The following is a 143,703-nucleotide window of genomic DNA, read 5'->3' as shown; positions in this document are numbered from 1 at the left end:
AGAATGCCATTCTTAGTTATTTGAATGTTGAGTTTTAAGCCAACTTGTTCACTCTCCTCTTTGAGGCTATGCAAAACTCCTTTTACTCGGCATCCTTTCTCTCACTAGTTTTAGAACCCATTGGTGCTAAAACTTGGCCCCTTGTCTACATACCTTGTGCAGTCAACAACCTGTGCAACTGTACCCAGGCCCAGATTCCAAGAGAGCCCTGGATTTGTTTTTCTTTCTGCTCTGGGTTGTAACCTGTGATCAACAATATATATTCTGTTGCCCTAGTCGTCCTAGGTTTGGCCAGTGGGAGTCCCTGTGGGTTGACTTTGAGAATGCCCCATTATTCATTGAGCACTTCTGTGAGTCTGCTACAATGAGAGGCTCCAGACCATGAGCCCGTCTCCTCTGCAGTTTTCACTTCCTTTTCCCTCGTGCTTCCATCCACCATAAGCAGCATCTAAATCCCTTGGCCTGTACTCAGGTACTCTATATTTTCATGTGCCCACTTCAACATCAAATGTGAGGGGGTCTCCTCTGGAAATAATACTCGAGGACCAGTGGTTGGAAGGACTGAAAAATAAGGTGGGCCTAGACAGGTTTCTTGGATCCTCGCAGGTAATCCAGCCCATGGTTGTCAGTTAAAGAAGCATGCTTGTTACCCAGGGTTCACTTTAGCCTCGCCGATTCAGTTCAGTTCAGTTCTGTCGCTCAGTCGTGTCCGACTCTTTGTGACCCCATGACTCGCAGCATGCCAGGCCTCCCTGTCCATCACCAACTCTCAGAGTTCACTCAAACTCATGTCTTGAGAAACCTATATGCAGGTCAGGAAGCAACAGTTAGAACTGGACATGGAACAACAGACTGGTTCCAAATAGGAAAAAGAGTGCATCAAGGCTGTATGTTGTCACCCTGCTTATTTAACTTCTATGCAGAGTACATCATGAGAAACGCTGGGCTGGAAGAAGCACAAGCCTCGCCGATTAACTTCCTCCAATTTTGCAAGCAAAGCCTGGCTGATGGACATTTATTGTTGCAAGATAGTCGGAGAGAGGAGGATTAAAGCAGCCCTAAGTCAGGATAATGCACCAGGGTAAGGACGCTTAATCTCCAGGGAGTGCCCCAAATCCCCACAACGTGCTTTCAATGCTTTCTGTGTATTTGGAAGCCTTGTGATGAGCAAAAAGAGGTAGAAACTACACAAAGACAGGAGTTGTAATCAGTCAATGATCTAAGTTGTCACTAGCTCATATAGTATCTGTATACAAATTAGAAAAAGCTGTTTTCTCCCCCTAGTAACTATAGCCCAAGCCATGTGGAAGGTTTGCAAGTGCAGTGTGGGATAGCCACTGTCCCCCTGCCTGCACACCTTGTGCAGTGAACAACCTGTGCAACTGTGCCCAGCAGCCCAGAGTCCAGGAGAGTCCTGGGTTTTTCTCTCTGCCACAGGGAGTTCTACGGACAGTCCACAAAGAATAAAGGGCAGTGGCATGGTTAAACGTCAGCATTTGGCTGTGTACAGATGTCAACTCCTTGAAATACCTGCTTTCATGAGTTCCTGTCACCTGGGCAGGCTCAACTCCTGTTTAGAGGAAAGTAGGTTAAGAGGCCTCCTGTCAGCACCTTTCCTTTGTTTGTACCTGTGAGGTGGGCAGAAGAGTACAGGATGAAAAACAAAAAGAAGAGTACAGGATGGCTCCCTTGGAAACCTGCCCTCGCCTGGGGGAGGGGGTGGGGTTTCCTCCCAGGAAGGTGGTGTCTCTGGAGCTGCTGTGACTACTTAGTGACCGGATCATTAAGCAGCTGTAACACGGGTAATCGGGTTGTTCCAGTCACGTGCCATGAACATCTGAGAATGCGGGCGGACATCTCGGGGCAGCGACAGGCTGCAAGGAGAACGCAGAGTGGAGGAGGGAGGGGAGGGGGACCCGGGAGGCCGGGAAAGGAGGCCCCGCTGCCTCAGGTCTGTCTGTCTCACGCTGGTGTTTTTATCTCCATTTTACAGAAGAAACTGAGGCTCAGGAGCTATGAAGCAAGTTCCGGGTGTAAATAAATAATTATACCCCAGTGCAGTTATGTGACAAAGCTCTGTCCAGATGGCATAGTTTGTATTTTGATCCTATATATTACCTCACCTAACCTTTCTAGGCGGAGAAGGCAATGGCAACCCACTCCAGTACTCTTGCCTGGAAACTCCCATGGGCGGAGAAGCCTGGTAGGCTGCAGTCCATGGGGTCGCAAAGAGTTGGACACGACTGAGTGACTTCACTTTCACTTTTCACTTTCATGCATTGGAGAAGGCAATGGAAACCCACTCCAGTGTTCTTGCCTGGAGAATCCCAGGTACAGGGAAGCCTGGTGGGCTGCCGTCTACGGGGTCACACAGAGTCGAACACGATTGAAGCGACTTAGCAGCAGCAGCAGCAGCAACCTTTCTAGGATTCCTACGTTTTCACAGTTAAGGAATGGAGGTGTTAGGATTAGTGGAGGTACATTTACAGAAAACTCCAAATAACAGTGGCTGTAACATACAGGGGCTTATTTTTCTTCTTTGTAAAACAAGTCTAGAAATAGGGAGCTCAGAGTCAGTACACTGGCTCCACAGCCATCAGGAATTCAGATTCTTTGTATCCTTTGTTCTACCAACCTTAGTACCTCCTGGTTCAAATATTGTTCGCCAGCCATTGTATTGCCTTCCAGGAAGTAAGAAGGAAAAATGGAATGTACTATGTGTCTGTTTTTTTCTCAAGGAGCTTTCCCAGATGCCCTACCCAAACATATTCCCTTACCTTTCATTAGGCAACCTGAGCTGCAAGGGAGGCTGGCAAATCATAGTCTCTCTGTTGAGTACTCTGTCTTCTGGGATAAACAAGAGGTTCTGTTAATAAGCACATGAATCAGGGTAGGCTAAGTGCCGAAACAAACCAACCTCCAGTCTCAGAGATTTAATAAGATAAATGTTATTTGGTGCTCACATTGGGCTTCCCATGGCAGTAGTGGTAATGAACACGCCTGCCAATACAGGAGACGTGGGTTCGATCCCTGGGTCAGGAAGATTCCCTGGAGGAGGGCATGGCAACCCAATCCAGCATTCTTGCCTGGAGAATCCCACGGACAGAGGAGCCTAGTGGGCTACAGTCCATGGGGTTGCAAAGAGTCAGGCTCGACCGAAGCGACTTAGCATGCATGCAAGCACACTCACATCTAAGGGGCTTAGACAACGAGGCAATGAGGACTGGGAGCAGGAGGGTCTGACACACCACCCCTGCTCACACTGGCTGGACTCCGTCATAAGGCCACCTATCCACAAGGAGGGTGGGAAAAGTAGTCTCTGGGGCGCAGATAGAAGGGGGCACAGGGGCAAACACCAGGGCTATCAGCTGGCCAGGCTGCAGAGAGGGGGACCCATGAGGCCCAGAGGAGGAAGAAGGACGGCTTCCCTGAGCAGCAGAGCTGAGAGCCCGGGGCTGTGCAGGGTGATGCTCAAGGCTCGTGACACCCCTTTCAGGTAGCAGGAAGAGCCCCTCCCTGGAAACACGGGGCCACACCACCTTCCCACCGCACTTCCTCCGAAGGATACAATTAGTGGAGCACTCCAGACAGGGGCTGAACATTGAGGCCTCCCCCACGCCACGACCTGAATGGATCATTTGTGGCTCGAATGACAGACAAATGCAATAATTAGGCCTATTTAGTAAAGAGGAGGTGAGAGGTCAAACTAGGAGGCCGATGTCTCCTGTTACTGGCCTGGTGACCAAGCTGAGTGGGTGGTGTTCTCACAGTTAACCGCCTCCCCATCCCGCAAGACCGAGGCCGCCGCCTCCCTGGGGCTTTCAGAGACGGCTTTTAAAACCCCCAGGAGCCAGCCCCAGGCTTGCAGGATCCAGCCTCCCACCCCTCCCTGTAGGGCTGTATCCTGACAAGGCCCCGGGGGCTGAGCTGCCTGGGCCAGACGTGGATGTGACCTCGGCGGTGGCGTCCACAGCAGGGTCAGGGAAAATGGACTCGGGTAATCCACCAGACAGTGGTCAGCGCTCCCTCCTGCCCTGCACTCTCAGCCCCCCGCTTCTCTCTTTCTTCTTTTCTTCCCTAAAAATCTGATTTCTTTTCAGTTTAACCCAAAACAGATGACCTGGCTGCTTCTCACCCTTTTCATTGCTCCCTGCCTGAGAGGATGTCCTGAGGGTCCCTCAGGCCTGGGAGGTGGCGGTGGGGGGGTGGGAGGTGGCGTAAACAGGGCAGGGGCTGCTGGGCATGGGCTGGGCCCACCCACCCCGGATCAGGCGGCACCTGGGTGCAGAGGCTCCTCATCGGTACTTAAAGATGATGCAAAGCCTTCACTGCGCAGGATGGGTTCTTCCTGCTTTAACGTTCTCTGCTCCCTCCCACCTGGTTGTTCTTGCTTCAAAGGACGATTCAGCTGGGAGGGGGCAGAGGTGAGCGTCCTGGCCCTTGTGGGGAAGGCTTCCTCGGCCCGGTCACTCGGGAGATGCGACCGGCCCAATGTTCCGTCCCCTTTGGCCTTGCAGCAGCCAGGAGGCGCCAGGCCAGAGCCGGTCCCCACCCAGATTTGGCAGATTCTACCTTGAACTTACGGAGCCTTTGGTGGTGGTTGGGGCAGAGTGGGGAGGGTTCAGTTAATTTGGTCTTAGACAAATGCAACTTCCTGGTTCACAGGACAGAAGGATTTAAAACATTTTTTTTTAAAGTTTCCATCTCTTTCCTGTCACATCACTCTTTGCAAAGCAACACTGGGGTGAATGACAGGGACAAGGGTCAGAGACCAGCGGACCTGGGGATGCACTGCCACGAGGAAGGAAAGTTCACAGTCCACCCTATCTTGGGGTACAGGGCCCTGAGGGGCCAGGAGAAGAGGTGGGGGACACGCAAGATGCTTGTCCAAACTCACATGGCCCCTGCCCCGCGGGATCCAGGCCAACCCTGCCGTCGCCAGTGGGGGTGAAGGTGCAGAGGCCCTGCCCCAGCCAGGAGGCCCGGCTCTGTCTGCGGGGAGGCGAGTTGGAAGGAGGCCTGATTTGTTTGTTTGTTTGTGGAGGAGGTCACTGTGTGCCCTCAAAAGCCCACTGGAGTCCAAGGGACAAACCAGTCCCTTGGGAGAGGTTGTTTTTGTTTTATTGTGCAAATTAGAGTTCAGCTGTGGAAGTCACCAAAATATATGGGCCTTGAAAATGAAGACATTGCCAACGAATTGGGCTACGGGGGTTAAGACAGCTTTGTGCAAAAGCAGGCAGGATGGAATGCAACTCCCCGGCGCCCGTGACCCTCCTCAGTTCCTTGAGGGCTTGGCCTCCCATGAACCCAGCGCTCATGGTGCAAGGTTGTTCTGGTAACTGGCAACCACAGCCAGCTGTTCCCAGGAACTCACCTATGATCCTTGCGGGGAAACCCGAGCTTGTCGCTTCTGAAAGTCCCCAGGGGGATCACGTTTGGACGTGTTTGGAGCCGAAGTGGGAGCTGGGCTAGTGAGATGGATTCCGACGGGGCACCAGCCTCGGCCGAGGAGGTGGGCAAGTCAGGGTCAGCACCTTCTGGTCCAGCTTGTCCTGGGCTTGGGTCTCTGTGTGTGTGGGGTGAACCTAGCAGCCACTTGCCGGCTCTTGTGAAGCACTCGTGATTTGAGGGACCCCATCTCTACTTACCCTCCCGTGCTGTGGGCACCCGTGTACAGATGAGGAGACCAAGGCCCAGACGCCAAAGTGAGCTATGGAGCCAGGTGTCGACTAAAAAAAGATGCACAGCTTGAGAGTTGTGAGTTAAGTTTTATTTGGGGCAAAAGGAGGACTGCAGCCTGGGAGGCAGCATCTCAGATGGCTCTGAGAGACCACTCCAAAGCGGCAGTGGGGGAAAGTCAATATATAAGGTTTTGGTGAAGGGGGAGTTCAATACCATGAAGTGCTCATTTTACAAAAGGTTTTTTGTTAGTCATGAGGGTCTGATGTTACCATGAAGGGATTTAGTGCTTCACTAGATATGAGGAGATGCAAGGGTTGAGATCTTAAAATCTGTCCCCCAAACATCCAACTGTCTGAAGACCTGTCCCACCAGATTCCCTGGAGCACAGAGTGTCTCACTCTACCCTGAACTCCCTCAGGGGTTGTTGAAGGTCAACAGCTAGAGCAGCATGGGGTTCAATCTCCCTAGAGGCAGATGGCAAATGCCTTTGTTGTTCAGTCTTTGGCAATGCTCTTGGTAAGTGCCAATTTGTAGTTGACACAGGCAACAAACTGCTTTTGGGGAACCTCGAGGCCCTTCTTCCGGAGCCTGGTACACATGTGTAGGAACCATGCGATACTGCCAATTGTTGATTAGTCACTAGCTCATGTCCAACTCTTTGCGACCCCATGGACTGCTGCCCACCATGCTCCTCTGTGCTTGGGATTTTCCAGACAAGAATACTAGAGTGGGTTGCCATTTCCTTCTCCAGGAGATCTTCCCAAACCAGGGATCAGATTTCCATCTCCTGCATTGGCGGGCAGGTTCATTACCACTGCACCACCAAGGAGGTCAGAATACCCAGCTGCTTTTGACCTATGAAAATGGCAGTTTCCTGAGGTCCAGGCTAGTAAGGAGCATCTAGTAAGGGGAGCCGCTACCCAGGGCCACTCACCTGCCTGCCGCTGAGCAGGGCGTTTCCTGTTCTCCAGTGGCCAGAGCCAGCCGGGCCAGCCGGTAGTCCCAGTGCAGCATGAGTGTTTGGGCAGAATCCTCAGGGGAATTGCCATGGAGCCCTCAGAGAACACGACGACCCTGGGGAAAGAGCCACTTCACAGAGGATGTGGAATCAGCTGGGACTGGGTGACCGAGCCATTTTTAAACTAGAGATGGAAAAGGACCCTCCCACCTTGGACATGGCAGGTCTTGCTGGTATCACTTACCACACATTAGGAGATCTGACTTTGCAGGATGAGTTTTTGGTTTTTTTAACTTTTGGCTGTGCTGGGTCTTGCCATGCACAAGTTCTTTCCCTAGCTGTGGACAGCAGGGGCTACTTTCTATTGTGGTCTATAGGCTTCTCATTGCAGTGGCTTCTCTTGTGGGGGAGCACAGGCTAGTTGCTCCCTGGCACATGAAATCTTCCCGGACCAAGGATCGAACCTGTGTCTCCTCCATTGGCAGGCAGATTCTTATCCACTGGACCACCAGGGAAGTCCCCGCAGAGTGAGTTTAACAACATGAATAATCATCGGGCCTCACATACCGACTTCAGTTCCTGCCTGTTACCCAGGCCTTGGGAATCTTGAGGGAATAATTGGGTATTTCTGTCCCCATTTTAGGGATGAGGAAATTTAGACCGGGAAGAGGTGTGTGTTGAGCATTAAGCCAAGAAGCTACATGTGGATTCCTAATCTTTCATTTCAACGAATCAGAACTGTTTTCTTCTCCACTCTTACTTCTTCCTTAGGAGCTGTGTGTTTCCGGGCAATGCCACTGAAACCAATTAAAACCTTTAAGCTAGTACCTCACTTTTAACCTATCGCAAATCAGATTCAGTAATAATCTGATTTCAAGTCTCTTGTAATGGGTAAAAAGGAAAACTCTCTTCTCTGTGAGATTTTGGTTTCGCTGCCTAATTAGGTTGGTTCCACCATTATTGCATTTTAAAAGTAAAACATGATTTTATAACGAACAGTGAAACCACAGACGAGATGGTGTTGCAGTGGGAATCGTTCAGATAAGCAAGAAAGTCGTACCAGATGCCTGCCCGAGACCAGATTCGACAGATGTTTGGCTGTCTGGGGTTGTCCCAAACATTCCGGATTTAAACGACCAGCCCTTCCCTTGATTTCTTTACTCTATGTGAAAGGAACATTGGAAATGGGAGGGCAGGGATGGGTCAGACTAATCAGAGTCTTTTCCAAAATCCAACCCGATCCAAAGGCCACCTTGGCTGCCTCTCTCTTCCCACTTTAAAGACGCTGGGCTGGTTTTTGGCGGCTCTCATCCCCACCCTCCCTGGCGTGCTTGGCTTTCTGGTTTCCACCCTGGGGCAGACAGAGATGGTCCCCAAAGAGCCAAACTCCAGTCCTTGCCGGAGGAAAGGTCCAGGCCAGGCCAGCTGCCTCGGGTCACAGAGTCTCTGCTCAGGTCTCCAGCCTAACTGGGCAGCGCCTCAGTAGCGGACCCTGCTGGGCGGGGTTTCCTGAGACATAGGAGGCTCCCCTCCCCATCCTGAAGTCTGCCTTAGAAGCCCAGAGAATAACTCGGCCCCAGGGCTGTGATGACAGTGGAAGGTACTCCGGGCCAGAAGTAAATCAGAGTCAGGCAGAGCTGTCAGGGTCGGGGGAGGATTTGAACTTGCCCCAAACACGGAGAGTGTAGCATTTAAAAAAAAAAAAAAAATAGAACAACCAAATTCCCATGACTTTCCCCATCACCTCCTCTCTTTCCCTACTCTAGATCAGAAGTTCATGCCCAAAGTTTAAAACTTTGAAAGAAGACGTTAAAGTAAAGAACTTCAGAAAATAACACACGTTGTGCCTTTGGCATGCTAGGTCGCTTCAGTCGTGTCTGACTCTTTGTGATCCCGTGGAGTGTAGCCTGGCCACTGGGCTCCTCTGTCCATAGGATTCTCCAGGCAAGAACACTGGAGTGGGTTGCCACGCCCTCCTCCAGAGAATCTTTCCCACCCAAGGATCGAACCCGCATCTCTTACATCTCCTGCATTGGCAGGCAGGTTCTTTACCAAAGTACATTAAATATGTCAATTTAACTCTCTACAGATCAGGTTCTCAGTTATCTAGTATACAAATGATAGATGCAGTGGCATTAACTAGCTAATAGGGGCTTCCCAGGCGGTGCAGTGGTTAAGAATCTACCTGCCAAAGCAGGAGATTCAAGAGATGCAGGTTCGGTCTCTGGGTTGGGAAGATCCCCTGGAGTAGGATATGGCAATCTGCTCCAGTATTCTTGCCTGGAGAATCCCATGGACAGAGGAGTCTGGTGGTCAGACTATATATAGTCCAGGGAGTCACAAAGAGTTGGACACTGAGTGACTGAGAATGCATGCATAGCTAGCTAACATTTTGTGTGTTTGGCAAACATGTATTGAGCACCTACTGTGTGCCAGACTCTGTGCTAGGTGCTGGGGAGTCAGCAGAGGATGAAAGACACAGAAATCCCTGCCCTCGTGGAGCTTTCATGGGGGGAGGAGGAGAGAACGGAGAGAAGACAATAAAATAAATCAATAAGCAGGATGGCAATAGGTGTTTTGGAGAAGAGAGAAGTAAACAGAGGGAAGGGAGATGGGTAATTGCAGTGGTTTTTATTTCATTTTTATATTGGAGGATAGTTGATTTCCACTGATAGCTTCCTGCGTGCAGCAAAGTGATCCAGTGATATACACATTCTTTTGCAGATTCTTGTCCACTGTATGTTATTCCAAGGAATTGAATGCTGTTCCCTGTGCTGTGCTGTGTTGGTCCTTCCTGCTGGGTAACTGCAGTTTTAAACAGGGCACTCACAGATCACTGCCTGATGGCCTGCTGTGTGCTTTGAGGTCAGTGTGTTAATGTCTATGCCCGTTTAACAGATGAGGAAACTGAGTCTCACAGTGAGTTGAATGAATACATGAAGGCTGTCAAGAGAGTGGTGGGACTTGGGTTTAAGTCCAGATTTACGTGATGCCAGTGTCCAAGCTCTTAACTATTTTTTTTATTACTCGTTTTGGTATTTTTTTTTTCTCCTAATCATGTAACGTGCCATCTCACACCACAGCCACCCCACCCCCAGCAGAACTTATCATCCTATTTATTTTATTTATTTATTTTTTGACCACACCATTTTGGCCACTCCCCTGCAGTGGAGGCATGGCTTCGTAACCACTGGACCACCAGCGAACTTCCCTGGCCCCGTTTATTGACAAGGAGATGGAGGCCCAGGAAGTAATCTGTCAATGGCCCCACCAGTGCTGGGCAGCTGCCCAGGACGGGCCATCTCTGGGCGTGAGTGAGGTCAGTAGATGGGCTCAGTGGCCGTCTTGCTGGAACCATGATAGTGAAGGATGCTCACATCTGGCCAGAGCTGTAAAAAGTGACAGAGTGACCTCTGACTTGATTCGGTCTGCAAAGCTCTGGGCTGAGCTGGCCATAAAGCTGAGAATGTAAGATTTCAGTGAAGATTGAGGCGTTTATCACAGGAAACCCTCCTCAATTGCCATTAACGTAAAGCCCTCTGCCCTGCAAGACTGCAGTTTGTGCCTCAGGCCTCGGGGACGGAGAAGGGGACTGACCGGACCTGTGAAGGACCCCCAGGAGGTGGGCAGCAGCCCCTCGTTCTCTCTTCCACTCGTCTGTTTCTGGTTTTTAATTAAAAATGACAGCAAGAGTGTGGAAGCGGCTCACGGGCCCGCCTGTGCTGGGCAGGGCTGGCCTTCCCAGAGCTTTCCTGACGGCCGCAGAGGAGGGGCCGCCTTTGTCAGGGCTGCTGTGCCCTTGGCTGCGGGGGCCTGAAGCTCCTCTCGGGACGGCCCACTGACGCCTCACCCAGCCTCGCTCTGAGAAATCTCCTGGGGGAAGCTTTCTTCCTTCTATTGTTTAGTCACTACGTCCCGGCCAACTCTGCAACCCCATGGACTGCAGCCCACCAGGCTCCTCTGTCCATGGGATTTCCCAGGCAAGAATACTGGAGTGGGTTGCCATTTCCTTCTCCAGGGGATCTTCCCAACCCAGAGATGGAACCTAAATCTCCTGCTTGGCAGGGAAATTCTTTACCACTGAGCCACCTGGGAAACCCCCCTTATTCCTTCTATAGAGATGTAAATATATATATTCAAGTACCCTGCTCCTTGGTTTAACTAGGGAAAGAAGAGGTGCTCATCTGAACAAATGCAGCCAATACAGATGAATACAAAGAGGACCTGACTCCGTCTCCGGGTTCGCCATCCTTCAGGAAGGACCCCTGTGGGCAGACAGGGCAATAACGTCCAGAATTTTCCAGCATTTGTTCAAAGCTTTTAGCTTTGTACTTTCTTTACAAAAAGGGGACCACTGTATATACAGTGTCCTCCAGCTTGTTCTGTTGCTTACTAATTTACCACGGATAACTCAAAGTCGTTGTGAAAAACTGATTCTTTCTCAAACAGCAGGATTAATTCAGTGACCCAATTAAATCAATGTCATTTTAAAAATCAGTCTTTTTCTTTGAGCAATGAGAATCACCTCACTCAACCCATTTCACCTTTTCCTTTGGTGGCCAGGAAGCCCAAGCTAAATTCCATTTCTGGCTGCAACCGGGCATTCTGTCCTCTGTGCTCGCCTTGCACTCAGTGGGTAATACTGCCCAGCACCTGCCATTTCTACAAGTGCTGCTTCCTGCTAGAGATGGTAAACGTCTTGCTTATAATACAGAGGAGTGCATATCAATGCTTTCTTCATCCAGCACCTAGCATATGCATGATGAATTTTGTTTAATAATTAGTGGTGATACTTAGTGGGGCCCAGTATCATCTGCTCCTCTTCTTTTTTTTAATATTTATTTTTATTATTTGGATACTCCAGGTCTTAGTCATGAACTCTTAGTTGCAGCATATGGGGTCTAGTTCGCTGACCAGGTCTCCTGCATTGGGAGCACAGAGTCTTAGCCACTGGACTACCAGGAAGTCTCCTGTCCCTCTGTTCTTTTTCACTGGATTTTATTCTGTTAGAGTTGTTCAATAATCCTGGTTTCCACTCTGCTTTGTTTTAAAGGATGTGTTACATTATTTGGGGAACCAGGTAAGATATTTTTAAAAACTTAAGTATACTTAAAAGTGAAGTCCATCAAAGCCATGGAAAGAACTGATCAATCAGTTCCAAAGTATCTGAGAAGGGTAGGCTCTGCTTCCCCTGCGTTTCTTCTCCCAGTTTAGAAAATAATGTCACCAGGAAACAAACAGGGTGGCATTCACTAACTGGGAATTATTCTGTCTTTAAGAGTTACAGCAAGAAAGCAAAAAGGAAAGATGGGGTAGCTTCTATGGGTTCCACAGGATACGAGCAGGTTGAATAAATATGTTAGATCATAGAAATGACTCCCAAAACGGCGAAATGATCCTGATGCCAGGACAGCCTGGGCAGAGAGGGGCCTGGTCATGGTCGTCATTTGTTTGAGTGACTGTGAGCACCTCCCGCCTGCCAGGCCCCGTGTTGGGGGATGAAGAGGACAGACCAGGGCCTTCCCGAGAGGGGATAATCTAGGATGTCTACCCCCAAGGTCTGGGGCATTGAGCTTTACCTGTTTCTTTTACCCAGGACATTCGGGGGACTGCAAGGAGAGCCTGGTGGAGAGTGAGAGGGAGCTTGGAGACGAGCAGGGGAAACTGCACTGAAATTCTCCCGAATTTCACCATGGCCCCTAACCCCATAGTGGAGGAGACCTGGGAGCAGTGTCTGCCCAGAGCCACAGCCCCCGGCCCCTCTGTCTACAGTCACCCCTTTTCAGAACCTGCTCCTGTCCATTTCACTCTGAGCATCAGCAGCCCGGCGCTGGAGCAAAGAGGCCCTTCCTCCCTGGCAGATATGCACAGCGTGCACAGGGCACTCAGCCACGATGCACCCTGACTGTGACATGAAGGCCAGTGACGTTCAGGGAGGCCCAGCAATGCCCCAAGATGCCCTAGATGGCCAGTGATGCCCCCTGGGAGCGGCCCTTTCCACAGCCCCAGTGCCAGCCCACCCTGAGCACACACCCTGGGCCACTCAGCCACACAGGCTCCTGGCTCCCCACCACTGCCTTCAGATGGATCTGCTCCACTGGAGCGCTGCATGCCCCTCCTCGCTCCCGTCCCAGAGCTCCAGTGCTTCAACCCCACTCACGCTTGTGGACAGTTGTCATTACTCCAAACCATCCGTGTTTAGCTCTCGTAAAGCCTTCCTGACAAATCCGTTCAGCTCGTTCCTTAATCATCCTGTTGCAATTCTCTAAACAACCTCCAATTTGTTGACATCTCCAGGCCGTGCAGCCAAGAGCTGTACACACAATCCAGGTGCAGTTTCAACAGTCCAGATAAGGAGGGGCTGAGGGGCGGCACCCCTTCCTGAGCCTAGGGGGTTCCTCGGCGGGTCCACACGGACAAAACCAAGGGGGAGGGAGGCAACTCCCAGGGTAATCTTCACCCGCGTAGAGGGCAGTGTGGACAGTGTCTCCAGAGGCATCAGGGTTCGGGTAGCCGAACTGAGTCCTTACTTGCTAATGAGCTGATGCGTGTTCCCTGGGGGACAAATGAGAACTCACACATGCAGAGAGGGTGGGGGGCCTCTGGGGTGCCAAGCCCCAGACGCGACGACCAGTGCTGGCGCCACCTCATCGCCAGTCTGGGGCTGGGGAGGCATGGATCTGGGCTTAACTACCTGGGTCCAGGTCCCCGCAACGCCCTCTGCCTTGGTTTCCTCCTTCTGAACAGGATGCTCAGCACAGTAGCAGCGCTGGGCCTCTGAGTGGATTCCTCACGTGAATGTAACCAGACGACCGGAGCGTAGCGTGACCACGTGTCTCCAGCACGCTGACCCTCTGTCTCCAGCGCTCCTGGAGACAGAGGTGAGCTTTTCTCCTCCCGGAGGGCGTCCCCTGCACAGTTGTCCTTCCAAACACTGGACTCCACCATCGAGCATGTCTCCCTCAACCTGTTTCTTAAACAGCTTACAGTGTGTTGCGGACTTTTAACGTTGGACAAGACTCTTCCTCAAATTACACGTAATGACACACACTGTTTCAGAGACTGAGAGCCGTGTGTTGGGTACCACCTTCTAGACGGATGGACTAGAAAAAAAAGCATCAGGCAGCTTTTTTTTTTTGGCTAGGACAGAAGGCTACAGTGGCCATCTCTGCAGCCCAAGCCGCAGCCCACTCCTTAATTAGGTCCCCAGGGCCTATGTCTGGAAACGCACACTCACAAATGAACGTACTGCTGAGCAGCCCTTCTGGAAGTTTCCACCCACTTGTGCGCCCAGCAGTGCCAGACTGTCCATCTCCACGACACACTTTTTAGAGCCTGACTTCCCCATCGTAGGCTTTCCCTCTGGACTGCACGTGGGGTGCATGGGAGACATTTATTCATTTACTTACTCTTGAGCACACCGGGTCTTTGTTGCTGCGTGGCGCGCGGGGGCTCCTCTTGTTGCGGTGCGGGGGCTCCTCTCGGTGCGGCACACAGGCTCCTCTCATTGCTGCGTGTGGGCTCTAGGGCACACAGGCTCAGTAGTTGCGATGCCTGGGCTTGGTTGCTCCACAGCATGCGGGCTCTTCCTGGATCAGGGATTGAACCTGTGTTCTCTGCGTTGGCAGGCGGATTCTTAACCACTAAACCCCCAAGAAAGTCCGGTCGGGAGATTTTTAAAAGGAAAGTATTTTAAAGATAGTTCCCCAGGAGAGTATACTGGCAGTCAGGCCTGACCACACTCAGAAGGCCATTTGCTTGCTCACATATGCCTTTGTCCATGGGGTCAGCAAGTGTTTATAGAGCATCCACTGGGAGTGTCAGAAGCTGGAATCAAGATGGGGGGAGAAATATCAACAACCTCAGATATGCAGATAATGCCACTTTAATGGCAGAAAGTGAAGAGGGATTAAAGAGCCTCTTGATGAAGGTGAAAGAGGAGACTGAAAAAGCTGTCTTAAAACTCAATATTCAAAAAACAAAGATCATGGCATCCGGTCCCATCACTTCATGGCAAATAGATGGGGGAAAAGTGGAAACAGTGACAGATTTAATTTTCTTGGGCTCCAAAATTACTGCAAACAGTGACTGCAGCCATGAAATTAAAAGATGCTTGCTCCTTGGAAGAAAAGCTATGACAAACCTAGACAGCATATTAAAACATCTCTTTGCTGACAAAGGTCCATCTAGTCGAGGCTATGCTTTTTCCAGTAGTCATGTACAGATGTGAGAGTTGGACCATAAAGAAGGCTGAGCCCTGAAGGATCGATGCTTTCTAACTGTGGTGCTGGAGAAGACTCTTGAGAGTCCCTTGGATAGCAAGGGGATGCAACCAGTCCATCCTAAAGGAAATCAGTCCTGAATATTCATTAGAAGGACTGATGCTGAAGCTGAAGCTCCAATATTTGGCCACCTGATGCAAAGAGCCGACTCATTGGAAAAGACCACAATGCTGGGAAAGACTGAGGGCAGGAGGAGAAGGGGATGACAGAGGATGAATGGTTGGATGGCTTCCCTGACTCAATGGACATGAGTTTGAGAAAACTCCGGGAAATGGTGAAATGCAGGGAAACCCGGCTTGCTGCAGTTCATGGAGTCAAAAACAGTCAGACACAACTTAGCGACTGAACAACAACAATGGGAAAACCAGGGACACAGCCTCAGGCAGCTGCCCTGAGGCTCAGCCACGCTGCCACCTTTTCCTGGAGCTTCTGGGGGTTCAGCCACACGGGAATGTCAGATTAGAATTGGAACCCCGTGTCCCGAAAAGGCTTGGGAGGCTGGTGCGGCCAGAAAACATTTCTTGGGGACAGATGTGGAACCTTCAATGGGAAGGAGTTGGGATGCTCAGAAGGAGGAAGATGGGGAGGAGGAGAGAGAAAGTAACCTCTGCTCAGCTGTTCCTGGAACCTCCCCCCCCGCCCCCGCCACTGAAGCCACCAGCAAGGGGCTCCCAGATGTGTGAACAGCTCCACAAACCCTTCATGAAATCTGTGAAACAATGGGGTGGGACGCCTGGCTCTGATGTTCTAGAATTCCGTGAAATCGTCCCCTTGCTGGGTCATGCCCAGGCTAACGACACCCATGGACACGTGCCCTGCATCTGCACTGCGATGGCAGTCAGTGACTATTATTTCATTACAAGAACAAATCATTATTATTGCTGAGCGGAGGGCCAATGGGGCCTGAGGGTTATTGAAACCATACTTCCGAGGGCTATCAGCTCCCGTGCGAAGACATTGATCTCTCCTCCCGGGCAGCAGAGCCTGAAGAAATCCGCTTTTAATTACCGATCAGCATTGACTTAATGTACCATAGCTGTCTTATCACATTTAAAGAACATGTCTACTTAAGATATGTAATTTAAAGTGATATCCGTAATTTCCTCATGCTTTCCAAGGTTTATGCTAACTCTAACCTGCTAGTTTGCAAACGCACTCTCTCTTTGATTACCATAGGTCAAGTCCCCACACGTTTACCTCCAGTTACTTGAGCGGTGATACCCAAGCTCAGCTTCATCAGCACTGCCCTGTCCTCATGCACACGAGGGGCAGCAGACAGTCCTGAGCTGGCCTGGCATCCTGTGAGTCCAGCCTGGCGTTCAAACTCCCGGCGATCACACTGCTGGCTGATCCTGACCCCATGCTGGCCTTGGGCCAGGCACGGGTGTGGTCTGCATGCACCATCTCCCGGCGTCCACCCAAAACACCAGGGTAGGGGCCCCCGTACACCCATTTGCTGAGTAGGAGGGTGAGGCCCTGGCCACACAGCTGCCCTTTTAAACACAGTGTCTGTCTGGACAGACGTCATGTACTGGCCCCAGCACAGGGTGCACGGGAGGACACCAAGCCCAGCGGTGGTTTGGTCCAGCTGTCAGTCACCCTGAGCCCCCTGCGTGGCCAGAGCAGGCATCGTCCAGTCCACTCGGTATGTGCCTTGCCTGGGTCACCCAGCTAGTAGGTCATGTCCACTGGGAAATCTCTGATGTTCTCTCCCTCTGTTCCCCTCTTCCCAGATGACCACAGTCATCACTGCATCTCAGCTGATGGAGACCACCATCAGGCCTGGCCTGGAGGGCAGGAGATGGGCTCGGGCAGGGGAGAGCTTGCTGCACAGGTCCGAAAAGGAAGGACCAGGTCTGACCTGCAAGTCTGATATTGGGATGCAAGCGTTCAGCCCCAAACGGTGCTCCACACCTCTGTCTGCTCCCAGTGAAAGTCACTTAGTTGTGTCGGACTCTTTGTGACCCCATGGACTGTAGTCTGCTCCCAGAGAACCCTGTAAATGGAGGAGAGGCACACCCCAGTGCATGTTCCATCTGTGCTCAAGGATTATCTGCTTTAAATGACATCTTCCCTCAAAGGCAGCTCGAAACCTACAAATTCATCCGTTTATCTGGCTGGTCACCCTCGTCGCTTTGCTTGAGTACCTTCTGCTTAAGTCACTTCAGTCGAATCCAACTCTTTGCAACACTATGGACTTGTAGCCCTCCAGGCTCCTCTGTCCATGGGATTCTCCAGGCAAGAATACTGGAGCGGGTTGCCATTTTGTTCTTCTCCAGAGAACCTTCTGGTTTGTTCGTTTCAGGGGAGGAGCTGCCTCTTTTCAATTTTATAAACTTTAGCTTATAGATTAAAAAAAAAAATTCTTTATATGGCTGTGCTGGGTCTTAGTTGCAGCATGCAGGATCTTTGATTGCAGCATGTGGGGTCCAGCTCCCTGGCCAGGGATGGAACCCAGGCCCCTGGCATTGGGAGCACAGAGTCTTAGCCACTGGACCACAGGGAAGTCCCCAGATTATTTTTTGGATGAGAAAATGTGTGACTCTACATGGAAGACCATGATATACCACAGCCCAGTGTAGAGGATGGACTCTGAGGCTGAGCTGCTGGGGCTGGGCCTCTGCTCAGGAACCTGGTTGTCTGAGACGGGCAGAGAGCCCCTCCTATATCCGTCTGTTTCTCTGCAGAGTGGGGGTGACCATAGTTACGTGTCAGGGTTGTCGTGAGGGTTAAATGAGCTCTATGTGAGACCTGAACAACTCCATAACACTTATAATCACCATGTCAGTGTGAGATGTATTATCATTATTAATGAATCAATAAGTATATTGTATTATGGGCTTCCCTGGTGGCTCAGACAGTAAAGAATCCATGTGCCAATTCAGGAGATTGGGGTTTAATTCCTGCGTGAGGAAGATCCCCTGGAGGAGGGCATGGCAACCCACTCCAGTATTCTTGCCTGGAGAATCCCATGGACAGAGGAGCCTGGTGGGCTACAGTTCATGGGGTTGCAAAGAGTCGGACACGACTGAGTGACTAACACACACACACACACACATATTGTATTATGCTGAGTGTTTGGTCAAATGCAATCTCAAAATTCATAACCCTTGTGCATTGCTGGTGAAACTATAAAGCAGAACTTACCTGAGAAGCTTCCTTCCAGATCGTGTATTTCACTTTTTTAATATTTCTTTTTCTTTATTCATTTTGCCCACACTGGTCTCAGTGGCGGCACTCGGGACTTTCAATCTTCATCACAGGATGTGGGATCTTTAGCTGTGGCATGTGGACTCTTGGTTGAAGCATGTGAGATCTAGTTCCCTGACCAGGGATTGAACCCAGGCCTCCTGCTTTGGGAGAGTGTGGAGTCCTAGCCACTGGACCACCAGAGGAGTCCCTCAGAGCATTTAAATCCCCACAGTGTGTTGGCTGTCTCAGATCTGTGGGTTGTAGTGGTTTTCCCCCCCTTTCTGAACAATTGATTGAATTTAGAATATGAAATTGTAACATAAACGATTCCCAGACTTTTAGTCATCAAAGTCAAGCCATTTTCATCGCATCTATTCTTCTTGAAGCCTCTGGCCACCAATCTTTATCCTTACGTTTTATCTGCATCTCAGGATTTTCCACGGGAACTAACAAAACACTCTATCAGAAGTAAAAGTACTGAGTGTGCCCATGTGCCAGCCTGTGCCAAGGAGTGTCTGTGCTTTATTTCCTTTCTGATGAAGCAGGCACCCCATTTTACAGGTGAGGAAACTGAGGCCTTCAGGAGTTTGATGAATTTTCCAAGGGCACACATGGAGCCTGATGTTGCAGTGGGTCCTTACACCATAAAGGAATCAAATTACTAGCCAAAGACCGCGCGTGAATCTCCGAGTTGGGCACCAAGTCATTCCTAATTCCATCACATAGCTCATGATATGTACTCCCTGTAGGAGAAACAAGTGTGACTATTTTAGTTCTCCAGGGAGCAAAACAATGCTCATTTTGTAACTCTTCTAAGTTTGCTAAATAGACATTGCAGATTTTTACTGCTCATAAAATCATCTAAAAGTTTCACTTTGGGAGGTCACTCTTTCCTCTGTAATGCACCCAATGTAGTAAGTTTCACAGAGATTTTTATAGTTTTTCAGCTTCAGCAAAAACAAATGTTTCCCCTCTTGAATGTCAACAGTGAGTGCTCAAAAAAAAAAAAAAAAGTTTTATGATTTTCCCAGAATTATGGGTGGAAGAGATTCAGGGATAATTTTGAAGTTTAATCACTGAGGACCCCATGAATTAACCCGGCACCCAAGAATCCCTTAGGGGTTCAGTAAAGGGTCAAGAGTTGGGACCCCGTGAAATTTGCATGGACTCTTGGGAGCACCTCCTCTGACACAAGCTCTGCGCTTTCTATCCTCTTGTTCTCAGTGCAGCTTAAGACTCACAGACCCTGAGGACAGCCCCCTCAGCGTCCCCTGGCGGGGCGCCCCTCACCTCCACCCCACAGCAAGCTGAGCCCTGACTTAGCTCAGGACCCTGCCTCACATCTTGCAAGGAAATGGTCTGGCCACTCCCCTTCCTCCGGTCACTATTGGGTCAATATTTGGAATCCACCAGGAAGTAGGCACTTGGGTTAACAAAAAATGTCTAATATTTTTGACCTAATTTCAGGAAATCACAAATAACCATTCCAGAGCAGCTATTCTATTTTTTTCCACCGGTAAAGGAAGTTCGCACACTTTAAAAATTTTTTTTTTCCACAAAGAAATCAATCATAAAATAAATTATGGCACATCCATAACATGGCATATTAGGCAACCATTAAAATGATGTTTATAAACAACCTCTAATGACCTGGCTAAGTGCTTAGGAGGTATTGACAAGTGAAAAAAGCACAATATAAAACTCCTAACACGGGCTTTGTAAAGGATGCATCGTATAACACACAAACACGCACATGCACAGTCACTTGAAAAAAACAGATCAAAAAGAAATTTACCACCACGCTAATAGTGGTCACTGCTGCATGGTGAAATGTCACATCACTTTAATTTTCCATTTTAAACTCTTCAAGGTTTTCTCACAAGAAAGAGCTTTATATTTATAACAGAAACCAACGGATTATAACAGAACACATCTCTTTAAAAGGAAAGATAGTTGAATCAAAGTACAAAGAGAAAGTCAGCAGCAGCGATCCTGTTGTCAGTAGGAAGGTTTCAAAACAATCCTTAAAAAACGTAGATCCAAGTCACAAGTTTTAATTATACTTTTGAAAACCGGCAGATCCTGTTACATATGCTTCTTTATTTTCACATTTAAGCGGCTCAGTGGAGGAATCAGATTCTCGTCTCCCTGTCTGCTATAAAACTCGTAGGCGATTCTGTTTTGGGGGGTTCTGAGGGCCATCCAGGTTAACCTTCTTGCCAGTCCCCCCTCTGTGGTCCAGGGGATCACGACTCCAATCCAGTTTGTCGTGTGGATCCCCATCCAGGCTGATCGCTTCCAGTTCTGTCTAAAAAGCCAGAGGTTGACGCTGGCCTTGGGGGAGCGAGTCCCCAGAAGGTACGAGTGTGAGAGGGTGGTCGCTGCAGACTTGCTCTGTGTTGGAGTTTCCCGGCCAGAGGCGAGCCCCCAGCGCCCAGTGGGAAGGGGCTGACCCTGACCCCCACCCCCACCCGCAGAGCAGCCCCTCGCCAGCCCTGCTCGCTCTCGCCCACAGTTTTTCCCAAGCCGGCGGTCTGGATGCAGCCCCTGGGGTCAGCGCCAAGGCGTGGCGCAGCCTCCCAGAGCTCACGCAAGGGTCCTGTGCTGAGGATGGAGTAAACAGACTCTCCGTAAAGGTCACCTCTTCAGACTCTGGCTCCAGTGGCCGGAGGAAGCTGCAATCATTTTTCAGGGCTGTAAATGCCAGAAGAAAAACGCACTGAGTCACAGCTTTCCTCCATGCCCCGGCTCAGCGAGCGCCTCTCTCAAGGCACTTCCTTGCCAAATAAAGCTTCTTTTTTTTTTTCTCCCCCTGCCTGAACCCGGAATAGACCTCGAGTAACCTTTGCTCAAGGGTCTTGGGATGCAAGCTTTTAAATTTAGTTTGCAAGCCGTGGTGGTTCCCAGCTAGTGGTTTTACACGGAAAGATTTAGACTCAGAGTGGCATCTTTACGTTGAAAGGGATCACGGTGTGTGCTGCTGTTTAATTTACTTTTTACTTTTTTTCATTGTTGCTGTGGAGTGTTGTTTGCTTTGGTTTGAAACAAGATGAAAGATTTTATTTTGATGGCCTAAACTTCCTCTGATTAGAAGCAGGCCACCGTTGAGCCTATATTTATATGTCCTGAAGACAGACAGGTGCCCAAGCAAGCAGAAAGCTGCCGAGATGAAATTTAAGGATTAATTTCAGTGAAGCTGAGCAGTGTCCTCTGCAACTAAATGTGATTTCTCTGCTGTCCAGTTCACAGACATCCAACTCAGGGATGAGCATGCACCCTGAGCATAAGTACTCCTGGTAAGGCGTGCCTACTTAGTTTGTTGGACTAATTCATACTAACGTGTGACTGACTGATGCTACAAAGGATGAGGTTTTGAAGAATAATATGAGGCCTAGGTAGCTGGGAAACAGGTGTCAGGTAGTCAGGAAGGTGGGGCCCGAGAGTGGACAAATGAGGTCATTGCATCTTGTGTGGATGTTTTGCTTAAGAGCATTTCTACAGGTAGAAAAATCTCTAAAAACAACTCTCAGTGGGGGAAGAAAAAAATAGAGGTGAGTGCTTTGGAATAATTTGGGGGTCTGCTGCATCACTGAAGTCATACTTCAGACTTTTTTTCCTTATGTGACATGTGAGTCACAGGGCATCTTTGAGGCCGAGCCGCCCTCCTGCTTCTCTGTGGCCTGGGTGGCCAGCAGGGCTCCCCACACAAAGCCCAAATGCAACTGGTATCTGCCGGCGGCTCTAGTTTCCTTGGGCAGCTGAAGACAGCGTCTGTAGGGGAAGAAATCTTTACAGATCTACAGTTTGGGCCAGCGTTTTCTAAGTTTGATTTCTAGCCGGGTTGAAGTTTCCTTCATGAGCCTTTAAGTGGTGCAGTTTCCATGTGTTTGAGAAACAACACAGCTCAGCTACTGGCCCTGCTGCTTCGTCGCCCTGTGACCCTCAGCAAGTCCCTTCTCCTTCGTATCTCCGTGACCTCGACTGGAACAACCGGGGAGATAGTGGGCCGTGCTTCCAGCCTTCTTGGAGGCTTGAGATGCTGTTTGTTGCAGGGCTGAGCACAGCTCCTGGCGCGGCACGGCCATTCCATACATACTGTCTTTTAAAGGTTAGCAGAGCAGGGCTGGGAATGCAGTGGCCCCTCTCGCACAGTGGTGAGCTCTCCAGCTACGGGAGTATTCAAGCAACAAGAGCAACTGAGTATTCAAGCAACTGTTTCTTTTAAGAGAAACAGTTGAGCTGATTCAGATATTCTTTTTTTAAATTTTATTTTATTTTTAAACTTTACATAATTGTATTAGTTTTGCCAAATATCAAAATGAATCTGCCACAGGTATACATGTTCAATGGCCAAGTGGAGGGGTGTGTGTGTGGGTGGTGGAGGGGTGGAGTGGACCCATTGGCCACTAAAGTGATAGTCGCTCAGTTGTGTCTGACTCTTTGCAACCCCTTAGACTGTAGCCTGCCAGTCTCCCCTGTCCATGGGATTCTCCAGGCAAGAATACTGGATGGAGTGCATAGCCATTCCTTTCTCCAGGGGATCTTCCCAACCCAAGGATCAAATCCGGGTCTCCTGCATTGCATCTGGGTCTCAGATTCTTTACTGTCTGAGCCACCAGGGAAGCTCAGAGATCTTCACAATATAAAGATGTAGGACTAAGTCACCAGTTCACAGGCACGTAAATGACAGGAAAAAGCGAGCAACCATGAGCTGCTCCTCTGTACCTACAGCATCAGCAGAGGGAACAAACAGGTGGTGCCCTGCGTGCGGCAGGGCTGGGAACAGGGACCCAGGAAGAGCTGGGGCCCTGGTTTGTGGAAGGAAAACTGATGATTCCTTGTTTGTGGGTGGCTTGCTCAGGCACATTCATATTTCCAGCGTGAAAGCCTTGTGTTCGTTACCCCACCTCTAGGAGTTGACCCGAGGAAATACTTAGGCAAATACTCAGGGCACCAAATGTCCACCGCAGCGTGGTTTATAACGTACATCAACAAAACTTGGGAGAAGTCTGAACAGCAGCACTGGGGCCTGTGGGACACGGTGGAACTGTGCGTCTGTTCTGTGTGTCTGAACTGTGTATCTGTATCTGGTGTGGATCTGTATTTCCTGACATGAAAGTGCACCCATGCCGTGCTGCCGAGCTAAAAAGAAAAGCAGGTCGGCTGTAGCACGTGTGAAGTGACCCCACTTTTGTAAAATAGTACATGTGGATCTCTCTGGGTATCATTTGCATAGACAAACCTTTAATGCAATATTACCATTATCCTGGGTGATGAGGTTTTGGGTGACTATTACTTTTTTATTTATATTTTGATGATTTTTTTGCAATTTTTAATAAGAAACATTTATTAGCACTTTAAAAGAGTATCTATGTTCTAATTTTGAAAATAAAAGTGAAATAACTGGCCGAGCCCTGCAGGAACTCTCTAGACTCCCATATCTGGCCTGATCCATCTAGGAAGATGACATTCCAGGACAGGGAATTTGCGGGGACGGAAGACAGTTGACGGATGGCAGAGCCCTCCGGCCTATCTGGCTGATGGGCTGATAACCCCTCCTGCGGCCCTGGCCCACTCCGGACCACAGGGCTGGCCGCAGAGCCCGCGGTCCCCAGCCTCCCTCAGAAGTAAACAGGAAGCAGAGGCAGCAGCGCCAGGAGCAGAGAAGACCCGGGCCCCTGCTCGGCCCAGCATGAAATTCCCAGGAAATAGGCAGCAGGCGTGGGCGCAGGAGGCTGTGCGGGTGTGAGCAATGCACTGGGCTCCTGGCTCCCCTCGAGGGGAGGGACCCAGGGGGACAGAGACACAGAAGGGGACACCAGGGCAGCATCAAGCAGAGGGACAGGGCACAGAGAGACAGAGGCCGCCCGAGGGAGAAAAGGAGGACAGACCCGCTTTATTGGGGTCATTTCAGGAAACCAGGATAGGAAAGGGACATCAAAAGAGAGAACCCAGGAACTTCCCTTTTGGTCCAGTGGGTAAGACTCCACGCTCCCAAAGCAGGGGGCCTGGGTTTGATCCCTGGTCAGATGCCACACGGCGAGGCCTGCCCACACCCCAGAAAAAGAGAGGAAACCATGAAAACTGTTGTTATCCCCTTAGTGTGTGGACACTGGTCATGGTCACTCCAGACAATTGATGACAACTTTCAGGGTCCTCTGGGCTTACGCTGGATGCTGGGAAGACAGAATCCTGTTGTTCTACTTAGCACGTGGGATTTCAAAGGTGATTGAAGGACAACATAGATGTAAAATCATTAGAAAAAGTAAAACACCGCAGCGATACATGGCATCATGTTTCTATTCTAGAATTACTTTGAGCAAATTACACTCAGAGTCATAGGTTACTTTGAGTTAAACACACACACACCCCTACAGAAATGATCTGTCCAAAATATGCCCTACAAAGCCTCCTGGGAAGTGTCCTCTCTGTAAGGCCCGTTTCGTTTTCCATTCATTCGTTCACAGTTATGTGTTGTGCTCGTCCTACGTTCCAGCCCATTCCCTCCCAGAGGACAGTGCAGGGAACAAAAGGCAGAAAGCCCAGCCTCTGCACAGGCAGGAAGCAACAGACGCCTGTGGGAAGCTTGTAAAATACGCGGCCCCTGGCAGCCGAGGATCACGCGGCCGATGGATACTGACAGAGCCGCTGGTGCAGGACGGACCTCATTCCAGGATGCAGGGCAGGATGGGTGCTGGTGGAAACACGAGCTAAAACCCGCAGCCTGGAGCTGACCCCACAACAGCAGGCTTCCGCATCCACACCGCACGTGCACCTAACATCCACACCACACATGCACACACACAGAGGCCCTTTGACAACCACGGGGATTGGGGGGCCCTGAGTGCACAGTGACAGCTTGGCCCCCGTCGCCCGCAGCAGAACCTCCCAGCTTGTGCGTTTCCAAGATGAGCACCTATCTATGACAAAAACATCTACCTATGACAAAAATACCCTAAAACATGATTTATCAGAAAGCAACTTTGGTAGCGCTTTCTTTTTGCGTTATCGTTATTTTTACCATGCTGTTTCAAGGCACACAGAGCAGTTAGGTGACTTGCCCCAGGTCACACAGCGGGCGAGGGGCTGAACTGGGATTTGAACCCAGGCCTGGCGATTCCATCCTCTTGTGTAATCCCCTCACTACACAGCCTCCAACTCTGGGCAAGGGTGAAGATGAAGACGTGAGTCACTAGAACACAAAGCCGTGTCGGGCTCTGCTGGTCGTCTGCTTCTCACCTCTAATTAGCCCACACCCAGGGGGGCTAAGTCCCAGCTCCATCCCCGTTTTACCAGTAACGGGGACACCAAGTGACCCACGGGAGATCACAGGCCCAGACAGTGGAGGGTGTGTGACACAGGCATGGTGTGACACAGTGGCTGTGTCTTTTCCATAGAGACATCAAGCATAGAACATAGGAAACAGAAACCAAAAGAGCGTCACTTGTCAAATGATTATTCCATGTGGATTGCACGAGTCCTTGAGTCCCTGGAGAGGATAAACCTTTGGGGAGGGGAAAAAAAAAAAAAAACTTACCTTAAAAAAAAAAATCCAAACCCAACTTAGCTTCTCTCCCAGAAAGACCACCGGTTTGTGAGAGCTTACACTCCCAGCCTGCGGCGTGCTGGAAGCCAGCAAACACGGAGGCCCCGCTCAGATGCCTCTCCCGGGAGGGCGGGAATTAATCAGGGAATGTTTACTGCACGCCCGGGAGGGAGGCTGCACGGAGACTGTGCCCAGGGAATCGTGTCAGCCTGGGGGGCCTCACCGTCCATCGGAGGGCCGTCCGCCGCAGGAACCCTCCTCCTGGTTCTCTCCCGGATGTCAGGCTCACCACGCAGCAAGTGAAACCGGTTTCTGTGGGGCTGAACCGCTTTCCCTGGGCCTGCGCGGGCAGCCACCTCTGGATCGCATTAAGCTGCATAAATAACAAGGCTGTTGTCAGATTCCCCCTGGTGAGGAGAGGGCAGAGGGGGAGCCCCGGGGCTTGACCTCCGTGTTTCTCAGCGGGAGTCATACTGCCTCCGGGGCCGTGGAGGGTCTGTGTTGTGCTTGCCCTGGCCCTGACAGGCAGGTGTGGTTCCCGTGGGGGGCTCGCGGCCGGGCTGGGGGGCAGGGGTGACGTGGGAGGATTGCTGGCTCTGTCTGTCTGTCCGTCTGTCTGTCTGTCTGGTGGGACCTCAAGCCTTGCAGCAGAGACCATGACGACCAAGTGTGGGTGGCCCTCTGTGGCTATGGGGCTGCGTGACCGCTGCACACAGTGACAGGTCATGCATGCTGGGGACTCCCGCCTGGCCCTGAGGAGGGGCTCAGGCAGCGCCCACCCCCAGGTCCAGGAAACGCAGGCGGAGGCAGGGCCCCAGCTCCGCTTCTGGCCCTGACCTGGGTCCTCCCCTGCTTCCCCGGACAGATGGGTCGAGCTCACACGCTCCGTTTGCAGTGGCTGCTTTCTACATCCTTGCTGGTTGTTTCTCCAGTTTTTAAGTTAGTGAATTAAGAAAAAAAAAAAATGGAAAAGGCATGGACAGGGAGACATGGGAAGGAGAAGGAAGAGGGGAGAGAGGCAAGCTTACTGTTCGCCTACTGTGGGCCAGGTGCCTGCTCACAGCCCTCCTGGGGACAGGGCTGTAGGCCCATTTCACGGGGCAGCAAACCGAGGTTCCCGGAGAGTAGTACCTTGCCCGCATCACACCCACACATAGGGCGGGGTCCAGAAGTTCAAGTGAGTGGAGGCCTCTGAAAGAAAACAACAGTTGCCTCCTGTTTCTTGAAGGAGCTCCCAGGAATTCCTTCCTTTCCAGCCAGGTCATTTCTCTGCCCTCATGGCAGTGTGGCTTTCGTCCCTCTTTACATTTGCAAGGCACAGCAAGACCTGTTTGAGCAAGACAGCGATTTCAGGGTCTCTTCTCTTTGGAAAGCCTTTCTTACCCTTATAATTATTCACTAATAACCAAATACCCTCCCACGGAACAGGGCAAAGTGGTAGGAGGAACCTCAAGGAAGGGGACCTGGGCTCCCCTCCCTGCCACGGACGGTAGAGTATCTCTGGTATCTGTTTTTCTCCACCTGCAGATTAAACAAGGCGTGTCTCCCGTGGGAACAGGTCTCCCTGGGGCTGGGCCTGAGTGAGTGACCTCATACAACCCTGAAAGCAACTGTAGGCCCATTTTACAGGTGGGGAGACTGAGGACTGGTACACCAGGCAGGTGGAGAGTGTCTGGATGGCATTCCCAACAAGTGTGGAGTCTGGAGCCCCGGCCAGAGCTGCTCTGACCTCTGGCTCTCCACCCCGCCGTCCTGTCTGGTTATCTGGGGTCTTCTCCTCATTCTCTGAGAGTCTTATGTATATCTGCTTCTTCTCTGCTTCTCCTGCAGGTTGAGGCCTCTGTCCTTGGACTCAGCGCATCCTTGGAGCCCAGGCCAGTGACCCGCGTAGTAGGGGCTCAATAATAATGGACTAGCTGGTGGAAGGAGATGGAGCAGGCAGCAGTGTGAAGTTCAAAGGCTCAGCTCACACCTGATTCTCCCAGGGAGGGCTGCCCCCAGGACCAACCCCCCCTGCTTATATGAGGGGGGCGACCACCACGCGCCACGCTCTGCAGAACCGCAGCCTGGATGGGGGGCTTCAAATCACGCCTGCTGATAGATCAAGCGTCCTCTCCAACAGGATAGCCCCCTCCTTGCTCACCTCCCCAAATAAACCTGCGTAATGAAGACAGATGGCCTAGCTCAGCGCCGCCGCATGCAGGTGGGGCCGAGGCGGCCCGAGGCCACACACCCCACCCTGGAGCGGGGCCTGGGGTGTCACCAGGACGGAGACCAGCCTGCACCCCCTTCATCACCATCCCCCCACCGGGGGCAGCATCTCTATGTGATAAGCCGGGTGAGTCAGGAGGTGGGCCCCTTCCAGGGCACTGACACCTCGTTAGGGCAGAGTCCAGGGATCCGGGGGTGGGCTGAGGGGAGGGTGGTGGTGGTGAAGGGAGGGGGTGAATAGTTAGGAGGCAGACACCGAACCATCCCCTGGCTCCCACACACCTTGGGCCCCAGGCCGGGAGAGCGGCTTGGCGGGACCCAGGGCCTCCTCCTGTTGGTGATGGCCTCCTGGGCCGTCTCTGGGCAGGAAAGGTGTGGCCAGCCCTGGGCCAGTGTGTATGGCCTCTGGAGGGTGCAGGCCACGGCCTGAGGGACTCTGAGGGCCCCAGGGGTCCCAGAGCCGAGCGATGGGCCCCGGGTGGCAGCGTCCACACACACCCTGCACACTGGTGGCTGTTATTGCCCCGGCTCGCAGGTAGGGACACTGAGGCCTGTCAGAGGGCCGTCCCCCGACCCATGGGTGTCTAGACGCTTCTCCAGCCTCCCGGGGCGCAGAGGGCCTGCAGTGAGCAGAGGCCGGGCCTGCGTGCGTGCGTGTGGGGAGGCAGACTGGGCAGCCGACGCCTGTGTGGTCCGAGGGGGCTTCGTGTGTGTGGTCCGCCACCAGCCCAACGCTGATCATCTGTCCAAAGGCTGCTAACTGCCTGCCCGGTGACCAGTCTGTTTACTTTAGTCCTGTCTGCACCAACTGAACTCGGAGCTGTCTCTCTCCAGCTGGACCTCCTCAGGGGGAGCGGGAGGGGGAGAGGGCCAGAGAGAGATGGGGACGGAGAGGGGAACTGGGAAGAAAGAGAAAGTGCTCCGGAGGCTCTCTGGGGGGTAGGCTGTTCCTGGGGTTCCCAGGAAATCAGGACCACCGCCGATGGGCCATCTGACCCCCACCATCCCTGTCACTGTCCAGCTGCCTGGTGCGGGCCCGGGACCCCTCCCTACCCCACCCCCTGGCGCATTTGCTGACATGGTGATGAGTCAGCCCCGCCGAGTGTGGCCGAAGCCTGGTCTGTGTTCCTCACCGGTGACATCAGAAGATGGCGGGTGTGGATATGCGGTGCTGTGGGTCGGCGAACATGGGGGAAGGCGAGGCCGGCCGCTTCGGAGGCTGGGCGAGCGTGGGCAGGGTCTGCCCCTGGGGTCTGGCCATCCATCGCATGCTGGGATTTCAGCCCCCGCTGAGCCTCCCCGGGTCGGGGAGGGGGACAAGGGCATGTGCTCGGGGGGGTGAACATGGATTGAATTTATGACCTGCTGCCACGCAGGGTTCCATCCCTTCACCGTGTGTTCCAACGAGTCCACGCGTAGGATCCCAGTTTTCAGTTATAACTGATATTTTTCCCCATTTCATATTTTCACGTGGTGATTTACTCCTTTTTATTATGTATTTCCTATAAATCATATCAATATGATAGGGAAAGGAGGGAGGAGAGACAGAGGAAGAGAAAGAAGGTTCTAGAAGGCCTAGTTTGTATGGATGAGTGGATGTCAGGCTAGAACTTTTGTGTTAAGACCTGCACAGTCTATAAAAAAACAACCCAACATCGTGGGTAGAGAGGTTCCATTCTTCAGAATACTATTTTTTGAACTGAAAGGAATCTTGGCGATGACTTAGCTCAGTCCTCTCACTCACTGCCCCTTCCCGTGGCTTAGACAACAGCAGGGCCCCCTGCCTCAGGACAAACCCGTCTTCTGACTTACATTACCTTACCCACATCAAGGAAATTATTAAATATACAACCTGGAGATAAACAGATAACTTCATTACATGGTTTATTTTACAAAAGAGCATTTTTCCCACCCCCACCCCCAAAATCCATGTAACAGAAATTCACCACTTTAAAGTGGGTGACTCAGTAGCATTTAGTACATTTACAATATCATACAATCACCACCTCTGTCTAGTTCCAAAATATCCCTCCAAAGGAAACCCCCAGACCAGCCAGCAGTTTCTCCCCGTCCTTCCTCCCCGAGCCCTAGGCACCCACAGCCCGCTTTCTGTCACTACAGATTCACCTAGAAAATCAGGCATCTTGTAATTCAGCAAACGTGTTAAATGAAAATAGCTTTGCTGCTTTTAAATTACTATTATTATGAAAAACAACTCATACTCCATGTAGAAAATCTAATCACTACAAAAGAAATACAAAAGAGATGTTTAAAAGAATGCCTCCTCCCAGTATCTCACCCTAAGTGACTAAAGTCAGCATTTGGTGTCTCCCAACCCTGAGACCTCTCTATATAAACACTCCCATAACACACCCTTTTAAGAGCTAGTGGAATCACATTGGAACCTGAATTTTTTTTTGTTTTTTCAGTTCAGTTTGGAGCCTGATTTTTTTTTTTTTAACCTAACAACACACATCAGGGACACATTTTCACGTCAACACATACAGTACTCCGTGATAGTTTTCGTCTGCCTGGGGGTTCCCTCCTGCAGACCCGCAGTGAGCAGCTTTAACCAGCCCCCGCTCAGGCTGGGTGATTAGGCGCTAGCATCCAGTCTTCATTCAAAAGGATTGACTTTCTGGGGTCGTTAATTGATTGGATTTAGGGGGCTTGCTCTCAGGTGGGAAGGATTGAGGAAGGGTTGGAGAACTCTCTGGAGGAGTTCAGGGTTCCCCACCACCACCAGTGAGGCCCGAGTCCTGCAGACACACCCGATCCTGCACCTTCGCAGGTGTGGGTGAGGAGCACGTGGAGACGACCCACGGTTAGAAGGAGCTGCCCAAGGACAGCCAGCAAGCCCACCTAAGCAAGGGGCATGTGCAGCCGGCCACTCAGCCCAGCAAGCAGGGGCAGGTTCTGAGGCAGGCGGTGTGGTGTGGTGGTTGTTCTGGGGGTGCAGTGAGGCCAGCGGATATGCCGGTTGATGAGTGCCTACGTGTGGCTGGGTGTCTCAGAGTGTGTCGGCCAGAGAGGAAAGAGAAGTGCCCCTTGAAAGAAGGGCTGTCCGTTTTCCAGAATCCTCCTGAGAACCTTGTCAGTCAGTCCTGCATCTTGCCTTCACAGCATAAATGGCAGCACACGGAGATTTGTTTAAGTGGATAATTTTGTCAGAGTTTTCTCAGATCCGTGCTTTCTCTCTCCACCTCTTGGGAGTTTCTGAGGCCCAGGCAGCCTCGGCCCCTTGCTGAGCCCTCCAGTGCTCCGTCCCTGTAATTCACACAGACACCCATGGGACGCCTTCCCATCCCGAGGTTTCACCCTTCCCACTGTGTCCCTGTCTCCCCGGCTAAACTGTTTGGCTCCAAGGGCAGGGATCTCTGAGACTCGGCCCTGGTCAGTGTGTGAGCCTGTGGATGTGTGTGAGGGCCTGCTGGCAAGACCCCTCACACCCGAGTTTCTGGGAACACTGCCGTCCAGAGGGGTGACCATGATTATTTACGGGGCAGGTGTGAGGGAAATGAGATCCTGGCCTGGGGCACAAAATTGAAGGGGTTGCCAAAAAAAAAAGCTGCCAAGAACCCTCTAGTCCTGGCTGACGTGTCTTGTCCAAGGTCAGTGGTGGTAGAACCAGGATACAGACCTCACTGCCAGGGGCCAAATCTTTTCTGTTACACTCTTGACCTCGAAAAGTGCTAGTTGCTCAGCCGTGTCTGACTCTGTGTGACCCCATAGACTGTAGCCCGCCAGGCTCCTCCATTCATGGGATTCTCCAGGCAAGAATACTGGAGTGGGTAGCCATTCCCTTCTCCAGGGGATGTTCCCGACCCAGGAATTGAACCCGGGTGTCCTGCATTGCAGAGAGATGCTCAACCTGCATTGCAGGTTGACCTCGAAGTGTAACCATTAATACCAGTCATCAGAACCCCGAATCTCTCTGTTACATAGTGTTGATCTGCCTGGGTTCCTTGGGTTCTGGGTGGAGCAGATGGAGAGAGGGATGAATTAGGCTGAGGTTTGAATACCATGAGCATCCAAGAGGGTGCACACAGAAGGTGCTTCGTAATTCTGCTTGTTCAGTCCTTTCCCCTCCTGACTTCCGACTCCTGTCCACAGACTTCACAAGAAGTCTGAGGTTAGCAACACACTTAAAACTCCCTGGCATCACATTGCTGTCAATATAGGGTCTTGTCATGCCAGCCACAGTGGTGATTCCACCTAAGACTTGTATTGAACTCCTGGAATAGAGTTTTTGGAGAAGAGTCATGGATTTAATGTGAAATGCACACCTCGCCACGTGAGCTCATAACCTTGGTGACAAAACACCCTCCTCTTTGCACTCAATGTGTGATTTTGTTTTTTAATAAGATGTTTCCCAAACTCAGACCCTCAGAATCGGCAGAAGGGAGAGTTTATAGGATACATGGGAAGGGTCTTTTATAAATTGATTTGCTGTTGACCAAATAGTTTTGCCTTTAAAAAAAAAAAAATGAAATGCTAACATTCTTAAACCAAGGCTCGCCCTCCCCCAGGTGGAGCTCTGTTTTGCTGAGATCCAGGCTTAGGACCTAGGCAGGCTGGCGGTAGTCCTGGCCACGAGGGGCTATTAGCCTGTCGGCTTTAATTAAACTGATTGGCCAATTCAGTAAAACAACAACAACAGTGTAATTATTTGGTGGAATTGGGCATTTCTCGACCTGAATTTGTCTACCATTAAGACAGACAGAGGAGGAAGAGGATTGTGACAAGGAAGGGTGGGCTGCAGACCCGCTCCATCCCACCCTGCCTGCCTAGCTGGAGCTTCCTGGCCACCTCACGCTAGCTCTCCTTCCAGAAGGTTCTGATCACACGGCTGGGGCTTGCACTGTGTTTGGCTCAGGACCCACTTCTAGTGGGTGTCCATGGCCTGTCTGCCCTCATCTTCCTGATCCTCACTGAACAGACACTGCTGAGAGGCAAAATCTTCTCAGAGTTGGGAGGGGAAGCCACCTGTTCTGAGGGTCCAGAGGAGTTTTTGTTGGACTTTGATGTGTGTGGAGAGGCTAATTGAAACATGCTTTTGAAAAGTGCTGTTTAATATCGCTCACTGATCATCTAATATATGCAAAGGCCTCCGCTAAGCTACTCAGTGCATGCACGCTCAGTCACTTTAGTCATGTCTTTGAGTTCCCATGGACTGTAGCCGGCCAGGCTCCTTTGTCCATGGGATTTCCCAGGCAAGAATACTGGAGTGGTTGCCCTGCCCTCCTCCAGGGGAACTTCCTGACCCAGGGATAAAACCCAAGTCTCCTGCATTGCAGGGGAAGCCTGCTAAGCTACTCCAGGAAACCCTGAAACCAATCCAATCCAGTCCCCTGGAGATAACAGAACCGAGGGGACCCCAGCTAGTCCTGAGGAGGGAGGAAGCCCGCCTCTTACCAGCACCTCCATGTAAAAGGCTGATTAAAACGGCTTTTCACTTTTCTTAAGGAAGAATGTGGGCTTCCCTGGTGGCTCAGACGGTAAAGCTGAGCGCAGTGCAGGAGACCTGAGTTCGATCCCTGGGTCAGGAAGATCCCCTGGGGAAGGAAATGGCAACCCACTCCAGTACTCTTGCCTGGAGAATTCCATGGACGGAGGAGCCTGGTAGGCGACAGTCCATGGGGTCACAGAGAGTTGGACATGACTGGGTGACTTCACTTTCAAGGAAGAATGTAGAGAAATGGTTTACAAACGTAGCATGTATTTTTCGTAGGCTATCTGGAAAATACACAATGACACAAAAGGGATTTTAAAAACACACAAAGATGCCACCACCTAGAGAGACTCACTTTTCCCACTTAGGGATTTTGGTCTGTAAGTTGCATACACATCCGCCCAGTGCAGAGCAGTCCCTGGTGTCCAGCCGGCACCCAGGCAACATCAGCTATTGTTACCAGTTATTTATTTTCTCTTGTCCTCAGGAAAACAGGGTGGAATTGTGCATGTGCTGTTTTTACAGCTTTCTTTCTTTCTCTGATTACTTGAAGATCTTCTTCGCCTTTCAGTATTTTTCAGCAATATAATTTTTCATGGCCAGAGAGTGGAAAGCTGGTTTAAACCTCAGCTATCTCCAGGGCCGCCTGGCCTCACTCCTGAGGGTCAGAGCGCCTGCCTCCCTGTACAGCACAGCTTCCAGGAGGGAGCGGGTGGAGATGCACAGAGGTGCTTCGGGGGCTCCACAGGCTTGGGGGAGGCTTCGAGGCAGAGATATTTTGGCGGAGTTGACATACATCTTTGCCCTTTTGTGAACGTGACTCTTTATCTTAAAACTCCTGCAGTCCTACAAGGATGCCGCCCAGGAGAGGGGAGGAAGGAGAGCAGAGAGCCCGGGCTTGCATCTGCCCTTTTGTGGCTCTGCCCGTTTCACTGGGGGGAAGAGCAGTGACACTTCGGAGGCCACCCCCACCTTCCAAATTGGATTTTTGAAGACCCAGGCATGCGGGAGGGGCAGTTGCCAAGTTCCAGGGGAGCAAGAGCAGTGCCCGCCAAAGCTACTGCACTGCCCAGGGAAGGGGCAGACCCAGCACGGTCTGCAAGCAAAGGCAGAGAAATCGAATTTCAGTAGTTCACACACCACGCTTACAAGCGTGACTGTTGTAACGCCCCCACTAGTATTAACGCTGGCTCCGAGGCAGGCGGGCACTGTTCTAAAGGCTCTTGCAGGAACTCCTCCTGTCCTGTACCCCTCCTGAGGAAGGTACCATGCCAGATCCTGGCAGCGGAAGGCTGAAAGTTTCCCCGGTTGCACATAATTCCCTCCCACCCCCGAGAAGCCCATCTGATTTATTTTACGTAGGAAAAAAACAACATTTGCAATACTGCTCTTTTGTCTCCTTATTACAAAAACAGGGAATGTTTGTTGCCCCATTTTCAAGCACCATCGACTTATAATGGATGCTCTGCATCCACCCACGGTTTCTTTACAAAATGGGGCATTTCTATTCCTTCTGTGGAGAACTGACCTTTCTCACACACGCGCTGCTCTTGCTGGCTGTGGTGCCCTCCGAACGTGAGTGCATTGGAATGAAGCTGAGGAAGGCAGGGGCTGCCTGACGAGGGCTGATGGCATTGAACGGAGGGGTCTGTGCCCTGGTTTCCGGTTTTTCTGCAACTTTGAATCTGGCCACTCGGCTCTGGCACCCTGAGCTGAGCTCTGAATCTGGGGGCATTCTGTAAGGGAGGGCTCTAATAACAGCCTGCTCCAAAAGGCTTGGGGTCTGCAGGTCACTATTAACACTGTGATGCCATGACGCTGTCACCTCCCTGCTGAGGTTCCCAGAGCCAAGTGTGGGAAGTGTGGGAGATTCCAAAATGACCTTCCCAGTGAGCAAGCTCGGCTTCAGAGGGTCCGTTCAGTAAGCCACTGGCTGCCTTTTCTCTTTCCAACCTGAACTCAAACAGTGCACATCTCTACCCTCCAACTGGTCCACTGGCAGTGCCAGACACAATGGGCTTATCTGTCATTTAAACTCTTTGTTCTTAGGAATTTGTCCTCCCTACTTTTAATTAGAATTTTAATATTACACGGTCAGATAATAAATGGAATCAAGGTTCAATCTGACCACCTTCCTATTGCGTTCATATATTCCAAAGGGAACGAGCAATGGCTAGGTTCCGAAACCCGGTAGGTCACTCCCCTGCCCCGCGGAGCAGAAGGGCGCTGGGGGCGCGCACCGAGCCTGGCGCCCCAACTTTCCCCACACCTGCCGCCCGACCCGACCCAGACTCTGGCCAAACTGCTGGCGCTGCCGCTGCCGGGGAGGGGAAGCGGGTGCTGGGAGAGGGTACAGCTTGGTAGCTGCTGGGATGCTCAGAGATAGGGAGTGAGCAGGGGACAGAGAAGAGCAGGCTGGGAGCTGGAGAGGAGAACAAGGAGTGAGGAGACCAGAGATCTCTTTGGAGAAGGGCGAGGAGGGTGGCCAGGAGGTGCAGAGGGCATCCACAAAGAGCCCCGCCCTCCCTCGGAGAGGAGTGCGCCCCGCCCCGAAGAGTCTCTGCAGAGGTGGGGGTGGGGAGCCGGGATGGGAGTGGTGGAGGGGCAGGCTGAACGGAGGAAGCGGGAGACCAGGGGAGCCGGGAGGGAGCCAGAGTGGGACCCGCCGCAACTCCAGGGAGGATAAGTGCTCAGAAGCTCAGCGCTTGCCTTCTGAGTGCGAGAGTACCAAGTCCTGACCCCTTTGACATCACCCCAGTCAGCCCGGGTCAGGAAGCAGATCTGGAGGACCTCCAAGTCACAGGTGAGGAAACTGAGGCTGGAAGCAGCTGAGCAGGGAGCCCAAGGTCAAGGCCCGGCTCCTTCGAGGTTGTTGAGTTGAAGGAACCTGGAGCCAGAAGCTGTCATCAAGGGACACCAGGTTCACAGCAAAAAAAAACAAACAAACAAACAAAAAAAAACAACGAAAGCTGCAACTTAGAATCCTCCTTCAGTGCCCAGAAGCCTGTGTTTTCATCCTGTCACAATCTCAAGCAATCCTGTGAAGTACTGTTCCTCCCGCCGGTTTTACAGACGTGGGGACCGGGGCTCCACCTGGAGGACACCACCGCGCTGGCTCTCAGAGCATCTAGTCCACGCTGAGCCTCCTTGCAGAGCCCAGGTTTCTCCTTCTGGCTCTCCCATCCCCCACCAGGCTCCCCTGGGCTGAGTTCTAGTTGGGCAACTTCCATGAAACAGTGAAACCGGCACCCTCTGGGCACCCAGGTCCCCGGGCCAGCCCCACCTCCCTGGGGGAACCTTGCAGTACCCCAGAGTTTCTGCACCCGAGACCTCCCAGCCTTGGAATCCTGTGAAGCGGTGCGGCCAGGTCTTCAAAGGGAGGCCCCCGGGAGAGGACCCGTCATCGACTCTGCTGACAAGACGGGAGCTGACTGGCAGGTTTTAAACACCACCTGGATGACAAATTAGCTGATGTGCATTCATTTGTTCATGGGAGGAACCCAGGGCAAGAAAGATGTCAAGGGGATGGCATCCGTATTATGCAGCTTAACGGGGACGCAGAACCTGCATTCCCGCTGGCTGGCCTCCCCAAGTGGGGGTGGCATGGTGACTTTTGTGAGGTTCCCGGGTACCAGCAGTGGGCCTTTCATGGCCAGCGTGACTAGGAATCCGCCCTCTCAGAAGGCTCTTCAGGATTTCCCTTCCCTTGGCCTGAATCAGCTGAGGTTGGGACCACTCAGCGTTACAAGGAGCTGTCCCAGGTTCTCGTGAACAAATGCAGTCAAAGTCTGAAACACGGAGGAAGAGCAGCAAGCCTTCACTTGGGAGAAGACAAAAGTGAGAATCCAGTGCTGAGTTTTTCCTAGAGGTGCGGTTAGTTACCATCATCCTGGGCTAACGGAATAGCCTCACAAGCCCAATACCTTTTCCTAGGAGCATAGTGATGGTGGGAGGGGAATGTTCCTTCTATTCTGGTTATCCCTGAAGTGATGTGAAAGTCACTCAGTCGTGTCCGACTCTTTGCGACCCCATGGACTGTAGCCTGCCAGGCTCCTCTGTCCATGGGATTCTCCAGTCAAGAATTCCAGAGTGGGTTGCCATTTCCTCCTCCAGGCGATCTTCTCGACCCAGGGATCGAACCCAGGTCTCCTGCATTGCAGGCAGATTCTTTACCATCTGAGCCTATTTGTCTCTTCTGGTTATTTATTCCTGGTATGAAACAAGTCACGGGAAGTATAGTGGCTAAAACAGCCATATTTTTTTGCTCATGACTGTGTGGGTGAGGAATGCAAGAAGTGCCCAGCTGGGTGGGTCTCACTAGGGATCTGTCTTTTGATTGTAATCGGATGTGTGCTTGGACCTACAAGAGGGCACACTTTAATACCTGCCAGTCCATGCTCGCTGCCTTCCAGGTACTTCCAGGCTGAGGACTGGAGCCCCAGCACGGGGCTCCTCTGGCAGGGGGTCTCAGTGCTGTTGGACATCTTATGTGGCAGCCGACTTCCCCTGAGCCAGCATCCCACAGGGACAGGCAAGACCTTCCTGGTCTGCTATGCCCTTGCATTTCTGTGCCTGGAGCTTCTTTGGATTTTGCTGTGGGAATCACACACACACATACGGCACCAACAGTTTTTGATAGATATGGTAAATACTCCTTTCCCTCTGCTAGGGTAACAGCTAGTCTACACCAGCTGCTAGAGTTTTCCCAGCAGAGTGGTGGTCCATGGGTGGCCCATGGGTGCCAAGTGGCCCCGTGACCTACCCTTCATGGGTTGCCCTCTGCCCCCCTTTCCCTCCCCCACTCATCTGCTGATGCTTCCTGGGACTGTCAGCTAAACAGACTTCTTGACTTGAATGCTGTCTCTGCATCTCTTGGGAAGAAACCCAAATGAAAACAGTCCCCAAGAAGTCTGGCTGCTTCCTCCAGGCACGAAGGCCTCCCCAGACCAGCCATGCGTGGAAGACGCTCCCAAGAAGTAAACAAAAGTGAAGGACCTGCAGACTCACGGTGACTTTCGCAACCAGGGCCGCCCCCCACGAGGCTCAGGGAACATGCTCCCTGGACATGGCCCAGCACCAGATCCTTAGGCCTGGAGGGTCTGGGTCTTAGCAGGGTGAGACCCTGCTCCCACTGTCACCCAGAGCTGAAGGCAGGGGTTCGTGAGAAGGAACTTCAGCTGGTGGTTGGAGAGGGTCCCGAATGGGGAGACCCTGCGTGAGAGGCAGCAGTTTGTCTCACATCTGAGGGGTGATGTGGGCCTGCTCCGCCTGGCTGGGGGCCATGATGAAGCGGTCTAAATCATCTGCAAATTCCTGAGCCAGTCTCTGAGTCTGGGCACTGTCAGAGGACAATGTGAACAGTGGGCTCTCCCATCCTGATGCCGGCAGAGTCAGGATTCATACTCCCGGTGTTGGCCTCCCTGGACATGTGCAGTGGCTGAGGGCTGGGGGCTGTGCTGGGTGGGATCTTGTGCTTGTGGTCAACCTGGAGGAAGGGAATTTATTGTATTGCCCAGCTCAATAACCAGCCATAAGGATGGAAAACCAGGCTCAGGGAAAAAGGGATAATTAAGAAAGCACTAGAGTCCATTTATGAAACAGGAACTGTTTGATGGTCTCTGTAAGTCACCACTGCTGGGGACTACTGTATTTTTTTAAACATGCTGGCATGTTGCTCTTACTTATATACAGGCACATAGGTTTAACCTTCATAACAATGCTATGAGGTCAATAATTTTATTATCTTCATATTTTAGACAAGGAAACAGACAAAGGAGAATTTAAAATGACTTGCATATGGTTAGTGGCAACCAGAGTAAGAAGCAAACAGACTTAAGATTTAAGCTGCAGGAGTTGGTTTTGGGAATATTATTGCTTTTATCATTAAAAAAGAAAAAGGTCAAAAGATGGGGGTCCTGTCTTTAGCTACTTGGAATTCTTCAGAATTCATTTTTATCCACTTTGCAAGCTTCTTTTTCTGAGATCTCATGATCCAAAAAGGCTGCTGATGCTCCATTCATTGCATCCATATTCCAAGAAGAAAATTGGTGGTGATGGGAGGAGGAAGACAAAAGATGGCTCTTTCAACTGAGACACCATTTTAAACTGTTTTCTTGGAAGTTCCTTTTGCTTACCTCTCAATAACAATAATAAATAGGAAAATAATAAATAGAAATCCTTGCACCAGCTTTCCTCTTTCTGGGAACAGGTAGTAAGAACCATGCGAAGTTATAATAAAATCTGCCATATCCTGGTTAACACTTGAATTCCTACATTTTAAAATGCATTAGGTAACTCATTACCACCACAGCCTTATGGAGTACATTACAGGGATGTTGGTGGGCTTAGTTAAATCATTAGAGTGAGCTGCTAGAGACCTTCTTGTTTCTGTATTTAGATTAAATCAGCATTACTGACTTTCTGTGGCAAGGCTTGCTTTCAAGTTCTTATTGGTGTAATTAAGTGAGGTACTTTGCAAAGAAGACACCCCCTGTTTACTCTTACACCCCGGGAGACCCAGCAATTACCTCCTCCAGCCCTGGGAAGGTGTGAGAGCAGACACAGCCCCTGCTCTCAGCTGGTCTGACAGGCATGCCATTTCATGAAACCCAGATTTAAGCACCGGATCATTTCAAGTAGATGTCTGGGCTTTGTTTGTTTGTTTTTTCCCCACTGGGACAACTTCATCTGCGTCTTCGAAGTCTTCAGGAGTTAGGGATGGGAAGGGTCAGGGCTGTGTGGCATCAGTTTCAGGGCAGGCTTCATTCTGGCTGTTTGGTCTTGTCCCCTGAGTCTGGGACAGAGCCAGCTTTGCCAGCCATGCATGGACAAGTGTAAGTGACTCAGCCTCTAATGAGCCGTGTCATCCTGGGCAAGGTGGCTTGCCCTTTCTGGACCTAAGTTTCTTCACCTGTAAAGTGGGTGTAATCCATTAGTGAGCAAGAGGTGTTTCTCCCACCAGTGGATTTTGATTAGCCATGAGGCTATTCAAAAACAAAGGGAAAAAAACACAAAGGGCAGAAGAGAGAAGCCAAAAATCACTGGAGAGCAAACAGCTACCCCTCCCCTCAAAGGGGATTCCTCCCTACCTGTGTAGTTCTTCCTTCCCATTTTGACCCGCCTTCCCTCCCCCAGGCCATTCCTTCCAAGAGGGGTTATGAAGAGGGGTGATCAAGAGTCAATCAATAGTTTTCCACAAAAAGGTTTAAAAAAAATTGAAAAAAACTGAAAGCGTTTGTTGCTCAGTCATGTCCAACTCTTTGTGACCCCATGGACTGTAGCCTACCAGGCTCCTCTGTCCATGGGATTTTCCCAGCCAGAATACTGGAGTGGGTTGCCACGTCCTCCTCCAGGGGATCTTCCTGGCCCAGGGATCGAACCCGGGTCTCCTGCATTGCAGGCAGAGTCTCTAACATCTGAGCCACGGGCTATGCTGGGTCTTGGTTGTTGCACTCAGGCTTTCTAGTTGTAGTAGGAGGGGGCTACTCTCTGGTTGCTGTGCATGGTCTTCTCACCGCAGTGGCTTCTCGATGCGGATCACAGGCTCTAGGGTGTAGGGGCTCAGCAGTTGTGGCGGGTGGGCTTAGTTGCCCCACAGCATGTGGAATCTTCCTGGACCAGGGATCGAACCCACTTCCTGTGCATTGCCAGGTGGATTCCTAACCACTGGACCACCAAGGAGGTCCACAAAAAAGTTTTGAACAGCAAGATACACTGCTGGAGACACTTGTGTTCTTCAATGTGTTTGACGGTATCCTGTATCACCATACAGAATATATCCTTTGGGGTTAAAAAAAAAAAAAAAGAGTCTGTTGAGAAAAATGTCCCCCTCCTGGGCATTTCTGGGCGTACTCAGATGAGGCCAGTCGACAGAGGGCCGGGGTGACATCCCCGCCATGCCCCTGCTGCGGGCAGAGGCTCAGATCCTGAGGAAAAGCCTTTAAAGCCGAGCGTCCCGGTGTCACAGGAGTCTCGGAAAAGGTATTGAAGAGGCTTGTCAGTGCCTCTCCATCAGCTCCCCCTGGGGTTTTCAAATTTGATTTCCTTGGCTGCGAATTCAGTTCTTGGCTTAACCACAACCTCATGAAATATTAACAATTTCCCCTCTGGAAATCGTGTGTGTGTGTGTGTACATGTGAAACCGTAACTTCCTTCTAGAAAACACTGAGAATGCTGGGGCCGCGTGCCCTGGGGACGCTGTTGCCGTGTGCCTGGACTCTTACCTTGTGGGATAGTCCTGATACCCCATCGGGCTGGGGTTCTTTTACTCCTGTTCCAGAGATGAGGACACCAAGGTCAAACAGGAGCCCTGAGGCTCACGGGTGGTCAGGGTAGAGTCAGATCCAGCTCCAGGGCCCCTTAGTCACAGGGTAGGGGACCCGCTGACCCCAGAAGGATGAGCCCTACTCCAATTCTGGAACTTTCCACAGCAGTTCTTCCCAGTCGGGGAGTGTCTGCACCTTAACGAGGATGGACCCATACTCCCCACGGTTCCCTGGCCGCCCGTAGAGCCCACCGCCACCCATCTGTTGGCCCCAGGGAGCTCAAGCCTCTTGCGCTTCCTGGCAATGTGCCAACCTCCCCCATCACCCCACACTGCTTCTTTCTGGCACCTGGAGACTAAGGGCCGCCCCTGACTCTTTGCTTCTGTCGTGGACGTGGGGACCAGGCCAGCTCTGGGGGCCCAGCGTCGCTGCTCTCACCGGCACCGGGGGCATCTTCTCCCAGCACCTCTGGACCCAGATGTACCAGAACCCTGTTCGCCATCAGATCCCCACGCGGGGAGGAGCTGCCAAGGCCGAGGGCATCATCCTCTCCAGAGCGGGAGGAGTCGCTTGTGGTGCTTCAAAATGGGGTTTGGGGTCATTTCTGCGGGTGACACCCTCAAAAGCCTCTCCTGGGTTTTACTGTTTTTGAAGTCTGGATAGACTTCCTTTCCTTTTTAAAAAAAAAAAAAATTATTTCTTATTTTTTTACATATTTATTGAATTAATTAATTAATTTGGCTGCATTGGGTCTTAGCTGCGCCTTGCGGGATATTTCGATGCACAGACTCCTTAGTCATGGCTCACAGGCTCCGTAGGTGGCTCACAGGTTCAGTAGCCGAGGCTCACAGGTTCATTAGCCGTGGCTCACGGGCTCAGTAGTCGTGGCACTCCGGCCTAGTTGCTCCACAGCACGTGTATGTCTTAGATCCCCAACTAGGGATTGAACCCTTGCTTCGCAAGGCAGATTCTTAACCATTGGGCAACCAGGGAAGTCCCTAGACTTCCTTTCCTTCTGAAGTCAGTCCCAGCCAGTGTGTGAATCCTAGCTCTGCCACTTACCACTGTGTGACCTTGGGCAAGTGACTCAGCCTTTCTGGGCTTCATTTTCCTCATCTGTAAGGTGAGACCAGCATCACACCTGCCTCACAGGATGGTGTGGGGCCTGCACTGGTTAGCGCGCACGCTTAGAGCCATCCCCAGCACACAGTTAGCACCAAGTGTCTGCCACCGTTTCTTTGACCATATTCAGCATTCAAGAGACCCAGAGCCTCTTTCAAATAAGTGATGCGGTAGCTTCACAGCTTTTGTGGGTCTTGGGGTTCAAGTTGAGGGGCCCTAGATAGAGTCCCCCTTTCAAAAAGTATGTTCTGTGGAAACCTGACCTCTTGTAGTTCCATGTAGCAGTGCTCTACTATAAGGAAATGACACCAAAGAAAATCAAATCCTATTTTTCATCCAGCCAACTCAAATGCCAGTCATTAAAGGAAACATGGGAATTTTCTGGCATTAAAATACTATTGCTCAAAATAAAACAGAGAATGCACATTCCTAGGAGCTCTGTTGAGCTGAGGTTCCAGGAGAAGGTTCCAGAAGTCCTTGGAAGGCTGTTTGCCCAGGGTCACCAGACTGTGTTGAGCCCATGGGACTCAGCTCCCTGGTTTTGACCACGATGCTTTCCCATGATCCTACAGCAGGGGAATACTCCCACTGGCCTCCAGTCACCTCCCAAGGAGTGACTATTTAAGCAAAGCTGAGATTTTCTTAGCAAGGCAGGATATGGGGGAACCCCATCTGGTATATGGATGGAGAGAGAGATGATAGTTGGATGGATGGAAAGAGACAGATGATAGATGGATGGAGAGAGATGATGGTTGGATGGCCGGATGGATAGATAGATAGATGATGGAAGGATATGCACATGCATAGAGATGCAAACATCTCGGTAATTTGAACCTAAGTTTCCTGGCATCCAGGAAGAGAGCAGTTGTTGAGCCTTCTTCTCCCTTCATATGTCCAAGGAGATTCCCCATTCTGGTATTCCTTACGTAATTGCTGAATCTCGTTCCTATTTTGTCTGTGTAGAAATAACTTGTGCATACAATGCATCATGCCTTAGCGAATTAACTGAGCATCATCATACTGCCTACTCCGGCCCGGCCATCTCTAGTTGTCTAAGACAATCATGTCTTTGAATGGATGAAGCCCTCTTCCAGGCACCCTAATTCAGCAGTTATCTGAAAGTGATTCATCCACATTGCAGAGGAAGCCCTGCTTCCCACCAGATTCAGCTGGGGCGTTTGATCAGGTTTGGCCCTGTGTGTAAATGTCCCTGGGTCCCCATGGAGCTGTGGAAGCGCGTGATGGAGCAGGGACGGCTCTGGGGGGAGTCTAGGGGCTCTGACCAGTTTTCCAGCTCCAGACTCTCCTGTCCTTGGGTTCTTCATTTGTAACATGCAGAACTTACCTTGGGGGTAAGTTTTACAGCTCTGAGATCTGAGGGTCCAGGAGGAGCTGTGGAAGAGGAGGCCAGAGTGGGCGAGGACGAGGGACCCTCCTGCAGGGAGGCGCAGCTATGGGTACAGAGGGAGGGTAGGGGGGTGTTCTCTCCTGCTATCTTAGTGAAAACTAAATAGGTCTTTAAAAAGAACACGTGCTTATGATTTATTTATTCGGCTGCGCCAGGTCTTAGGTTGCAGTACGCAGGACCTTTGTTACGTCAGGTGGCTCTCTCTTTCCGGTGCACGGACTCTCTCTAGTTGTGGCACAAAGTCTCAGTTGTTGTAGCAGGCAGGTTTAGTTGCTCTGCGGCATATGGGACCTTATTTCCTCTACCAGGGGTCGAACCTGCATCCCCTGCTTTGCAAAGCCGATTCTTGACCACTGGACCACCAGGGGAAGTCCCTAAACAGATCTTTCATTCTTCATGACTCACTCTAACCCCACATCTGAGCCTCTGTTCAGGGAATCTGTCAATGGCCAGGGTCTCCCAGGGCAGTTTCCAAGAGTCGTGGGGTGGGAGGTCTCACCTCATGCCGATGTTGGAGGGAGACCCACCGGCCCTTGCTGTCGATGTCCACGTGGGTCTCCCCCAAGACAGCCCCCTCCTTTGGGACCTGCAGCTGTGGTGGCTGTTTCCACTCCAGGCCAGTTCTGTGATGCTGACTATTGCCCTGCCTGTCTCAGTCAACTCACAGTATCCCCTCTCTGGGTCTTCATTGCTTTATTGCAAGGCACACACTCTCACTTGCATAATTTAGGAAGGAGGCTCAACTTATATAGCGGACATCCAAAGCTTAAAAGTCTGTATTTCTCTCATGTTAGACACAAGCAACCCAACTTGAACTTCACCACTAACTAGGTACAGGGTGTCAGCCCTGGGGGGGTCAGGTCATCAGGGGACCAGGATGTTGGATGGTTCATCAGTGGGTGCTAGAGATGGGTTGAAAGGAGGACAGTGGCACCAGGATCAAAAAGCATTCAGTCAGTGGAGGAAAGCCCGTGGAACCCATCCCTGACGGCAAACTCCAGTAGCATGAGATCGCCCGGAGACGGTCCAGATGGCAGATGGTCCTGAGACCAGGAGCAGGCAAACACGTGTCTTTGTGAGTAGTTACTGAAGGGCTGAGCCGGGTGTCCCCACTGTGGGGCTGTGGGGTCCCCCAGGGAAACCATATAACCAGGAGACCCATAGTTTCATCCTTCAAACACCCCCACCTTCTCGATTAAGCCCAGGCTTTGCCCTTCCGTCTCACACTGGCCCATTGTCAGACAAAGCCCGAAGCTGCCCTCAGGGTCAGCTAAAGCTGGATCAGAATATTTCCCCGGCTGCACCAATCTCTTAAGCCCAGTTGCAAACACTAACTGGGAGAGAAGCAAGGCTTGGCTTCCAGATTTCTACAACTTTAGCTCCTTTGGCCTCTGCTGTTGACGACTAGGGGGCCGCGGTTACTGGAAGAGACGCCCGCTGTGTAAACAGGGCGGCCGCCTCCTCACATGGTGGCTCGAGCTTTTATATCTTCCAGTTTCTGGTCTCTTCTCGGGGACTTTCCAAATGCCTCCCCTTTTCCCAAATTTAACACGGAAAAAAAATGAATTTGAAGTAATGTGGACTTAGAACCGAAAGCATGTCTGTAAGGATTCTCAGTTATTTGAAAAATTCTGTTCCGTGATAGCATTGATGAAGACCAAAAGGAAAGTGGGTGCAATAAGAGGCTAAAAAAACAATGAAAACTCATAAAAATAATTGCTATTTTTGTGTGAGCCTTACCCCCTGGCCAGGCACTGTGCTCATTAATTCACACATGTGACCTAGACACTGGCATCGTGTCCAGATTACAGGTAGGGACATGGAAGGTCTTCTTTGTTTTTGCTTGTCTTCATTCATTGATCGATAGATTGAGCTAATACTCAACTTCTATAGAGAACTCACAGCTTTTGCATAAAAAGTTGGGCAGAAAGAGCTGTGTTGTCCCTTGAGGGTCTGTCTCTATAACTTACCATCAAATGCCAGGTCACCCTGGCAGTGGCCTTGACTATCAGCTCCTTGCATCTGTCCTGTGTCCTCCTGGCCCCCAGAGACTGGAGATCAGACCAGGAGACTGAGGCTTTAGCGTGAGCTGACGGATTCTCCTTGGGCCACCCACGAAGCCCTAGACCAACGAGGGATTAAAATGCCTCTCTCCTGAGCATCTCTTTGGAAGGGGACTGATGGTGGAGCAGGAGCGTGGAGGGTCGGGTGATGAAACCTGGGGTCAGAGGACTCCCGGGACCCCCACAGGAAGTGGTCAGAGCCCACACTTTGAATCAACCTCCAGCTGAGAACAGGTGTGGAGGGCGCACCCCAGAAGAGCAACGTCAAACCATGCCTGGTGACCCTGTGAGGCTGGGGGCACCTGGAGGCTAGCGTGACTTCAGCCTCGAGTCCCAGCTGGAGCTGAGACTGTGACACAGAAAGAGAAATGTCCCTCCAGCCCGGATCCTGGAGGCAGCTTGGGGACAAACGAGGCAAAAAGCAGGGGCTGAGGAGGTGGGGACTTGGGTTCAAATTCTCCCTCTGGGGAGACATCTGATTCCTGCCAAGATGGAGAGTGACATCCTCCTGGGCCTCCCTCCTACAGCTTAAAAACCCTAACATCACACCAAGCGAAGAGCAGGCTCATTGGAAAAGACCCTGATGCCAGGAAAGATTGGTGGCAACAGGAGAAGGAGGTGGGCAGAGGATGAGATGGTTGGATGGCATCACTGACTCAGCAGACATGAATCTCAGCAAACTCCGGGAGATGGTGAAGGACAGGGAAGCCTGGCATGCTGCGGTCCATGGGGTCGCAAAGAGTAGGACACGACTGAGCAACTAAACAGCAAAACACGTGAAGACCCAGAAACGGGGAGAATTGAAGCAAAAATCATGGCACCATCTGAGGTGGTGCCCCGTGTACAGAGGAAATACCTAAGACAGTTATATTTTACTTTATTTATTATTATTTAAATATGTATTTGTTTATACTGGCTCTTCCGGGTCTTAGTTGCAGCATGCTAGATCCAAGGTCTTTGTTTCAGCATGCAGGATCTTTAGTTGTAGCCAGCGAACTCTTATTTGTGACTTATGGGATATAGCTCCCTGATCAGGGATCGAACCCAAGTCTTAGCCATTGGACCACCAGGGAAGTCCAAGACAGTTACATTTTAAAAGTTGGGAGCGTGCAAGGACTTAAATGGAAGTAAGTATTCTATACTCCATGCAAAGTGGTAAAACTCTGATATCAGTGGATTCTGATGAGTTATATCCATAGGTTGTCATTTTTAGGATAGACCCAAGGGAGCTGTAATAGCCATATACCCAAAAACATTATAGGTAAATCAAAAAGGAATCAGAAAAATGTACGAGACTTAGGCAAGAAAAGAGAAACAGAGGAATGAGAAATTGACTCAACAAACAACAAACAAAAAATAAACAATAAAATGGCAGACTTAAGCTGTAGTGGACGCATAATTACTTTAAATATAGACAGTCTAAATACAATGAAAACAGAGATGGGTAGAGTAGATTAAAAAAAATACTACAGAACTATATACTGTCTATAAGAAACTCACTCCAAATGTATCGATGTAGGTAGGTTAGAAATGAAAAGATGGAAAAGATGTATTATGCAAATGTTAATTTACGCAGAAGGAGCAGCTATAGTAACGCTAATACCAGGTAAGGTAGACTTTAGAACAAGGAAAACTACCAAAGAGAAGGAGGGCTCTTGTAATGTCGGGAGGATCCATTTACCAAGTCTCACCTCCGTCATCTGCCGTCTCTGCTGACAAGCAGTGTAATCTCTGTGAACTTGGTCTCTGTCTCTAACACGGAGACAATGAATACTTTGTAAAATACTAGGAAGGTCAAGTACTTAGTACAGGTTAGCACAGGGTAAAAGCTGTTAGCACAGGGGCTTCCCTAGTGGTGCTGGTGGTAAGGAACCCGGCTGCCAATGCAGGAGACGTAAGAGACACAGGTCCGATCCCTGGGTCGGGAAGATCCCCTGGAGGAGGAAATGACAATCCACTCCAGTATGCTTGCCTGGAGAATCCCCTGGACAGAGGAGCCTGGAAGGCTACAGTTCATTGTGTCCCAACGAGTCGGACACAACTTAGCAACTAAACAGCAACAAGAAAAAAAAGGCTCAGTAAGTAGTGGCTCACCATCATATTTAGTAACGTGTACCGCATCATCACCACCGACGTGATGTGGATCAGCCAGGAAAGAAGGGACCACAGCGGTCATTGTGTGAGAGAGAGAGAAAATACACAGAATGTAAACGTCACCGTTGCAACCACGCGTGGGTTACGATTCAGTGGTAGTAAGTGCATCCACGCTGTGCAACCTTCACCACCCTCCGCCTCCAGACCTTTTTCGTCTTTTCCCAAACTGAACTCGGGAGCCCCTGAAAACGCTGAGAGAGCAGAGAGAACTGAGTACAAAGAATCTTTAAACCAGGTTTTGGGAGGACGAGTCGACTCGGCCAAATGCAGATAGACGCAGCCAGCACCTATAGGGCTGCGGGGGCAACAGGAGGAGGTGGGGCTGGTGGGAATTTGGGAGCTTGAAAGAGGGGTCCTGTGGAGCTTGGACCCAGACCCCTGAGGAAGAAAGCTGAGCTCTGAGGGTGTGGTGAGGCTGGTTCTGCTGCCGTGATGTTGGCAGGTCAGGAGGCGGGGGCTTCACCCCTACCCCTTCCTGGGCTTGGCTGCAGGCTCCCTCTAGTACCCCCACGTGTGGAAGCCACAGGGAGAAGCTGGCAGAGGTGTGGAGGGCAGAGTCCAGCTCCGCCTCACTATGCAAGGACTGAGGGACACGTCTGAGTGTCCAGGGGTGGCCGTAGCAAAGCGGCAGCCCAAAGTGGTACTCAACTGTACTGTTGAGTACAGTACTCTACTCAGGAGTCTACTGATACAGAGTGCTGAACTCAGCAGAGTACAGAGAGGTACTCTGTCCCCTCCCAGAGGCCTGAAGGCCATAGTCAAGGTGTCAGCAGGGCCACCGCACTCCATATAGAGGCTCTGGGCAGGGTCCCTCCTGCTTCTTCCAGCTCCTGGGGGCCCCAGGCTTTCCTTGTCTTATAGACACATCCCTGCAGCCTCTACCTGCATCCTCACGTGGCCTTCTTCCTTCTCTGTGTGTCTTAGTCCAGATTTCTGTCTTATTATAAGGATGGACTGGGGCCCACCCTGGCTCACACACACCTCACACACATTCCAACCAGAGCAGGTGGGTGGATTAGAGCTGAGAGACAGTAGCCTAGTAACGAGCATAGGCACCCTTCTGAGAATCAGGGTACGTAGGCTCACATCTGCCCACACAGATCCCAGGGACCTTTCAGAACCTCAGTTTCCCCATCTGTATAATGGGAGTGATTAGAAAACAGATGGAGACCAACCAGGGGTGAGGCTGGCTGTAGGATACGAAACAAGATGCTCAGCTGCTGTGGAGAGGCTCAGGGCAAGCTAGGGTGGCCCAGAACCAGAAGGCAAAGGCAGGGCACGACGGGCCCCACGCCGGCCTGTGGTGTGCGCGCAAGCTGGGCTGACGTCCCGGGGGATGAGAGCTGCCCGGCTGGAGTGTGGCTGGGGTTTATGGATTTATAGGATCACACTGCCTTTCCCGAAGCATTTGGATGGGATTGAGGGATCCCAGACAGGGCACAGAGCTCACGAACCTGATGCAAAGTGGTTTTCAAAGGGCCGGCTCCCATCTTCGTCTGACCCCGAGGAATGTAAACTGCCTCCTCCACCAGACCTATGGTTTATTTGTACAGTTTGGGTCATTTCTGTAAATGTTTGGCCCCTTTGGAAATCCAATCCAAAGGGAAAGCAAGTGAGGGGTTTTTTTCTGTGCAGCGGCGTCTGGGTCGATGGTGGTGACATTTACCTGTTGCAGTTTATTAAATGCATCGTTGATAAGCACTCTAAAGAAAGGCCCTGCTTTGTTTGGTTCTGTCTTTTTTTAAAACATCTCAACACCAGGGAGAAAGGAAAATGTGTGGATTGGTGAGGAATGAGGAGGTGTGGGACTAAACGTTCATGGTGGGGGCCCCATAGACTGTGGATGGATGGAAAGCCCCAGGGATGGGCTATGGGGGCTTCAGAATAGGGGTGCCCAGGCAGGTGGGTCCCCTGAAGGGACACCAGCCCTCCCGTGTGTCAGAACACAAGGAATCCTGTACGAGCCATTGAACGCACTGCAGTGCCACAAGTGTGCTTATTAAGGAAAGGATCCTCAACTTTTGCTTATTAAGGAAAGGATCCTCAACTTTCACATAAGATGACTAATCACTGCCAGCCTCTCTTTAAATGACGTATATCAATATTCATAAAGTTGGACTTGCTACCGTTAACATGTCAGCGTGAGAGGGCGTGCAAGCAGCTGTCAGTTATAGTGTGAGCCTTGTAGGATCTTAGGTGCATAAGAGATTCCTAATTTTTAAAATTATTATATTGTTGTTACAATTTTCTGGGATTGGAGACACACTGCAAACAGCAGAAAAGTGTAAACAGAGACAAACGAACAATCAACAGTTCCTTGCTTGACAATTCAGGGCGATTTTCCAGATCTTTAACCTGGGCACTGGCCACTCGTGCAGCTGCTGACCAGTCCAGTGAGCCCTGTCCTTACTGCCTTTTCTGTGCCCGCCAGATGGGACGCAAGGTGGGCACTTCAGAGGACAGGAGAGCAGGAGAGCTGGCAGCTCGGAGCAGGGTGCCTGGCCTGTGTTAGGGGCCACACTGCAGTCTTCACAGGGACCACTGAGAACCTTGTTAAAATTCAGACTCCAGGGGCCTCCCTGGAGGTTCTGATCCACTGAGGCTGGGTTGGGGCCCTGGGATCTACATACCCACCATGGTCCCCAGGGGCTGCCCTGGGCTGTGAAGACAGAGGACCCAGCTGCGCTGTGGTCTGCATGGTGCCTGGCACACACGTCTACAGACCCAGCAAATGCCTGTGCCGTGTCCCCAGACTCCTGAGAAGTGAGTGATGTGTGTGTCTCAGCCGGGATCCCGATAGGAAACAGATGGATGGACCCCTCAAGTTAGAAGAGTTCGAGGAGGATCAGTTTAATAAGGGATTTTTATATGAGCAGGGCTAAGGTTTTCAGAACAGACAGGTGGTCTGGAGGGGCCGCAGAAGGCACGTTATGAATCTTCCTAAATTCATACCAAGTCCATGATGCGTCTCTGCCCTGCCGTCTGCTACCACCACGCTGTCTGCCTCACACCTGCGCTGTCTCTTGCCTGGTCTAGAATCACGGCTTCCAAACTGGTCCCCCTCCCCCAGCCTTGCTCCCTTCCAACCCACCTTCCAGAAGTTTCTAACATGCATATCTGATCATGCCACCTGCCTGATAGATTCCTTCCAAGGCCCCACTGCCTGGCACAGAACAGGGTTCCGTCTCCAGCCCGGCCCCCGGGGCTCCCACCAGCTTCCCTGCCTGCTCGTGCAGACACCACACTGGGGAACCAGCAATTCCCAAGAGGTTCCCGTCTCCTTTGCGCACCTGCTTTCTCTGGCTGGAATCCTTCCCCACTAGTCGTAGAAGGTGCCTCCATCTTCAAGAGTCTGCCCCCAGTGCCACCTCCTCCAGGAAGCCTCCCTGACCTGCATCAGGCCTCCTTTCTCTTTACCCATGGCCTGGGCCTGGAGCTCTGGTAGCTGCTTGCAAGGGGCAATGCCAGGCTTGACTCTGCTCACTAAGAAGTTTCTTTCAGTAACTGCAGTATCCTTCTGGCCACCTCCCCCTCCATCCCCAAGCCCTGGGTTTGGATCTCGTCCCCATCTGGAGCACAGGGGAGCCTCTATTCCACTACAGCCAGGTCCAGCCTGATCTGGGGCACTCACATTTCAGCTGGGTCTGCGGTCACATCCGAGCTGTTCAATTTCACCTCAATTAGCAGCACTCAGGGTGCGGAGCCCAGCCCTGTGGGTTTGGTGACCATCAGCACCAATTACATGAAATGCCAGTCGCCAGGGCAATTCCACGTTCGCGCAGGCTGAAAGAAGAAAAACTGTTCCTAAAGGTAATTGAAACCAAACGGAGACCACAGGGCTCCTTCTGGGGAACTGACCCTCCTGGCCCCGCTTCCTCCCACAGTGTCCAAGCCGATCCCATCCACCACACATCCTGATTTTTTGTTCAGTTCTCCTTTGCTGGAGTCCAGGTTCAGTTGCTTTGAGCACTTGAATCGACTGTCCAGGTGGCACTGGTAAACTCTAGGATTATAAAAATAATATATACAGAGAGAAAAGAGAGCAGTGTGGCAGAGTCAGAGGGCTATTGGGTTACTTCTGAGACCCACTGACTTCTAGAACCCGTCCAACCTTCTTTTGCGTCCATCGTGCTGAAATTGACTATGAATCATTTGCCAGCAGTTCCTCTGGCCCGACTCTGAGCCCGGCCCATTCTCTGGTGTATCTATGATTTTTCTATGGAGCAAAGGCTTGGTTAATAAGAAACCAAAATTAGTAGTTAAGGGCATTCTGTCTTGAAATCAATCCATGACGATTGATGATTTTATCTTTTATTTTTTCAAAGGTATCTTTTTAAAAAGTTAACGTAGTGTTAAACAGCTTTACTGAGGTATAAATCCAGATACCATATCATCTACCCTTTTAAAGTATACAATTCAATGGGTTTTGATATGTTATATACTTTTTCTTTAAATTGTGGAATAGGGGCTTCCCTGGTGGCTCAGATGGTAAGAAATCTTCCTGCAATGTGGGAGACCTGGGTTCAGTCTCTGGGTTAGGAAGATCCCCTGGAGAAGGGAATGGCAACCCACTCCAATACTCTTGCCTGGAGAATTCTATGGAACAGAGGAGCCTGGCAGGCTACAATCTTTGGGGTTGCAGAATTAGACGCAACTGAGCTTCTAACACTTACACTTCACATACAATATAAAATTTTGGACTTTCACCCCTTCTAATGAAATACATTCATTAGAATGTGCAACCATCCACATTAGTTCCAAAACTTTTACCTCACCCACCAAAATGTCATCTTTATCAGAGTCTTTGTTAGCCTTTCCAGAGGTAGTCAGACTATCAAGATGAAAAGTGAAAAAATGTCAGGTTTCCCAAAGGTATGAACCAAGCCAAAGGGCAAGAAGCTATTAGAGAGTTGTAGAAGTTGCTGGTCCTTAAACCTGGGCTCCACGGAGAAGGGGGATTTGACTCAGTGTCTGCAGCATCTACACTGGTGTCAGACACATGTCAGCACATAGTCAATGCCGCCGAGGCTTGCTCTTGGAAATGTCTTGAAGTCAGGGTACTGTGTGGGAACCCCCATAGTGAGGTGTGAGCTTGGCAGCCCAGGAGGCAGGGGTCTCTTTGGTGCCCTGAGGGAGGTGATGGGGTCTGGGATCTGCCATGTCCTGGGACCACTCAAGGTCCCAAGCCGGGCGCCACCCACCTGTGTTCTCCAGCCTGAAGTGGCTTGTATCTGTCATAACACTAGATATTTTTCCAGGACTGTTTTTTCTTTTTTTAGGCTTTGAAAGAATTTTACAATGAGAAAATGCTTATACCATATTCATAAAAATGCAAAACTGTATTGTTTGGGAAGGAAGATGTTCTAGTTTTGTGTTAAGGAAAACACAGATATGATAGAATTCTCTGGATTTCTGGAAGAAACTAACCATGATGCAAGATGCTACATGGGTGGTTTGTGAGTCTCTAAGTCCGTTGGGCTGTAATCCACCACCCTAACCCATGGCACAGTTTGGCTGCCAGGCAAGCCCCTCAGCCCGGCCTCTACCCAGCAGTGGGGTGAACCCAGAAGATTCAGGTCAACCCCCTGAGCCACAAGCCCTCACCCCACATCAGTCCACCTCTGCCTGCCCTGCTGGCCCATCTCCTGCTTCTCCCTGAGCTCCCGCCACTCAGGCTCCTGTCTGCTCCCCAGTTACCCGCCAGTTCCTCTTTCTGGGATGGTCTCCCCCGTCTCTGCTAATTAGGCTGTAAGCTTGTCCATTGGCCCCAGTGTTTGGGACACTCCTTGGCACATAGCAAGTGCTCAACTAATACTGCCTAATAGTCAAGTGATGGGGAGAGCCGTCAGGAGTCCCACCCTCCCGGCCGTGCTGACTGCCTCCCGTTCTGCCCCTTGGGACCTCCACTCCTCCTGCTTCATGCAGGATATAACACGCTGTCCACACCAAAGGGCTCACATTAAGGTGGCCCCATGGCCAGATGCCTGGGGCATTTGTACTTGAACAAATAAACACCTTGATGATCTCCTGCGTGGGCTTCCAGTCTTCCAGGAGCCGCCAGAGGAGCAATCTGTTTTGTGGCTGGGCTGCAGATCTCTCAGCAGAGGGTGCCTCTGAGCCCTCTCAAGCAGCCAGCCCCACTCAGGAAGGGGGCCGTCCATAAATCTGGGGCTGTTGCCGGGACAAGATGACTGTCCCTAGCTCCTGACACTGGCTCCTCCTATACTCTCCCCGCCAGGCTGCCTGGAGCCTCGGGTGATGGAGAGACCCAGCCTCCCAGCCTGCCTGTGCTCAGAGGTAAGGAGACCCATAGCTGGCAAGGCCGGTGCCAGAGGCTTGACAGAAAGCCGCCTGCCAGGCTATGGAATCAGGGCGTCTATAAAAAGAAGTCAGAGGGTGATTAGCCCCGCCCTTTGGTTATTCAGCACTGACCATCCAGGGCTCGCACCAGGCAGAGCGGACCCCTGTGGGGCAATGACACGTTTATGGTCTCATCAAGAAGGATGAGAGTCCCAAGCCCCATGAAACGCCAGGCATTGCCTGCTGGCCCGGCTTGCAGGGCAGAGGCGTCAGAAGCCAGCTGGGTCCCCTGGCGCCATCCGTCTTGCCAGGCGCCCCGAGAGATTAGACAGATGCTGGTGCCCGCCTCCCAGGAACGTGGAGCTTCTCTGGGACCAAGGAAGATGGGCAAATCCCGTAAAAGAAGGCATAGTGTTTGAAAAGGGATGGGCTGGGGTTTGAATAATGAGACATGGGCGAGGGGCTTCCCAGGGTAGAGAATGTCAGCCATGGGCCTTCCACGCACTCTTGTCACATCACCGGCTGGAACTTGGTTTACAAATCTAGAAGCGGGAGCCTCATCTAGTAATAATAATAATAGAAACAACCATTGGTGTTTGTGGATTTTCTCCTTTCTTTAACTCTCAGTTTCTCCTACTCAGACACGCACGGGTACCCCGCAAGCAACATGCCCAGATGCCTCGCACTCAGCCTGAATCCTTTCCAGACGTGCTCTGTGCTGGGCCTGGTGCTGGCAGGGGAGCCAGTGGGCCAGCCCCTCCCCCGGGGAGCCCAGTATCTGCTGGGGAGACCCTCATCGATCAGATAATCCCACAGCTAGCAGATCACACTGTGACAAGTGCCAGGACAGCGCAGTTTAACTGGGAGATAGAATCTGATATGGCATTTTGCCGACGGGGCTTCTGAAGCCCAGATAAGTGAGTCTGGGCCATGGGACAGCTGAAAAGAAGGGGAGGTGGCCCCTGAATTCAGAGTTCCCTGCTGGGCCCCTCCAAGCCCTACCCCAGACATGGAGGGTGTTTGAAAGGGTGGTCAGGAGCTGAGCTGCCAACTAAATTGAAGACTCACGGGCTTGGGGGGCTGATCTGCCTGCCCTGGGGTGCTGTGAAATGACTGGGTTCATTGTGTGATGCCAAGCCCCACGGCGGAGCATGGCGGGTCCAGACCTCGTTGGCCTGGACACTCGGTTGTACAATGAAGTGCTGTCCAGGGACCCGCTGGACACATGAAGCCTCACGTGTAAGCCGGTGTGCCTGCTGCCAGGAGGGGCTGAGTTCTGGGCTGGGACGGAGGCAGGTCAGACGAGAAGGCAGGTTCCAAAGACCCAGGAGTGAGGGGGCCGCTCCCAGGATGGCACCGCCCAGTGCCCTGCTGTCTCCTGCACACGTTCACGCACACAGCTGCTGACCTTGCACCAGGCTGGGCCTCACCAGCCCCGGTCTTCCTGCTGCTCAGGGGCTGCGGCTGCCTGGGATGGTTCCCTGTCTGTGCCAGATGCAGGCAAAGGTGTGCATGCGTGCAAGTGTGTGCCCCGGTCTGTGGGAGAGTCTGGGGGCCAGGGAACCTTGGGTAAGATGGGGAATGTCCATTAGCTCAGTGTGCTCTCCCCTGCCCAGGGAACTCCCCTCCAGACATGCCAGGGAGTTCCTGGAACACCAAGAGTGATGTCAGGACCCTTCCAGGGGGAAGCTGCTTCCTGACCCAAGAAGGAAAACAGCACCCCAAGCCAATGTCTTTCCAGGCAGTTGGAAGGGGGCTGACAGCAGAGAAAACGAATGGGTCACTGGGGCTCCAAGGAAGCAGTCACTGTGCCAGGAAGGACCGGGGAGAGGGTGGGACTGGCTTTCCCGGTCCACTGGGAAGCCCTACAGACTCACCCCTGCAGGATATGCGGAGAGCCTTTCCCCTTCCCCCTTTTATCTCGTGCTCACAGCATCCCCAGAGTCAGAAAAGAGAAAGAGGATTGTCTCCATTTTCAGACACAGGATTGAGGGCTGGATGAAGTCGGGTGACTTGTCCGGTGTCACGAGGTGGCAAAGAGCCAGTTGGGAAAAGACCCCTGGGGCTCCCGGCTCCACGTGGAGCCTCCACCCAGAGTCAGCAAGCCGGTACGGGCTATGTTGTCTGTGGAAGTATTAGGTTCACACTCGGGCATCAGGCGGCTCTGAAAAGCTGAATGCCTTTTAACATCCTCAGGATTAATGTCCTTTTAATGTCTCCAGCTGCCATGTTTGCTAGTGGCTTGATTGTATTTATTCCTTCTATGTATTCCAAATATTCACATACGTGTTTGAGGTGGCAGTTTGGAAAAATGCTTTGGGATGGTGTACTAGCTACACCTCCCAGCTTCATTCACTCCATCCAGATTATTCGCAAGGAATCGGGCGGCTCAGCCACTCGAATAGTTTGCCCACACATCTCCCAAACTGCGCAAGACGCAGGGTCCTTCCTTTGCCTTCGGATGTCCGAGGTTCCGAAGACACGGCTGCATGGGGAGAGCAACGGCTGTTTATTTATTGCCATCCTTTGGTTTACTGGGGTCTCCATAAAACCTGCTTGTTGAGTCAGAAGCTTTATGGTCCGGGTTGTGTTCTGGGGATTTCAGGTTCTGCCGTGTGTTTGGTTTGTCATTTTGAGAAAAGCCACAAGTTTTGTTTTGTTTTGTTCTGTTTTAAACAAAGGAATTTCAGGATTTGTGGGGAAGCTGGAGAGAACACTGCATCTTGAAAAAAAAAACGGGAAGAAAACATTTTCTGGGGGCATTTTCAAGGAAATAGAAGTTGCAAAGATTTGGGACAATTTCTTATGCTTCAGTTCTGAAGTTCTTAAGTCTCTGTCTCTCTCTTACACACACACACACACTAATGAAATAGCTAAATGAAATGAAAAGGAAAGCTTTGGGAGAATAAAGTTACCTCTGTAAACTTTTCAAAGGTTTCCTAGTTTTCAAAGGGAAACACAGTTAAAGCTTGTTTGCCAAGGTGAGAAAAATGCCTCACATTTATTTGGTTAGAATGTCATCTTTTATAAAGACATTGCTCGTTTCTTCTGTGGAGAATGTACATTTTATTTTATTTTATTTTATTGAGAATGTACATTTAAAAACTAACTGAAAACTGGTTGCCTTCATGCCCGATTTCTCCTAAAAGATTCATAAAGAAATCCAGGGCACTTCATCCTGGAAATAACACACAGCCGCCGATTTCTCTGTGTGTTTATCGGGAGAGAGCGAGCATTTTCATTTCAGGCTGCTCGAACGGCTCTCCTTCTCTGCTTCTCTGCTACAGATTCTGAAGTAACTGCCAGGGCAGAAAAGCCCATCCTTCCTCTTTCGAGTCTCTCTTTCCCTCCCTGTGGGTTTTGCTTTCAACTGATAACTATTAAAGAGATCGTTCAACTCACAGAAATAACCCGGTCATCCTGAAGGCAAGCTTCTGATCGGCAAAGGCATTCTGAAAGCTTATTTTCATGCAAATGCCACTCAAGATATAGTTCATCTGTTTGTGTTTTTATGCACATTAAAGGTCCAAAATGGGTACCAATTTCATGCAGTAGGATCACACCCTCCAAAACAGATGTTATTAGGTGTACTACGATGACAGCATAGCACAAAGCGAAATGAGCAAGGAGAATTCACAGCAGCTCACACATAATAACTGACTCCAACAGGATTGATGAATACCTCCTCATGTGGGGTCTTATGAATAAACACCCCGTCCTTTGGCGTTAGGGGAGTTGGTTCATTAAGTAACAGCGTAAACAGCAAGCAACTCGGCTTCTTCACATCATTCCAAACAGGTGACAAATGTGGGAGGTGTTAATTGATCACAAAGAGCATTCTCACTCCCCCTCAGAACAGCCAGCATTTCAAACGACATGCCCCCTGCCCCCGACCCCAGCACACTGCAGCAGTGTGGTGACCACGGCTGCCCCAGTAACTGGGGGCGGACTCACTATTCGAGCCCCATGCTGGAGCCCGGCAGACCAGGGAGGGACCGGTCGGCTTGCCAGACTCCCACTCGCCGAATGGCCAGCTGATTTCACTGTGCAAAGAATTGTCTCCCTCCACGTCCGATGAAGCAGTGCGTCCGCTGCAAAGGGAAAGATTCTGAGGACCTGTCACTTTTGACATCTCTACATCAGGGCTTAAAAAAAATCCACATCAGGCAGGAAATGTGTCCCATGGCTGACAGCGTTGAGGTCTTTCATTTGGATTTCTGGTGTCGCAGACGCAATCTGAAATATTTCTGCATCGTGTCAAGAAACGCTGACAGTTATGTGAATACCCTGCTCCCTTATCTCACCAGCCCTCCTTCCCACAAGCTGCTGAGAAGTGTGGCTTCGCTGAGACCCTGAGCTGACACTGTCAGCTGGGCCCTGCCCCGATCCAGCACTGGCAGAGCTGAGCCCAGATGGGACCGTGTCCCCCACACACCACTGCCTGCCACGCGCAAGGGCAACGGGACAGCCCAGGTCACACCCCAGTCTCTCTCAGAGGTGTCCCGCCTGAGACGATCAGCTAAATAGTCACCCTACATATAAAGAAGTGTGTGGACATATATTCCCTTATGCAGTCCATGCGGTGGCTGCATCCATGGGTGTTTGTTCATAATCTTAGGCCAATGAAACAAACCCTGGTTCCCCTACACACACACACACTCTTTCTCTCTCTCTCTCTCTCTCTCTCAAGTTAGAACCAAGTGAATTGCATCCACAGGATGCCTGTGTTCCCACCATGAATTGCACAGCCCAAATTCAGGTATTTGATTGGAACTCTCTGCAAATGGGGCGGGGGGGGGGGGGGGCGGGGGTGTTCGCCTGTGTGTAGCAGAAGAGCCTGCCGGCGGGTGGGAGGTTGAGGGGATGAGGCAACACAGTGGGGCGAAAGACAAACTCCGGGAGCAGAGAAGAAAGAAGAGAGGGACCAAGTAGCAAGGACAGAGAAATCCAAACCCTGCAGAGTTTGCAGCAAAGAGGGGGAAAGTGTCTCTCTGCACAGACTCCTGGGCACAGCTTCTGATAGCTGCAGCTTAGATTCAGCTTGCTCGCTCCAGAGGCAGGGTGCAGAGGGCAGGCAGGGGCTGCCTGAGTGAGTAAGAGCGGTACATTTTTGGAGCTCAGACCCACACAGGGCAACCCAGAAAAAGGGAAATGACTTACTAAGTCCTGAAGTATGGAATGAGGATCTGGTTTGGGGGTGGGTGGCAGAGAACCTCTGGTTCGGTCCAGAGACGTTTTTTCCTGCCATCTGGTGGGGCGTGGGTCAAGGGGGAGGGGGAGACAATCTCAGCGCCTGGGGGCTGCCAGCAGGGCATGGTAGGGGCTGGAGCCCTCCTGCTGGGGTCTCTTGAGTGACCACGGCCAGGTATCAGTCCTCAACAGCTCGGCCTGCTGCGTCCCCCCACCCCGCCCCCCACCGTGCCCCACCTTCCCCCAGATGTGGGTGGGCTAGGGGGAGGGGTCTACACACCAGGACTCCCAGGCCACCCAAGGAGCCGCTTGTGGCTGAAGCAAGCCATCTTCTGTTCTTAATGGACAGGCGGGTGAGGCTGGCAGAGATCACGTGTAAAGTCGGGATCTGATCAGATTTCCAGGGCAGGGCAGGTACCGGCCACCACCAAAAAGCTGCCGCTCCCCATGGGGGCACCGGCTGGGAGGCAGCAGTGGGCCGTTGTGCCATCAGCCCTGGTAATTCAGTCCCTGCAGATATAATTGAGCTCCCTGCCGCCCCATGCAGGGCTCATCCAAACCAGTAACAGCCCTTCTCACCCCAAATTCTGTGGCTCTAAGTCAGCATGTGATTGTCCCCAAGACCATCCCCCATGCAGCCTCTGAAAAGAGTGAGAAGGGAGGCTCAGTTCCGAGGCGCCTTCTCCCTGAGAGCCCCCTCCCCAGTGAGCACCGAAGCTCACAGGCCAACCCTTGTCTTGGCCCTGGGCTGGCGGTGTCCGCCTGAGTCCGGCCTCTGGCTCGGAGTGTGTCACGGGGTCGGGAAATGAGAGTGACTCAGAAAAGTGCCTTAAGCAAAGGAGAGGACAAAAATGCAGTCCAGTTTCTATTTATATTTTAGAACATGCGTCACACCCTCGCCCACCCGCGTGAACAGCTGCTGGTGGGAGTGGGAACGAGCCTGTGGAAACTGGCTCGGCATCTCCAGAGCCGGGCGTCCCACCTGCCGGGTGGCCACGTGGTCCTACCTCTAGGTGCACACGCTCTGGGGAGGCAAAACATACAAGCCCCCTGAGCTGCCCCAGAACCGGAAACCACCGCAGCCCTGGAACCGGAAACCACTCGCAGTTAGGAACCGGAAACCACCCACAGCTCCTGCGCGGGAGGGAGGGCTCATGAGCGGCCCCGAGATGCCCCAGCGACGCAGCAGACCCGTCACACCTATGGCGAGACCGTGCACGGCCCGAGTCCGTCCACATAGGGCTCCACGTAGGCGGAAGCACCCCAGGACGCCAAAGGAGAAGTCGGGGCTGGGGAGCAGTGTCCAACCAGGAAAGGGCTCGGGGCTGCTGCTCCCATTTTCCTTCTTGGTGAGAGTAGGGTCACACGGATGTGTTCACTGCCCATAGTGCATGGAGCTCTGCACATGTGCCGGGCACATTTCTGTGTGTGTTTCCCGGAGAATTTTTTTTTTTTTTTAACTCTGTAAAAATGATCAGAAAACAATGTTCACGCACAAATGGTATTAGGAAGAACACTGCAGTAGCTCTGGGGGAACCAAGGCCAGGCCTGCACCACGATGGCTGGGTCACCATGGCAACCTGAATGCCTCTCTACTCCTTTCTCTGAAAAATGAGGGGTTCGGAAGGCCTTCACCTTTGTGAGAACATGAAACCCTCAGAAACCCTGCAAATCCTCACCCAGCAAAAATGCACAATGTTTTGCATGCAGATTCCGGGCCCTCTGGTCTCCCCAGGCCAAGGAGCTCTGCAAGCGGTGGCTGTAGGGCGCCGAGATGAGGAAGCAGATTTCTGAGCCTGACAGACCCAGGGTTGAATACCCCTTCTGTCCCCCCTTGCCACAGCTTCTAGTTGTGGGGTCTCGGATGAGTGACTTGTTGCTTGGGCCTCAGTTTGCTTATCTCTCAAATGGGGACAATAAAGCTCACAGACAGCACAGGAGGATACTTGGAGACAAGGCTCCCCTATGCTTAGCCCTGAGCCTGTCCCACAGTAAGAATGCTGTAAACGTCCGCGGCTGTTACGAGGTGGCCTGGAAGCCTCCTGTCAGCCCTGACATTCCAGAATCTATTATCTACCAAGAATTCCACCTTGATCTCAGGCCTGGGTAACACGAGTCCTCGTATGTCCTCCCCGTCAAGGTCAGATTTCCGCTGCGGAGACGTGGGTTTGGCTCTCTCCATCTCTGGAAACCGAAGTCTGCTCACAAATGAGATGTCACATGTGTCCGGCAATGGCGTCACAGGCCTCCTGCATGCAAAGAAGTTTCCAGAAGAATGTCCGCCCCAGCCCTGCGTGGTCTCAGGCTGCCTGACGCTGGTTTTATAGCAATCAACCCGGGGCCAGAAGACCGTGCGGAGCCTGCCTGGGAGCCTGCCCGCTGCAGTTGGGAAATGCATGCCACATGCCTGGGATTCCCAAGGGGCTGGGAAGGAGGCTCTCCCCTGGGGGCCCTGGCTCTTCCTCCACCAGGCTTATCTCCTTTCATGCCAATAAAAAAGAAATATTTGCAGCAATAATAAAATAGGACCAGGGATTAACTTTGTTCCTCCCTTGAATATTAGGAAAATGTTTGCCTGCCAGAGAAGCGACCAGGGATTAAAGAGCTCCCTGCTGGAGACGTGGGGCTGAGAGCAAAGAGGCTGGAGTCCTGCAGGCCAGCCTCTGCTGAGGTGGGAGGGCAGGGAGGGGGTATTGCTCTGACAGTCAGACCCAGGCCTGATGCCATCCTCAAAAGCTAGGTTACATCTCTTCCAACTGTCCCACTGTTGAAAGGGACCACAGAAACCTCTGAAGGTTTTATCAGAATGACCATCCTTACTGGACATTGGTAACATCAAGAACAGTAGCCAATCTTTGGTGGGGCTTCCTGTGAGTTAGTTGCATGAAACCCTCATACACTGTCTACACTAGAGACCATTTGCACCCATTTTACAGAAGAAGAAACTGAGGCTTAAGGAAACAGTGTCTTGACAGGCCAATTGTGAATTATGGAGCTGGGATTCAACCCGGCATTACCAGTAAATAGGAACCCACTCCAGTATTCTTGCCTGGAAAACTCCATGGACAGAGGAGCCTGAGGACTGCAGTCCATGGAGTTGCAAAGAGTCAGACACGACTGAGCGTGCATGCACCCCACCAGTAGACCTAGCCACTGTTCCTCAACGTTCTCGTGATACAGATAGGGGAGCACTTTCTTCATCCCCACTTGTCAAAAGAGGCTCATAAACTGACTAGCACATTCATCCAAAAACAGTGTGGATCCCAGCCTAACCATGAGCAAACACCAGGCACATCCCGACAGAGGGACATTCTACAGAATGCCCAACCAGTATCCCTCAAAATTGTCAAGGTCACCAGAAACATGGAGAGATTGAGAAACTGTCCCAGCCGAGAGAAGTCTAAGGAGATGTAATGTTTGTCATCTGGACTCCTGGATGGGATCCAGAAAGAGGGCATTCCATGAAAATGAAGAAGACCTAAATAAAGCGTGGACTTTAGTTAATTGTAATAATAACATATGAATAGCGGTTCATTAATTGCAGTAAATGTGCTATGCTAATGTCCAATGATAACAATAGGGTAGACTGGTATGGGTATGTAGGAACTCTGTACTGTCTTTGTAGTTTTTCTGTGAATCTAAAACTGTTCCAAAAGTAGGCTATTAAAAACAATTAGGGAGGCTGGCTGGAAAGACGAATGGATGGGAAAGGATGAAAGGAGGGAAGAGAGGCAGGAAGGAAGGTGATCAAGCAAGAATCACAGGATGCTGACAATTGCAGAGTCTCAGGAAGACATTGGTTTCACTGTGAGTAAGTTTTCTGTGGGCTTATCAGGTGGCTTAGTGGTAAAAAATCTACCAAGAAGGGGACATGAGTTCAGTCTCTGGGTTGAGACAATCTCCTGGAGCAGGAAATGGCAACCCACTCCAGTGTTCTTGCCCGGGAAATCCCCTGGACAGAGGAGCCTGGTGGGCTCCAGTCCATGGGGTCGCAACAGTCGAACACAATGACTAAACAACAACAGCTTTTCTGCATGTTTGTAAATTTTTTTAATTTTACTTTTGGCTATGCTGGGTCTTCTCTGCTGCATGGGCTTTCTATAGATGCGGCAAGTAGGGGCTACTCTTCATTGCAGTGTGCTGATTCTCATTGTTGTGGCTTCTCTCGTCGCAGGCCACGGGGCTCTGGGGTGCTCAGGCTTCAGTAGTTGAGACGCCCGAGCTCTAGAGCACAGGCTCGGTAGTTATGGCACACCATCTTAGTTGCTCCTTGGCATGTGGAACCTTCCCGGATCAGGGATTGAACTCATGTCTCCTGCATTGGCAGGTGGATTCTTAACCACTGGACTACCAGGGAAACCCGGTGTGTTTGTGATTTTTTTTATAAAACAGTTTTGAGAGAATAAAAAGGATCAGAGGCTAAGGGGTGAATGCCAGCCTTCCTTCTCAGTTCCTCTGCACTACTCTGCTAGTGGTGGGGGTGAGCTTCCCTGGAGTTGAGCAGCCTGGTCCCCCTTTACTTGCAAAGCGGAAGTAAATTTCCAACAGGGCAGGCATCAAAGGCTAGGAGTGGCAGGGTCAACTGGGCACAAGATGATGGAGGCGAGGGCCCTAGTTCATCCCCGTTCTCTCCTCACCATGCACAGAGCCAGGGCGCTCAGATGGGGTCCTGGGATATTTGCGAGCATGAGCTATGAGCCAAGCCCCTCCTTCTCCACGCAAGGAGGGTCTCACACCCTGGAACTAAAGAACCTGTCGGCACTTTGGAAAAGCAGGACAAGGAGGACAGTGCGTCTGGTGACAGGGAGACGACGCTGAGGGAAGGATCTAGAATGGGGCATGTTGCTGCTACCGGGAGGCCCCGCCCTGCCTGATTGAGGATGGGAGGCACAAACAACCCAAATGCTTCCAATCTGGTCCTTGAGGAGAAAGGATATTTGTGGTCACGGAGAAATTTGCCACCCAGCGCTGGCGCTTTGGTGTCAAGTTTCTGCAGTTGCAAGTTATTCATCCGAAGTTGATCTGTGCTCTAGGAAACAACGAGAGAAAACATCCATACTCTAAAATGAGATTTGAAGTGATCTGCCATCCCAGGCTTGATATTTGGGGTCATGAAAAGAAAAGCCAGTTGAAAGAAAAGAAGAAACTCTGCTAGATTGAAGAAGCCTTTTCACTTTGTCCTTTAAAGGCATTTCTGTTGCTTTGACATTAGGCACTGGGCTTTCTTCCCTGGAGCGAAGTTGGTCTCCCTGCTATAGCTCAAAAGGTCTGTGTTCTGCCTATGGTGGACACTGGGGCAACTTCTCAAACTGCTGCCAGCGGTGGACCCCCATTCTGATGGTCATAAACATACCACAGACCCTCTATAAGATGGCAGAACTCCCAAGACTTGTCTTCCCCACCCTCCTGCCTCCCCTGTGAGGAGAGATGCTTTTTCAGTCCACCTTCCTGGCCGTCCCTAGATAATGTTGCCAATCCCGCCATGGCAGCCTGCTCACTGGAAGTGCAAAGCATGGGCATCTGGTCAAGCTCCCCTGCCCACATCTGCAGAATGGATGGCTGGCCCACCGTCCCCAACCTGGGGGATGCAACCTCGAGGAGCTGACCATCCCCAGTCCTGAGGCACCAGGTTACACCACCTCCCAACTCGGCTCCTCTGGGGGAGTCAGACTGGGGTCCGGTCCCAGCCCTGCTGTGTGATTGGTAAGATTGCTTGAGTCTTGCTAAGCTTCAGGAGCCTCATGAACAAAATGCCAACGTGATAACAGCCAGCCCTGGGATCCTGTGGGAAGTGGTGAGCCAACCAGAGTGATGGCCCAGCTGTGATTACTGGGTAGACTCAGCTCTGGAGGGTCTAACCTGTCTCCCCAGAGCCTGGGCCTAGCCTGCCTGCAGCTATGAGGTGAAAGAGCTGAGAGTCTGGGCTCCTCAAGAGTCTTCCAGGAGTGCTGATAGAGGGATGGCTGGAGGCCGAGCCACCTGCCATTAGGATGACCCGTTTAACTTGTAAATGCCTAGGTTAGCCCACCCCTTCTCCATCCTTTCCACATTTGGGGAGCACTGCTTGTCCTGATTGGGCCCTTCCCAGGCCTGCCCCATTCCAGCCTGTCAACTGACGTGACATTCACAAAGTGATGTTGATAATCATCCATCTCAATAAACTCAGTTCAATTTGCTCACAGGCCACTGGCCAGAGGACAGGCCAGTGTCGCTCCTTGCCTTTCCCCAGAATGTCGAGTGCAGCTGTATGTCTTTGTTAACAGGCATTACAGTGTGGCCAGCTTGTCTTATTGTTTCTTTTGATGATGGACTTTCTGGGAAAAGGAGGGAGATTTTGAGCTGTCTAGGGAAGGGAATGAGCTGGCCTCAATGGGTGGCCCAGCTCCCCAAAGCACTGCTTTGCACTGATACCTGGACTGAGGGTTAATAACCAAATGGCAAGGGTGAAGAAGTTCATTGTGGGTGTGGGGTCATTTCGGGAAGTGTCCATGAGTGTAGAAAGAACATGCTCCTCAGGCGTTGACCAGCCCCGAGTGCCCTTAGAAAGCACTCTGCTTGTCTGGGATGACATCTGTCCACCCACCTCCCCCACTGCTGAGCTCTGCCTGAGGGAGCCTGGGAGCTGCAGACAGAGCCAAAGGTTTGGGACATCAGAGGCCAGAGGCAATCCTATTGGTTGGGATTCCTGGAACTAATCTACTCAGACGCCACCTGGTTCTTCACCCATCCATTCACTCATTCATTCAACAAACACTCATTTATTCAACAAACATCCATGCTGCTTCCCCTGGGTCAGGCTTGGTTCTGAAATAATGGATGCCGGAATACCTCTGCACCCTCAAAGCCTACCCGAGCAGTGCTTGGCACCTGGTCAGAATACACTTTTGAGAAATGGATGGATGGATGGGTGAGTGAGTGGGTGGGTGGATGGATGGATGACTGGATAGACAGATGGACAGATAGGATGTATGGGTGGCTGAGTGGGTGGCTGGCTAGACGATTGGATGGGTGGATGGATGAACACTCAGGTTGTATGGGTGGGTGGATGGATGAGTAGGTGGGATGGTGACCCTTGCCCTCCAGGAAGGTAATCTTCACAGTGTTCCTGTAAAATCCAGACCATCTCTGTCTTTCACTTTTTCTTTCTGGAAAGAAGTGCACAGACCACCCAGACACAGGCGCGGCATCTCATCCCTACAGCCCCTCATGTTCCACGTTGATTGGGCATCTGTCCTGTGTGTGCAGTTTGAGTCTAGATCCCCAGGGTCAGGGTCACTCCCTCAGCTGCCTGGTGAGGCCAGTGTCTGCTCTGGCCAAGCTCTGAGGGCCCATGCTGACAAGAATGGGGGAGGGAAAGACAGAAGGCCATGTGCGGTTGTAGGACAGGCTCTCACCACTGGGATTCAGAGGGAGGAGGGACGTAGGGGCTGGAGGACCCAGGGACGGCTCCAGGGGGGACAGCCAGGCAGGCAGTGGGCAGTGGGTTGGGGCACCCTGAGCTGTGAAGGACGAGGGTGAAAGGGACCACCTTCGGTGAGGCCCGCAGCGGAGCCAGCCTCAGATTCCACGGGCCCTGAGGCTCTCATCCCCCTCCTCTCCCCTCCCCCACCTAGCGCCACCCACCACCCGAGACCTCACAGAGGTGCCAGGCTACACAGACTTGACCCTGACCGTGCGTGGGGCACTGAGCTGGGAGTTCTACTTGTATGATCTGGTCTGAGGCTCCTGAGGGAGAACCACAGAGGCGTCGGGGGGACGCCCTCATTTTATGGATGAATGATGAAGTCAGGCTGGTGCAAAGTTGGTCTGACCTCACCTGGCTGGACCAGAGCATCATCGTCCTGGACCAGGGAATGGGGGCAGGGGTGCTGCTGCTGCCGGTGGGGATGCCCAGGGATGCTGACCAGTACCCTACACTGCACAGGACAGCCCTGCCGTGAAGAGTGGCCCTCCCAGGTGTGCCCAGGTAGAGAGACCCTGACCTAGCGGGTCTCAAGCTCCCAGAAACTAGCTAAACGCTGAAGCTTGCCAGAGATGGAATTGTCCGTCTGAATCCCTTAAAACAAAGAAAAATCCCATCTTTTTCCCAATCCCAGACCCAGAAAACACTCTCCAGTCTCACACATGTGAGTCCTCACAAAGCTGGAGTGAATGCTGGGGAGTGACTGTGATCCAGACAGGAAAGCAACTTAATTCCCCAGAAAGAACCCCTATTTTATGACTATTTAGTATCTGCACACAATTGCAAATCCTTTCTTACTGCTGCTTGGTGCTGGGGCAGCAATTTCCTTTTTTTTTTTTTCTTCTCCTTTTTCCCCTCCCTGCTGCCCTCAGATTGAAGCTGGGTGAACTCTGGCGTGGGTTGTAAGAACGTCTTTATAAAGGGTTGCACGAGATTTCTTACTATATCGGAGTTCCTGAGGATGATGTATCATGTTACTAATTCCCTTAATTGCATGTCTGGGCTAAAAACAGACTTTCTTAGTTTTCCTAAGAAGTTACATTCTTAATGACATTAAAACACTGTGGTAAATGAATCAAAATGTTAACTGATGTACTTAAATCATGAATCAGTATATAGAGTGTTTACCTAAACTTGTTTACCCTTCTTGGTCACTCATTTTGTAGGTTTTGCCAAAAACTGAGAGAGGAATAGTGGTGTCAGATTCAGTATCTGGAAATGACTCAAGAATTTTTGTTTTCTTTCGATTTTGGGCCCCGGACTGAGTGGATGCTGCAATCACGTAGTAATGAAAGAATCAGAGCAGAAGGCTGCGGGCTGACTCATTTCCCTGGACTTTTGCAGAGGATGCGGAGAGCGGCGGGGCTGTAAGGAGAGATGACGTTTTTCCCCCAAGGATGAAAATCTTAACCTTGCATTGTTTGGTTCTTTCCAATTCAATTTTTTTTTAAAAAGCTAAAAGCAAAGGTAGGGAGATGAGTGATTTATAGCAAGGGAGAAGAGTTAAGGAGCACCCCAGATGCCACATGGTCTTCTAAACATGCTGCGTCTTGGAGCTCACAGAACCCTCCCACAACCCCAGGAAGTAGGAAGCAGCATCCTTCCCAGACCAGGAGGCTGAGGTCCTCCGGAAGGCAGAGTGACTTCTCCAAGATGGCACAGCCAGCAGAGGGACAGAGGCTTGCATCCCAGCAGGCTGATGCCAACACCCCTGACCTCATTAGGCTTCCTGCCTGAGAATCTAGCTCTGGAGGTTGCAAAAGGGGACAAGCTTTCTGGGAACAGAAATGGTCCATAACTGAACCCCATCTGTACAAATCTCCCTTACTTGTAAATCCCTTTCCATGAGATACATTATCAGGTCAATTCCATGGTCTTTCTCCTCTCTGTGGGTTCAAAATGCTGTTTTGGTTGGTCTGTCTCGTTTTCTGTCTTTCCCTTTCCCCATCCACCTCTCTCTCAGCCACATTTTATTAGTAGATAATTTATTTTTCAAGTAGATAACGCATTGTCAAAGCCATCAGACGGACGCTTCAGAGCTGCGCATCTGACTCTATGTGAATTTTATCTAAAAAAGGAAAATCCATAAACAAATACTGGACTCCAGTTAATGAGACACATGGCAGAAATATTAGGAGGAAATGCCCTGATATGTGCAGTTTACTTTGAAATGCATTAAAAAATAATAAGAGGGGTTGGTGGTTATATGGGTGGATGGATAGATGGATGGGTGGATGCAAAGCAAAGCAGGTAGGACATCGTGTGAATTACAGAGCTGAGACGGTGGGCACGTGGACGTTCACTGTCCAGTTCTTCAGCCTTTCTACATGTTTGTAAATTTTCATTTCAAATATTGAAAAAAATAGAGAATGCAGATATTTGCCAGAAATTCAAAAGGCACAAGTTAAAACTGAGTCCTTCTCTATCTTATCCTGACCTTCAGCCTCCCAGTTTCCCTGACAACAGTAACCCCTGCCACCTGCAGTTCTGCGTGTTCCTCCAGGGATTACCTATGCCTGTATCTGCTTTCTTTTCAATGATGATGGTGATGGTGATGATGGTGACATAAGAATTAATAAGGAATGATTATACTGCTCTTTCTATATGCCAAGCCCTGTCCTAAATGTTTAACATATATTGATTCATGAGATCTTTTCAACAGCCCTATGGCATAGATGCTATCATCATCTGCATTTTATAGGTAAGAAAGGTGAGACCCAGAGGGGTTAAATGACTTGCCCAGCAAGCCCCAGCTCATCAGGGGATAGATAGTGTATATACTCTTCTGTCACTCAAAGATCCTCAGCCATGTGTCATAGGGTTCCACGTGAGGAGTTGAGATCTGCCTCTTTATTTAAGTCTGTGCCGCTTTCCGTGGCGTGGGACATCCCATCATTTATTCCAGTCATCCCTACGAACCAGCACCTAATTTGTCTCCAAAATTTTGCTACTAAAAGTACCACAATAAATAACTAAACACAAGTATTGTCTAACTGTGGGACAAATTTCCCAAAGAGGAATTGCAGCGCCCAAGAGAAAAATGCATCTTTACTTTTGGCAGTAATCATCATATGTCTTTCTGAAGGGCTTGTACTGAATCCCGTACCAGTCAGTAGTGTATGAGCACACACTGGGTCCCTGCACCCACCCCAGGACACAGATCCACCTGTCTGCATCCCACACACAGCAGGTGAATGGCGCCCCCTGGGTGTGTGCTGGGTACAGCACATGTGGTCACACCTGCTGCTGCTGCTGCTGAGTTGCTTCAGTCGTGTCCGACTCTGTGCGACCCCATAGACGGCAGCCCACCAGGCTCCCCTGGGATTCCCCAGGCAAGAATACTGGAGTGGGTTGCCATTTCCTTCTCCAATGCATGAACGTGAAAAGTGAAAGTGAAATCGCTCAGTTGTGTCCGACCCCTAGCAACCCCATGAACTGCAGCCCACCAGGCCCCTCCATCCATGGGATTTTCCAGGCAAGAGTACTGGAGTGGGTTTCCATTGCCTCCTCTGGTGGTCACACCTAGAAGCCCCAAAATACTGGTAAAGGAGCATGATTGTGGTTGGAATTCATATTTCCTTTGATGTACATGGAATAGAGCATCATTTTATAGACTTAAATTCACTTCTACCATATTTCCTTTGACTAGACCTATTTCCCCCACAAATTGTTGGACTTGAGGTTGGCACAAGGCTTATTCCTCCCTCTCAATGTTCTCATTGGAGGTAGACTGGAAAATAACCTTCACTGGAAAAAAAATCATTTATTACTGCCCTGAAGGAAGGAAAGAAAACCATAAATGGAGGGAGGGAGACATGATGGAAAAAGAAGAAGCAAGTTGAGTGGTGGAAGCCAGCCGACACTCGGGCCAGATCACTCACTCGAATCTCATTACGGTCAAACCCTGTCGCAACATTTTCCAAAAGACCAAGAAAGTAAAAATGCTGGAAGTGGGGGGAGGGAAATACGGGGGGGAGCATATACTTCAGCGTGTGTGTGTGTGTGTGTGTGTGTGTGTGTACACATACTCTGCGTACAATCTAGACTCAGACTTACAAAGCCCCAGGGAAGAAAAGAATAAGGAAGGAAATAGAACGCGAAGTTTACATACCAAAGGCAACCTATGGGAGATATTGCAGGGGGTGGGGTGGGGTGGGTGGGTGTCTCGTTATAACTGTGAGGGTCATTGCAGAGGGGCTCTTAGTGTTTAGAACATCCAGTGCAGTACGCATATGTGTTCTCAGAGAGGAACTGTGGCTCCCTCTGCCCTCTGCATTTATGAGAAGACCACAGCCTAGCGATCTCATCCTGATCTAGTGCGTGTGGAACATAGCTCAGAAGGGAGCACCTTCTGTTTTCTTGAAAAATTTGTCTCTGATCCTCCGTGGCTTGGAAGCTTGTGGTTCCTGGGCAGCTCCTGAACCCACCTCATCAGGGAGAGATGTTCCCCAGGACTGGGAGAGGAAAGGCCAGGGTTTTTTTTTTTTTTTTGGTTGTTTTCCTTTTTTTTTTTTAAATTGTGATGAAATTGCAAACTTCCATCCTGAGACGAAAATTAAATGGAGGGAAGTCGGCCGTCGTGGGTGGTCTTCCTCAGGCGTTGGGAGGGAGGAGTCGGCCGGAGCTGGAAGAGCGTGTTAGCAACATTTCCAATAGGGTAATGACAGCAGGAATGATGGCTGTCCCACTCGGGAAGGGAACTCTCAAAGGCCTCCGCGGGACAAAAATAAACAAGCGTGCAAGACCGGCTGAAGGGGCCTGGGTCCTTTCTGAACTTGAAAAACATCAAAGGGAATACAGTTATCAGGCTGTCCGGGCTCCAGGCCCCATTGCGTCCTGCCCAGAGCTTTTATCAGCCTTGGCCAAGCTCAGAGGATGCCGGCTAGTGCAGCAGCTGCGGGAAAACATGCTGGACTGTGGAGTCTGGAGAAGGATGTGTTCAGGCCTCTGCAGATGAAGCTGAGCAGGGAAGCACGCCATCTCCCACACTTTGGTCCCCATGGTGCTGGCCACGCGAGGCAGCTCATTCTGAGCTTCAAGTCCACCTAAGCTGGCAGGAATCCACACCCGCCTGGACACACAGTGGACACCTCTGAGCCCCAGTGCTCCATCTACAGACAGAGGGTGTGCTGAGGATGAAAGCACGTAACATTCAGCCAGTAAATACATTTTGAGTTTCTGCCCTGTTCTAGGTGTGGTTCTGGCCCTGGGGAATAGTTCGGTGATGAAATCAGATTTTAAAAGATTCTTGAAGATGTTCAATTAATAAAAACTTCTAAAGAAATAAAATCAAAACCATTGTGGTTTGGAGATGTTTAGTACCAGGACTGTGGTGGTGATGGATACACAAACCTGCTTGAGTGATAAATATGCACAGAAACACACATACTTGGTAAACTGATTGGAGCCAAATGGGTGGACTGTGTCAACATGAATGCCCTGGTTATAACATTGCAGTAGAGTTCTGCAAAATGTGACTACTGGGAAAGACCAGAGAAAGTGTATTGGATCTCCCGGGACTATTTTTCTGTCTCACAGTGATCTTAATGAGAATTTTATTTAAAGCAAAGCAAAGCCCTGACCTTCTGGAGCTCATGTTCTGGTGGGAACTTCCAGCTGGACTCTGAGATGTGAGAGGGTGTATGCAGAGCCCCAGACTCCTGTTAGGCATGAACAGCCATGATCAGGGACAAAGGATCCGTCAGGGCCCTGCTCGGCTGGAAATAAATGACCCCTCAAACTGGGTTAAAAGCTAAAGAAGTTTTAACAAAGGCAGCGTTTGCAAGTGTGGACAAGCCCTGTGGAACCGGACAAGGGCAGGCAACAGTGGGAGATGCAGGGAGAGAATGGAGAGGCCACAGGAGCCAAGGTGGGGTGTAGACAGGGAGAGGACCCCAGCAGGAGCTGCGGTCTTAGGAGGACACAGTGAGCCAGGTGGCCTGGCAGGAGGGTCTGAGAACACCCAGTCTCCTTCCCCGAACTCTCTCTTCATCTGCTGAGCTCCCCGTGGAAGCAGAGGGCAGGGCTAGGATGGTGGTGTCCAAGCAGGGCAGCCCCCTGGCCAGGGAGAGGGTGGAGAAGGCAGACGTGAGTCTAGAGGGGTGGGCAGGAGGCAGAGGAATCATTCACTGGGGTGAGCTCAGGAAAAGCTGATTAGCGTAAGCGTCTGTCTTCTTTGCCACTCGCCCATCACCTTCTGTGGCACCTCTGCAGCGAGCTCACTGCACTGACGGAGGCAGGGCTTTGGGGAACTTCCAGCCAGGATGGGGGTCTCCAGGTGCCAGTCGGAAGGGGGCTGCCTGAGGCCGAGGCCCCGTGACATCAGGGGCAGGGGACAAAAGGACTCAAGGCAGTGATGGTGGGGGTGGGCACCAGGGACCTACTCCCTATTTCCTGGAGCGTCATAAGCCCCTGGGCAGCCTGGAAAAAGCCCGGGTATCCGGGGCGGTGAAGGTCAGGGTAGATTCGGCCAATTCTGAGAGGGACAACATTTCACAAAGTAAAATAGAAAGTTGGACAGTGCATGCATTTTCCTAGGCTGCCATAGATGATTATCACAAAGCAGGTAGATCAAAACAACAGAAATGTATTCACTTTCAGTTCTGAAACTGAGGCGTCAACAGAGCCACCTCCCTCTGAGGGCTCTAGGGGAGGCTCCTGCCTGCCTCTTCCAGCTCCTCATGGCTCAGGTGTCCTTTGGCTCATGGCCACCTCCCTCCAGCCTCTGCCTTCATCTTCACACCACATGTCCTGTCTCTCTCTTCTGTCTCTTATAAGGACACCCATCCTTGGACTGAAGGCTCACTCAGGCCTGGTTCAGGAAGAGCTCAGCCAGAGACCCTTAGCCTAATTACATGTACAGAGAGAGGAGTCAAGATGGCGGAATAGAAGGACACGGAGCCCAGCTCCTGCTGAAGATACAGCCACTGGATGCTGGCAGAGGATACCAGATACCCCGAGGTACAAGAAAGAGCTCCACATAACCAGCTAGGATGAAACCAAAAAGAGAAAAAGGAATTGGCACGGGACCTGCACCCCTAGGAGGAAGGTGGAAAGGAGGAAAGGTCCCCCCACCATGGGGAGCCCCTTCTCGGGCAGGGACCTTAGCAGGGACAGAGGGAGAGCCTTGTAGGCTCAAGGGAGATCGCAGTGGCCAATTGGTGGCAGCCAGAACAGAGAGCCGCACAGAGGTTCCACGCCACCTCTCTGTGGTCCCCAGCCCGAGACTTGTGGCTGCTGGTACCTGCAAGGCTCGGGACTGAAACTCAGGCTTCAGGGGACTGACCTGTGGAGAGGACTGGGGTTAGAGACAGCCTGAAAAGGGCTGGACTGTGATGCTGGAACCGCACAACTCAAACTGGGACTGGAACCCAGGGGCTGGGAGTGGAAACCACTGTCTTCATTGAGAGTGCACGCTCAAGTTCTTTAGTCTCTTCACCGAAGGAATTCCGTGAGCGGCAGTGATAGCTAAGAGGTAGATTTATTGGGATGCACACTCCACAGAGTGTGGTCCATCTCAAATGACATGAGAGCAGCCTCAAAACATGGGGTGACTGGTTTTTATGGGCTGGGTGATTTCATAGGCTAACGAGTGGGAGGATTATTCCAACTATTTCGGGGAAGGGGAGGGGATTTCCAGGAATCGGGGCACCGCCCACGCTTTGGCCCTTCGTGGTCTGGGCCTCAGAGCTGTGCTGGCGCCCGTGGGTGTGTATTAGCTGACATGTTACAGCGAACGGGTCCTGAGGCTCAGGGTCCTCTGGAAGGTGACTCTTCCGCCATCTTGGGCCTAGTAGGTTCCAGCCCATTTTTGGCATGTCCTCAACGGCTCTTTCTTTTAAAACCTGTGCCCTGTCCCCTCCTTCCTGACCCAGTACCGGCCTCACCCAGGGGTGCTTGCAGAGGACGCCTGGGCACCAAAGAAGTGCAGCACCCTTGCTAAGGGGCGTACAAAGGGAGAGGCAGGGTACCATAGCAGCCTCTTTCTCATGGCACCTCTCGAGCTCCGGGAGAGGCCCATGGGGGGCTCCCGTGGCAGGGACAGTCTGGCCTCAGAGACTCTGGGCTCTGTAGGCACCTGCACTCAGAGGCAGGGCCAGGGTCCCTGCTGCTTCCAACGGCCACTCCAGGTGTGAGACCACTGCAGTCCTGGCCCCGACTTCAGCGGGTACGATCTGTGCTGGTGACCCTGTGAACACAGCACTGGGGGGCTGCCAGGACCCTTGCCATCCCCGATGGATGGCTCCAGGGAAGGAATTCTCCATGGCTACTCCCCCAGTAGGACTGTGGCCATCTCACCTACCACACAGCACAGCTCAGAAGTGGGTCTGGGGGCTTCTACTCCAAGAGTGAGGGAGCAGACCCTGTCCTGACAGGGCAGTGACAGTCACAGAGCAAAGAGGAGACTGCACTCACCACCTGCTGTAGCTCTGGCCACACCACCAGTCACACCCCCGTCAAGGGGATAAAGGCCAGCACACAGCGAGGAAAGAGACAGCAGCATCCATACCAAACAGCCCTCACACCGAAAATATTAAACCCACACGGGCTACACAAGCATGCTCCCACATAAAAATAGCCCTCCAAGACCCCAGTAGACAATTGTTTCTCCTAAACTCATAGATCAAACCAGCCAGTCCTAAAGGAAAGCAACCCTGGATATTCACTGGAAGGACTGATGATGAAGCCAAAGCTTCAATGCTGTGGCCACCTGATGTGAAGAGCTAACTTGTTGGAAAAGACCCTGGTGCTGGGAAAGATTGAGGGCAGGAGGAGAAGGGGGCGACAGAGGATGAGGTGGTTGGATGGCATCACTGACTCAATGGACATGAGTTTGAGCAAACTCCGGGAGATGGTGAAGGACAGGGAAGCCTGGTGTGCTGCAGTCCATGGGGTCACAGAGAGTCAGACATGGAGTCACAGAGAGTCATGACTTAGCAACTGAACAACAAAGTCATACAGCAAGAGAAATATAAGTAAAATGAAGAAGCAGAGGAACCACTCCCAATGAAAAGATGGAGAGAATGCCCCTGAAAGAACCAACCATGAAACAGACCTCCTCAGTCTGATAGACACAGAGTTCAGAAAGCAGATGATGAAAAAGGAGAAGGAATTAAGAAGGGTTAATGATAGAAATGCAGATGCCTGTGAAAAGGAACTAGAAACTATAAAGAGGACTAAGAAAAATCAGACAACTCATTTGCTGAGATGAAAGCTGAGCTGAAGACCATGAATAGCAGGATGAAGAATGCAGAAGAAGGAATAAGTGACCTGGAAGACAGAACAGTGGAAATTACCCAATCAGGACAGCAGGCAGAAAGTCAAATGAAAAAAATAAAAGCAGTATAAGAGACCTATGGGAGAATATAAAGCATGCCAACCTACACAGAACAGGGATTCCAGGGGAAGAGATGAGAAAGAGGGACTGAAAACGTCTTTCAAGAAATTATGGCTGAAAACTTCCCAAACCTAAAGAAGGAAACATATCCAGATACAGGAAGCACAGAGGGTCCCAAACAAGTTGAACCCAAACAGACCTACACCAAGACATATTATAATTAAAATGGTAGAAGTTACAGATAAAGAGAGGATTCTAAAGGCTGCAAGAGAAAAGCAAAGTGTTGATTAAAAGGGAACCCCCATAAGTCTATCAGTTAATTTTTCTACAGAAACACTGCAGGTCAAAGGGAGTGGTGAGATATATTCAAAGTCCTGAAAGGGAAAATCTGAGGACACGCAACCCAGCAAGATAATCATTTGGAATATAAGGACAGATAAAGAATTTCTCAGGCCAGCAAAAAAATGATAGAATAGAGCAACACTAAACTATCCTAAAGGAAATATTGAAAGATCTTTTCTAAATAGAAAAGAAGCAAGAGGCTATAGGAAAGAGAAAATCATAGTTGGAAAGTAAATCACTTAAGCCAATACACAGATTAAAAAATAAATTTTCTGTAAAAGTGATGATAACCACAATGAACAGCAAAAGATTGAACATGAAGAAAGAAGACATCAAAAGCATACAATGTGCAGAGGAGCGTAAGAAAATGTAGATTATTGTTCCCCCAGAAAGTGTTTGCACCTATATGACTGCCAGACTGAAGTAAGCAGACATACGAAGACGGTAACATACCGTTTACAAAGACTCTTTCTCCAAACAGGTCACATTCACAGCGTCTAAGGGTTAGGATGTGAACAAATCCTATCGTTTAACCCCTACAGACGGTTACAGGTAGCGGGGAGCCTGAGAGAGGAGAAGAAGGAGGGGACCTCTCCAAGGCGAAGAGAAGGGTGGGGGGTGCTGGAAGGCCCCGCTGGCCCACAGCCATCTGTCCTCCCCAGATCGCCATGGCGATGATTGTAATCAGGGCTCAGATGAAGCTCCCGGGGCCCTGCCGGGTCCAGCCCTGCCCTGGCCTCTCGTTTCCGGGCTGCGGTGTTGCCGCCTGCTGGGTTTCACGCTGTGGCTGGTTTTGATTCTTGGCTTTGTGTTTATTCGTTTGGATTGATTACTGCGTGTTATATAACCTGAGTGGCTACAGCAGCAAGCTGTATTTTACAACGTCCAGAAAGCCTGCAATGGCCCCGGGTACCCGAGTCGGCAGCCTGGCCTGTGGAAGGAAGGATGCTCCCAGGCGGGGGGCCTTGTTCAACGGTGATGAATTTCACGAGGGTGACAGGCAGGCATTAAACCCACTCAGACCCTCTGACAGGGCCCAAGGGACAGCATGACGGGGCCCTCACTTTGGTGGTGATGGGTTACGGCCGAGCTTTCAACCCAGCCTGCTCAGGAGAATCACCAGGGGCGACTCAGAAACAACAAACAGAGAAACTTATATCCAGGCCCAGAGTGTCCCGGTGGCCCAGACATCAGCATGTTTGTTTGTTTGTTTTAATATTTATTACTTTTCTTGGCTGAGCCGGGTCTTAGTTGAGGCTTGTGGGCTCTTCAATGCAATTTTTTTTTCCAGTTGTGGCATGCAGGATCTTTAAGCTGTGGCATGTGAATCTTTAGTTGTGGCGTGCGAAGTCTTAGTTGCAGTGTGCGTGATCTAGTTCCCTAACCAGGGATCAAACCCGAGCCCCGCTGCCCCACATTGGGAGCACAGAATCTTAGCCACTGGACCACCAGGAAAGTGCCTACATCAACATATTTAACATTCCCCCATCCCCTGGTCTTTTCCTTAAAATGGGAGGCATTCTCTCCCCCAGAGGCCTGCTGTTCCTTGGCAAGCAGTCAGCTGAGTCGCATGTCGAGGGCTTGGCCCCTACCTTCTGCGCCTGCCTGAGCTCAGCCCACACATCCCCAAGCCACCTGTGAAGTGAGGACATCAGCTGGGAGCTGACAGGGCAGGTGGGCGGATGGAGGCCGCCCAGTTCCTGTCAGGCCTGCCAAGGTTAACTGTCCTGCCATTCCACTTAACTAGGCACCCTGTGCCTGCACAAGTGGACCCCAGGTCTCGTGACTGAATCGGCCTGGGCACAGAGTGGATGAATGAGGGCACACGGCATCCCTGAGCCCTTTCCTGGCTCCCTTATTTGGGCTTCCTGCAAACAGCAAGGATCAGCCCAAGCCTTCACCTCAATTAAACAGCCCCTCTTCCGCCCCCACGCCAGTGCACACGCTCCCGCAGCCCCAGCCCACACGTGCATTTATTGTCTCTGCTGTCCACACTTCTCCTTTTATGGTTCCTCCAATCCCAGTCCTAAAGCTGGTCTGATTTTGTTCAGAGCCCGACGCATAGCACTGAAGCCCACGCCAGGCTTCCTGCCGCAGGTCAGTGGTGGTGAGGAGGGGCCATCCATCCCTGGGCGCCCTTGGGGGTACTTCTGGGTGCCCACCATGCTGCGACCCCCTAGAAGGCCCAGAAAAGTCAAAGAGCCAGCAGTGGGAGGCAGGGGAAGGAGGCAGGGTGGGTGGTCCAGAGGTGGGCCATCTGGGCGCCATCCTTTCCCAGTGGCCTGAGCCCAGGCAGATACACAGGCCCTGCTGAGCTCAGGTGCCTCACCTGTAAACTGGGCTTGAGGAGCCTGCCGTGCTCTGAGGGGCCACTGGAGGGTGAAATGAGCTCCTAATGCATCAGTTACGTGTTTCTGAGAGTGGCGGGTGCATGTAGCCCCCAGGGCCACCATCCTCACGGTCTCCCGCCCCTCCTCCACTCACTGGCTGAGGGCTCCTGGGCAGGTGTCTCTCCCTCTCTGAGTGTCAGTGTTTTCATCTATAAAGATGGACATGAGGTTGTGTCCTGATCAGTGCCAGGCATTTAGTAAATGGATGCTCAGTTAATAGGTTTCCCCTTTCCTGAAGGTGCTGATGGTCTAGGGAGGACCAGTGTCCAGGGATGACCTCGTAAGTCAGACTGGGTCAGGAGAGGGTTGGAGAGGGTTTCATACGCCGTTTCTGGCATCTCTGGGAAATTGCACCCCAGCTAGCATCAGTGGATACTCAACCCGCTTTCCATCTGTGCTCCCAAAACTAAGGTTGATTATTATGATCCCAATATGTTGCTCATACTTTTGAAAAGTTTGAATGCCCCATGGATGTAAGAGTTGAACCATAAAGAAGGCTGAGCACTGAAGAACTGATGCTTTTGAATGGTGGTGTTGGAGAAGACTCTTGAGAGTCCCTTGGACAGCAAGGAGATCAAACCAGTCAATCCTAAAGGAAATCAACCCTAAATGTTCATTGGAAGGACTGATGCTCAAGCTCCAATACTGTGGCCTCCTGATGGGAAGAATCGACTCATCAGAAAAGACTCTGATGCGGGAGAAGATTGAAGACAGGAGGGAAAGGGGACGACAGAGGATGAGATGGTTGGATGGCATCATTGACTCAATGGACAGGAGTTTGAGCAAACTCCAGGAGATGAAGAAAGACAAGGAAGCCTCAGTTTAGTTCAGTTCAGTCGCTCAGTCGTGTCTGACTCTTTGCGACCCTATGAATCACAGCACGCCAGGCCTCCCTGTCCATCACCAACTTCCGGAGTTCACCCAGACTCACGTCCATCGAGTCAGTGATGCCATCCAGCCATCTCATCCTCTGTTGTCCCCTTCTCCTCCTGCCCCCAATCCCTCCTAGCATCAGAGTCTTTTCCAATGAGTCCACTCTTCACATGAGGTGGCCAAAGTACTGGAGTTTCAGCTTCAGCATCATTCCTTCCAAAGAAATCCCAGGGGCTGATCTCCTTCAGAATGGACTGGTTGGATCTCCTTGCAGTCCAAGGGACTCTGAAGTCTTCTCCAACACCACAGTTCAGAAGCATCAATTCTTCGGTGCTCAGCCTTCTTCACAGTGCAACTCTCACATCCATACATGACCACAGGAAAAACCATAGCCTTGACTAGACGAACCTTTGTTGGCAAAGTAATGTCTCTGCTTTTGAATATGCTATCTACATTGGTCATAACTTTCCTTCCAAGGAGTAAGTGTCTTTTAATTTCATGGCTGCAGTCACCATCTGCAGTGAAGCCTGGCATGCTACAATCCATGGGGTTGCAAAGAGTTGGACACAACTGAGCAACTGAACAACAATTCCTTAACTAACATGTTTGTAGTGGGATAATTAGAAACCACAGATACACAAAAAGATGGAAACCCGAAACCACCAAGCAACCAGAGATGAGCAGTTCACGTCTTGGTGATAGCCATCCGTATTTTCTTTTTTAAAATGCGGAAGAGGGATCACCTTTTCCCCCCACAATCACATTTTGATTAAACACCCTCCAGTCTGGCTTCTCACCACCTGCAGCCACGGACCCACCCTCGCCCAGGTCACCAGTAACCTCCGTGTGATCCATTTCTGTGGTCACGTGACTAATTCCTTGAGCCCCTATTTCAAATCTGTCCACTCTTCTAAGTAGCACTGCAGTAAACATCCTTACTGCTAACACTGGCCACGTATCTCATTTATACACAAACCAATTCTTACATTAGCCCCTCCCCAAATGTGCAGCACCCGAAAGAGACGGCAGTGGCAGAGATTACATCTACCCTCCCCCACTTAGCGGAGCCGTAGCTCAGGGAAGCCCCACCCAGGACCTGGTGTAACCCCCGGGCCCCCTAAAAATAAAGGGTGGGGGCAGCAGAGCACAGTGGGAAGCCCACCCCAAGAGATGGGATGCTCCTGGTCCTGAAGGGACCAGGAAAGTGGCCCCAGCCACACGTGGGGACTGAGCGCTTGAAACATGTCTGGTTGGAGCTGAAACACCCTATGAAGTACCCGCCGTATTCTGAATAATTCATAGCAGAAAGCATTAAATATCTTGATAATTTTATGTTAATTGCAGGATGATGTATTTTGAATACAGTGGTTAAAATATTTGAAAAATCAATTCCACCTGTTCCCTCTTACGTCTTTTTGAATATGGCTACTAGAACATTTTAAATTACATATGTGGCTTGAATTCCATGTCTGTTGGACACCAGCCTAAACATCTCCCTTTTCACATACACAAAATATGTGTCTCCCCCAAGGAGCTCTGCCTTGCCCGTCTTGCTTCATTTGCTCTCACAGCCCTGGAAGGTGAAAATTCCTCCTCCTCATCTCACAGATAAAAACGTACCTCCTGGTGAGATGGGAGACTAGCCAGAGATCATGGAATCTGGGGCAGGGGCAAGCATGATCCAGAACCAGACCTCTGGCCACGGTCAAGGCGTGTCCCGTCCTCCCCAGGGAGTCTGCCTGCCTGGTCTCCAAACCCAGGTCTGCCAAGGCCTGCCATGACCCTGCCTGGAGTCCTGCTCAGCACGCCTCCCCTCCACCCCTGCCCTCCCCTCACTGCCCCAGGAGAGCAGGCTGGGGGAGGGCGGGCAGCTGCCCCTTGCCAGCCGGGTCCTGTCCCCATCAGGGTGACTGTTGACAGGACCACGTCCCAGCAGATGATGGATGCTTGTCCTCTCCCACAAGTCCTCAGACCTCAGAGCCAGAGGTGGCCCTGACAGGTCTTTTCTCAGTAAATCACTGCATTTATTTAGCCCTGAAGGGACTGTGTACAGAGCCCACTGGGCTGTGGAGGTGGGCACATCCACACCCTCCTGGACAGCCATCCATGCAGGACAGACTGCCCCCTCCACCGGAGGCGACCTAAGAACAATCTGGTTCAAATCTCCACCTTTTGCCATTTCTTCAAGTTTCAGAAGCACCTTTTCCGTCTTAGTTAGTTACGGTTCCGACAGTACATTTTACATGACTTGTAGCTAATTAAGATAGTGAAGAGCACCAGCTGGGGCGGTGGGGGTGGGGGGGGCGGTCCTCAAAGTCAGGATGCCTCTTATGGCCCCTGTCCCCCACTTTCTGGGTGTGAGCTAACAGCCACTCTTAACAGAATGCCACTGTGAGCTGGGCACTGGGCTTGCAATAGCCGTTCAACTAGGATTCGGATGCCTTGTTCTCTCAATAGGGAAACTGAGCCAGGAGGAGTGTCATGATGCCAGGAGATGGGGGAGGGGGCCGCTGCCTGCCAAGGGTCTTCCATAGAGAGCTGCCCGTGCAACAACGTGGGGGACACCCCAGCCCCACACAGTCCACACTGGGATCGTTATGCAGACCAAGAAGGCAGAACGGTGCCTCTGGAAAGATGCTGTTCATATAAGGCTGAGCTGTGTTTCCCAGGTGGTTCACTGGTGAAAGAATTTGCCTGCCAGAGACACAGGTTAGATCCCTGACCCGGGGGGATCCCACACGCCCTGGAGTACTGAGCCTGTGTTCTAGAGCCCGTGCTCCTCAACAAGAGAAGCCACTGCAAAGAGAAGCCTACACACCACAACCAGAGAGTAGCCTGCACTCGCTGCAACTAGAGAAAAGCCTGCAAGCAGCAGCGAAGACCCAGCACAGCCAAAATAAATAAGTTAAATTATGTATACATAAAATAAGGCTGAACTAGAGAAACTGGCAAAAAGTTGGGGGGAAAATGTAAATAGTGGCAGATTTTATTTTCTTGGGCTCCAAAATCACGGCGGACAATGACTACAGCCATGAAAATAAAAGACGCTTGCTCTTTGGACGACAAGCCATGACAAACCTAGACAGTGAGTTAAAAAGCAGAGACCAGACTTTGCCAACAAAAGTCCTCAAAGTCAGAGCTATGGTTTTTCCAGTAGTCCTGCACGGATGTGAGAGTTTGACCATAAAGAAGGCTGAGTGCTAAAGAATTGATGCTTTTGAACTGTGGTGTTGGAGAAGACTCTTGAGAGTCCCTTAGACTGCAAGGAGATCAAACCAGTCAATCCTCAAGGAAATCAACCCTGCATATTCATCGGAAGGACTGATGCTGAAGCTCCAATACTTTATCCACATCATGTGACGAGCCAACTCACTGGACAAGACCCTGACACTGGGAAAGACTAAGGGCAAGAGGAGAAGGAGCAACAGAGGATGAGATGGTTTGATAACATCACCGACTCAATGGACATGAGTTTGAGCAAACTCCAGGAGATAGTGAAGGACAGGGAAGCCTGGTGTACTGCAGTCCATGGGGTCGCAAAGAGCTGGACATGACTGAGCAACTGAACAACAGCCACAAGAGAAACTGGAACACCCCTACACTTCTGGTGGATACACAAAATGGTGCTGCAGCTGTGGAAAACTGTCTGGCAACTCCTCAAAAAGTTAAACATGGAGTCACCATAGGACCCAGCACTCCACCCCTGGGTGTGTACCTGAAGGACTGATTACAGGCACTCCAGATGTTCACAGTAGGCAGCAGTGTCCAGAACAGGCAAAAGCTAGAAACAACCCCAGTGTCCAGCCACAGACAGACATGGTCTGTCCATTCAGTGGACTATTACTCAGCCATACAATGGAAGGCAGTGCTGATACGGGCTACAACGTGGATGACCCTTGAAAGGGTTATACTGAATGAAAGAAGCCAGACCCAGGAGAATCGTAATACATGTTGTGCAATTCCATTTAAATGGAATGTCCTCAGAAAAGGCAAATGTGTACAGACAGAGAGGAGATGAGGGGTTACCAGAGGTCTCTCTCCTTTTGCCTCTTCTGGGGACGTTCGGGGAGGGGGTTGGGGGTGAAGATGGTGACCAGTGGATCCGGGATTCCCTCTTGGGGTGATGAAGGTATTCTAGAATTAGATAGAGGCCGTGAGTTTGTAACATCACAAATGTACCAAATGCCATGGATGTGTATGCTTTAAGGGGTTCGTTTGATGGTATGTTAATTCCACCTCAGTATTAAAAACAATAAAAAATAAGCCTGGGCAAGGAGAGAAGCAGATAGCCAGGGCTGTGGAGCCGCAGGATTTCTCTGTGCTGTGGAGCAGGGGCTCAGCAGCACCCACCAGGCACTCGCGTTGTTCGTGTTTCAGGCAAGACTGAGTCCTCCAATGCCCCAAGCCCCATCAGGCCAAAGAATGCTGAGTGATGGGTGGGTTGGTCAGCCTTGGGGGCTGGGGGAGTGGGGAGGGGGCAGTGGGCAGGTCACCATCAGCTCCACATGTCCACCCCCTAAGGACAGACTCCAGAAGCCCTCTGGGGACCATTTGCTTTTTAAAAGGGACAGGCTTCTTATCAAAAGCTCCTTTCAACCCCAGGTGAGAGTTTGCAAGTCTGCTTGCCCTTCCACCCCACCCCCCACCCCTACTCCCCCATGGAGCAAATCCCCCCAGGCAGCGAAGATTGAAAACCAAACCGAGTTGGGGGTGGGGGTGTTGCAGCCTGAACTCCCCAGAACCTGAATGCCCCAGATGCTCTCCCTTGGAGGGACTCGTGGCTAATCCAGCTCCCTCCCTCGGGAGACCAGGCTCAGGAGGGTGTTTCAGAACCAAACTAGAGAAACCCTGGACAACAACAAAGAAAGAAAGTTAAAGGTGTCACTGCTCAGCGCCATCCAAGGTGTTTGCACACACTGTCAGGAGACTTGGGTGAACAAACGTGCAGCCTTCTTCCTATGGGATGTTGGTTAGTTCACAGGGGCAGCTAGACGCGTCCACACGCTTTGGTCCATGACTCCTCTACTGGGAGATTATTGCAGGAGGTGAATGGGGAGGTTCACGAGGACTTACATCTAAGCATCTCTGTCCACAGCAGTGTTTATAAAGATGAGTACTCAGGAGCAGCCTCATTCCCCTGAGGAGGGGATGGTGTCAGTAAACACACAATGAGCTCCAAGGCTGACATTAACCCCACGTCCTCACCGTGTGTCTGTCCTGGCTTTTCCGTCCACTGGCAGAATCATCGTCCCCTCTGGACTTTGCCTTCTTCACAACACGGTTTGTTTTTCCGATTTTAAAATACGTGAGTTCCCAAGGATATTGAAAGAAATGAAAATATCTGATGATAAAATAGTAATGAGAGAACAACGGGATCTAAAATTATATAATAATTCAAGCTGTATTCTACAGACAGAAGGACAGAGACATAAAATACGGCAAAAGATACAAAGCAGTGAATCCCAGGATGGCAAGATTATAGTTAATAAATCACTCCTTAAGCACTTACATTTTTCATATAGTTTCTATAACAAATATTTTGTTTTATAACAAACATGTTATAATACTTAGTTTTCAAAAGAAATAAATGCGAGTTTGCTTTTGTTTTTTTAATGTTTTTTATTGTGGTAAAAATCACATAATATAAAACATACTAGTTTAGCCATATTTAACTGGACAGCTCTGTGGCACCAAGTACCTTCACTTTATTGTGAAACCCTCACCATCATCCATCTCCCAGATTTTTCACCTTCCTAAACTGAAACTCTGTCCCCATTAAACACTAACTCCCCAGCCCCCCAGCCCCAGCCCCAGCCCCGGGCATCTACCAACCTACTTTCTTAACCCTGTGAATTTGTCTGCTCTAGGTATTTCGCATAAGTGGAATCAGACAGTATTTGTCTTCACCTAGTGCATGTTGGAATGCATCTTCAAGGTTTACATTCATACATGTCCTTGTACGTTCATTTTTAAGTCCCTGCCCACCGTGAACTAAAACGACTGTGGAGGAGCACGCAGGAGGGGCGTGTGTGTGTGCAGTCTCTGCCCTGGGACGCCCCGCTTGCAGGGCCATCCTCCCAGGAGGCAGGTATGGGCTGTGGAAACTCTGGTTCTGTGGGTCAGGAGTGCTAAGTGGCCCTGCCGTTTGCCAGACCTTCTCCGGAGCAGAGGATCCCATGTGAGATAGAGGTCAACACCCACTCTCTAAGGAATCCTTTCAGGGTTCCCGGGGGAGGGCCCACTTGGTCCGCACCAGGCCCCAGAACAATGGAGGGTGTGAGGCTGTTTATTGTTCAAAGTCAGCGGAATTAGCAGAGACTTCAGCTCACTCAATACCTAAGATCCAGCCACCCTCCAGAAACCCAGCCTTCTCCAAGTGACACAAATTGTTCTCAAATCTCTTATTAGCGATGCTCTTAACTGTTGAAAGATCACAGGCCATGGGGCAGACAAAGCCCAGAGACTGCAGAGGGCAGCGGTGGCAGCTTCCAGAACAGGCAGCCTCACAGGCTGCGGCTGGGGGGTGGGGCGGGTGGTTCCCCGGGCGTCTGGGGAGGACGTACAGATCGGCCAATTGTGCTGAGACGCACGGGACGCCGCAAGCTGGACAGCTGACCGGCCTTGCCTTCCCTTGCCCTACGGTGGGGAGCACTCAGCCCATTTTATAGACTTTTTAAAAAAAACTATTTTATTCAAGTATAGCTGATTTACAGTGTGTGAATTTCTGTGTATAGCAAAGGGATTCAGTTATATATATATATATATATAATACTCTGTTTCATATTTCCCATTATGGTTTATCACAGAATATTGAATATAGTTCCCTGGGCTCTACAATAGGAACTTGTTGTTTATCCATCATGAAATAGTTTGCGTCTGCTAATCCCAAGCTTCCAGTCCTTCCCTCCTCTACCCTCTTCCCTCTTGGCAACCACAAGTCCCATTTTACAGATTTTTTTAAAGGGAGTTCAGAAAGATGACAAAGCTCTGAAAAAAGCATCACCCATTCATCCTTCAGCTTCTCAGGTGTCTCAGTGGTAAAGAATCCTTCTGCCAATGCAGGAGACGCGAGTTCAATCCTTGAGTGGAGAAGATCCCCTGGAGAAGGAAATGGCAGCCCACTCCAGTATTCTCGCCTGGAAAAATCCCATGGACAGAGGAGACTGGTAGGCTACAGTTCTTGGGGTCGCAAAGACCACTCGGCCACGACGTGACTGAATAACTGAGCACAATGCATTCATCCACCTATTTAAAGATACTTGCTGCAGTTGTATGCGTTGGGCACTATTCTAGGTGCTGAGGATATGATGTCAAACCCAATAGACAAAAATAGTTGACGTCAAGGAGCTTACATTTTCTGGGTGAGTGCAAACTCAAGACATGATGTCAGGCGGTGTTGAGTAAGAGGCAGGAAGGAGGTGAGGGTCAGAGGTGGAGAGCTGAGGGGACGGCTCAGCAGACATGGTGTGTGCGCCTCTCGCATCCCTCTTGTGTGTGAATTTCGTGGGTGGGCTGCATCGGTGTTGTCTTCTGGTGGTGACTCTCTATAGCTGTGCCGGCTGTCTAAGAAAAAATTATTTTTGACCAAAACCCAATAATAATAATAACTCCCACCTCTTAGGTACCTGGAGAAACTGGGGAAGCTGAGGGTTAACAGCCCTTCAGGCTGACCATCTGGGATCAGAGATCAGCTCCAAGTGTGACCTTATTTAAATTTCATAACTGCTCTGTGCCTCAGTATCTGCATCTGAAAAATGGGTTCACAGTGGTGCCTCTCTCCTCTGGTTGGTGTGAGAAGATGTTTATAGACAGGAGTCCCGCCTGTGCCTTTTGCTTTTTGTTGTGATGACTTTGGAAGGCTGTGGAAAGCTCTGGGCTGCTCTTTCATGAACATGGAGCGTTGCCTTATGTAATCCTCCCAGAGCTGAGATTTCCTGATTGACGGGACCCAGAAGGTGTGGGGGATTCCTCCTTTGGATTTGCAGAGAGGTGGGATCCAACTCTTGGACTCCAGGGCTGCTGGCAGCTCAGCTCCACAGGAACCACCGTGTGTCTGTCCCCCTGCCGTCTCGTAGAGAAACCAGAGCTCAGAGTCCTCCCTGTCCAGGGGTCAGAATGTCAGAGGGTCCCTGAGCCAGCCAGGGGTCCTGCTACATGTTCAAGCCTGCCCCACTTTCCTTGTGCCTCAGCCTCAAGGTTTGTTCCAGCAAAGACCGGCTTGGTATTTCCAGAAAACATTCTTCTCTTCCTTAAGAACAGAGCCCAGTTTATCACAAACCAGAAGCTCAGGGGTCAGGCCCTGGAAAGTATGGAGGAGGGGATTGGTGGTCTTACTTTTGGTGGTGGAAGGGAGTGGAGGCAGCACACCCATAGGACCGCTCTTGCTTTATGGGAGAGAAAACTGGGCTTGAGAAAGGAAAAGTGACTCAGACTCAGACAGAGCGGCAGGGCTGGCTGGGGCTGCGTCTCAGAAATTCTCCTAAATAACAGAGTTCCATCTTGCAACTTGGTATTGCCCGCCTGGCTCCCCAGCCCTGCCCACCTGTGGAGCCAGACCACCTGGGTTCACATCTGACCTCGCTGCCTCACTTATCCAATCTGTAAAATGGACACAAAAGTGATGCCTGTATGGCAGGGTCATTGCCACAGTGAACTGAATGAAGCCACGTGAGGTTTCCCAAACAGTGCCTGACTTGCTAGATATTCTGTGTTAACATTCATTAATGGTTGTTGTTCAGTCGCTAAGCCGTGTCTGATTCTTTGCAACCCTATGGACTGCAACACGCCGGGCTCCCCTGTCCTTCACTATCTCCCTGAGTTTCTGCAAATTCATGTACATTGAGTCAGTAATGGACTGCAATTTACAAGGCAGTGAGGGGCAGTGAGACATCAGAATTACTTCAAACAAATAACTGGAACGTATGTTTCAAAGTCATCAAGACTTGATCATTTTTTTAAGAAGATTTTAGAAGTTTTGTCAGAACTGTTTTCAGAAGACATTTTTGTATTCTGTTTTCTCAATGCGTTTACTAAGAAAGAGAAAACTGTGTGCTGAGACCAGGGATTCTTGTGCAAGTCAGGGTCTCGGTTCAGAAACTGTTCAGAGCTGTCCAGTTCATTCTCTTGGTTTTGCCAGTGGGGTGGGGTGGACAGAGAGGCCGAGGGGTGGGGGTGGGGCACACAGGTTCACGAGGGAGGGGCTCCTTCACGGTCCTTCAGGCAGACCACCTCAGGGGACCGAGCAGAGCCAGAGCACGCAGAGCTCCCCGTGCATCTGCCTCACCAGGCCTCAACCCAAGTGTCTGACCGATGGAGGTGATGCTTCTGTATAGACGAGGTGGCCCCTGGACCACCGCAGGCTTTCACCCAATGCAGGTGCGGACTTAGGACAGACAAACCTCTGAAGTCCCCAGCATGCCAAGTGCAAGCTCATGAAGGAAGTTAAAGTGTATAAATTGAGGTTCAGATCAGGGGACCACCTGGGAGCAGGTAGAACGTGCTGAAGCCGGATTCCACGCCCGGCACAACCCCCTCCGAGTCTCTGGGGCGGGGTCGGGCATCTGTACCATTGGAGCTCTCGGGGACCAAAAAGGACAGGCAGGGCTGGGACCCGCCGGGCCGGGGGGATGGGAGGTAGAGGTGGGACGAGCAGGAGACAGAGTCTCTGGGGCAGACGTGAGCCAAATGGTGAAGGGGAGAAAGATGCGAGACCCCTGCCGCCTTCCCCCACCTCCGCTTCCCCCGGCCTCTCTCATCTCCACCTCCTGCCCACCCCACTTATCTCCTGATTCTCAGCTGCTGCTCCGCAGATCTCCGCGGCTTTCTCCTCCTGTCCATCTGTCCCCCCTCCCCCACCATTCTCCTCTCTCCTCCTGTGGAGCCGGTCCTGCGATATCACCTCCTTCCTGGCCTTCGGTCCAGGCTTTGATGCCGGAGGTGTAAGGTTGCTGCAGCCTCAGAGGGAATGGAACTAGGCTCCTGAGGAGTTGCTCTTACTGGATCACCGAAGCAGTAGCAGCGTGGGAGGCTTTGCTAAAGCAGCAAGTGCCTGGAATCCCCCTCCTTAGGGCATGTGAGACACAGGCGGCCTTGCCTGCCCCACCGGGGCTTCCAGGCCATGCTGAGAACCTCCGTCCCAGGGCATGTTTGGCTGGACCCTCTGTCCAAGCTGGACAAGGACCTAGGAGGTTCAGTGCAGTCCCACTGGGCTGCAGGATGCACGGTGATTTGAAGAGTCTGCCAAGAAGTGGGGCAACAATGCCTGCCCAAGAGTGACGGAGGTGACATGGGGAGGCCCCCCGGGAGCTGCAGGGGCCATGGGTCTGTCCCCGTCCCCCCTAGTGCTTCCCGGGTCACACGCAGGACGCGGACACTTGCTGCCCGCACCGCTGGCCGGCACTGCTCCACAGGAAGGAACCAGGCTGGGTATTGAAGTGGGCACGAGCCGGAAGGCACACTGCTCATTGTCTGTGTTGGGAAAGGGGAGACAATTTCCCAGCAAGAGCCTGGGGTAGATGAGGTCTTAGGGGGGGAATCTGAGGAGCTTGGGTCACTTGGAGACGAGATGTGGCTGAAATGCAGGAGATAAAGCAGAGCGGGGCTGTTGGTCCCTGAGTCTGGGTGCTGAGTCAGTTGACAGCAAAAACAAAGTGAATAAAATTCCTGACCTGTATTTTCAAAGCACCTTTCAATCCCCTCTCCTGTGGGCTGGATGCTCTAAGCCCACTTTGTTTTCTTACTTATTTTCTTCTTATTATTATTTTACTTATTTGTGTTTCTCCACTGTGTCGAATGGCATGTGGGATCTTAGTCTGCCGATAAGGGATCAAACCCGAGTCCCCTGCAGTGAAATCAGAGTTTTAACCACTGCGCCACCAGGGAAGTCCCTCTGAGACCACATTTAGGGGTGAAGCAAGAAAAGCCCTTAGTGATTCCAGGACCCGAGTTCACATGCACGCTGTGCAGCCACTTTCTCACGTCTGCTCCGAGCTGCCTCTCACGGGTCCCTGGAAGGGCTTTAGGAGGACACGGTGACCCTTAAGCGGTGCAAAGAGTCGCAGTGCTGGGATATGCCCCAGCCTTTTCACAGAAGGAGAAAACGGGGCCCAGAAATAAAGACGGGCTCCTGGTCATGCAGATAGTGGGGGCACAGGCCCCATCGCCACCTCCCTGACCCCCCGAGAGACCCCCGAACCCCGGCTCCCAGGTGGTGGGCACACACACATACACACACACACACACACACACACACACCTCTGGCAGTGGGAATGCACAAATGCCTGAGACGCCACCGGGTGTGCGGAAGGGGTGGGATCTTATATTCCAAATGATTTTTTTTTCTTTTGAATGTAGACATCTGGCGTCCTATAAATAAAATTGAAAATGTAAATATTGTAAAACTCATTAGAGAGTGGTTTTCAGTTTGCTGAGAGCATGGGTCAGCTGCGACCCCACTGTGCCGTGGTGGGAAAGCCACCCCACACGCCGGCGTTCCAGCACCGCACGTCGTCCCGGTATCCCCCGGCTGGCCAAGCGGAGCTGAGTCTGACGAATAAACATTAAAACGTGGGTCGGTTGTCTCCTATTTATTAACTCGCATTAACAGTTTTCAGGAACTACGTAAAAACCTTTCTGCTTTCATTTCATACACAGGGAAAAAAAAATACATCATGAAGGGAGAATATCACATTTTCTGTCGTAAGAACACGGGTTTCGGTGCGCACCGGTCGAGCCCCAAGACGTGCACTCGGCCAGATTCCTAATATCAGGTTTACAGCACTCTTCAAAAGACGTTTTCTGTCCGAGACACATTAAACAAGCTTTATTTAATAACGCTCGATTTGACTTATCCAATTTAAACATTTGCTCTGATCAGCGACCATTTGATCCTGCCTTCGTTTCAGGCAGCAGAATAATTTCTCTGGGTTATTTTTCTTTGGTGCAAGGTTGATCCTGGAGGCAGAATAACTTCTCTCAAATTCTCTGTGTTTCTCTAATTCGTGCTGCGAGTGGAAAGGGATAGAGCCATAAAAAGCCTGTGCTGAAGGCTGCTTTTATAATGTTTACGTTGCTCGTCCTCACGTCTGTCTGGCTAAATACAGGCGATATCATTTAAAAGACCCCTCCTAGCCCGATAATTAGGAGAGACCTTTTTCTTAACTTAGAGCATCAGAACATGAAGAAATTCTCAACTTGGCGATCTTTGTGGGAATATATTTTGCCATCTGCCATCTACTTGCCCCTACTCAGGGATTTTTTTAACAGTGGAGTGTAGCAACCGAATGGTTATCCATTAAAAGTCAAAGAATTTAAGACAGTGAGGGGGGAGAGAGTTTAATATCTTAATTCACTCTGTTTTAAAAGAGGAAATGCTGCTTTGATTCTACTGTCTCAGGGGTTATTTCATATAGCTCTTTAGATTACTGCTATTACTCCTGTTATGATTTTACTATCATGATATTAAAGCACAAACCATCTTTTTTTAGGGTTCATCTTTGCATGCCGCCCTTTACAAATATCCAGCTGGAAGCCGGTAGCCCCGACTCCCGCCTGTAGGTATGGTAAAGTCATTCATAAGGACAGAAACCTCTGCCAGCTCCACTCCCCCAGAGCAGCGCAGGGTAAGTTGGCCAGCAGGGAGGGTGGGAGCCCCCCTGGCCGTTATCTGAGTGACCTCCGGGCAGGCATCTGCTCCTAGGCCGGGAGGGGGGTCTTTGTCGGTGAAAGGAGCGTTTGCAGGGCCGGCCAGCGCCTGGTTTATGGACCCGGCCGGTGGGAGGGTGCACCCCGCCCAGCCTGCATCCAGGCCTGAAGTGTTTACCCGTGGGGTGATTTACATCACCCAGGTGTTCATTCGGGAAACATCTCAGCTCTGAGCTGACACGGTGATTGCCCTGGAGTTGCAGACTTCGGCATTCTTCTGTTCATAACGTCTGGGGGCCAAAGAGATTTTTAAAAACAGAAAGTCCTGGCCCAGAGTGGTTCGTGTCCTGGGGTGTTCACACAGGAGGGCTGAGGGACGTCTGAGCCTGGTGCCCCTCGCCCTTCCCCAGGTAGAGGAAATTCCCGTCGCCCAAACTGCGGCCCTCCCCACCCTCCTGCAGACCCCTGTCCTCCGCAGGCTGCTCTGGCCTTTCTGTAGCTGCGGACACTCCGCGTCAGGCTTCCCCACTGCTGTTGGCATCCCGGGGCTCCCCAAACCAGAAGTGCTCTCCTCAGCCAAGATGCAGGAAGATGTGGGTCTCTGGAACACAGACGTGTCCTGGAGAAAGACCGGGGCTGGTGTGCATTTGTTCCACGCGGATCCACCTCTGCTGGTGCTGACGTTTTGAAGACTCGTTCCGTAGGCACTCCTTTCACGCTAGAAGCCTTTTCTGTGCTTGCTGCTCACATTTTGAGGCAGGTGGTGCCATCGCCGTTTTGACCTGTGTTTGCACTGAGGGTTCCTAACGCCTGTACCGGGGTAGCCTCGAGCCGTCCTAACACCAAATTAAAATAAGCCCCAAGGAATCAAGATTTTGTTTGTTTGTCAAAAGCACATATTTAAAATGTTGTTTTATCGAACCCATCCCACCCCTATTTTGAAAGAGTTGGGACATATATTACATGTCCGTTTTTGCACTTGTATCCATTATTTCTCCAGCCATTGCTGATAACTGATGAGGAAGAAAATAAGTGCATTTCTGCCACATGGAAATACATATTTGCGTAGGAGACAGACAAGGACAATTATAGGGAAATTGAGAATGCTTCTTGTCTTTTTGTTTTCATTTTTACAAATACCTCTTTCACTGCTTTGGAGAATGCTCAGTTGATTGATTCTTAGAGCTGGTCTCAATTCAGCTATTTCTCTCTCTCCTTGACGACGTGTCTCCCAAACCCATCATTTTGCCTCTTTATACAACCTGCAGACAGAAAGCATTTGGTCAAATGCTGGGGGCCATCAGATCTGGGTTAGCAAGTGATAGAATTCCTTCTGCTCTGACCTCTGTGTTTAAAAGAGTCTTTTCAGCCAGTGATTTGAGTACTAACAAATTCATAGAAGCACTCACATTTCTATCTGTACCCCTTTCTTCCAAATTATAGATATGTAAACCTCCCCAACATAGAAAAAGATCACTGATTTGCTTTGCTAAACTGGGAGATATTTTCACCACCAGCAACTGTTTAAAATTCCCACCCCTGGAGTGAGGGGAAAAAAAAAAAATCCATCAATAAAACGAACTTTGATTTCCAAACGTCAGGCTAAATGACCACGGACCCGCTTGGGAAAAGGTTGTTCTCTGTGACTGCTCACAGCCTAATATTGAGAACAGTAGAAAATATCATACTGATCATAAGAAAAAGAGCCAATGTGTAAAAGAACTAATTTTGCCGTCGCTATGGACCTCTTAATGGTGTGCATTTGTGAATCTCTGGTGTGAATCCAAGATGCCTCAACACACGCCTGTTTGTGAATGTGGGCACATGAAAAGACGCGTGTCCACAGTCTGTTTCAACAAACTGCCTGAGAATGCTGAATTCTACCCACTCTGCAGGGCACCAATGCCACGGGTCACTAAACTACCAAACTCATTTATTTTAAACTCCGCTGGAACAGCTCCCCCAAAGCAGGTGACTATCAAAAGATTTTTTTTTTTTAATTCTAAATAACAAGAGAGATAAAAGTGAATGTCATTCTATGAGGTCTGAACGTTAAAATGTTAAGAGAGAGTTAACCAGGGTCTGGTAAATGGCTAAACAGATTAGTAGCCTTACTTTTTAACATATAAACATCTGAAACCCGTTTCCTGTTTAAGAAGAAGGGAAAAAAAAAAAAAAGTCTAGGTGGATGACCTCGGGCACTTTTTTTTGATTAACAAATGTGAATTGTACATCAGGGTGGAAAAAAAAAAATGGCCCACGCTTGGTGGTCTTTCTCCAGTCTGTATACGGCAGAGAGAGAGGAAAAATACAAAAATAAACGTTACCTTCTCACTTTCCGGGTGGGCAATGCCATTTCTGCAGTGGCGTCCAGGGCTCTGGCAAATGTTAAGGCTGTCACTGCGGACGGAATCCCTGTGGTCTGCGAGCCTCCGGAGAGTCCGAAGAAAAACATTCTCCGCATACTTGCTGGCGGGTCCTATCTCCAGGCCCTGGCCCGGCCCTGCAGGCTCGTGTCACCGGGCCCGCTGCTGGGACACACTCATCTGACCCCACGCCTCCCTCACGGCCAGACCTGCAGCGGGGTGCCAGCCGGACCGGTTCACTGCCGCAACCCAGAGGACACACGAAGTGGAGTCAAGCCTCCGGGACCAAGCGCCAGCTGCAGTCTGTTCAGCCGAAAAGAGCTTAGCGGTTCTGACACATTCTGACAAGATACATTTTATAGGGTTTGTGCTAAAATTTGATATTGGAAGTGGGGATTCCAATTTTATGTCTCGGATAATAACAATAGCAGCTGGGATCTTTAAGAAATGTGTGTATTCCTCCCATTAAGAGTCACATAATAAAAACTATTTATGTCAAACACCTTATAAGGGAAAGATTTAGCCTGAATGTCAATATAACATATAATACGTTTTTATATTCAGATTAAAAAAAAATCTGGGAAAAAAAATCCATTATCAATGTTAACTATTAGTTTTGACCTAGACCTGTGGATATGTGGTGGTTTTAAAAATCTAAAGTTGGCATCTTCTTGCTTTAATTTGCAAAGTCATTGAAGCACCTCTTTTGGGTATTATTTCTGTATATATTAGAAGAAAAAAAAAACAACAACAAATGCTGATACATCTTTTTTTCCTTCAAGTCCTTCTGATGAAAAGACACAAAAGAAGGACACAGTTTCATGTGGCTTGATTTGATTTTGATCATTTCCAAGCCTGCAATAAAAAGAGTCTCAGGCCCTTACTCATCGGTGCTGTTTTTGTTCTCGGAGAGCAGCCGTGGCTTCGGGTCCAGGCTTGGCGGCCCGAGCTCTCCTCATTCTACTGGACAAATGGGGCAGCAGCTCAGATGGACTTCTTCCTCGGGAAAGGAATCTTGACATCTCGGCTCAAGGCAACATCTGCAGCCAGATTTCAAAGGGACTTCCACTCGACTCTGGCCTCCCTGGGGTCATCACACCGACGTGCTCACAGGGGAATGAGCCTACTGCCAAACCGACCAGGATTCTCGCCGGGACCGGTCACTTAGAAATGGCTGCGCGGCCCTGCTAGGCCGGCTTGTTAGGAAACCCCAGCTTCCTTCTTATCTCGTCTGCTTAGACGAAGAGCAGAACCTGATTGGGATGAGAAGAGAACCCCAATTAGCAAAGCCAAGAGACGGCCATCCGTCCTGCACCCACATGCCTGGGTCAAGTCCGCGTGGTTTTTTTTGACTCATGGACTCGTGTGACCGCGGGTTAATGAGAAAAGCCCATGGCGGCGGGAACCATCATCCAGGCTCGCTGAGCCCCTACCCTGGCCCCCAGTGCCTCCTTGACAGGATGGCACCCCTGTCCATGGAAGGATGAAGAGCCCACGGGGATCAAGGCAGAACCCCCTGCTCCTCAGGTCCTGTTGGAACCAGCTGACACCAGCCTAAACTCGGCCAAATGCCAGCTGAATTTCTTTTGTTATTAAGTCACAATTTGAATGTAACAGCCCCTGAGTGAACACAATCTTAAAAAGTAATTTCCTACAAAGCCTTTCCCTTCTCTTTGTCAGAAAGTTGCTTCAGCCTAAATAGAAGCCATTTCCCTTTTCTTTTTAAAGGAGAGGGTCACCAGGTGTCCCCTGGGGTCCTCTGCCAGCTTCACCCTCCAGTACCAGCACTTATAAAGGCCATCGCCCCTGGGTCAGTGGCCATATTCCACGCGCTGATTTTATATTGGCTTCACGGCTGCTATCAGAGAGAAGTGTGCTCCCAGCCAGGACTGCAAGGGCGTCTGAAGTCTGAAGACACAGTGAACATTTGAAATTAAAAACGTGCAAGTCCAGAGGATGCTGCAGACACTCGGAACACCAGCTTCACCCACCTCATCTCCCATCTTCTCAGTGACCCTCACGGTGGCCATCATCACCCACACGTGACACGGGGATGTGGAGAGGCAGGAAGATGGGTACCCAGGGAAGCTCGGCAGTGCTCAGGGATGCCTGGTCACAGCCAGCCTTTGTAGGGACCTGTTAGATGCTAAACATCTTCCCTGCAGTCTTTCGGCTTCAGGGAAAAGTTTACTTGACCCCCCTCTGTAACCCCAGGGGCTTCCCAGGTGGCACTGATGGAAAGAACCCAGGTGCCAATGCAGGTGACATGAGACACGGCTTTGATCCCTGGGTGGGGAACATCCCCTGGTGGAGGGCATGGCAACCCACTCCAATATTCTGGAAAATCCCATGGACAGAGGAGCCTGGCGGGCTGCAGTCCATGGGGTCACAGAGTCGGACATGACTGAAGCAACTTAGCACCCATGCACGTCACTGCAGGAGGCAGGCTTTCTTATTGTCTGCATCTCCTAGAAGAGGAAACTGAGACAGAGAGGTCAGTCCATCTCTGAAGACCAGAGTGCTGGAAAGTGACAGAGGCGTCCCGCAGAGCCCGGGCTGCAGCCCCTGAGCTGTCACATCAGGTCCAGTGTCAGCTGTGAAAGCCCAGGTCACAAGCTAGCCCGTCACCTGGGCGAGTGGCTTCACCAGCTGGAGCCTCAGTTTGCTCGCCTGTGAAGTGGGGCTGGAATGGGCCCCACCTTGGGGAGCTGTTTCAGGCTCACATGAAACAGTCCAGGAAAAGTGCACAGCACGTCGGAGGCGCCACACAGTCCCCGCGTGCAGACCTGGGGGGTGGGGTCTCAGCCCAAGGCCTGTTCTATTTTCTCTGAGTGGCTGAGGGCTACACGGCTTGTGTCAGGGACCCATCTGGGAAGCTGGGCCATGTCCTCAAATACCAGGAGAGCAACGTGGCCGGGGGGCAGGCAGCATGGTTCCCACATCAGCCAGGCCTCAGCTGGGCGGTCCAGGTCTGCCCCATGGAAGAGCTGGCCGGCAGCAGGTGCCCTGGGGTACAAGGAAGGATGTGCAGGGCCCCGTCCTCACTGGGGGCAGCACATGGCATTATCATGAGACAGCACGAGAGACCCACAGGCCCCCTGCCCGCTCACCAGCCTTTCGCTGCCCCGGCTACACTCTGGCTTCTATTGAATCTGTTTGGATGGTCAACCCTCCCCCCAGAGGCCCCTTCCTTCTCCACCCTCTTCAGACACATTAACGGCCGCACAGAGAGCCCCAGGAACAATAAACAGCCTCACATCCCGAAGCTGGCTGTGCTGGAGGCCTGGGGGCTTCCCAACACTGGCTGGGCAGCATGGCTCTCAGAGGCTTGGGGGGTCCAGCAGAGCCAGTTGAGAGCCCGCTTCTGCCTCTGACGAGCTGTGTTTGTTCAGGCAAGTAGCTTGCCCTCTCGGGATCCCACTTTCCCTGATTGCACGAGGGCAGCAGGGATGGGCAAAATGTTGGCTTGCAATAAATAATCAATTGCTGTTTTGCTGTTCAACTCAGACCATGAAAGGAAAACACCCGAATGGATTGAGAGCAGTAGATTTTTTTTTAACGGGATGCCACCCCCTCACATGAGAGGCTAGAAAAAGAGTAGACCGTAAGACCCCAGGGACTGGCTCAGCAGTATACCAGGAAATCCCACCATCAGGAAACGTGGGTTTGGTTTTTTTTTTTTATTTGCTGCTTAGCTGCAGCACGTGGAATCTTCCTTGCAGTGTCTGGGATCTTTCACTGTGGCGCAGGGCTCAGAACTTGCAGCATACAGGTTTAGTTAAGCCCCTTGGCATGTGGTTTCTTAGTTCTCTGACCAGGGATTGAACCCACATCCCCTGCATTGGATGGAAGAGTCTTAACCACTGGACCACCAGGGAAGTCCCTGGTTTGCTTTTTGCCACTCAGCTTCTGTGCCACCCTGGGCATATTACTTACCAAATCTGGTCTCCTTTCCCCATCTGTAAATGATGATCCATAAGGTTGCCTCCTACCTTCTTCCTTTAACTACCAACTTAAATCTTCCGCCTCCAAGAAATCACCTTAATAAACACACTATTCTTCAAGGTGCTAGAATGTTCTTAAAGTACCCACACACATATATGATTAAAATGATAGCAACATTTTCAAATACAAAAATCTTAAAATAATAGAGTGGTGGGGTTGTGCGTGGTTTGTTTTTCCGTAATTTGTTGTTGTTGTTCAGTCGCTCAGTCATGTCTGACTCTTTGCAACGCCATGGACTGTAGCCTGCCAGGCTCCTCTGTCCCTGGAATTCTCCAGGCAAGAATACTGGAGTGGGTTGCCATTTCCTCCTTCAGAGGATCTTCCCAGACCAGTGATCGAACCTGTTTCTCCTGCATTGGCAGGTGGATTCTTTATCACTGAGCCACCAAAGTCTTGTATCTTCTTAACTTTTTCTGTGGATTTCTTCCTAAATACATATAGCTGTGACCGACCCCCTCGATCCCCAGACATAGTCCTGTGGAAATGCCCCTGGACCTTTGCCTCCAAAGTGAAAGGGCCACAGACTTTTACTGTGGGAAGTGGACTTCATGGGAAAAGACTTTTTTTTTTTAATTATCATGAGTTCTTCGGAGGACATTAGCTTTCATATTAAGGGATTTATTTACAGAAACTATGGGGAGAACATTTCTGTTGATTAAGAACATATGTTAAAAAAAAAAAGAGAGAGAAAGGAAGAAAAAAGAAAAAGCATAGATTGTCACATCAGTATAAGACAATCCTGGAAGCGTACTATCTCTTAAACCCACACCTGTGAGTCGTGGAGGGAGGTGGGCTGAGCTAAACCACAGATGTCAGGGCCGCACCTGGGGACTCCTCTCATCCAGGGCCCTTGTGTGCAGTGCGCACACGAGCCTGGGGGTCTGGCTAAAGTGCAGGTTCAGATGAGTAGGTCTGGATGGTACTGAGCTGGTCCCTCATCAGCCAGCACCCAGGGATGCCCAAGTCACCTGGGTCAGTCTGTGAACCACTCAGGGTGGCCGGGTTTAGAGCAGACCGACCGTGGGCTTCACCTGCTTGGTGGGAGTCGCTACCCAAGCTCCTCCGTTGGGAGCAAGAGTTCTCGATCTGGACCACACTTTAGAGTCACCAGGGGAGAATCTGAAAAATCCAGTGCCTAGGCTGCACCCTAGACTAATTAACTCAGAATCCTTGGGGGCGTGGCCCAGGCATCAGGTTGCTTTCAAAGCACCCAAGCACCCCAATGTGCAGCTGGCTCTGAGGATGGCTGGTTTAGACACTGCCTCCCTCAAGGCTGGGGAGGAGGGAGTGGAAGATGGATTGGTGATGTCTGTCAGGGGGGAGGGAGCGGAGGGAGCGGAAGATCGATTGGTGGTATCTGCCAGGATGCCAGCATGGTGGAGGAGGATGAGGGACTTAGCATCCCTCAGGGCTAGGCGCCAGGTCTGCAGACTCTTGCCTACAGAGCCCAGCTTTTATTCCAGGATGACACACAGGCAGAGGTCCCTGTCCGAAGTACACTCCTCAGGACATAGTGTTCAGGCTTCTGGTGCATTACTTGGCCATGATCGGTTAGGCAGGGTTGAACGTTGACCTTCTGGGTCAGCCATGGTGGAAGGGGGCAGGTTGCATGAGCAGGAGGCCATGAGAGGTTGAGCCATGACTTGAATGTCACCTCAAAGACAGGTTGGGGAATGGGGTACATTCACGTGATCCCCACTCTTAGGGATCCTGGAAGTTTGCCAGGAAGGATAAAGACCCCAGTGGGTTGCCCAGATCCCAGTCAGGCCATCCAGATCAAGAACGTGATTGAGGAATTTGGTGTTTCTCCATATGCACTGAGGGTAGGGTTAGAATAGAGGCCATCGCTGGGGAGAGTTTAGGCTGAGAAGGGGCAGATCTTCTGGCTGGGGGCCCTGGGTGCTGGTGAATACCTTGTATTGAGGTGTACACTCATGTAAAACCATCAAGCTATAAATTTAAGACTTGTACACTTTCTGTACCTCCCTGGATATAAGTTAGTGAAAGTGGCTCATTCGTGTCTGACTCCTTGCGTCCCCATGGACTGAACAGTCCATGGAATTCTCTAGGCCAGAATACTGGAGTGGGTAGCCTTTCCCCTCTCCAGGGGATATTCCCAGCCCAGGCATCGAACCCAGGTCTCCCGCATTGCAGGTGGATTGTTTACCAGCTGAGCCACAGGGGAAGCCCAAGAATCCTGGAGTGGGGAGCCTATCCCTTCTCCAGCAGATCTTCTTGACCCAGGAATTGAACCAGGGTCTCCTGCATTGCAAGCGGATTCTTTACCAACTTATCAGGGAAGCCCTATGGATGTAAGTTAAACACCAAGAAAAAAGGAAAAGAAATTAAAGGCAAGAAATGTAAATCTATACAATAAGTAAAATGTTCCAAAAGAATGTAGAAACACACAAATAGAAGTGATTTTTTTAAACTTTTTATTTTATATTGGAGTATAGCCAATTAACAGTGTTGTGATAGTTTCAGGTAGACAACAAAGGGACTCAGCATAGGTACACATGTATCCATCTAGACTACTACATAACTTTGAGCAGATAAAAAAGACAATTACAAACAAGCCAGTAGATGGGGGAAGCAGGGAAACATGACAAAAAATTGTAACAAATCTGAGGCTCAATGAACAGAAAAGAAAATGAACCAGTTAACCAAATCACATTAAATATACTAATTGTAAATATAATCACAGCCCTTAGTTAGCACTTTGCTGAATTTCCTTACCTCCTTTTTCATGATTGAGTACTACTTTTTTGTTGAATTTCATAAAGGCATGGGGATAGCACCATAATCTTTTCAGGGTTTGTCTCAATCTGCTCTGGGCTGGATTCAAGTGTTGAAATTAATCAGGTGATCCTTGAGGACTTGGAGGGAATATTTTTAAGGATCTGAGATCTCAGAGGTCTTGAGCAAGGAGAATCCATGCAATAGCCAGGATGGATTAAGCCAAAGCCTGAACAAGGCTTACAAAGATGTAACTGAAAACAAAATCAATACTAAACTGTAAAGTGGAAGTGACATGGCAGCTTTTCCTCCTCCTTTCGATGTATCAAATATCAAATCCATCTTTGAAAAGATAAGAACTGTTTTTTGGAGAAGGGGACTGGAGGAGCCTGTTTTTCCAGGTGAGCTGAGTATGGTTTGCATGGGGATGTGGTGTGTGGGTGATGATGGGGCTGAGACGAGACCCTGGTTTTGGAGAAGTGAAGGAGTTTGGACACTATTGTTATAGGCCAGACACTCCAGTGCACATGTCTGTGATCAGAAAGAGACAGAGCAAAGGGGACGTGTCAGGTGTGGCAAGGAGTTGTGGGACACTCCCTAGAGAAGCAGGCACACTTACAGGGTCCTGGGAGTCTGGATAGTGGAGGGCAGAGAATTCAGGGTTCCTCAGAGAGGGGTCTGGAGAAGGAAATGGCAATCCACTCCAGTATTCTTGCCTGGGAAATCCCATGCACCAAGGAGTGTGGCAGGCTATAGTCCATGGGGTCACACTGAGTTGGACACAACTGAGCAACTAAGCTACCACCACCACCAGAAAGGGGTGGCACAGGTAATGTGCCTGGCTCACCTGTTCTCACTGGCATGTTTTTCTGGGGAACATATCACTTTCATTCACCGTGAGTTGTGACTTACAAAATGCCCTCCCCAAGAGGGACAGAAAAGCAGTGACAGAAATTTATACCAAGGTGTAAATGACTACCTGCAGGCTCCCTTCCCCAAACCAGGATTGATGAAGAGATTTGGGAAACCCAAAGTGGGCTGGAGAGGGGACAGAGGAGGACTCTCCAAAGCAGGAAAGGTGGGGCCAGGTCACATCACCACTCACTTTGAAGGGACAGCCCTTACAAGGAGCACAAGGGAAACTCCAGGTCAGTGTTGGTTCTCACCATTAGCATGGAAGATGTGGGTGAATTTATGCATCACTATAGTTTCTGAGGGGCTTCCCTGGTGGCTCAGTGGTAAAGAATCTGCTTGCCAATGCAGGAAATGTGGGCTAGATCCCTGGATCAGGACGATCCCCTGGAGAAAGAAATAACAACCCACTCCAGTATTCTTGCCTGGGAAATCCCATGGACAGAGGAGCCATGGGGTTGCCAAAGAGTCAGACACAACTGAGCGACTAAACAGCAAATTTCTGAGTCCCATTCAGCTGCGTGCAGAGTCAGTGTCAGAAGACCGTGAGTCTAATGCATGTGGCCCACAGGGAGAAACGCTGCCCTGTGAGCACTGGTCCTGGGAGGGGGTGACCCAAGAGCCCAGCCCTGAGGGGAAAATCCTGAAAGGGAGAGGGGGCCCCTCCTCCAGCCGCATTTACTCCTGGGTCACCCAGGACAAGAGTAAATGAAATGAGCAAAGTGACAGGGGCTAGAATTGCTGTAACTGACTGTGGGAGCAGGAGCCCCACCAACAACCCAGGAATCCACTCTGACCTACCCCTTACCCCTCCCTGAAGCGGACAGCCAGGGTGTCTGCTCCAATTAAGCATTCCGGAGCAGAGGAAGTAACCACAGGACAGGTTTGGGGACCCACTGGACCCACTTGGGGACAGGACTGAGCTAAGACTCCACTGATGCCCTGAAAGGACCAGTAGACGCAGTGCCATGGCGAGCCTTGGCATCAGCATCTGTGCCCCGGACTCCCCAGGTATCTGATTGTCTCCTTCCTCCACGTGGTCACCTTGGCGGTCGGCTGTTCTTCCCCACCCACCCTCGCCCCTCCAAGATCTTCTCACATGGCAGCCAGTGTGGTGTGCCACTCCCCAGATGTTGGCAATCATCCTCTTGCTTAAAATCCTTCATGGAGGGGAGGTCACGCATATAGGGCTCCAGTTGTGGGGTCTTGGCCCCGCACTGACTTCAGTTGTCCCTTGGCTTGTGGCCGCCTCCCTCCAGCCTCTGCCTCCACACCACCTCTCCTCGTCTTTCTCTTCTGTCTCTTATAAGGACACCCATCCTTGGACTGAAGGCCCACCCAGGCCTGCTTCAGGATGAGCTCAGCGGGAGACCCTGAGCCTAATTACATGCACAGAGAGAAGAGTCAAGATGGCAGAATAGAAGGACATGGAGCCCAGCTCCTGCCAAAGATACAGCCAAAATACATCCCCACATGGAAGAGTTCCTGGAGAATACCTCACTGGACGCTGGCAGAGGATACCAGCCACCCTGAGGTGCAAGAAAGAGCTCCACGTAACCAGCTAGGATGAAAGCAAAAAGAGAAAAAGGAATCGGGATGGGACCTGCACCCCCAGGAGGAAGCTGGAAAGGAGAAAAGATCCCCCCACATGGGGAGCCCCTTCTCGGGCAGGGACCTTAGCGGGGACAGAGGGGGAGCCTAGGAGGCTCGGAGTTCGCAGCGGCCGGTTGGTGGCAGCCAGAACAGAGAGAGAGAGTCACGCCACCTCTCTGTGGTCCCCAGCCCAAGACTTGAGGCTGATGGTACCTGCGGGGATGGGCACTGAAACTCAGGCTTCCAAGGACTGACCTGCGGAGAGAACTGGGGTTAGAGACAGCCTGAAAAGGGCCAGACTGTGATGCTGAAACCATACAACTCAGACTGGGACTGGAACCCAGGGGCTGGGAGTCGAAACCACTGTCTTCATTGAAATTGCACACCTGATCTGAGGACTTCATGAAGCTCTGGTTCTATATGTGTCCCCACAGAAGGAATTCAGTGAGAAACTAAGTGATAGGTAAGAAGTAGATTTATTTAGAGAGATACACACTTCCCAGACAAAACGTGGGCCGTCTCAGAAGGTGAGGGAGTCCCTGAAATACAGGGAGGTTAGCTTCTATAGGCTGGGTGATTTCACAGGCTAGTGAGTGGGGGGACTATTCCAACTGTTTTGGGAAGTGCGTATGCTTGTGTGCTCAGTCATGTCCGACTCTTTGCAGCCCCATGGACTGTAGCCCACCAGGCTCCTCTGTCCATGGGATTTTCCAGGCAAGAATACTGGAGTGGGTTGAAAGGGGTGGGGATTTCCAGAAATTAGGCCACCAGCTACTCTTTGGTTTTTGCTGGTTGGCCTCGGAACTGTAGGTGTGTCATTTAGCCGATGTGTTACAAGGAATGTATAATGAGGCTCAGGGTCCCCTGGAAGGCAAATCTTCCCCCATCTTGGCCCTAGTAGGTTTCAGATTTTGTCATGCTCTCAATGACTGTCATTCTTTTGAAGGTTGTGCCCTGCCCCACTTCCCCCATGTCTCAGTACCAGCCACATCTAGGGGTGTTTGCAGAGGAAGCCTGGACACCATAGAAGCCAAGTGCCCTTACTAACCAGCTTGGCTTGCAAAGGGAGGGGCAGGACCACCATTAGCAGCCTAGCTTTTGGCATTCTCATGGCGGGTGGGCACCACCATTGAAACCCCACTGTTAACGTGCATACATGGGAAAGGAGTGATGGGGGTAACCTTCCAGTTTGGAAAAATAAAAAGTCTAAAGCCCTGTGCACGCCTGGCCTCTTTGCCCAGCCTCAAGCAGTACCGGGCCTCATCTGGTTCACAGTCCAGTATTGTGCTGTGTTAGTCGCTCAGTCATGTCCGACTCTTTGTGACTCCATGAACTGCAGCCCACCAGGCTCCTCTTGTCCATGTGATTCTCCAGGCAAGAATACTGGAGTGGGTTGCCATGCCCTGTTCCAGGGGATCTTCTCCACCCAGGGATAGAAGCCAGGTCTCCCACATTGCAGGTGGATTCTTTACCGTCTGAGCCACCGGAGGCAGGTGTGGAGGGAGAGACATGGGGACGGGGTCCTGGGGGCAAAAAGCATCTGTGGGAATAGGCACCAAGCATCTAGGGGTTAGACAGGGTGTCCAGAGCTAGTCTACACAGCGCCTCTGCAGGAATTCTCCAGATGGTGCCCGTCCTGGGCTGACCCAACCCTTGCCAGGGTGAGCAGCTGGGTGACTGTGTTGGGTGGAAGCGCCCCCTCTGCTGGGCAGGGAGCAGAGCCCACAACTGCTCACAGCAGCCCCGAGATGTGGGGACAGGAAGTGCCAGGATCAGTGGGGCTGTCTCTGGGTGGGGTTCCACACAGAGCACCCACTTTCTTCTGTCCACCCCCAACCCAGAGTTTGGACCACAGTGGTCCTTTGCAAAAACAGCTGCGATAGTGAAGCCCCGTCTTTCCAGCGGGAGCGGCGGCTCCCCATTGCTTTATGTCATAGCAGTGCTATTTCCTTTTATTATAAATAGGAATTTCACTCAAAGGGGTGCAGCCTAATACCCCTGGCCGCTTTGTACTTTAATCAGAGCTTTCCTGCCGAAAAATGTTTATCTTCCAGCAAAGAGGTGCTAATTTTATCTTGCAAGAGTGGGTATCTGCTTACGTCCCTTCTACCTTCGAGAAAGATAACCCCAAACGCATTATGTCATCTAAATACAGCATCCTTGGAGATCAAAGGGTAATGTACACATCTGCCAAGGTTGATGGAGCGGCCATTGGCGGGCCCTTCCGCCCGGCTGCGTGTGCTCCATTGATAGACGCACTTTGCCATTTCTATGAAAGAAACTCCCAGGCGCTCTGTTTGTGCCAGTTGATTTCGGCGATATTGGGACGTTTTGAAATGAGACTCCAAAATAGATATGCCCTTCTCACCCCTCTATGTAAGCCCGCGCCGCAGGAAATGGCACAAGTTCAAATTTTTGTGATGGAAGCAACTCAGGACCAGATAAGACATATGTCCCTGAGAGGGACATTTTCATGTTTAAAATAGAGTCAGAATGATCCATAGCCCAGATCCACCTGAGTGTGTTTGCCTTTCGACTCCAGTCCTCCTCCTGATCTCAGTTCAGTGTTTTTCATTTTCTTGGATCCCAGTGCATTATAAAAGAACACATCCCAACATACACACACACTTGAAATAAAAGCTCATAAGACAAGATGTAATCTTACGCTATGCACTGCACTGACATGTCTTGTCCATTCCCATCTACCTCTCATCCTTTGCTTCTCAAAGTGTGGTCCCTGGACCAGCAGCATGAGCATCATCTGGGTTAGAAATTCAGAATCAAGGGCCCTGCCCCCGGCTGCACAGTGACCATGTTTGAGAAGCACTGGTCTAGCCTATTCATTTTTTTGAAGCTTTAAATTTTTTAATAACTTCGTTGCAACTCACTAAAAGGACTCCCCACTCACCCGCACTTCCTAATCTGGGATTTGACAAACCTGCTTCGGGGTTCTGGAACCAGGGTACCGAGGGCTTCAGGCAGCTCTATTGTGAGGAGAAATCAATATGTCCTACACCTCTGCCCTGGCGGTCGCTTTCCGCAGACGCCCTCCCAGCCTCCAGACTAGAGGGGATGATCTCAAAGTCTATCCCCCCCTTCCACGCCCCCATTGCTGCCTCCTTCTCCGGCTTCTCCTGGGAGACCCTACCACCCTCGCACACCCCCAGAGGTCCCCCGTATGCTCAGAAAGACGAAGATTTCCCACTCAATGTGTTTCAGAGGCTTTGTCACAACTTGGAGTTTAAGCCCCTGTGTTCTGTGGAGTTTGCAAAGAGTTCTAAAGCTTAGGGGGAGCTGCATAGAGAGTGGCCTACCACAGGCAAGGAGCCTGGCCACTTGGGCCACTTACTATGACCTCGTCTCCCTGGATCCCTCATCGTTAAGGGTCCTCTCAGAGCCCTCAGACCCAGGAGGGCTTCTGGGGCAGGACTGCTGGTGGGTGACGTGGGATGAAGGAGGACGAGAGGGAAGGAAGCATCAGATATCGTGGGGAAAGGCTGAATCCCGCCTCCTGGATTTAGAGTTGAGAATAAAACCGAAAGTCCTGGAAGCTCCTCAGACACCCTCGCAGGGAAGGGTGATTGTCTCCCTCAGCTCAGGATGGCTTGCTGTTGTTGTTCAGTTGCTCAGTCGTGTCCGACTCTGCAACCCCATGGACTGCAGCACGCCAGGCTTCCCTGTCCATCACCAACTCCCCGAGCTTGCTCAAACTCATGTCCACTGAGTCGGTGATGCCATCCAACCGACTCATCCTCTACCATCACCTTTTCCTTCTGCCTTCAGTCTTTCCTAGCATCAGGGTCTTTCCAATGAGTTGGCTCTTTGCATCAGGTGGCCAAAGGACTGGAAGGATTAACAGGGTAGAATGACAGTATAAAGGCATACAGTGTCAGGATGTACAGAGCACCTTGACCTGGCCAGGCTGGGGCAGCAGGGCAGCTGGCTTCTCTTACAGAGTGGATCCATCCTCGTGCTGTAAAAATGCACTGCCTCACACAATTTTATCCTTTTTTAAAAAAAATTTTCAGGGCCTCACTCAGTGGTCCAGTGGTTAAGACTTTGACTTCCAGTGCAAGGGATGCGGGCTCAGTCCCTGGTCAGGGTGCTAAGATCCCACATGCCTGATGGCCAAAACCCAAAATACAGAACAGGGGCAATATTGTAAGAAGTTCAATAAAGACTTTTAAAATGGTCCATGTCAAAAACAAAAAAAAAATCTAAAAAAAAAAACCTTTTTTTTAATAAAATAAAATTTCAAAAATAACCTCCATCCTGGAAAATAGACAAAAGCCCAAAGAAACAACAAAACTCACCTGTATTTTCCTTATAGTGAGAAAACTTTGCTGGATATCCTAAAGACCTTCCAGCATCCTTGCCATCGAGAATCCCATGGACAGAGAAGCCTGGAGGGCTACAGTCCTTGGGGTCACACAGAGTCGGACCCGACTAAGAGACTAACACTTTCACTTTTTTTTCACACAGACATAAATCTGTGTACACAGAGGAGCTGCTGCCTTGCATGGTTTATAAACATAGATGGTGTAATACCAAACACATTCGGGAACCCCCCCTTTTCTCCCAACAATATCTTAGAAGTGCTTTTGTTTTTCAGATTTTTGCCCATATTGCACAGCGGCATGTGGGGTCTTAATTCCCTGACCAGGGGTTTAACCAGTGCCCACTGCATTGGAAGGCAGAGTCTTAAACACTGGATTGCCAAGGAAGTCCAAAATCTTTTTTTTTAATTGCAGTATAGCTGATTTACAATATTATATTAATATCAGGTGTGCAGCAGAGCGATTTGATATTTTTTACAGATCATACTCCATTAACAGTTATTACAGGACAATGGCTGTAAGTCCTCACGCTGCACAGTCTGTCTTGGCTGTTCACCTCGTTTATACACAGTAGTTCGTGCCTCTTCATCCCCTGCCCCTCGTTTTCCCCTCCCCGCTTCCCTCTTCCCAGAGGTAACCATTGGTTTGTTCTATGCATCAGTGAGTCTGGTTCCCTTCTGCACGTACATTCACTTGTACTGTTTTTTAGGTTCCACATAGAAGTCTTTCCACGTCCTCTGTGTTTTGGCCTCGTTGTTTAAGCCAGTGCTCAGTCTTTCGTATGGTTTTCAAACGCCACAGTTTGCTTTGCCATGTCCATATCCATCGTCATTTCAGTTACTTTCCGTGTCTTCTTATAACAAACATGTTTGCCTGAACATCCCCAGACCTACCCCTCTGTTCTTACGTGGGTATTTCTTCACCAAAACTGAGTTCTAAGAAGTGCAGTGTCTAGGTTGTCAGATGTGTGGGTTTGCAGTTTGAGTAGATCCTATCAATCACTTTTGTAAAAAACAGCAGTCTGTGGACCCGTGGTGGCTAAGCTTACTCCCCATCCTCTTCCCAGTGCTGGCCATGGCCAGTCTCTGCATTATGACTAACATGTGAACTAATAGCAATATCCTGTTATTTTAATTAGTTTTTTTATTAAAAAAAAAACTTATTTATGTGACCGTGCTGGGTCTTAGTCACAGCATGTGGCATCTTCTGGTCACGGCATGTGGGATCTACTTCCCTGACCGGGGATGGAACCCAGGCCTCTACACTGGGAGCTCGGAGTCTTAGCTGCTGGTCCACCAGAGAGATTGCTGTATCCTGTTAATGTAACTGGCGAGTTTCTGCTCCCTGGTGTGTTTGGACATCTTTTCACACCTGGCATTTGCGCTCTTCTTTCAGGGGCTGCCTCTCCTTGTCCTTTGAACGGTTCTTCTTGGACGTCCTGTAGGTGAGTGTTCATCTTCTTTTAACCTGATCTCTAAGAATGCGTTGAATATTTTGGATGTTAGTTGTTCTTTAGTTGTACTTTATATTTTGCAAGTATTTTTTCCCAGTGGTCGCTTGGATTTTCAGTTTGTTTATGGTGTTGATTGTTAAACAGATTTTTTTACTTGGTTTGCTTTTGCATTTATACTTTTAAGAAAACATTCTCTATCTTCCGAGTCTTCTACATTTATTCCTAATAGTTTTATGGTGTAAGTTTTTGGTTTTGTTTTTTTGTTTGTTTTTTTGCTTTTGCACTTTTGCCAATTGTCCTGATGCCATTTATTGAGTGGTGGGTCCTTTTCACCATGTACTGAAATATCTTTGTTGTCATCGTGTGAGAAATGCCCATACATATGTATGGGCTGCTGAACACCCTGTTCTGTGGGTTGATCTTTTTTTTTTTTTTTTCCATATGTTTTCATGGCAATAATTGCTAGGCTCCACTATGGTCAAAAAATATGTTTTGTATCGTTTCAACCTTTTTAACTTTACTGAGACTTGCTTTATGATCCAGAAGAGTGGAAGGGCAGATTTTTCTGTAAAGGGGGGGATTGCAAACAATTTAGGGTTTGCAAGGCAGGTAGCGTCTCTGTTGTGTATTCTTTGTGGTTTTGCTTAGTTTTATTTGGGACAGCCCTTTAAAAGTATAAAAACCATGCTTAGGTCATGGACTCTGCAAACACAAGCCATGAGCCACAGTGGCCCAGCAGGTGGTTGGCCAGCCTTGGTTGGCCCTCTGTGTGCTCAGGAGAAGCGGTGGGCTCTGCTGTTGTTGGGCAGCACGTTCTGTCAATGTCCCTCAGGTCGAGCTGGTTTATAGAGTGCAAGTCTTCTATACCTGTCATGATCGTTGTGTTTGCTTGTTTTTTTGACCATTGAGAGCATCTCCACTGTATTTGTGGATTGGACTCTCTCTCCCATTTGGTTTTTGTCTCCTGCATTTTGAAGGTTAAGTACTTACTCCATCGCTTGGCCTCATGAAGAATGGTTACATCGAACTGGTTTGTTGAATTAGTAACTAAAATGTAATCGATGTCTTTGCTGCTAGAAGTTTTACCAATAACTCTCTCAGATTCTAAGCTGTGAAACCCAGTTTTCAGCTTGCAATTCTTCCAGAATCCAATGGTGAGGATATTCTGATGGGTCCTCAGGTTTCTCATGTGTAAAATGTAAATAATAAGGCTCCTTGGTTGGTTGGGAAGATTAATTGGGATGATCCATGTGGAGGTTAGTAAAAGTAGGTGCTTGGTGCATTTTAGCTATTAGGATTAGAGGATTACTATTCTTTCCTAAGTACTAGAGGCAAACACAAGAAAGCTTTTGCCTGGCACATGGCTGTGGTTGACCAAGAAAGATGGGGAGCAAGTTGGGAGCAGTCGCTGACCAGACTTCAATCACATGGCATGGATTGTATTCTGACTCCCAAGTTTGCAAATGGTATCCCTCCCATTCTCTCTGATAACCACAAAAGATAAAGCCCACTCACCCAATATCCACTCCTATAGTCTCCAAAATGTTAAATCCTAGACTTTGTCATGAATGCAAATAATTATGAGAACCACAGCGAAAACAGTGTTGTGGGGAGAGGTGCATGGATGGTAGAGTCAACAGACTTGAGCACAAATCCTGACTTCAGTGCTTACTGGGTGTATCAGTTAGCTTTTGACATGAGAGTGCTGCATAGCAAACCACCACAGAACCTCAGCATCATGAGAATGCTAAGTATGTATTGCTTGTACATCTGGAATGAGCTGGGGTTCAGCTGGGCAGCTCTGCTGATCTTGGCTGGATTCACTCGTGTTCTGGGATCGGCAGTGGGGCTGATCTATGCTGACTGTTCCTGGGACAAAGAGGGCGGCCACTCAGCTGTACTTGTTTCTCATCTCCAGCAGGCCAGCTCGAGCATGTCCTTGTGGCCATGGCAACATCACCAGAGAGCACGTCCCAGTGTGGGGCCACTTATTAAACCCCCTTCCCTCAGGGTGATCAACACAAGTCACGCAGCTGAGGCCAAAGTCCAGGGGTGGAGCCTGTTGCCCTGCCCATGGAGTCAGAGCTCTCCCCAGTTACAAGGCAAATGCAAAAATGTAGGCAGGGGTGAAGGACTGCCACGGGCCATCTGCCACCCCAGGTGTGTGATATCTCAGGCCCAGTTTGTTCATCTGTGACTGGGGGACCGTTCTCTATCTCACCTATCTGGTGAGAGGTTTAGATTAGAGAGAGTGTCAAGGGCAGATAGTATAGGACCTGATGCAAAAGAGATGTCCGACTGGGGGCAGCCCTTCCTTTATTAATGATAATGATTGATGAATAATGATGATTGTGGATTCACATTCCACAGCTGAGGACCTAGCTTTCCCTATTCTTCCTTCCTAAAGAGAACAGATCAGTCTCTGTGTTCTGTATGTCCTGCAGTGTGAAGCTTCGCCTTTTGTTTTTAATAGTACTTTTTAAAGAGCAAATGTTTTTAGGTTTGAATTTTATCCATTTCTTTGGTTAGTGCATCTTCTATCATGTCTAAGAAAACCTTACTTCATGAAGATATATTTCTTTTACTTTTTTTTTAGAAGTTTTATAGTTTTAGCTCTTGTGTTTAGATCTTTGGTAGATTTAAAATTAATTTTTGTATATGGTGTGAGGTAGGGGTTGGAGTTCATTTTTTCCCTACATGACTATCTGGTTGCTCTGTGCATTCCTTATTGGCTAAGTGTTGAATTCTATCAAATGCTTCTTCCATACCACATCACACATTGAAATACTAACAAGCATGAATTGCAGAAATAGATTGATAATAACCACCAGGACTATGAACGGGAATGGAAAGAGGACTCATTCCTTTGGGTTGGTTTACTACCTCCATAGCTAGAGGCATGTGACAGACAGCCACATGCAAATCTTCCTCTCCTCCCAGATAATCACCTTTCCAGCCTCTTACTGCCAGAAGTGAGCACATGACCCAGTTTGGGCCAATGGCCCATGAGAGAAAGTATGCTGTGAGACTCCTGGAAAAGAGGTTTTCTCCCCAGTGAAAGGAGAGAGGTCACTAGTCCATCTCCCAGCCTTTGGAGGAAGTCCTATGAGGACGTGATGTTTAAGGAAACCCCTGCCGCCTTGCGACAATGCTGGGAAGGCCACGAGAACTTCAGAGATGCTGAGCATTTACTGGGAAACTCATTCCATCACAGGGCGCTGAACCCAGACTTCCTATTTGGGGAGATAATTTACTTCTTTATGATGTGTGCCTCATTAGTTGATATTTTATTTTGTATAAACCATGTAGGCTCCTCCCCCAACCCCCAATCCCAGTCCAGTCTAGAATGAATATTTTCTAGCAAGTCCACTAGGTATTTTCATCATCCAATTCTCTCCAAACATGGAAATGGAGGAGATGCTGATTCTATAAGGTGTAGAGTCCTGGGATGGGACCTATGGGCACAGAGGAGACAGCGCTAGGCCTGGAAGGTCCAAGGCTGGGTTCTCACACTGCTGGCCTCCCCAGCACCTCTGGGCTTCCTTCGTTCTCTCCTGTCCAAATCACCTTCTCTTGATATAGCCTTCCTTCCACCTGAAATACTCCCCTTGACCTCCGCCCTTCCCGTTGTCTGGCAGGCCTTCCTCATCCTTCAGGCTTCAGTTTAATGATTACTTTCTCAGGGGGTCCCTCCCAGACCCTCCCAGACTCTCTCTTAGCACTCTGAACGTTCACTTGTGGCAGTGATCCCAATTGAAATCAAGTGTGTGATTTGCTGTAATCTGTCTCTTTCACCTGTCTGTAAACTCCCTGAGGATGGGGGTCAGAGCTGCCCCTGGGGCCTCATGCTCAGCACCTACCTCGTACAGTGCCTGGCATCTTAGAAGCATTCAGCACACATCTCTGATTGATTGATGGGAGGGTGAATGGATGGGTGTATGGAAGGACTGATGGGTGGATGGATTTGTGAATGGATGATGGATGGATGGATTGGTGGATGGGTGGATGGATGGACTGGTGGTTAGATGAACTGAATGGCACTCCCACAACTTACCAGATCGAAAGCAAGTTACTTCCCCTTTCTTGGCTGTAGTTTTCTCATCTGTCGTATAATGAGCCTGGACTAGATGGAATCTAAGACTCTCTCCACTGCCAGTTCTTCATCAAATTGAATCCAGATGCTCGGATGTGGCTTTCCTTTCAGAATTGGCCCTCCCCCCATCTATCCATTTACTTTACCACTGCTGGTGACCCTGAAGTTGTCCCAGAAGCTCATTCCATGTAAGCATCCCACTGAGGGCAGCTGGAGCTGGTGACCTTAACCACCCCAAGATGCTGGTGTGGTGGTTTCCAGGCTTGGGAAGGCTTCAGTGTCTGGTGGTTTCTCCCAGATGCCAGGTCCCAGTTCCCTTGTCTAGTGGTGGGCAGGCAGACATTTCGGTGGGCTGGCAGCAGCTGGTGGAGATGTGCCTTCATTTCAGCCCATCTGTTCAGCGTCACACGCATGGAGAGTAAGAAGAGTCCTCTTTTCAGATTAAAGATCGGAACCAGCGCAGTGTCCTGCAGTGCCCACTCTGGGCTTTTACATCTGTGTAGTGGGTGCAGCAGGGGCTCCAGCCTGGGCACGTGGAAAGTTATCCTAGAAACCCATAGCATCCACACTGATGTCTTAAATCTCTTTATCACAACACACACTGGAATCAAGGCGACGACACGTCCCATCACTTGTACTTTTCTTTCCACCTACCTCCCCTGCTCCGGCAGGAATCATGGTCAGAGGGGATCGTTTATTGAGCCCCGCAGTGCCAGGAGCAGTGCTGGGGCCATTTCCTGCTTTCTCTCAAATCCTCACAATAGTTCTCACTGTGCATTCTCACCCTCATTGGGTAGATGGGGTAACTGAGCATCAGAGGTGCCCCCAGACCTTCCCAGGGCCACAAGGCTTTACACGGTGGGTCTGAGATTCAAACCCAGCTCCAGACCTCTGAGGCTGTGTGTGTGCTCTGTCCAGGGGGCACCCATGGCGGCCCCACCCATAGGGGATCAGAAGGTGGAATCAGAGCCAACACCCCGGCTGCCTCCCCTCGCCTGTGCTGACGCCCTGCGGTGACGCGAGTGAGGCAGACAAGCTGTGAGACCGGCAGTGGGGATCCCTCTGGGCTCGTGGCTGCTCCACTGACCCACCACCTGTGGCCAGTTCTGTGGGATGGTCACACATCTCTTTCAAACGAAGATGATGACGTGTTGTTGGTGAGTTTTTTTAATATATTCATGCATTTATTTGGCTGTGTTGAGTCTTAGTTGCATAGCACGGGATCTTTCCTTGCAGTGCATCATGACCTTTCTAGCTGTGGCACACAGGCTTAGTTACCCTGTGGCGTGAAACATCCTAGTTCCCCAACCAGGGCTCGAACCCACGTCCCCTGTATCACAAGGCAGATTCTTAACCACTGGGCCATCAGGGGAGTCCCAGTGTTTTTAAGAAGTGAAAAGAGGGTGTTTCATAGGAAGGGATTCAGGGGCAGGGAATGTGTAAATAGAATGCTTAGAGCTGCTGCAATACCTTGGGCCGGAGACAGTCTCCAAGATGCTACCTTGGAGCATTGATGGAGATCAGCTACCTGCTACCTCCATCCCTCTTGACCTGTGAGAAGAGTCACCTCCCAGGTTTACCTTCTATTAGTCTTGAGTGAGTTACTTGCAGCTGACAGCATTCCAAACTAGTACACATTCTAAACCACAAACCACCTTTCAGACGCCCAATGCCTTCGAAGACTGTCCAGGGGAAGATCCAATTCCTTAGCCCCCATTACACAAACGTCTGAACTCTTCCCCCCACCCCTGCCAACCATCTCAGGCAAGCCACCCGGTGCACTCTGCCTCTCCATGACAAAGCCCCACAGCAAATTCCATCTCATCCATCGTCAAGGGCTCCTTAGCCACTGTCTGTTCTCTAGCCACATTCCAAATTACAAACAACAGAAAAAAAAAATCATAGAGAGAGCTGGCCTCCCCACATCTCCAACTCCACAAACACAATCAGATGATGGGAGGCAAAAATCAAACAGCCTGGCGTTCCATCTGCATCGCGAATCTGCAGTCCAGATTCTCCCGGGTAGCAGCGCATGCCTCCCGCCACCACATCATTACCCAACCCTGCCATTAGGGATGGCAAACCCGTACTTACAATCAAAATGAACGTAATATGGAACCAGGAGGCAGCTCAGTTCCAGGAACAGCGGCGGAGCCCGCCCGTCCCCTGCCGGCCCCTCCAGCTCCTGCCATCGGCAGCCCCGGTTCTGTGCTCAGCAGACATCCACCCTGACGTCAGGACCTACACTGCCATCCCTTCCATGTCCGCCTCCTGCCTCCTGCCCCAGGAGAAGCCATCTCTTCGCCATGCATTTTCCTCATCTCTTACTCTGATCTCTGCCTTTCTGATCAGACATCCTCTAACTTCGGTGGGACCGCAGTGCAGAGTCAAGATCCCTGGGGCCGAAGCTTTTATATTTTACAGCAGCAGTATGCGTTGTTGGGCCTGGTGCAGGGGAAGAGGGCAAGCATCTTCTATTTGGCTTGGCGGGGTGTAAATCAAGCCACCAGCCTAGAGGACAAGGTGGCCATGTGTAGCCAGCCCTTCATGATGTGTGTGTCCATTGGCCCAGCAAGTCCACCTTCAGTGATGTCCTTTAAGGAAAAATCAGAGCTTACACACAAATGTGTGTGCATGGACCCCAAAATAAAGCATTATTTTTATAGCAAAGCACTAGATATTCAATAACATGGAACTGTTAAAACATTAAATGATAAAGATAAGAAAGAGAGGCTAATACGACCGACATCATCTAAGCACCCATGGATGAACAACACAGTACACCTCTCACAAGAATGCCCTGGGTAATGAGCTCTTCTTTGCTGCTCACTACGTTCAGGGTGCCATTGTAAGTACCTTGGAACTTCCCTAGTGGTCCAGTGGTTGAGAATCTGCCTGCTAACCCAGTGGACACTGATTTGATCCCTGATCTGAGAAGATCCCACAGGAGCAGCCAAGCCCATACACAGCAACTACTGAAGCCCTCGCACCTAGAGCCTGTTCTCTGCAACAAGAGAAGCCACTGCAATGGGAAGTCTGTGCACCACAGTGAAGAGTAATTATTAATTAACTGATTTAAAAAATAAGTGCCTCAATATCCAAGTAACACATTCTAAGTACAAGCATTCATTCCCTCAGTTATCACAGCAGCCATGTGGGGTTGGAGCTCAAGCGGGAATAAGCAAGCAGACCAACACGATGGGCCTTGCACAGCATGATAAAGCCCCCCTCTCCACAGGAGGCCCAAGGAAGGGCGGGAAGCAGGAAGCTGTGCATGGATGTGGGTGTGCGTGCATGTGGAGGTGTAGATACAGGCACGGGTCTGGAGTGCATGTGGGCGTGAAGTCTGCCGGGCCCCTGACTTCCAGGAGGGCGTATTGTACCTTGGGATCCCATCCCTCCCACCCACCCACCTCCTTACCCTGGCCATGGCGACTGCATCGGGGCTTACCACAGTCCATAGGAAAAGCAATTCACAAGCTGGCCAGCAGTCTCTAACCTCAAAAATGTTCAAAAGCTCTTTTGATTCTTTCAAAATCCAGGGAATTTGAACTTAAAAACATGGAAGGAGTTTTCTGGCAATGGTGGAGCTGGAACATAGAGGGACGATGGGGAAGGTGCTAAGGAGGCCACCGTGTCACTGTCCAGGGGCCAGGCATGTACCTTCACAGATGCTGGGAGGCGGGCTGGCAGGGTTAGAAAGAACAAAGGCCATGGGGCTGTGCAGAATGAAACCTCAGAGATGCAAAAGAAAGTGGAGGAGAGAGACAGAAATACAGAGAGAAGAAACTAACTCCACTGAGACCTCCCTGGTTCAGGCATTCTGGATCTGAGCTCATTAAATCCTAACAATGGCTCTCTAAACAAACAAAACAAAAATGGCAAGTACCTTTCAGTGTCTATTTTATTAATTGTCCCATTATTTTGTGAACCACAGAAGCCCATTGCAAAGCAATTTGTAAGTTGCCATCCATTATACAATGCACCCTGATTTCAGAGATGCTAAAAAGTGGGGCAATGAGCATCTTAGAATAGATAGATTTTGAAGTTGGCTACTACTCTCCTCTTACTCTCTCTATGGCAGACATTACTAATCCATCATGGCACTGTTTCCCACCAGTTCTATATGTGGTCTCCACCAGTCATGCCAGGAGCCACCACTTGGTCTAAGTAGCAAGTTGAAACAAGCAATTTGTTCACCCTGGTCAGGGCCTAGGTTTCTTAAGTGAGATAACAAGAGAACAATTCCCACAGTGTGGTGGGAAACCCTGGGACAAAGCACTACTTCCTGTCCTAGAAAAACAAGACGATGATTTAGACAGGCCACCTAGAAAATCATTTCTCAACTATGCCCATTTAAAATCGCCCTCCACTTAATCTGTCTCTTCCCTTCCCAGGGAGATCTTTCCAACAAGCTCTCATGGGTGACCATCCAACATCTTGGGTTTGCTTCTCAAATAGCACACAGAACTCAGATAATTTTAGCAAGAGCTCATGCTCTCCTAGCTGTTAGCAGTGGAGAATTAAGAATGCGCGCACACACACACACACACATACTCAGCCATCCATCAGGCGGCGTCAGTCTTCTCTGAGGTTTTCCATTACAGCTCATTTCATCTTCTGCTGGCAAAGAGATACTGGCAGTAACCTCCTGGCTCAGAAAAGCTTCTGGAAGAAAGACTTAAGAGACAGGGTGCTCGCTGAACATGGTCTCCCCTTCATGTTCCTGCCCCAAATGTCCACGTGGGGCAGGTGGTGGTCCACGGCACCACCATCACGGCAGGTCCACGTGATGGAGCTGGTGGTGGGTGGAAGGGGCACATCACTTCTGGAGTTAGGCTTGGGAGAACTGGCCCATGACCTTCCTAAGGACAGGACCAGCCACAGACTCCTTGTGAGTGAGAAATAAGTCTTGGTTGAGCAAAGCCAGTGAGATCTAGGGTTACTTGTTACACAGCACATCTGGCCTATCTTGACGAATACACAAGAGGAGATTCCTTTCTCTTGCTGAGACTTTTAGTAATGTGGGGCAATAGCAGCTTGGTTTTCCTCCTGGAAAATGGCCTGGCCTCTAATTGCATGGAGTGCCTTCTAGGAGGGAACACTCAAGTGTGAAGGCAGAAACTTCCAATGTCTGAAGACCCAGACTCAGAAGTTATATAGTGGCACTGGAACCACACTGTGTGGGTCAAAAGAAATCATGAAACCCCTATTTCCTTGCAGGACACCCGGCATTTTTTTTAATGTTTCATTTTATCTATTTACTTATTCTTGGCTGCACTGTTGCTGTGCACGGGCTTTCTCTCATTGCAGCAAGCAGGGGCTACTCTCTAATTGCATTGCATGAGCTCCTGAGTGCAGGCTCAGTAGTTGTGACACACAGGATTAGTTGGATCTCGGCATGTGGGATCTTCCCAGACCAGGGATGGAACCCATGTCTCCTGCATTGGCAGGTGGGTTCCTAACCACTGGACCACCAGGGAAGCCCCACACAAGCGTTTTTGACACTGGGAGTCTGGATGTGGGCTTCACTTCCTTTGTGCTGCTGCTCTGCTTCTGTCACACAGCTCCACCCTGGAGTCACCTGGACTGGTCCCTTCCCACTGTGAGAAGGGACGCGATTGTCCTGAGCCCCTCTCTGTTTTGCCTTCAGTCTGGCTCTTACCACCACAACTGACAAGTCTCCTAAAACTGGTCATTATGTAGACTCTGTACCTTGATAGGCCACTTTGGCTACATGTTTCACATGCTTCTTTCTCTTCCTTTTCTCTCTTTTATTCTTGAAAAAAAAAAGGAGAGCGCTTGACCTTGAAAATGCAAGACACTTCACCAGTACCGACAGTTTGTCTCCGTCAACCAGTTAGCACTGGGATGGCATTCCCGAGGGAATGTGAAATGGAGTGTGTGAAGTGGTTAAACTAAACCGTGAGCCTGGGAGCCAGCCCCGCAGGGCGTCTTCTCAGCTCGGTGCATCTGTGTGGTCCTTGGGCGGGGGGGGGGGGGGGGGGGGGCACTCTTTGCACCCCACCCCCGCCTCTATTTCCCAGCGGAAGTATAAATATCAATGTCCTCTCCTGCTTGAGGCTCTTCTCTCCCTGAAACTCAAATGTTGAACTAAAAATATGTGTTCAAATGTGAAGATGAAACCGCAGAAAGTCATATCGCATAGGATAACGGATCCTCTCTTCCTCTGTGTGCATGGTGTAGAGTCCCAGGAATCTACACTGAGAGCTGGACACCCAAGGTTCTAATCCAGCCTGGAGATGAGCTAGCGAGCACCAGGCTCTGCACAAGTAATGTCATCACACATGCACACACACACACACTCTCACCCCTGGGCCCCAGTTTTGCATGAGCAGAAAGAAGAATGCTGGCCCAGATGAGTGGCCCCCAGCCCTGGTGGCACAGTAAAGTCATTGGGGGAGTTTTTTTTTTTTAATGTTGATGCCCACACCTCACCACGGACCCATTACATCCGCATTTCTGGGTGTAGAGCCTGGGCCCTGGAATTTAAAAAATTCCTTAAGTGATTCCTAGTGTGCAGCCAGGATTAGGGAGCTCTGAATTGTGTTCATGGCTTCAAAACTATTTTTAATCAGAGACTTATTTCCCTTAAACAAAACTTATGCCAGAGGCCCCGTGTGTGGAGCAGGCACACATGGGGCTATTCAGCTGGAGCAGCAAAGAGGCCCCGAAGTTTTGCCCACTGGCCTCTCCTCCCTTCATCTTCTCTCCCTGAAACCAGCCCCTGGGACCCCCAGGACCTTCAGAAGACCTTCCGGGCCGTGGAGCCCAAGAGGGTTGGTAAACACAGTTTACAAACTGCTGGAGAGTACACAACCTCCAAGACTGTTTAAAGAACTGAAGTTCTGAAATCACGTGAGAACACTCAGCATCTGGAACTCTATCTGGGTCATAAATATCCTCACAAATCTATGTGCTTGATGAAACCTAGTTTCCGCCCTATTTCGTGTCTGGTTGTGGAGCCAGGGACCACACCGGACAACGGTGAGGAAATTCCACCAGCTGCTGACTCCTCTGGTGCTGCTCCCGCCAGCCATAGGGCCGCCAGGTCCATTTCTCCCCACGACAGAGAGGAAAGGGTCCACAGTCTGCACGGTGCTTGGGTGAGGAATGGCTCCATCAGAAAGGTCCCCGGAACCATGCAGCTGGGGCTAAGGAGGGAAGTTTATTCCTGTTACACAGGAAGTGCGGGTAATGCATCCTCCAGACTCAATGGTAAGCACTGTTGTTGAAATCAGACCCCAACCAGGAAGCCCCAGTTCTAGCCCTGAAGTATTTAACTTCCCTTGGCTGTGCAAGATCAGAAAGTACAAAAGTGCCAATACAGTCTAAAGGAACAGGGTCAGATTGCCCTTCCACCCCCCATGGGTGTCAGGTGGCACCTGGAGGAATGAGAACATGGAGCCCTTCCTGGGGTCGCATGAAAAGTCAGACAAGGCTGAGGTGATGGAGGCATCTGCCCCACTGGCAACACTTCAGAGGCCACCAAAAAACTCAGTGAGCAAGATTAAAAATCTTTTAATGCAATTAAAAAAAAAATCAGGGCTATTTTTAAAAATAGGGCTTCCTTGATAGCTCAGTTAGTACAGAATCTGCCTGCAATTCGGGAGACCTGGGTTCAATCCCTGGGTTGGGAAGATCCCCTGGAGAAAGGAAAGGCTACCCACTCCAGTATTCTGGCCTGGAGAATACCATGGACTATATAGTCCATGGGGTCACAAAGAGTCGGACACAGCTGAGTGACTTTCACTTCACTTTTTAAATCAAGATTAATGAAAACAATTCCATGATGAACTATGAAATTAAAATGGAAGATCAGTATTCCTGATTTTTCTTATTGCCACAGGCTCCAGTGGAGCTCAGCTTGGTCCTACAGTCCTTTGGAAGGAAGCAAAGAAAGCCTCATTTAGCCTGTTACTCATGATGATTCTTCTGAGAGTAAACCAAAGCAACAGCATCCTCTCCACCAGCACTTCCATCATCACCATCATCTCCGTCATCCAACAGTTAGGATGCTGAGAACCTGCCATGGTCTAGACATTTCATCACTGTCATCTGCATTTCATTTTCACAACCATCCTGAGAAGAGGTTTATTACCATTTTACAGATGAAGAAACTGAGGCCTCAAGTGGAGAGTAATTTATGCAAGTGTGAGAGAAGGGAATGTGGAGGCTATAGAAAACCATCTGCAGAACTCAGCCCAGGGGTAAGTCTCTGGGGAAAAGAGTCATCCTGGCCATAGTTTTCCCCAGGTCCTCAGCCAGGAGTAACATTCGTACCACCAAGGCTCACTGCACGGCATTGACAACAGTCATTTCTAATTGCGCTTATGTGACTTATAGGAAACAGGGTATAGCATCTACACTCGGTGATGTCCGGGGTCAGTCACTCTACTTTGCAAGTCAGTTTGCTCAGCTGTAAACTGGAGACAGGCCTGACTAACCTCCACGCGTCTCAAAACATTAAGGAGTCGATTCCCTAGTCGTCCACCCACTCTTTGGCTGCCCCTAGCCTTGTGGGCATGTCCCCTCCCTCTGACTGTGAGGTTGCATCTGGAATTACCTTGGACCTTGCCCCAAGAAGGGATGAGATGGCCACCACAGCTGTCGGTTTCATCTTTAGTCTCTTGTTGCTTTTAGGTGATCTTTAGGAAGCCCCGTGGTAGAGAAGACCTCCCTGCCTTGACCTTAGCAGTCTCTATTCTGGGGGGCTCACCAGGCAGACAGCTCCCATGAATGTTGATTCAAGAAGCCAAGTTTCTGACTCAAACTCCTGCCTGCTACATTTGTTTTAAGCTCAGCCTCAGAGCAATTCCACACACCTCCTCCTGTGGACCCCTGCAGAAGGGACCCTACCAGGTGGCGGAGGTCCAGGCATAGGAGTGACGGAGGGAGAGCAGAGTCCGGAGCTCAGCCAAGGGACCCTTGTCATCATAAGAGACAGGGACAAAGACATAGAGAGGGAGAGGCCACTGCAGTGGCGGGGAGAGGGGTTCTCCCCACTTGGATCCTCCCCAAACGCACATTATTGTATTCTTTGAAGAATTTCCAGGAATCTGGTTAACAGTCCTATTGCCTTGTAGCTTGGATGTATACAAAAACAAGTGGTCTTAAAATGAACAGCATCAGTGACTGTTAACTCGGTGCAGAGCTGCAGTGCTGGGGAGCTGAGCCCCGTGCTCATGGAGAATGTTTCAGTTGCAGGTATCAGAACCCGTCTGGAGAGTGTAGGGTGGGTGTGATAGGGTAGGTGGGTGGCAGTGCCCATTCTTACCAGTACCCGTGTTGTCCCCTCCTCCTGGGCACACAGCAGGACTGCGTTTTCTAGAAGTCTTTGCAGTTAGAAGCCATCCATGGCTTGCGGACAGGAGGGATTTTCCCCTCGCTCGAGGATCAACTGCGCCTCCATGCTACCCTTGCCTGCAGGGACCCAGCGGGGCCAGAGTCCCAGAAGCAGGTACTGTTCCCTCTGCCTGGGATCAGCCTTTCCTCCCAGTCTGCCCAGCAAATTCCTTGGCATCCTCAGGGCTCAGTTCAACTGTCATCTCCTCCTTGAAGTCCTCCCTGATCCCTCAGGGAGGAAAAGCCACTCCCACAAGTCTTCATGCAACCCGGACTGCTGCACCCTTGGCCACCTTAGCAAATTACCACACACTGGGCAGCTAAAGAGGGCTTCCGTGGTGGCTCAGACAGTAAAGAACTTGCCTGCAATGCAGGAGACCTAGGTTCGATCCCTGGGTTGGGAAGATCCCTTGGAGAAGGAAAGGGCAGCTAAAAGCAAGAGAAATGTATTCCCTCCTAGTTCAGGAGGGCAGAAGTCCAAAACCAAGGTTTCGGCCGGGGCAGGCAATACTGGAGGCTCAAGGGACAGTGTCTCCCACGCCCTTCTCCTAGCGCCATGCTGCTGGCCACCCGTAATGTCCCCCGGCTGCGTCCTTCTGGTCTCTGCCTCCAGAGCCCCGGGGCCTTCTCCCTGTGCATCTCTTTCTGTTTGTCCTTCTCTGCCTCTTAGGAAGGCTCTCTTACGGAACTTACAGCCCACCCTACTGCAGCACTAACGTGTATGGATGCTCACCTTAAACACATTGGCAAAGATGCTATTTCTTTTTTTAAAAAAATTATTTATATACTTATTATTTATTTTTGGCTGTGCTGGGTCTTTGCTGCTGCATATGGACTTTCTCTAGTTGCGCTGAGTAGGGGCTACTCTCTCGTGGTTTGTGGGCTTCTCACGGCAGCAGCTTCTCTTGTTGCAGAGCACGGGCTCTGTGCACTCGGGCTTCAGGAGTTGCGGCTCTTGCGGTCTAGAGCGCGGGCTCAGGAGTTGTGGCACATGGGCTTAGTTACTCCGTAGCACGTGGAACCCTCCCAGATCAGGGGTCTAACCTGTGTCTCCTGCATTGGCAGGTGGATTCTTTACCACTGAGCCACCAGGGAAGCCCCACAGATGCTATTTCTGAGTAAATCACACCTTCTCTTGTTTGTTCACCCTCTGGAAGGGCGTGGGTTGGTAGGGGGCAGCTAACACAGCACATACACCTTATACTACCGTTCTCCCCTTGTGATCCTTGCGTCTGCCTCAGGTGACTGCCACCTCCCTGGGGGCCAGGCTGTGCCAACTTCGCTCTGTAAACTCGGCCTCTTGCCTGGAGCCCCAGGAGAACATCTGTTAACTCAGTGATGGATGAACAATCAGAGCATCTCCCCTCTGTAGGCACCATCTGGAAAGCTTCCCAGCTGTGACCTCTCCCATCTCAAACACGCTGCCGAGTTCCCCCATCCTGAGGAGTCTAGGAGGAACAGAGAGAAAATTAAGTTGTTCCACGGCCGTGCGGTGTCCTTTACTTTTGTTGGGTTCCAGAAGCTCTCAAGGCCAGCAGCCAGGATGATTTAGGGAGTTCAGGGCCCTGCCGCAGAGGAGCGCGAGGGGGGCGCTGGGGTCTGCGCTCTTCTGTGTGGGTGGAGAGGCCTGCACTGAACCTCTTCCAGGATGCGGATGGAGGGCAGAAGCTGGGTGACTTTTTACGAGTGTTTGTTCCAGCTGTTGGTTGGCGAGTTGGTTTCTGGAGCAGCTGGAACCAGGCAGCGGGGCCTCCAATTCCAACCTGCTTTGCAGCCTGCTCTGTATTTACCAAGAAATGACATAGTCTGGGAGTTGGGTCATCCCTCCCAAACCCCAAGGGCCCCTGGCACGATGATGCCCAGCCGGTTGGCTCTTAGCCCCCAGTGCCCCAAGGACCTCAGCTCACCCACCCCCTAAGGTCTGCAGGTTCTTTATGGGGGCCTGCAGGGATGACAGCCAGGCCTCTCTATTCTATTCTAGTTCCCTCTTGATCCAATTTGCTGCCCAGGACTGTCTCCAGGGTCACAAAGTTGAGAGGTAGTATATTCCCTTTGCTCTCCACTGTGCAGAAACCAGAGCCCCTTCCTTAGCATCCTGTGTCACCCAGGGATCTAGACCCATCCAACTCATTGGGCCACCAGTGTTTGGCCCCTGTCCCCAGATTGCTGGGGAAAAAAGGAAATGGCAGGAAGGCATTTTCCTTAGAAGAAAAAACACAGAAAGGGAAAAGCCGCTCTGTCGTGTCTGACTCTTTGCAACCCCATGGACTATACAATCCATGGAATTCTCTAGGCCAGAACACTGGAATGGGAAGCCTTTCCTGTCTCCAGGGGATCTTCCCAACCCAGGGATCGAACCCAGGTCTCCTGCATTGCAGGCAGAATCTTTACCAACTGAGCTACCAGGGAAGCCTAAAGATGCAGAAGCTGCACAGCTATTTCCACTCTTGTTCTGAAGGTGTGAACTTGGTCCCAGACCCACACCCAGCTGCGGGGGAGGATGCAGATGTGTGGTCAGGGGCCTGATTAAAACCCAGGGGGCTTTATTAACACAGGCAGACCTTGGTTTACTGCGCTTTGCTTTATTGTGCTTCCAAGACAGCTTTACAAATTGAAGGTTTGTGGCTACCCTGCTTCGAGCATGTCTATGGGTGCCGTTTTTCCAACAGAACTTGCTCACTTCATGACTCTGTGTCATGTTCTGATAATTCTTGCAATATTTCTAACTTTTTCATTATTGTTATATTTGTTATGGTGATCCATGATCTGTGATCTTAGATGTTACTACTGTAATTGTTTGGGGCACCACAAACCACAGCCCTATAAGAGAACAAACTTAATCAACAAATCACATGTGTTCTGACTACTCCACGGACCAGCCGTTCCCCATCTCTCCCTCTCCTTGGGCCCCCCTAGTCCCTGAGACATAATATTGAAATTAGGCCAATTAATAACCTTGCAACAGCCTCTGTTCAAGTGAAAGGAAGAGTCGTACGTCTCTCATTTTAAATCCAAAGCTGGAGGTGATAAAGCTTCATGAGGAAGACGTATCAAAAGCCAAGACAGGTCAAAAGCTGGGCCTCTCACACCAAAACAAACCTCTCACACCAAGCCAAGTCGTGAGTGCAATGGAAAAGTTCCTGAAAGAAATTAAATGGCTGCTCCAGTGAACACATGGATGATAAGAAAGTGAACAGCCTTACTGCTGATACAGAGATAGTTTGAGTGGTCTGGATAGAAGATTAGACCAGCCATACTAATGCAGAGCAAGGCCCCTACTCTCTCCAATTCTGCAAAGGCTGAGAGAGGTGAAGAAGCTGCAGAAGGAAAGTGTGAAGCAGCAGAGATGGTTCATGAGACTGAAAGAAAGAAGCTGCCTCCTGAGCAGATAGTGGTTCCTCTGATGGCAAAATGGATTGAAAACCATCTGGAAAGGAGTCACCAGTCTAGATGCCATTAAGAACAGTCATGATTCTTGGGGAAAGGTCAAAACATCAACATACGCAAGAGTTTGGAAGGTGATCCCAGCCCTCACGGATGACTTTGAAAGGTTCAAGAGTTCAGCAGAGGAAGTAACTGTAGATGTGGGGGGGAAAGCAAGAGAACTACAGTTAGAATTGGAATTTGAAGATGTGGCTGACTTGATGCAACATCGCGATAAGACTTTCACGGATAAGGAGGTGTTTCTTATGGATGAGCAAGAAAAGTGGTTTCCTGAGATAGGATCTACTCCTGGTGAAGATGCTATGAAGATTATTGAAATGACAGTGAAGGATTTAGAATATCACATAATCTTAGAGACTAAAGCAGAGACAGGCTTTGAGAGAACTGACTCCAGTTTTGAAAGAAGTTCTACAGTGGATCAAATGCTATCACACAGTATTGCCTGATACAGAGAAATCACTTGTGGAAGGAAAAGTCAATCCAAGAGTCAATCCATGTCTCATTTTAAGAAGCTGCACAGTCACCCCACCCTTTTAAGTATCCACCACTTTGATCAGTCATCAGCTATCAACATGCAGGCAAGACCTCCCACCAGCAAAAAAAATGTTATGACTTACTAAAGGCTCAGAGGATGGTTAGCATATTTTAGCAATAAAGTATTTTTTAATTGAGGTAAGCACATTTTTTAGATATAATGTTATTGCATCCTCAACAGTGCAATAGTGTAGCGTAAACATACTTTTACGTGCACTGGGAAACCAAAAAATGTGTGTGACTCACTTCATTGCCCTGTCACTTTATTGCCATGGTCTGGAATCAAACCTGCAGTATCTCGGAGGCACTCCTGTTGAGGAAGGCAGGAAGGAGGATTCAGAAGGGCAGTGAGTGTGGCCCACAGCAGACACTACAACACACCCACCTACCAGCAGGGAGTGCTTGTGGTGATGGGACCCAGGGCTGCCACGTGACATGGGACGATGGGTACTGTATACTGCAACCTTGGGCTCGCCTCTTGCTGGTTCTGGAAGGGGAAAGGACATCTGTATCCATCTTAAGGGTCGCTGAAGGAATGCCCCAAATTAGGTCAGAACAGGTGACCTCCTGCTGCAATAGAAGGTTATAGTTTGCAGCACACTATACAATTTGGAAAGAAGTATCAAGTTTTAAATATACAAGTTCTTTGATCTAGCATTTAAATTTCTAAGAATTTATTTGACAGCTCTATTCACAATAAAAGGCAAAGACCTACATAAAAACACATTCATTGCAACATTATTTGTAATAGCCAAATGCTAGGTATAACCCACACATCCAATAATAGGGGACTGGGTCTAATAAATTATGGTATATCCACAAAGGGGAATAGTATACAGCCATCAAAATGAATAAATGGTATTTATGTGTACTGATGTCAATCTTCAAGATTATATATGTAATATTGTAACAGTATTGTAAGTGTAATTAAGAGGCCAGACAGAGGCGAGGGCAAATAACCTATCTCCATGTGTGTGGTTGGGTGTGGGGGCAGAGGCCAGCATGTAGGAGGCATATGTGCATAGTGTGGCTGTCATGCAAGGAGCTGGCAATGCTGGTGGACTCCAGGTAGAGATACAGAGTCTGAAAGGGGAGGAAGAATTTCTCCCACTGTCTGCTCCTCTTTGCACACATTGATTTTTGTGGCTGTGTGAATAAATCATTTCTTTTCATTTAAAAAGACAGATGAGGGATTCCCTGGTGGTCCAGTGGTTTAGAATTCACCTGCCAATGCAGAGGTGTCACTGGGCTACTAAGCCCATGCAGCACAACTGCTGAGCCTGAGCTCCAGAGCCCATGCTCTTGGACAAGAGAAGCCACCGCAGTGAGAAGCCCGCACACCACCACTGGAGAGTAGCCCCCTGCCTACCGCAACTAGAGAAAGCCATGTGCAGCAACAAAGAGCCCGTGAACCACAGCAAACGCCCATTGCAGCCCAAAATAAATAGAAATAAAAGACAAATAAATAAATAGTAAGTAACTGGGGTTTAAAGATTTATGGGGGCGAAACCTTCCATTTCAGCTGTGACCCTCCCTGCTAGGATTGACTTAACCCCTCACCCGCTGGTCTCACCCGAGCCCATCCCCGGCCAGGACAGGCGCTCGGCTCTGGAACCCATCATGGCGATTCTCCTGTTTACAGAACCTGAATCCAGCCGCCCGACAGAAACTTCCCAGATCGCCGGGCAGGTTTCCCTCCCGGCAGCAATTTTTACTGCTGTGCTGTCGTAATTGCAGTGTTTACTGGGTCTCCACAGTCAAATTAGATCTATTCTGTCCAGAAAACAGATATTTCAAAGACTTGTCAGGACACGAAACACTCTCTACACAGTGATCCCACGTGTGTTAAAGACAACAATATAGGCAACAAAAGCAAACCTAGAAACATAATCCAACTGAAACAAAATATGAAAACTGGTATATTTGGAATTACATGTGCCAAGGTGCCCCTATGGCTTATTTTTAAGTGGTAGGATGCTGTTTTCTGTTTTATTTGGGGGGTGGGGAGGGCTATCTGTCAGTCTTAATTTTTTTCAGTGTGATCAGATACCAATAAAATGTCGTATGAAGGGAGTTCCCTGGCAGTCCAGGGGTTAAGACTTCCTCTGATAATGCAGGAGGTGTGGGTTTGATCCCTGGTCAAGGAACTAAGATCCCACATGCCTTGGAGCCAAAAAACCAAACCATAAAACAGAAGCAATATTGTAACAAATTCAATAAAGACTTTTAAAATGGTCCACATTTTAAAAATCTTTAAAAACAATATGGAAAACAAGGTCTCATACTTGTTAACAGCTTTATTGAGATTAATTCACATATCAAAAATCCATGCATTTAAAATGTATAATTCAAATGTTTCTAATACATTCAGTGGTTTGTATAACCATCACCTGAGTTGATTCTGGAACATTTTCATCACCTCGGAAAGAAACCCCACACCCTCAGACATCACTGCCAATTTCCTCATAACCCTATGCAATCACTAATCTAATTTGCATCTAAGCATGTGCCTGTTCTGGACACTTCACATGATGGCTTTTTGTGACCAGCTTCCCTTAGCAAACTGTCTTCAAGTTTCACTGTGCTGTGGTATGAATCAGAACTCCAACCCTTTTTTATTATCATACAATATTCTATTTATTAGATATAACACTAATTTTTTTTAAATCTCCACATTTTAACCATTATGGTGAAAATAACCATTCACCATAATGTATTTGCCCAGAGCCTCTCAGTTTCCATAAAGATTGCACAACTACATGTGTATCACCAGATCCTCTACTTGGCGGAGGTGGGGAGGGGGTCACAGCCTGTCAGGACCCCCACCCCAGTGCTCCCCTCGCTGTGAGGTTTGCCACACAGCAGCTCATTTTCCCCTTTGGCTGTGACTTCTGGTCCAGGCAAGTCGAGGGACCAGACAGGAAAGGAATTCGAGCTGGGGAGAAAATATCTTTAATAAACATCAGACATTTGTGGGGGTCTCGCTCTCCACTGAACCCATCCCTATGCTGTAGCACTCCATCTTTGGGAGGGAAGATGGGAAGGAAGGAGGACCCCACGGAACATTTGTTTGTGGGCTCATAGAAACAGTCACAGCCAACGAGACAGGGCAGTCAGGCAACAGCACTCAGTTAGTATCTGATGAATGAATGGATGGGTGGATGGGTGAGTGACTTTGTCTTGCTGACTAGAAACACCAGGAAGGCAGAGATGAGACCCTGGTCATTCCCATGAGCCCAACCCAATCCCCTGCACGTAGTAGGTGTTCAAGTGCCTGCAGTCTGTGACATCATCGTAAGTCACAGTCATTTCTCTTAGAGTTTTGAACTTTTCCCCTCTTCGTTGGATTTCTCTCTCTCTCTCTCTCTCTTTTTTTTTTTTTTTTTTTTTTGCTAAAACCCTTTACTTTGTAAAGGATCACATGGTGATGATACAAGCCAAGCCTGGACTATCTGTTTAATCTTCTTTCCCCTAAATATTAGCTCAGTGGGGAAAGGAGCCTAACCTCTCTGTATATTTTTCTCTGTATATACTTTTGGCCAGAAGGCTGGAAAAACCAGGACTCAAGCAGGATGCCTAGAGATTCTGAGAAAAGATGGGGAGAAGCCGCCTGCCAGAAGGAGGAAGAGGGGGTGTCAGGAGTGTGGGAACAGATGTGACATGTCTTTTCTGGACAGGCCCTGTCCGAGGACTTGCCTGTCTTACGTGTAAGCTCTTGTCAATGACAAGCCACTTGCACCTCCCTGACCCCGAGGGGAGGACAGTTTCCATCTGGGCAGCTGCTTGGGCCAACCCTGGGCAGGCTGGGGGTGCCCACCACAGAGCCTGAAAAAAGCAAGCTGGAGCCTGTGTTCCAGACCCTGCTGCAGTGAACACATGGGGCTGGACTGTGCTGCTCATTGCATGACTCACCCATTTACCAAAGATCACTGCATTATACTCTCAAACTGCATGGGTTTTATGGTGTGTCATTGACAAATCCATAAAGCTATTAAAAAAGTAACACATGCTCACTGGAAAAACCTACATATTTTAGTATACATATACATACATGCAGAGGTGTGTATTATATATCTACACATACACAGGTACTTATCTATCTATACATATGAAAAATGAACATGTTCATTGCTCATTCGTGTCTGACTCTTTGCAACCCCATGGACTATAGCCTGCCAGGTTCCTCTGTCTGTGGAATTCTCCAGACAAGAAGAGAGAAATGGTTAGCCATTTTTCTCTCCAGGGAATCTTCCTGACCTGAGGATCGAACCCAGTTCTCCAGAATTACAGGCAGATTCTTTGCTGTCTAAGTCACCAGGGAAGCCTGTACAGAAATACCCATGTGTATAACATGTGTACATATTTATGTAGACACACAAATGTGCCTGCATACATATGTGCACATAGATATATGTACATAAACAGCTGACCATATGAAGAAGAAATGTCCTCTCTAGTGGAGAGAGCCCAGTCTGAAAGGCAGGAGACCCCCTTGTATTAACATTATAGACATGGCTCTGCTAGCAACATGTGGAGTGACCCTGAGGAGAAGTCACTCTCTCTCTCTGGACCACACCAGTCTCTCTTTTCTTGTTCTCCCTAAAAATCACGGCTCAGCCGCCAGAGTGACCCTCTGAACACATCAGTCCTCCCATCAAAACCTGCTGACGGTTTCCCACCCCTCTCAGAGCAGAAGCCGCTGTTCCCATGACAATCCTTACAAGTCCTGCCAAGGTCCCGGAGGGCACAGGCCAGTGGAAACTTTCCTGGAACGGTGGAATGTTCTAGATATGCAACAGGGCAGCCACTGGCCACGTGTGGCTGCTGAGCACTTGGAATGCAGTTTGTGTGGCTGAGGGGTCAATCTCTAGCTCGATTTTACTGTCCCTGCGTCCTCTCTTCCCCAGTCACACTAGGTCCTCACTGCTCCACCAGCTCTCCAGCCCAGTCCTGCCCCAGGGCCTTTGCATCAGCCATCCGCTCTGGACACAGTCCTTGTTGATTTCATTTCTTGTTCATTCTCCATCTCCTCCCTCCAGAATCTTAGTTCCATGGGAGCAGGGACTCCATCTGTTCAGTGCATTCGTGCCTCCCAAGCTTCTAGAATAGCACTTGGCACACAGCAAGAGCTCAACGACATTTGTTGAATAAAGACTTGAATGATGACCCCTGATCTGAGTTTGCTTGTAGAGGAGGACAGTCTGGTCACTCCCTGTGCTATGTCCAACCTCCCTGGCGCTTCCGGGCTCCCAGGATCCAGAGCCCCTCACTCTCTCTCATCCAAGCAGATGGAAGGCTTTGGGCTAAAACAGCAACCACTGTTCCCAGGCAACCTGGCTTTGTTAGACGCACACGGACCACTTTTGAGCAGCAGTGATAAGCTGGCAGGTGGGGGCGGGGAGGGGCTCAGCCTAGAGAGGGCAAGCCAGCCAGCTCTGCTCGGGTGGGTGAGTCCCTGCAGGGGTCACCCCCGGCCTGCCCCCTTGCCCATGCTTTGTAGACACCCTTCCAAGTTGAGTGAGGAGCTGGGATGGGTAACATGGGTTGTTGGGGACCTTCCAGACAAATGTGCTCCCCCACCCGCCTTCCATGTGTCTCCTGAGTGGAAAGTCATGGGTTTGGATTCCCACAAACACTCAAAGCCAAGGTCCTGCAGACCGTGCCCTGTGGTGTGTGCTTCCTGGTCTGTATCACTGTTGTTTAGCCGCTCAGTCTTGCGTGACTCTTTGCGACGGCATTGACTGTAGCCCACCAGGCTCCTCTTGTCCATGAGATTTCCAGGCAAGAATACTGGAGTGGGTAGCCATTTCCTCCTCCAGGGGGTCTTCCCGGCCTGGGGATTGAGCCCGTGTCTCCTGCATGGGCAGGTGGATTCTTTACCGCCGAGCCACCCAGGAAGCCCTTCCTGGTCCAGAGGCTGTTCTTTGTTAATTTCACCCTTTGAAAGTCTCCGAGAACTGAATGCTCCCAGGATACAGATGTGTCCTGGACTCCGTCCCCTCTAGAAATTCCGTTTTGTTTTTCCTTTGCTCTGGAGCGTTTATCCACATAACGATACCCAGATCTCCCAAAGTCTGGGGAAGGCTGTTGGTTTCCTGGCTGCTATATCCCGTCATCCCAAGCTCACTGGTGCTCTGACGACGTGTAAACGCAAGGCCGCTCTGCTCGCTGGGGCAGCACTTTCGTCTTGGGGCCAAACTCACTCTGTAAATGGTAGAGAGGCGTTTCGATTTCTCTTCTGCCCAGCTGACAGTGGGTTTACAGTTTATAATCTGGCCTTTGTAAAAGCATTTGTCAGCCTGGATATTTCATTCTAAGCCCGACCACCCATGCAGAGGGACAGGCAGGAAGTGGCCCTTCATTTGCACCAACAGTCAACTTGGAGGTTGGCTGCAGAATCAGAGAACCCAGTCGCACGGGGGGACTTTTTTGGCATTATCTACCTCGCATCTCGGCGGCGAAAGCAGCCCTTGTTTATACGAAGCGATCCCCGCATGCTAAATTTGGAAATTCTACGTATTTCTCTAATCCTCCAGGCCCCAGGCAGGTCGGGGCCTCCTCTAAGAAACTGCCCCACTTACCCGCGTCCCTCGGTCTCCGGCCCAACCGCCCAGCGCGACAGGGAAGGCCTGGGGTGAGGAGGCTCGGGGCAGCCCGGCCCACTCCAGCACGGAACTGAACACTTCTCCCGCCAGCCAAGGAGGCGCTCCGAGGCCGGCTGGCAGTTTTATTTTTAAGTGTCTGTGTACACATGTATATAATACGGCTCCCTCCGGGCCGGCCCAGCCTGATCTTTGGCAGAACCTCAGGGCTCCAGTCCACGGGAGTGGACCAGGGACGAGGGGGAGGCCTGTGCAAAGGCAGCCTGAATCGATAAGGAGCCTCAGTAGCCCAGGCTGGCATGATAGCAGGGAAGGAATGCAATATAATAAGGAACACTCACATTTTATCTCTGTTCTTGAAGACGTTTGCGAGGGAGGAAATAACACCATTTTGGGCAACAGATAAAGGAGATGGAGCTGTGATGGTTCATCTGCAGAGCTCACAGCTCTCCCGCTCCACGCCCCGCTCCCCCACACCCAGCCCCCATCCTCTACCTGCTTGAAAATGCTGGAATTTGGCTTTGAGCCTTCTTGCTGCTGCTGCAACATCTTATCACATACCAGCCACCTCCCCAAGGCTCCAGCCTCCCTCTCAGCCTCCCTCTAAGGCTTCCTCCCATCACAGCTCACACCTCCAGCAGTCTGAGATCTGAGACTGCACCTTATCACCTGCAGAAAAGCAAGGACAAGCTGGCCGATGGGTACCCAGATGCAACAAGACCAAGGCAGAGCTCCAGGCGGCCTCCTGACCGTCACTCCTTGCTCTGAAACTGAGGCTACTTCTTTGCCAAAACAGGCATGTCCCAGGCCCTAGCGCCCACCCAGGGACAGAAGGAAGAAGTCACTCCTGTGTTTGGAGTGCAGGCTACGTGCCAGCGACTGACTGACGACGGGTCATCTCATCCCGTCTCAGGGTGGGTGTCTCCCAGGCAGAGCCTGAGACAAGGGTTCTCACACAAATGGATGAGCTGGGGACAACTCCAGGAGACAGCAGCAGGGAGGGAGGAGGAAGACAGGGAAGGGAAGGCGCCAGTGACTCAGTTTCAGGCCACCGGAGCATAAGCCCCTCTGGGGAGCTCCGTGGAGGAGTGTGGACACATACCCCAGGGTTACCCACTTCCCAGAGGGGACAGCGAGCTTGGGCAGCCACCCACTCGCTCCCAGCATCAAGAGCTGCTTCCATGTGGTGCCCTCCTCTGAGCCTGTGCCCACCCTGGATATGCGGGCACAGCCCATTCTCATAGCCAGACAGAGCCCTTGGGCCGAGCAGCACAGGGCAGGCAGTTAGAAGCCAGACTGGAATTTTCCAAAACAGCCAGAGTAAGGGATGCAGACAGGCACAGAGAGCTTAAGGTCACTCACCTGAAAAGGAACAGAAATGAAGGCCACATCCTGGGGGTCTCACACTCTTAGCCAATGCCCCATGGCCCCAGCTCTCAGATGTGAAGCCTGGCTGGCTTGGCATAGAGCCCTCTCCCCAATCCAGCCTTGGTTTCTATTTGGGGCTTCCCTGGTGGCTCAGACGGGAAAGAATCTGCCTGCAATGCAGGAGACCCAGGTTTGACCCCCTGGGGAAGGGAATGGCAACCCACTCCAGTATTCTTGCCTGGAGAATCCCATGGGCAGACGAGACTGGCAGGCTACAGTCCATGGGGTTACAAAGAGTCGGACACGCCTTATTAATTCAGATGACTGTTCATGAAATCTTTCTGGCTTCTTATCAGGAACATATACTTTATTTGGATAGGTCTTTCATATGCTATGTTGCAAATACTCCAAAGGTTAATGTTACCCTTTAAGTGGCCGTAACCCAATTCTGTTGGGACTATCTAAGCTATAACCAGATTCAACAGATGTTTATGGCAAAACATATTTTCTCCTCTAAGAAATAAAATTAAGAGTCTAAAAGATAGGAGAGTTGTGAAGACTAGTTTTTACTGAAAGGCTATGTGGATATTGGTTTGGCCTGAACATATACTCAGGTCGATGTGTGTGGAATGCCTCCTGATCCCCTAGAACACTGATGACCTAATGCAACCACTTATCTAAAAAAACAGTCCAACCTAGAGTGAAGTCTAGTGTCAGCAGTAACAGTATTACAGCCTGGGGTGAAGCTACTTGTAGAGAAGTGGATATAAAAGTGGTTCATGCTCATTTATCCAGCGGAACAGGATGGTCTTATACTATTGTTTGTTTTTACAGATATTTACAGATAATTTTAAGAGGCACAACATTCCTCTTATCTGAGGATCAATTTAGCTCACTGATTTTGCTGAAGGTCACGTAGAGGCGGCACGTGACCTAGAGATACCTGTGTAGTGGTTTGTCAATTTTTTTCATGTTACAGCAATTATTCATAAGAAGTCTTTTTTTAAGATTATTGGGTTTTTTTCATTTTTTTGGCTGTGCTGGGTCTTCATTGCTGCGAGGGCTCTTCTGTAGTTGCTGCGAGCAGGGGTTACTCTCCAGGTGCAGTTCATGGGCTACTCATTGGGGTGGCTTCTCTTGTTGCGGAGCATGGGCTCTGGAGCACGGGCTCAGTAGCTGCAGCTCACATGCTTTGCTGCCTTGAGGCATGTGGGATCTTCCTGGACCGAGGATTGAAATGGCATCTCCTGCATTGGTGGACGGGTTCTTTACCTCTGAGCCGACAGGGAAACCCTGATTATTATTTTTAATATTTATGTATTTATTTGGCCAGGCCAGGTCTTAGTTGTGGCACACGGGATCTTCAGTTGTGGCATGTAAACTTAGTTGCAGCATGTGGGATCTAGTTCCCCAACCAGTGATCAGACCTGGGCCCCCTCCCTGCACTGGGAGCACAGAGTCCTAGTCACTGGACCCCTAGGGAGGTCCCCCTGTGAAGTCTTATGTAGAACTTCAAGATGTGAGATAGAGAAACATGAAGCTGTTTTGATAGAAATCGGGTAAGGGGTTCTAGTTGAAACCTCTATTTCCCATCCCCACCCCACCCGCCCCAACCATGGTGCTTGCTCATATACCTCCATGCAACCCCAAGGACTGGGGGAAAAAAAAAAAAAAAAGCATGTAAAACACTAATTAAAGGCCAAATCCAACAATGAAATATGAGAAAAGTAAAGGACAAGCAAGGTTGACACATTAAAGCGGTAGTTTCTATAAAAATCCCCCAGTCAAGAATGTGTTAAGTCATTTGCGTAACACAACAAAGCAAGTCTGAAGACAGGCTCAAATCAGAATTCAGCTTTCTTGATTCTGGGCCACCCTCTAGAGCCGCAGACAAACCAGAATACTCAGTAGAGATTCCAGAAGGGTCCTGCCGTAGCAGTCAGGCTGAAGGGACCCTAGAGTAAAGGCTAACAAAGATTAAAAACAAGCCTCAAAAGGATCAAGCTGGTTTTCAAGTAACTTAACCTCCTGCCAAAATAAATTTCAACCCTCTTTAGTGGAAGACAACCAAATCCAACAACTCAATAAATAACAAGCACTTGTAATGTTTGGTGTCCAATCAAAAATGACTAGACCCATGACAAGCAGTAAAATGTGACCTATAACTAGGATAAAAATCAGTCAAAAGAAACAGAGCCCAAAGTGACAGGAATGTCAGAATTAGCAGGGAAGAGCTATGAATAGATTTTACAGATATGCTCAAGGATTTAAAGAAAAACATAAACATAATGAAGAAAGAATTGGAAGATATGAAAAAGAACCAAGTGAGATATTACAAACTGAAAATACTGCATCTACAATGAGTGTTTCACTGCAGAGAAGATTTATCATGGCAGAAATAATAGACGCTTTCAAACTGTGGTGCTGGAGAAGACTCTTGCGAGTCCCTTGGACTGCAAGGAGATCAAACCAGTCAATCCTAAAGGAAATCAACCCTAAATATTCACTGAAAGGACTTTTGCTGAAGCTCCAATCTTTGGCCACCTGATGCGAAGAGCCAACTCATTGGAAAACACCCTGATGCTGGGAAAGATGGAAGGCAAAAGGAGAAGGGGATGACAGAGGATGAGCTGGTTGGATGGCAACACTGAATCAGTGGACGTGAGTTTGAGCAAACTCCAGGGGACAGTGGAGGACAGGGAAGCCTGGTATGCTGCAGTCCATGGGAAAAGAGTCAGAGATGACTTAGCCAACTGAACAGAAACAGCAATCCCTGTGGAAGAAGTCAATGAACTTGTAGGCACAAGAAACGGGAGTCGTAGAAACCGAAACACGGTTGCTTGGGACAATATCAGCCTAAAGTGCATGTAATTGGAGTCTTAGAGGAGACAGAGAAAGGAGTGGAAAAATAATTGAAGAGATAATGGCCAAAATCTTTCCAAATTTGCTGCAAACTATAACCCGCTAATTCAAGAAGATCACTGGAATTCAAGCGGGATCAACACAAAGAAAAAACACCAAGGCTGATCATGATGAAATTGCTGGAAAACAGTGATAAAGAGTAAAATTTAAAAGCCAGAACGGAAAAAAAGACACACAATTCAAGGAACGAACGAACATAAAACTCCCCAGAGATGTCTCATTAGGAAAGGCAGCCATCGCAGCTGCGAAGCTGATGAATAAGGAGCGGCTGAGTTAGGAAAGTTCCCTTAAGTGTCCGGCTGGAACGGCATTCATTCCACCCTGCAGTGATCTACTCTGGCACAGTATGTGCCCGGCGGCTGTCTCTCTACTCACCAGGTTGAGCCCCCGCTGTAGACAAGATCATTTCTCACCAACCCAAACCTCCACGGAAAGACTGTATCTCTCCACTCCACCGCTTGACCCTGAGCTCTGCGCTGCAGCTTGCTCGGACTAAGGCATTCGTAGACAGCTTACTCACAGTCTCGATGAGACCTTGCACACCTGAGTTTTCCCCCTGACAGTCTTGTCTTTGACCTTGAGAAGGACGGGCCCCATGGCAGCTTGTGGAGCCTAGCTCAGCCAGCCCTCAGCCAGTCTCAGCCAGACCTCTTCATGCCTATTGCGTGGGCCCCTTTAACTCATTTTGAAATAGGTCTGAGCATTCACTCTGTTGGCCAGGTATGTGTAACCCCAAGCAAACCACTTAACTACTCTGGGTCTCAATTTTCCTCTTCTGTAAAACAGACATATCAGATGGGATCATTGGTTCCAATATTTTCTCCACAAAAGGCCTCTTTTATTGTTTTTCCATTCAAAACACATTTGGGGGAAGTTTTCTGTTACATGAAGAAAATGACTCTGTTGAATTATAATTGATTAATATAAATGAGAAAATCAAATTCATGTATAGCTAAGAGTAAAATGGGTGGAAAGACATGAAGTAGTATCCCATTTAGGGTATTTGATTAGCACAAGCAAAATAATCACAAGGTAGGTTACCGTTTGCATCGTGTTGTTCAGTCTCTAAGTCGTGGCCTGCAGCACAGTATCCATGGAATCTTGTAAAATATTGAAATGAGCCCCAGATCCCTTCAAGACCGCTTCCCAGGGACCTGTGTCAGGGATTCTCCCAGACTTTTACACCTACAACTTTTCTGCTCAATGGTGTTTGCAGAGAGGGTCATGCCTTCTCCAGAAGCAAAGGGGTGTTCTTAGCAGGCAGATCTTCCCATGACCGCGTGGCTTCATTGCCTCTTTCTGGACCAGCACACACGCATTCCCCTGACACACTGACCATTCTCCACGCTCGGGACAACCAGCTAGTCCACGAGGTTGTATTTTCTTTGTTGTCATTAGTTTGCTTTTCAGATTTTGGCTGCCAGCTTTCCCTTGTCCTTGACTCTCTCAGTTCTTCTGATTCTCATTTCTCGGCCCAATGTTTGACCCACTGCCCCCCGCCACAGCTGTCTGTGTGGGTCCTGTTGAAGGCAGACCCTGAGCCTCGAGTGCCCCTGGTTTCTCTGGGAGGTGACCCCTGGCAGCAGAGTGAGGGCACGGGAAAGTGAGTCAGGGCAGGGTGGCATTAGCGGGAGGGCTACTGTTGGATGTTGGAGAAGGTAATGGCACCCCACTCCAGTACTCTTGCCTGGAAAATCCCATGGACGGAGGAGCCTGGTAGGCTGCAGTCCATGGGGTTGCTAGGAGTCGGACACGACTGAGCGACTTCACTTTCACTTCTCACTTTAATGCACTGGAGAAGGAAATGGCAACCCATTCCAGCGTTCTTGCCTGGAGAATCCCAGGGATGGAGGAGCCTGGTGGGCTGCCACCTCTGGGGTCACACAGAGTCGGACACGACTGAAGCGACTTAGCAGCAGCCACTGTTGGATGTAACAGGGGTTCAGTGCTGCGGGGTCCTCTCTAATGAATGTGCTTCACGGTTGTCCCACTAAAGGATGGGGGATCTGGTTGTTTACCCACCAAATCCCACCCTTACTCACTCGAGGACTGCCCCTGGAGGCATTAAGTCGGGGCATGGCTAGGCTGCCATACGTGTGAGCTGACACGGTCCCCATGGCACTGGGGGACGCTGTCGGAGAGGAGAGGAGAGGAGAGGTGTGGAGGCACAGGGCCCGGCCAGCAAGCTGGAGGTGGCCTTCAGGGTGAGCTGCGGACGGCACCCCAGCAACACTGCCACCAGGCCGTGGGCACTGCCAGAGCCCGAGCCCCGCGCTTCGTGGGCATCACGTGGCTGGCCTCCTTGCTGATTCTGTTTGGCAGGGTTTACTCTTGCTCCCATTTCACAGATGAAGACAGCAAGGCTTCGAGAGGTTGTATGGTCACCTGGCTTGTGATCAACACAAGCCGGATTAGACACCCACCTGACTCCAGCCTGGTGAGCAGCAGGCCACTCCTCCTTCCACTGACCTGTGACTCCAGAGATTCCACGAGCTCTGACCACTGGCACGTCTCAGTCCCACTGCCCCTCTTGGCTCACGAGCGGACAGACGCCCACCACCCTCACCCCGCAGCTCTGGAGAGTTCCACAAGCCTACCCCCTCCAGGCCCCAGTGGAGGACAGACCCCTGCCATCCGTGGCCGTGTGGCCTTGCAGATGAGCACAATTAGAAGGCAGAGCACGGCAGTGTCGGGAAACACGGTTCTTTAGAGGTTGCCACAAGAGGTTTGTCGAGAATACCAGCCTCATGTGACCAGTGCCCGGGGAGCGAGGCAGGCGACCGCCATGCCTCCCGGGTCAGCGCCAGTTCCTCCTCCAACCGCATTTAAGAAAAGGCTTGCAGAAGAACAAAGAGCCGGCGGGCTGGACGACCGGCTGATCCTGGCCTGGCTGGTTAGGGTGATTCCAGGACAGACACTGATTAAGCTGCTTATGGTTTTGGCTCTGAACCCACAGAGCTCAAGGCAAAAGAAGAATGATCTGAGAGCCAGGCCCACGCGGAACCTTCAAACAGGGCTCAGAAGGCTGTGGCCAAGCCCGCCCAACCCCCACGCCATCTGTCCCTGCCGCCCGGGAGCCTCCGGCTCAGTGATGCTGTGGGAGACGGGAGGACTCAGGGGGAGAGGGGCAGGCAGCAGGATCTGGGGTCACACTGCTGTCCTGTCACCAACTAGCCTGTTTCCCAGGGCTCCCATAGCAAAGTCCCCCGAACTGCCTGGCTTGAAAGATACAAAGCTCTGCTGCCACAGCTCTCGAGTCCACAGGTTCAAAATCGAGGTGTGGGCGGGGCAGAAGCCTCTTCAGCAGCCTCTGAAGGCTCCAGGGGACAGTCCCCCCTGCGTCTTCCCAGCTTCCGGGGATATGAGCCGTCCTTGTGTCCTTGGTGAGCTGCACCCCTCCAACCTTTGCCTCCATCTTCTTATGCCATTTATCTCTGTGCCCCAAATCCCCTCTTCTTATAAGCACGCTGATCATTGGATTAGGCCCCAGCCCAGCCCAGCAAGACCTCACCTCAACTGTGTCTTCTCACACCCTCTTTCCAAATAAAATCACCTTTCGGGGGTTAGGACTTGAGCGTGTATTTGGGGTTCGCTCAAAGACACACAGCGGCCCCTTAGCATAAGCCTCCTAACCATCTTTCCCAGCACAGGCCATTCAGAATGCGTTCAGAGGACCAGTGCCAGGCTGGGCAGAAACTTCACAGTGGTATGACATGGCTGTGGCATGTGCTATTACCGAACTATCTTTGGTGAAGGTCTAGGTCTTTATGTTTCCAATTTTTCAGGGTTGGAACCATAGCCATGCTGGGCTGGTGCTTGCTGTTCAGGGAGATGAATCTGCTGAATGTGTTGATGTGGTGCTGTGTGTGTCACTCATACACACACACGCAGACACACACAGACACACACAGACACACAAACACATATACACACACCCACAGACACACACACACATACACGGGGTGTCCCACTCTGAGACCAACCCTGGTGATCTTACACCAAGCCCCGTCCCTCTGATAGACAGGTCTTTGCCTCTTCAACCAGCAGTAACTCTTCAGAGCCCTGCATCCTGGTTCTGCCAACAGAACCCACCCCTTGGCTTAAGAACTAAAATTTACGGACACTACTATAGCTTCCCGGGTGGGCTTTGCTCTTGAATTGTCCTAAATAGGCTCACGCACGCCTGCCTGCTTTTACTGCACATAGTTGCCTCTATTAATAACGTACAGTTGAGTTTGACCCGTTTCTCAACTTCATATAAATAGCAGTGTCCCGGCGTCTCCTTCTTGTCTTGCTCTTCTCAGCGTCACCTGAAGGAAATTCACCCGTATGGATGTGTGCAGCTAAAAATTCATTCACATTTTACTGCTGTGCAATATTCTGTCCTGTGAGCAGATTACAGTTGATTTTTTTTCAGTCACGGGGCAGTGAGGTTGTGACCACTTGTTTGCCGTTACCAATTGCCCTGCTCTTGTGGCTCAGATGGTAAAAAAATCTGCCTGCAACGCAGGAGATGCTAGTTCGATCCCTGGATCGGGAAGATCCCCTGGAGAAGGGAATGGCAACCCACTCCAGTACTCATGCCTGGAGAATTGCATGGACAGAGGAGCCTGGCAGACTACAGCCTATGGGGTTGCAGAGTCAGACACGACTGAGCAGCTTTCACTTTCACCATCCTTGGCAACTAGCTTCCTTGCACACATTTAGGGGATTTTCTCTAGGAAGTGGTCCTCAAACCAGTAGCAGCATCAGCTGCGAACTTATCAGAAATGCACGTTCCTGGGCTCCACCCCAGACCCACTGAGTCACTGCGAGTGGGAGGAGTGAGTGAGAGGATGACCCCTCCCCAAAGATCAACTCAGCCTGAAAGGATTTCTGAACCTAGCGGGTGGTGCGGTGGGGTACATCAACAGAAACTCACCCAGGTGAACAAACCAGTTAAAAATGGGCGAATGATCTGATATTTCTCCCATGAAGATTCACAAATGGCCACTGTGCACATGGAAAGATGATGAACATCATCAGTCATTAGAGAAACACAAATCAAGACCACAATGAAGTATTAATAATGCTCAACACCCCCTAGAATGGCTCAGATCAAA

The 143,703-nt window shown here is 50.4% G+C and overlaps 2 long non-coding RNA genes across 2 annotated transcripts; one reads left to right on the top strand and one right to left on the bottom strand.

Annotated features, from left to right (window-relative positions):
* The first annotated feature begins 25,502 nt into the window (after positions 1-25,502).
* LOC102402959 lies at positions 25,503-110,260 on the top strand. Its single transcript, XR_326558.4, has 4 exons — positions 25,503-26,070; positions 27,491-27,998; positions 92,714-92,848; positions 110,215-110,260. It is a non-coding gene; the product is annotated as an uncharacterized LOC102402959 (long non-coding RNA).
* Positions 93,565-95,520, bottom strand: LOC112580210. The gene is made up of 3 exons (XR_006545988.2): positions 95,198-95,520; positions 94,011-94,132; positions 93,565-93,706 (listed from the first exon to the last, which is right to left on the bottom strand). It is a non-coding gene; the product is annotated as an uncharacterized LOC112580210 (long non-coding RNA).
* Positions 110,261-143,703: the final 33,443 nt, after the last annotated feature.

This window comes from Bubalus bubalis, chromosome 18, assembly GCF_019923935.1.
Source record: "Bubalus bubalis isolate 160015118507 breed Murrah chromosome 18, NDDB_SH_1, whole genome shotgun sequence".
NCBI classification, from domain to species: Eukaryota; Metazoa; Chordata; class Mammalia; order Artiodactyla; family Bovidae; genus Bubalus; species Bubalus bubalis.
Note: the sequence above shows the minus strand (reverse complement) of the source record. Positions and strands in the feature narration are given on the sequence as shown.